This window comes from Abrus precatorius, unplaced genomic scaffold (genome assembly GCF_003935025.1).
Source record: "Abrus precatorius isolate BTA unplaced genomic scaffold, Abrus_2018 Scaffold10, whole genome shotgun sequence".
Lineage (NCBI taxonomy): Eukaryota > Viridiplantae > Streptophyta > Magnoliopsida > Fabales > Fabaceae > Abrus > Abrus precatorius.
In genome coordinates this window covers 11312330-11434225 of record NW_020874292.1, presented here as the reverse complement: position 1 = coordinate 11434225, position 121896 = coordinate 11312330, and the positions used below count along the sequence as shown (strand labels likewise).

Sequence of the window (121896 nt, the reverse complement as noted above, 5' to 3'; positions counted from 1 at the left end):
TCTTGACAATGTTTTCACAACAAAAGGGGAAGAAACATGTTATTGGGTTTATAGTGCAACCCCTGCACCCTCCTGCAATCATAAACAATCTATTGGGGTATTTTTACTTGAGAAAACCTTAATTTTCCCAATAATTAACTAGAGTATCACGACATTATTAATTTTTTTCAAAATTTTTGTGATCAAGTTAATCCTTCATCAGCACATTTATTTCGAAAGTATTATTTTTCTAAATTGATCACTCAAATATTTAAATTTATGTCCAAAATTTTCCATAACACCTACTATATACTCGTTTTTTCCTAACCACTTCTGAAGTTTAATACCACCCTCTCCCCATTTAACAAGAAGGTATTTTATCATAATATCAGCAATGAAATTAATTTATACTTAGTAAATTGGTTTGAAACTAAATCATCAAACGAAAGCTGATTCCCCCAAAAGTAGCACCACAAATCAACAGAATATGGATCGAAATTGTCACAGCACCGGGCTCGTATCCCTCATCGAACCGAATTATGGACTTGGAAATTATTTCTTTTTAATGAGGGGCAATTTTAGTCAATAACAAAGTTTTACTATTACCTGTTGACTTTGCTACATGTAATAGTCTTTTGCCGTTGATTTTTTTTTTTTTTTTAATTTCCTCACCTACTGCTATAATTGCAATCATAAAAACACTTGAAAAAATTGTCTTATGAAGCCATTCAAAATTTCAATTATTGGTGGGGGCACCATAATCAATCAAATAAAATCAACACAACGAAGCATTAACGTGGCCATGAAACAATTTTATTGTACATTATACAATGTTTACTTAGTGTCGCCCACACCTTATTCCATGCCAGATTTTAGAACTCCAATTTATTTACACATCACAGCTTTGAAGGAGACCGATACCAGCCCCACTGATCATCAGATATATACTTAGTCACTTGCTTCACACTTAAGTAGTTCTCGAGGCCCCTGAAATAATAAACACCAAAAGCTCAGATCCAGATTCAAAGATGATAAAACATATAAGAACAAGCCTACAACAACAACAATAGCCTTATCCCACTAAACCAGAACAGCTGCATGATAACACTTATGCCATTGAGTTCAGTTAAAAATTAAATTTTCAAGGTTATTAAAGGCATGAAACTTGACTTCCTCATTTGCTGATTAAGGAAATATGAATCATACCATTCTCCTAATTCACGACCAAACCCACTACGTTTAATGCCTCCCCATGGAGCTTGAATGAAGCTTGGTTGAGCACAATTGATCCATACAATTCCAGCCTGAATAGCCTGCACAAAACCAATATAATAATATAAACCCTTCAATTACAGAAAATCCATTAGTTTTGTTGATTTATTGATAATCTAGGATCAGTCTTACCTCAGATATGCGCTCACATCTTTCTAGATCTTTTGACATCACAGCAGACCCTAAGCCATATCTGTGAAATATCGTATGTAATTTTGACATCAATCCACAAGTGAAGAAAAAGTAGTTTATGGGTGAAATTAATCAGTTTCCAGAAAATGATTAACTCACTGTGTGTCATTTGCAAGTTCAATAGCTTCTTCCTCAGTACTAAATGTTTTCACGGAGAGCACAGGTCCAAAAATTTCTTCTCTCCAAATTTGCATTGAGGTAGTCACATCAGTTATGATGGTTGGTTCAACAAAGTATCCCTTCTTTAAATGCTGTCATTGAATTTTAAATGTATCATTTCTCGTGACAAATGCAGAAAAACATAACCGAGCACACACAATAACAGGTAAAATCATACCTCTGGGCGAGATCCACCAGTCAAAATTGTTGCACCTTCACTCTTAGCTGTTGAGATCAAATTCAATACCTTTTTATACTGAATCATATAATCCAAATATTAGATATAGCATCATATTGGTTCAAGGCAAATACTTTTTTAAACTTTTTAAATCTGCAAGACCAAAAAGAAGCTAAATTATGGGGACTAAAAGTCAGGCAAAGCTTTCTTCTTTATTGTCAAAAGATACATCTTTAAAAAAATATAACTAGCCAGCCAATAACTTTGCTTCATAAAATACTACATGCAACTTGATCACAACCACTGTTATCACGCTATCATACATTTCCATTTGGGATAATGGAGAAGGTACCTCTGAACAAACACAAGCTTAAATATAGAAGTTCACGATAGGAGTAGATTTTACCCCAATTTGGATTAAATTTTCAAACAGTACTAATTGGATACACAAATAACAAAGTAAAATAAATAAAAAAAATTTCACAAGTTAAAATCAACTTATGTTTCTTTACTTTTTAAAAGCTCTCTTCATTTAACATCTCCAAAACATGAGACACATAAGTATATTTAATCTATAAGAGAAATTTTATTCATTTTATCTCCTTACTTTTTTCTTTTAAAAGTGCTAATTTAGAAATTTACCCAAATTGAACCTTTCTATATTACATATCAAATGAATGTTTTAAGCATCCTAAAGCTGCTGATTAAACAGTTCCTTTTGACACCTAAAACCAACCATATTATGGGAAGAAATAGAATAAGGTCAATCAGAATTTGACATATCTTTGTTAAAAGCAGAAGTATCTTGTTAGGATCCAATTGCAAAGCATGGGACTTGAGTCCCAAATTGAAAGTATGGGATTCTAATGTGGGGTCTATAAAGGCCTTGGGCTCTCCAACTACAATAGCTAGCTATTTTTGTGTGATTCACACAAGATTCTTATCAATTGGTATCAAAGCGAGAGTGCATAGCAGCTCAGGTAAGTAACATCGGCATTGCTGTGTATGAAATTGCCGGAACTGCAGAGCATGGCGGGATGTTAGGAACCAATCCCAAAGTATGAGACTTGAGTTCCACGTTGGAAGTAGTATTCTAATGTGCAGTTTATAAAGCTTTGGGATCTTCACCTACAATAGTATAGGTAGCTTTTGTGGCGTAGCACGAATTCCATTCACAGGAATCAAAGGGCAATCTGCCAATTTTTATATCCAGATGGAGCATGTGTCCACAGTCTGCTCATTATTTATTAACATTTATTTATTTTAGAAGGACAATGAATGCTGCCTTGAGTTTTATAGGATTTTAGCAATTTATACTTTATCAGCAATATGTTAATGACCATATATAATGTAATGTGTTTATATATGTGAACATAGTCATTCAATCCCAATAATGGAAACATATTCCTGTGTGTAACAATATTATATCTGGTTGGACTTCAATTCATTTTAAGTACTTCACAATCTACTCCAGAATCCATACACAGATAAGTAAAAATGGAAACCGCACATTATCAATAGAAAACTTACATTTCTTCAAATAGGGCTATAGTCAGTAACAATATGAGAGACAAAGGATAATAAGAGAAACCCTTATTTAAGCAAATGAGCAAGAAATAGCACCATATATAAGAGAAACCCGTTCTACCTAATGCTATCAAAGGAAATGAAAGAAACCTCCTTTTTAAATTGTAGAGAGAGGAGGGGATAAGTTAAGAAAATATCTGATAGATATGGCAGTGATAAACATTAAGCGTACCTGTCCTTCACCAACAATAGGGCCTAGCCTGCAGCCTTCTTCCAAGGGATCTGAAATTTTTATGTTTTTGGCCCATTGCACAAGCCTATTCACAAATTCTGTTGCTATACTTTCCTGAAACAGTAAAAGGGTCTCACTTTATCAAGTTTCAAAACTTAGCCAACACAGTTGCCACGAAGTTTTCAGACAAAATTCTACCACAATCTGAGTAAACCTAAACCTTCCCCCATTTATGCAACAAAATAAGAAAACTAGGCTACAATACTTGTTAGCGAATATGGTAATGTGTTATGGATGAAATACATGAATCAAAATCTGTCTATTAAACTTACATGAACAATAAGGCGAGAAGTTGCACTGCAAATTTGACCATTTGTAAAGAAGCAGCCAAAGATGGTCCATTCAGCAGCTGTTTAAATGATGGAGAACAGAATAATAAATGTTCAATGGTTTGGATTCTGTAATCCAAATTTTAATCATCTACAACTACTCAATCAGTTTCGTAGGAAATGTGATTCCACAATGGAAGAAAACATGAGCTACAAAAATAGAAAGCACTTACTCTTATCAAGGTCAACATCCTCAAAAACAATGATTGGGCTCTTTCCACCAAGCTCTAGTGAGACAGGCTGTCAACAAGAAACCACAAATTCAATATTACATGGACTCACAAAGAAAAGAGAAAGAAAACAAGTAAGGAAAAAGAGAAAGTATTCCTATCTGTCCTATCTTTACTTTTGGTATGTGTGTCCACTGTCCATCATTCTCCTCTAGCTTTTAAAACAGAAGGATAATATGAATTGTACAAAATTTGCAGATAATACTGCATAAAAATACCTTGACAATCTGTGCTGCAGCTGTCATAATCTTGCTTCCAGTTACAGAGCTTCCAGTAAAGGCAATCTGTTGAAAAGTTAAATATCAGCCACAATGGCACAGTAGCTTTGCAAACTCAGCCGCAAAGTAACACTTGCAAGATATAGAATGGGATATAGCTCCATATAATTTTGATTATACATTTATACTAATAACTAAAAACGGTTGAACCTTGTCTACAGCAGGATGAGATGCCAAAGGTGCACCAGCTTCTTGGCCTAATCCAGTGACGATATTTAATACACCTGGAGGAAGGCCCACTTCTCTGCATATTTCACCCAGCTCCAAACATGTCCTAAAATTGTAAATGATAAGACTGCATGAGAAACCAATATAACAAATAATTCAAGCTTCCAATAGTTGATGAGAACATACACAGATGCCAATTCAGATGGCTTCAATATTGCAGTACAACCAGCAGCCAGAGCAGGAGCAACTTTCCACGTAGCCATTAAGAGAGGATAGTTCCTAATACATACCATTAACCGCATATTTCATTAGCCACTTAAGACATTCAATTATCACTTTATATCATTGATGCAGTGAATGCATCAATTTCCTATGCAAGTAAACTGTAAAGAATCTAGGCCACAGCAGCTTGGCCTCTATAACCAAGCAACAAGCTAGATAAAATCTTAGGATCTGCGTGATTTAAGAAAAAGTTCTGTTTTACAAAAAAATTGAACATGTGACATGATAGAATTTTGTTTTTACTGTTTTCTAGTTGTATAGAAAATAATGAAAACAACAAAATGCTACAGAAAATGGAAGTAGAAAATGTTTTCTCAAACCAAACAGTCCTAATTAATGCACAAACTTTGCATTGTTTAAGGCATGAAGTTAAAAAGTTTCCCTTGCTTAACCACACCTGAGATCTAATATTTCATTTATAGCCTGCTTGGATGGACCTAAGTTTAGTCCTTAGTCAATAAAGAATGCATTAGCCAATATATTTCACTGTAAAAAGAATGCATATGCAGTTAAAATGAAAGACCAGAAGATACCATGGAGTAATCAATGCAACAACCCCAATGGGCTCCTTGAGAACATAACTCTTGAAGGTCTCCATAGGAAGAGATACAGGAGCCTTTTGCTTTGCATCCAACCCTTCGGCAAGCTCAGCATAGTAGTTAAAACAACCAATAACATCATCCTAAATAATAAAACCACAGATCCAAATAAGCAAAAGAATCATGGCAAACATCAGCTATTGTTTTCCAATGTCATATGTTACCAGGTCTGCCAATGCTTCATCCAGTGGTTTTCCACAATCAATTGCTTCAAGTTTTCCTAGTTCATCCTTTTTCTCCGTAATCTGTTAGAAAGAAAGCCACACACAGTAAGGTGTCAAGACATGCACAACTCACTCAATTAAACAGTAAATATAACTACACTCACAAAAAATAGTTATCATTCTTACCCCTCAACTGTTTTTTTCCCCTTTAGAGAATTAGTCCCTTAACAACATACCAATACACGTTGTTAAACAATACAAGTCATGCATCATTAAGCTATGATGTAACATTTGGAAGAGTTTACAGAAAATTTGTAGAAATAGTTTATAAATCAACTCCCACAACCACTTTTCAGCTTGTATTAATAAGCTTCTCACTATAGTTTGTCAAAATAAGTTCTTTTCAACTTATTTTAAGAATTTTTTGGGTCAAATTCATGCCTTAACACATCTAATAAAAATAAATTATCAAGTTAAAACTTTATTAAACTGTATTTCAAAGAAACGAAAACAAAAAACCTTATGTGATTAATTCATGAAAACATAACTTTTTTTGTTTCGAAATTAATCCCATTTAAATTCCTTCACTTTTAATTCTTAAAAATAAAAAATAAAATGTCACTTTTTAAAACTACAAAGATTAAAAACGAGAAACCATAAAAAGTAATACTTAAAAAAGTTATCTTTTGGGGAAATAAAGACACATTTTGGTAAAAACAAACTCATATAATAAAATTACAACCTTAGAGGCAATGGCTCGAAGATAGCGAGCTCGAACAGAACCAGAAGCCTTAGACCAATCCCTGCCCTTGTTCCGAGACAAGGCCTTTCTAGCAGCTTCCACAGCAATGTCAACATCTTCCTTAGTAGCAGCTGGGATATCCCCTAAACACCATTCAATCAACAAGGTCACAACTTAACTTAAGTTAGTTACCAATACTATACCCACACGTGTCATGATCATTAAAAACTGCCACAATGTTGGTTAAGTTTTAAGCGAGAAAGAGTGAACCTATTATGTCCTCAGTGGCTGGGTTGATGATTGGAAAACGATTATTGAGAACCGGCACTCTCCACTCTCCATCTATGAATAGCTGTCTACTAGGTATTGAGATTGCCATTTTCTTTCTCTGCTCTCTCACTCACTTTCTTCTCTTCAGTGCTTTGTTTGCGTATTCTTGTGTTGCAACAATAATGACCAATGATGATAATATATAATAATAAAAAGGTTGAGGCTATGTCATGATCTTGGTGATGGGTCATCTGTGACATCTCTTTGTTTTTTTTCCTTGATCGTTTTGAGTTTTGCTTTTATTGTCGGTACCAATTTTGACTCTCTCTACTGTTGGTTTGGCAGAATTTTGTGTTCACGTTGTGATCGTTAAAGCAATCAGCAATGAAATTTTTATCCACTTATTATGGTAGATATATTATCTTATAGTTTTCAAGTTGTAAATGACAGATTTGTTTTGTTAATGGTTCAAATTGGGCATGATTCTATCAATAATGATTGTTTGATATTCTTTGGTGTATATTGATATAACTCAAGAAAAGAAAGAGAAGAGAAAAAAATTAATAAATAGAATAAGTGCTGTAAATAAAAGAATATGAACTGTGCATAAAAATCAAGATATAAAAAAAATAAAGATCTTGATAACATTATTTAATAAATTAATAAACAGTATTTTTTTTTTATAAAAAAATCATGTTAGAATATAATAAAAATTACAAAAGTAAAGAAAAATTATTATTCTACGTGTTGCTGCGTAAGGAAATATTGGTGACCCACTTTGATAATCACATTATCATTGGCCCACAAAAATAGGAATAGCATCATGTGGCGTGATCCTAAATGGCTATGCCTCAATCAAACTGGCAGAAGATTGCAGAGAGAAAGAAATCTTTATAAAAATATATTTAATTCAAAATTTTCAAGAAAATAAGAGGCGAAATTCTTCTCATTTCATTTAATTTGTACCCTGATACGTGGAATTTGAAAGGAAAATATACGCAGTATATACTAAATTATATTATTTTCAAATAGTTGAATTTAACCATTATTTTTTTCTTAAATAAATTGGAAAAAAATGACACAAAATCTTTTATTGTATAGCAACACTTATTGATGATGATATTTATTGTTTTGTTTTATTTATAATGAAAAAAAATGCATGACTTTCATATTTTCTGATATTTCTATTTGTCACCTTCGTAGCATCAATGATAAATCGCTTCGGGGACTCCCTACATCTACTTTTTTGGGTTGGCATAGTGGTAGGTCCACACGCTATCATTCAATCTTTCCTCTATTGGATGATAAGGTCCACTTCTTTAAAGCTAACCATTATTGTGCAAAATTTGTTATATGAGTACTGAAAGATGCGTTAGTTGGCAGAAGGGAGATAAAAAAAAATATTTACAAAAACAAGTTTATAAAGCCTCAAGTTTTCATGGACTGCGGGGGCACTTAAGATGATCACTAAGACTTACACTTCAATATTTTAATTATGTATTGGCTAATAAAAATTAACATAACTATAAATCAGTGTTTGACCGAAGCTTGAGTTTCTCATTGTAAGGATTTCAATTGAACTAACTTGCATGTGGTGATTTATGACATTACGAAGGTATATACAAAGTAATTTTCTTTAGCACATGATAATACATGAAAAAAATTTGAATAAACAACTCAAATCCACGTATTAGTTTATATTTATGCATGTGACACACATAAAAAAAATTAATTCAAATGATGTAAATTTAAAATTCAAAAGAAGAGATTCAAAATATTTTCCAAGAGAGAAAGTTAGAAAATTAAATTACTCTTAAAATAGATTATTTTAGTTTATTTAACAACTATGGCATATGACTATAATTGTTATTATTTTTAACTATTTTAGTTTTTTTTCTTATTTTAAGTAACAAAATCAGTTAAGATGTACATTTTGCTTCTCTGTATAAATACATGCATTTTTATGAGAAAGAAAATTTTCTAATTATAGTCTTTTATTTCATATATTAGTTTTATTTCTTAGATTGTATGAGAGCCTTGTTGCACATTTAGTTTTTTTATGACAAGAAATTTAGATGAAGGCCCATGTGTCAATAGAAATCAACAAGTACATGTAAATAGCAAGAATAATAATCAAGAAAAAAAAAGTCACTTATATATTCATCCAAATGAAAGTCCTATCATAATTATTGTTTCACTTGTTTTTTTCAGTGAAAATTATCATTCATGAACTCGTATGATGAGACAAATTCTTATTTTAAAGAATAAATATAGTCAATAGCACAATTGACATTTCAAAATCAAATGACTTATAGCATAAAGTGTAGGACCTTGTAAACAATTTAGTGTTTTCTTAGATTATTAATTTACTTTTGACATCAATTACACGAACGTATTGTGTATATCAAGAATTTAGTAGATGTCTAGAATGATTTAAAGGAGTGATGTTCATAAGGTGATTTGATTCGAGTAGCTAAATTCAGAGAATTTTTTATTAAATTGAAGGTCTTAGGGAAGGAATTGGAACACTAAAAACCTCTTCCTCAATGCTCTTGTGCAATAACATGTCAATGTGCATCAATGCAAAATTCTTGTTCAAACAACATGATTACGTGATGCAATTCTTGACTAGATAAAATGAACAATATGCAAGTGTATGATCTCATATCTTACTTATAGATCCACTTCCTAGTCTAAGTCGTGTTTTCTCTATGGAATTGCAACAACAAGAAAGACAAGTTAGAACTCTACTAAATTTGAATAATGATGAAAATACTGTTATTAATATAGCTAAAGAAGATAATTTTAGTTCTAACTGAGAATATGGTTATCATCCCAAACTTTTTGGTAGGGGTAACAACGATATTTGTGTTTTTTGTGGTAAAACTAGTCACACAAAATGTATGTTACAAAAAAACGTGGATATCCACCTTATTTTAAACAAGATAATTTTGTAAGTAATATGAAGAATAAAGATACAATTTTTGTCAAAAATCATAAACTAAATTCAGCACCTATGGTTACTTCTAAACAATATCAACATCTTCTAAATATGTTATAAAATATAAAGGTATCAACAATGCACAATGTCAATCAAGTGACTTTAAAAGTAGTCATATGTTGTTCCAAAAGGAGCTATTAAATGATTAGTTCACTTTTGATTAATTCATTAAATACATTTATTATAATTATTACTAAAAAAGATGAGAGTCGTTTAGATTTGTTGGAGAAAAATTAATTTAATTCTAAAATAAAATTTAAACAAAATTAATTTGAAAGTATAAGTAAAATTTATAAATAAATTTATGTATACAATTAACTCTCAAATGTATTTAATTTAAGAGTATAAACAATTAAAAATTTGGACAAGAAGTATTACCTTTAAAATGATTATTACAAAAATCAATAATTTTTAATGATTTAACAATCTATAATTAGAAAAAAAATAAAAAAAAACATTATAAATACATTCAAATTATATTATATTTCATTAATAATTCAATTATCGATTCTGTCTTCAATTTCTCTTATTTCTCACATCTAATTTTAAAAAAATATTTTTATAAATATTATAATCTGACCACAAACAAACTACTACCACATTGTTGTTTTTTTTTTTTTTGGGTCCACGTTTAAGGTTTAGTGGAAACCACAAAATGGAATTGGGTGGCATTTTCCGTTTGGGCTGGGATGGGTCAATTCACTTTATGACCGTGTTGTCGACTTGTGCTCAATAATTCACTGTAGAAACGTAAACGAAAGTTGTTAAAAAAAAAAAACATTGATAGATGGGGATATAAAGTCGTAAACGAAACTTCCTTATTCTTGTTTGTTAACTTTTCAACAATTTGCGAAGATTCAAAATTATTTTATGGAAAAGTAACTGAGTTAACAAAAGTTTAATGGTGTTAATTTTTTAAGAATTTAATTTATAAAAAAGTTATTTAAAAATTTTACGGTTGTTTTTCACTGATTTAAAGATTATTGGTTGAGTGACATCTTGACATATCCAAAATTATCCATTTTTTGATTGGTGAAAATTAGATATTATATGTACTTCAATAGTGTAACCTATTATTATATAAATCCAGAATGGGTGGGATCATTATAACTTTTCATGAATGAGTATGGTATGAATTATTGTTACTCATTATGAATGGATAAGTTTCTTCTCAACTTTCTTTATAAACATTTTGAGACAAAATGAAACTTTCTTGTATTTCTAGCATCTTCATTGGAAGTGATTGCAATCTAGCACATTCGTTGTAGTTCCAATGTGATGATAGCACTAGTCTTTACGAGACTATTTGTTGTCATGCTTTGATTATGAGTTTTTGGAATGATCTTCCAACAGTGAATGAAGGTTGAGAGAAGCCTTCTATAATCTAATATTTAGAGTTGTCAAAATGATTTCTAATATCTAGTTAGTTTGATTCAACCTGGTTCATTTGTAAGCAAGGTGTTAAAAATTAAGCTCACAATTAACGCAGATATTTAACTCACCATGAATTGAGTTAATCCACTTTTATATTAGAAAAAAGTTTGTGTAAAAGAAAAGTTTATTCAAATGAGCTAAGTTAAGACAATAGTAGACAAATTATGATCTATTTTAAATTAGTTCATTGTATAAGCTTCTAAAAAGTATCAATAAACAATGATTAAAAATTTTATTTTTTATGTAGCAAACCAATTGAATTAGGTTGATTTTTTTTTTCTTTACTCTCCACAAAAGTGAGTTAAGTTGAGTTAACTTATTTTAAGCTCAATCTCAATTATTCGTTTTAACAATTTTAGGATTGTGCTTTCAATTATCGATGTTCTTTTTAGTTTTAAAAAAATATTAAGTAGATGGTGTTCAGGCCGTTCTTTGCCTTTTTGGAATCCTAGGCGAAATAAGAAATTAGGATCCTTTAAAAAAATTATAAAATTTAATAAATAAAATAAAAATATATATTAATAATTTTATTAAAATAATATACTTTTTTTAAGTGGTTATAATTTTTTTTAATAAAATTATAAAAAAAATACTTTCATTCAAACAACTCCCATGTTATAATTAATTACAAAAACACAAAAAAAAAATTATAAAAAATGGGTTCTATGAACATTCTGAGATGCAAAATCATTAATGATAACATTAACATTAATGTTTTTAAAAAATTCTTTATCGATTAATAAAATTGTGAGACCATTCAACGGTTCTTGTGACATTGATGACCTTAAGTAAGTTTTGATTAACTTTAACTCTAAAAAACTTCTTTCAGTTGATGATATAGTCACCGGGACTATAAAAAAAAATTCTATAAGTGATTAAAATATTTAGATAATAATATGCAAATTTGACAAACTCAATAAGTGTTTAATTTTTTGGAGAAAACTAAAATTTTTCATGAGCTTTAATGTTAAAAATAGTAACATTTTGAAATTAAATGAAATTTTGAGTTTATAGACGTCAATAAATCGACTATGTTTATAACAAGTGAGGTGTGAGAAATTAAAAGGTCTTTTTTGTTTTTCTATGTTTTCCAACTACAAACTATAAGAGCTGAAATTTTTTTCAAGTAAAAGTAGGACACGATTTTTACTTTGAGTCCTCTTTTAAGCTTGGGCTCTAGGCAATCGCACCTCGAAACTACTCTCAAAACCAGGCCTGATGGTGTTAGAATATTTATAGCCGAACTTTGTAATAATATCACACTCGTTAATTTTTTAGGATTATTTTAACAAATTAATAAATATTTTTATTAAAAGTGTTAAAGTATAAATAATCATAAGAATGTGTTAATAATATTATTCTTAAAATATTTTATTTTAATTATTTAATCATTGTCATTTTAAATTTTGGTTAACGTTTATTAATTCTGCACAAGGAGCATCAAACATCAGAACAAAAATTTAGTGTATGTTTGTTAATTTTTAAAAGCGTTTTCTCTCTTTAAAAACTAAAAATACATGTATTTTTAGATTTTAAAAAGAAAAATTCTTTTAAAAATTGAAAAAAAAATGTTCTTATTATTTAGTATTTTTATTCTAAACTCGTGATTTACTTAAACATGACAGTGATAAAGTAATTTACTAATGCATAATCTTTTTTATTTATACAATTATACTTACTTTATTTATTCAGTAAAGATAAAATACATTTAAAATCAAATTTTAATGTCCTTCAAATTTAATGTAAAAAATGAACAAAATGTGGCCACGTACATATTTGTGACAAAAGTGATCACAAATTTAAATAAACCCATTAAAACAACTTAATTTGAATGAAAGGTATTAGTCGGTGTGGTTGAGAAGGAATTGTGCCATCTTTTTTGTTTTTGTCAATGAATCATGCCAACTTAAACTTAATTAGTTGAGACAATTTCTTGTTCTTGTAAAACTTGACCCAATTAGTAGGCCTAGTTAGTGAATTAACAAAATCTAAACACAAGAATTTATTACTAGATCGAGTTTTTTTAGTTAAAATTTGAGAACTTATTGAGAAAATATTGAAATTTTAGTAGATTTTTTCTCTACTGCAGAAGAGGACACACATGTATCTACACTCTAGTTTTTAAGATTAGATTATAAATTATACAACAAAGTTATATATTAATTTTAATTTAAAATTTAAAATAAAACAATTGATACTTAAAATACTTATATCGTGTAGTTTATAATTTTAACAATATATCTGTTGAAATGTGAATCTAGAAATTTGTTAGATTTTTTTTTTTAATAATTTGAATGTTATTTTGTTACAAGAATTGTAGGATGTAATCTCATATGTTATGTATTTAAATCTAACTTCATTCAATAAAATTATGTGGACTCTTTCTTTTAGTTATCTTTTTTTATCTTTTGTTTTCATTTTACTTTTAAGAAAACAACAATTGGTATTAAAGAGCTTTCTTTTTTAGGGACCTGTGAACATCTTTGTGAGTTTTGAGAGCACCTAAACAATGACCTTACTATTTTAGAATTAGCCTTATCAACTATGAATGTTGAAGCTGGTTTAACTCAAATAACTCTGCCGATCTTTGATGGGACAATTACAAGATTCAAGTAACACGTATGAAAGCTTATCTTGAGGCTGTGGATATTTGGGAAGTTGTAACAGGAGCTAATTTCCATGTTCTAGCTTTATCATATATTCCACCATGATTCAAATCAGAAACCACAAAGAATGAAAAATAAATAAGTCAAAAGCAAATTTTTTTTTTCTTTTGCTCTTGTTTTATCCTCAATTTTCACCAGAATTGTAAATTTGGAATCAACTCATGCCATTTGGTTCTACCTTCAAGATGAATATCAAGGTGACAAACAGATTAAAGGAATGAAAGTGCTGAAGCTTATTTGAAAATTTGAAGTAATGAAAATGAAAGAGTTAAAAAATATTTAGAATATTTTGAATAACTTCTTAATATTGGTAATCAAGCATCATTCCTTGGTATTGAACTGTCTGATTCTAGGATAGTTTAAAAGATACTTTTAAATATGCTTGATAGGTTTAAAGCTTCAATTTCTACTTTAGAAAATATTAAGGATCTTGCAAGTATTTCTTTGGCAAAAGTGATCAATGCTTTGCAGGCTTCTGAAGAGAGAAGATTTATTAGAAATGAAGGTACACAATCTTATGCATGCGATAGTGGTACTCATGGAACTAGCAACTTGTTGAAGCATCTTAGACAGTGTGAGAAAAGTCCACTTAGGAAAGTTGATAAGAAACAAAAAACACTTGTTCTTAGACATCAAAGTGAGGATGATATCACTATTAGTTTCAAACTTGTTGAGTTTAATCAAGAGAAAACTCGACTAGCACTTGCTAAAATGATTATCCTTGACGAGTTGTCTTTTAAATTTGTTGAAAACCAAGGATTTGTAGAATTGATGGCTAAGGCTCAACCTAGATTTAAGATCCCTTCACGTATCACTATTGCTAGAGATTGTATGCAATTGTATTTGCATGAGAAAGAGAATCTAAAAATTATTTTGACTACAAATAATCAAATGGTTTCTTTTACCACTAATACTTGGACATCAATCCAAAACATGAATTACATGTGTGTGATTGTTCATTTTATTGATGATGGATGGACAATGAATAAGAAAATTTTGCAATTTAATTTGATTTCTTATCACAAAGGTGAAATCGTAAGGAAAAAGCTTAGAGAAATGCTTAAAGGATTGGGGGATAACTAAAGTTGGTTGTGTAACTGATGATAATGCAAGTTCTAACAACTTAGCTATTTTATATTTAATTAGAAGCGTGAGTGATTGGAATGGAAACACTTTGTTGGTTGGAGATTTGATGCACATGAGATGTGCTGCTCAGATTTTGAACTTGATTGAAAGTGATGGATTGAGAGAAATTGACCCTTCTATTAATAGAATAAGGGTTGCATGTAAATTTATTAGATCTTCTCCATCTAGATTGACTACCTTCAAAAAGGTGTGCATATGATGCAAGTATAACTAGTGAAGCTTTTGTTTGTCTTGATGTATCAACTAGGTGGAATTCTACAATTTTTTATGCTAGATGTTGCTGAAAATTTTGAAAAGCATTTAAGTGACTTGAATATGATGATGCTCAATACTTGATTGCTCTTGCTAATGATGGGAGATGTCCTAGTAGTGATGATTGGAAGCGTGCATGTATGTTTTTCAAAGTGTTGAAGGTGTTTTATAATGTAACCCTTGTTTTTTCTGGTTCATTACATGTGACAATACATTTGTTTTTAACATAATTGTGTAAAATTCAAAAGCCATTGAACAAGTGGAGAAAAAGTAATGATCCAATATTACAAAATATGACTACAAATATGCAAATCAAGTTTTCTAAATATTTAGAAAGTTGTGAGATAAATAACTTGTTGTTTGTTGCTGAATTTCTTGATCCACGGGTTAAGCTTCAATATATTGAGTTTTGCTTTGGTCGGTTATATGGTCATGAGAGGAGTCAAGATATGATCAAAAAGTTAAGAGACATTGAAAGGTTGTTCAAGTATTATTCTACCGTGTATAATTTTCCTCTTAATGGTTGCGATTCTGGTAGCATATCATCAAGCTTTGCTTCTCAGTCTAATGTTGCTACTAATGAAGATGATGATGATGAGGGAGATTAGGCAAATGAGTTTAGGATGAAAATAAGGAAGAAATAAGGTGAAGTGAAGAGGAATGAGATGGATAAGTACATGGAAGATGATGTTGAAAACTCACATCCTAGTGTAGAATTTGACATTTAAAGTGGTGGAAAGTGAAGTTAGCAAAGTATTATGTACTTTCCTGTATGGCTAGAGACATTTTAGCTATCCTAGTGTCTACTGTCTCATTTGAGAGTGCTTTTAGCACAGGAGGTTGAGTCCTTGACTCATTTCAGAGTTCCTTAAATCCTAATACTATTGAAGCTTTGATTTGTTGTCAAAATTAGCTTAGGACCTCTCCTAATCCTCTTGAACTCCAAGATGAGATAGATCAATCACAAAAGGTTGAATCATGTATAAATAATTATTTTCTTTTATTCTTAACAATTTGATATATAAGTTGATCTATGATTATAGATTTATGATCAATTATATTTGTATTTTATTGAGTTGTCTGGATTAGATGTAAGTGATGGTAGAACTATCTATGCTACAATTGGAGCTAGGCTTAACACACTTGGTACATCTCAAGGTTATGAATTTATTTTTGATTTATGAGTTTATGTTTTATATTAAACTTTAAATAACTTCTAACATTTACTTCACTTGATATATTATTGTAGGTTGATGGTTAATTTTTTATTTTTCAATGGTTGATAAGAGTGCAAGAAGAACAAAGATTTTATATTGATTTTATATGTGTACTAAATTTTATATAGTTTAGAAAATATGTGTACTTAATTTTATAGTTTGACTTTATCTTAGAAAATGTTTATTTCTTTTGTTTAGTTAATGTTGGACAATTTAGTTTGAATTGTGGCTATGTTTTTGGACAATTTATTGAATTTTTGTTAATTTAGCAATTTATTAAATTTTGGATAATTTGTTTATTTTGAAAAAAAAATTAATTTTTTTCATCGTATATTTGATGACCCAAACCAAACCAAACAAATTAAACTAATTTTGATTGGTTTGGGTTAGATAGGAAAAAAATTCAAATCCAAACTAATCCGAACTAATTAAATTTAATTGCTTTGGTTTGGATTTTTACTCAAACCCGAACCAAACTGACCCATGAACACTCCTAAGACACAAGACAATAATAGCGATAACAAGCTACTCAAATATGATCCAACTGGTGTGCTATATGTACCTTAAATTAATCAAAGCTTACTTAGTATTGGACAACTACTCGAGAAAGGATTCAAAGTCTCTTTTTGAAGATAAAAGTTGCATAATAAAGGATTTAGCAAACCAAGAAATGTTCAAAATCAAGATGAAGAGTAAGAACTTTTCACTTGATCCAATGAAAGATGAGTAAGTTACGTTTCTAGTTCCAGGTAGTTCAATTGATCTTTGGCATAGAAGGCTAGGTCCTTTCAATGAACTACATGCTGAAAAATCAACTAGTCCATGGAGTTTCTTCATTAACTGAAAAAGTTAGTTGAATGTGAAGGTTGTAAATTTGGAAAGAAAATATGAAAACCATTTTCTAAAAGTACGTAGAGGACAAGTCAGAAACTCCAACTTACTCACACAATTATTGCTGGACCACAAAGAACTTCATCAATAAAGTAAAGTTTTATTATATCATTTTTATTGATGACTTAACCAGAATGTGCTGGATTTATTTTCTTAGATACAAATCAAAAGTGGCTAGGTATTTTGGAAATTCAAAATTCATGTTAAAAATCAAAGTGGCTGCCATATTCAAGCTCTAAGATCTAACAATGGAAAAGAGTACTTAGCTGATCAATTTCAATAGTTTTGTGAAGAAGCTAAGATTCAACATCAACTCATTGTTTCTTACACTCATCAACAAAATGGAGTCAATGAAAGGAAAACAGATCAATCATGGAGATGACTAGGTGTATGGTTCATCAAAATTAGTTACTGACGAAATTATAGGCTGAACCTGCAAATACAACAATTTACATTCAAAACAAACTTCTCACATGAGCAGTGCAAAATCAAACTTCTTTCAAAGTTTGGTTTAACTTTAAATCTTCTTTGGATTTTTTAAAAGTATTTGGTTGTTTGTGCTATTCACATGTGCCTCAGGTTAAGCATGACAAGCTTGACAAAAGAGAAAATCATGGAGTATTTATTATATACAACACCATTTCTAAAGCTTATAGAATTTTTCAGTCTCAAATAGAAAAAATTCTAATAAGCAGAGATGGTACTTTATGGAAGATGAAAAATAGAGCTCGAATGACTCAAAGAAGAATCAAAATTTTGTATTGGAGCTTGAAGATACAGTAGATGATCCTCCTATTTGAGGCACAAGGTTGCTCTCCAAGATCTACCAAAGAAGCAGTATAGAAGTGTGCAATGTAGCTATATGTAAACTAGCTAATTTTGAAGAGGCTCCCATAGACCATAAATGAATGGATGTAATGAAAGAGAAGCTGTCCATGATTGAGAAAAATCATACTTGGGAGCTAGTTCAAAAACCTCATGATAGAAATGTCATTAGGTGAAATGGATGTTTAGAATGAAATTCAATCCCAATAACTCCATAACATAAAGCTAGTCTTGTTGTGAAGGGCTATGCACAAATATTTGAGATCAATTATTGACACTTTTGTTCTAGTGGCTAGACTTGACACAATCAAGCTGATATTTGCCATTGTAGCACAAAAGGGGTGCTAAGTGTTTCATATGGATGTCAAGTCAACCTTTCTAAATGATTTTTTGGAGGAGGAAATTTATGTTGAGTAACCATAAGATTTTACGATCAAAGGTCAAGAAGACACTGTATTTGCTAAAAAATGCTCTTTATAACTTGAAGCAAGCTCGAGTTTGGTACAATAGAATTAATGATCATCTTCTAAGACTTGGTTTATTGAAAAGCCTATAGAAAGCTACACTTTATATCAAACATGTTGATACAGATATTTTAACCATTTATTTGTATATTGATGACCTTTTGGTGACATGATGTAACCTAGCACTAATTGATTATTTTAAGCAAGAAATGAAGAATGTCTTTGAAATGATGGATCTTGATCTTATGATAGTTTTTTGGGACATGGAGATCACTCAAAAGAAGAATGAAATCTTCATTTGTCAAAGAAAATATGCAAAGGAAATCCTAAAGAAAATTCCAGCCTGATGAATCCAAAACAATGAACACTCCTATGAATCTAAAGGAGAAGTTCATCAAAAAGGATGGATTTGATAAAGTTGATGAAACTCATTTTAGAAGCTTAATTGAGTGTGTAATGTATCTTACAACTATAACGCCTCACATCTTATTTTCAGTTAGTTTACTGTCAAGGTTGCACTGTGCTATTGAATTGCATTTGAAGGCAACAAAGAGAGTTTTGAGATATATTGAAAGAACTATAAACTATGAAATCAAATACATTAGGCAGGTAGCTTGGATGATATGAAGAGTACTTCAGACTATTGTCTTTAGTATAGATTCAAATATTTTCTCTGTATTGCAAAAAGTAAGAGATTATAGGTCAGTTAACAGCAGAAGTTAAATTTATTGTTGAGTTGCACATGTTAATTAAGTTATTTGGTTAAAAAATATCTTGATAGATTTAAACTTAAAGAAGACGAAAGCTAAAAAAAATTTGTCGATATATAATCAAGTACACAATTTTGTGCTTTATGAAAAGATTAAGTATTTTAATGTCAAGTTGTTTTATTTAAGAGAAGTGCAAAAAAAAATAACATTATAAATATAGTTTTTAGAAAGTTGTTGGAGTTTTTTTTTTCTTTACTTTTTTTTTTTATTAATTTGAACCTTTATTTTTTTATCTGCCTTCAAGTTTCTTTTCACGTTTATAAAAATAACAAGTTCATTCTTCAAAACAACAGACTAGATAACCGCGTACCATTAACAACTTTAGAATAATTAGTCCTTATCTAATCAGGTGCGCAAATAGATGATAAAATATATACTCAATAATTTGACTTTTTCAAAAGCTTAAATAAAGGAAAAAATTGGAAGTACAACTAAAAAAAGCAAAAAAAGCGTAGATAAATATATTGCAGAGTGAATATCTCCGCGTAAATCCTCAGCGTGTCATTTCACAAAGCCTCGATTAGAAAATAATCCAAGTGGAAGTTTCGTTTTGCACTCTGAACTTGCCGATCTTTAATGCATCCATTGCGAAAGTTCTTGTTCGTGTATTACCAGCACACCAACACGGAAGAAACACCATTGAAGGTTTCAAATAATCGCATAGTTTGTTTTGAAGCATCAAAACGAGACGCATAAAACTATCTTATAAAGGGATATATTTTTAAAATGCGTATTTATTATGAAAAATTATATAATATCGCGCATAATAATAATAATAATAATAATTTTAAGCGATTTAAGTAATAAAATTCTATATCATACATACAGGGAAGGAAGAGTTGAGACTTGAGATTAAAACTCCATCATCTATAGAAAAAAGTATATAACAATACTAATCCATGAAACGGAAAATGAAATATACAACCATACCCATCGATCGTACATAAACAAGCCTATGTCTAATGTCTATACACATACATCTCACAGATCAAGAATAAACGAATGGAAAGGCCAGATTAAAGACATGGATAAATCACAGTAGCAGGCCCCAAAAAAACATGAAGGAGCGAGAATAGATATTATTAATACGTACAAGGAAAGAGAGAAAGGGTAAAATAAAAGTAAATTAATTTTTGTGGGTGGTTTTGTTATACTTGGTTTTGATCCATTGGATGCCAACGGAGGAACCCTCCTTGAACTTCTTGACCCCGGTGGAGGCCACTGCCTTGGTCTTGCCGAGTGCGGTGTTGATCTTCTTCTTCTTCGATTCATTGGAACCACTCAGACTCACTGGGTCAGGCCCATCGTCCCACTGGTCGGCCCAAGATGTTCCATAAGAGCCCATCCCTTCCTTTCTGAATTCAGAACCAACCGAACAAGAACAATTGGTGTTTGGAGAACAACGGAGATGGAGTGTTGGAAGGGTTTGGATGCTTTTTATAGGACTAGGACTGGTTCAATTAGTTGACAAATGAATCCACCAAATCCTAATCTAATGCATGGATTAACCTTATGTTATTAACGTGTGAACTTGGACACGTGATGGCATCCGCAAGAAAACTCGCTTCCGAAAGAACCTTCTAGAAGACGGTGTGTTTGTCTAAGATAATCAAATTGTTTTTGTAAGAAATTTGGACCAACAGAACGTAGGTCCTCACACCCTTTCACACGCTTACGCATTGGCGGCCATGCTTCTTAGAAGGCTGGCTCTATAAAGACAAAGAAAAACAAAACAAACAAATTAAGATAAGTCAAATTGGACCACCCATATTCCAGTTTTAGTGAAGAGTTTTAGTATTTTTTTTAAATAAATATTTTTTATTTTATTTTATTAAAGTTGCAAAAATATAATAAATATATTTTCTTAATTCTTTAAATCTATTTCTAAAGGTGAAATTAACAATTTTTTTGTATTAATAATTCTACAAAATAAGAAATTGAAGCGTCTCAGCGCGTATGGTTTAGTGGGATTTGTGTTCCCACCAGAATGAACTGGCAACCCTGGTCCCTCGCTCCGTGTTAGTGGTAGACTGGTAGCTGGCCAAGCTTCGAATATGTTCTTTTTTTTTCCTAAAATTATTTTTTAAAAATAAAACAAAAGAACAATGAGCGTATAATATTTGGATTAAATTTTTAACATATATGAAAATTATATCAATATGCATATTAAATCTGTTACTTTAAACTAGTACATAATGATAAAAAATAAATATTTAAATTTATAAAAAATATTATTCTAAATAATAACAAATATAATTTTTAGTACATACCTTTAGGCATTAAATTTGTAATAATTATTTTTAATAATAAATTTTCTAATATAATTATTATTATTATAAAGAATATTCACTAAAAAACATATTATAATTCATGAATATAATAATTACTAATATTGCTAATATTTAATATACATTTTATATTGCAGTAAAAACTAAATTTATTCTAAATAATAAACAAATAATAATATTTTTTTTAGTAGAGGGAATTCTGTATGGACTGGAGCAGTGGAACAACATTAATTTTTAATGCATATGCATAAGTGAAAACATAATTTAAAGTATTCACATAAACACTTTCGTTGCAACTACTGTAGTCACTATGTTAATAGACCGAAGAGATAGGGTAGCTACTCAATGAAATTTAGTATCTAATATGGTATTCAGAATAAATTAAAATCCTAATAAGCATTGGTTGATTGCTAGACTCACTCAAGTTTAATATATTAATATAATAATTTTAATTTAATTAGAATTTTATTTAATTTTTAGTAGATTATTTTATGAATGTGTTCTTATAAATTATCTTACTATTTAGTTATAATATTAAATATAATTTTTTATATTTAATATTATAAATAAAAAGATATATGTATAAATATGTAATTATTTTCTAAATATAGAAAATATTATTAATTTTAAATAATTTATTTATGTGATAATATTTTATATAATTATTCCTTATATTTAGACATCTAATTGAATTTAAGGTATGAAACACGTCACCCTTGCTTGATATAATTTTAGTTTAAATGGTATTTTGGTCTCTATAATTGATTCAGATTTGTAAGTTAGTATGTAAAAACTTTATAAATCAACATTAAATAAGCAAGAGACTAAATTGAAATAATGTACATATGAGAACTTATTTACAAATTTTTTTATATATAAAGACTAACTTATAAATTTGAATAAAGTATAAACATAAATAAATAAAATAATGACATTATTATTTTCCTTCTCTATCTTATGTGTTTCTCCACCTCTCAATCTCACTCTCTCCGATCTTCAACATAGGCCAGAGTTTCTTTCTCTCTTCACCTCTCATCCTTAAAATCCAACCAACTATTAACAACACTCACTAAACTCTCTTCTCTTCTCAACTACTTCATCACTTTTACTCTCACTCACATCCTCCCCTTCACCTCCACCTCCAATTTCACTCTCTCCATTCTTCTTCTTCCCTTGCATAAACATCAATGGAGACCAAAGTCTATTCCTTTCTTAGTATTTCGTCTCCAAAACTCAACTAACTCTCAACAATTTTCACCAAACTTCCTTCTCTTCTCAACCACACTCACCCACCCTAAACATCAATTTCTCATCAAAACCCCTTTCATCCTCGAATACGCCCTCATTGCTATTGCCAAAGGTAGAATCGTTGGCGCATTCATCTATGTCTTTCTCCACTTCCTCGACACTATCAAAATCAAGATGCAAATCAAAAGTGTCTCTCAAATTTACAAAAATACTCTTAATTTGTATTTGTAAGTTAGTCCTATATGTAAAAAAATTATAAGTTAGTCCATAGGTGTAAAAGAATTATAAATCAATCTTCATATATACATTTATTTCAATTTAATTATTTGCTTATTTAACATCGTTTACTTTAAACTTAATAGCAGGGACTAAATAAAAAATAAATGTACGTATAGGAATTGATTTAAAAAAATTTTACATGTAAAGACTAACTTACAAATCTGAGTTGTAACACCCTTAATTTTATTACCCATGTTTTTAGAAAATAGAAATTTTGGGTACAGGGATTCTCACTCAAGCGAGAAAGGATAGTATCGCCCCAACTGTCCCTTTGCCCAAGCAAGAAGGATTTTGCTTAGGCGGAGTCGCAAGAAAATTAGAAAACTCTCTGGACCCATTATTGCTCAGGTGAGAATATTAGAAAAGGCTAGAAAATTTGTTGTCTGATTTTCTTGCTCAAGCAAAAAGGAGCTCACTCAGGCGAGAATAATGTCGCTCAAGCAAGAAATTGCATGTTTTGGAGGATATTTAAGGGACTTCATGTTGAGAAATTTTATTATACACCAAACCACCTCTCCTTCTCATTCTCTTTGTTCTCTCCCTCTTCCTTTCTAGGGAAAACCTCCTTAAACTCTGAATCTCTTTCAAATCTGAACTTGAACACCTATTTTGCTCGAATTCAAGTAAGTTTCCAGAGTTTAACTCTTCCATTTTACTTCTATTTCTTTTTTTTTCTCTTTTCATAATAATACTATACTCTGTGATGTTAGGAAAAACTTTGGTCTTTGGGTAGTATCTCTGATCAAACATTGAGTTTCTCTCTAGATTTCACGAAAACTTAGTCTCAGAGACCTATTTCTAGGTAAGGAGAGTTGATCCCAAATCTTAAGTTCTATTTTTATGCTTTAGCATGAAAAACCCATAATACTCCATTTTGAATAATAGATCAGAAATATTTTCTTGAAAATATAATGTTAAGAATGAAAATTTTGGGCATGAAGAACCTATCAGTGGTTTCAAAACTATTTACATGCAATTTCATAGTAAAAGCTCTGAATAAAACCATTTTAATAAGTTCCATGATTTTATTAATGATCATTATGTATGTACAGTTGATGTTATAAATTATTATTTTGAATAATATGTGTATTGTAAATAATGCTCTAGGATATGTGATTTTACTAAAACTGAATGAGTGTGATTTCTGGCAATATACCATGAACTATACAATTAGTTTGAGTCCAGAGGTCTCTAACCTTGGACACATTATATTGAATTGTATAATGATATATTAGTATGATTATAACACATATATTAGGACAATATTGATTAATGTAAATAGTATAATTTTAGTGTGCCACTATTGAATTTCTATATGGATAGTTCATAGATACACTGGAGTATAGAGCCTGTAGGCGATTTAGGAAATTTGAGAGAAATAAGGGTGATGAATGTTAATAGCTGATGTGTACACAATCAATAGTGAAAGTATTCACAGGCTTCACACTCATTTTCTAACTATACTCCTGACTATACCTTTGCTATGAATGTCGTATAACGCACATGCTGTATCTGCGTGTGGTGGCTAACCGACGACTATCCATGCTGGCGTAAGTCCTTCATAACTAGGAAGAATATTTTGATAGTGATATAAGGGTCCATGAGTACCTATAGTACCATTATTTGGTAAATATTTCAAAATTGAAATGAATAAAATGGCTTAAGCTCATTGTTTGAATGATTGTATTTGATTAAATGTGAAATGATGTATACGAATGATTTCTATTTGGTTAGTATTGTAAAAAAGAATTATTTCTATTTTGATACATGATTATTAGAAAATATTTTCTGCATTACTTTAATTGTATTATAAAATGAGAATTAGTGGGATATAGTATGCTCACCTTTATAAACATTTTCATCCTAGGATCATAAAAAGTCTTTTCACCATTTGTACTAGTCTCAGTAATGGTTACAGACTTCTCTTCCATTATGATTACTATGTCCAAACTCAGAATCAAACCTCAACACAATCCTTATAGTTCAGTCCATTGAACTTGACTATGTCATTACCTAGACCAAACATGTTCTTGGAGATTGCAATATATAATACACGCTTAAACATTAATGCTTTGAATAAACTTAATAGATTCGAACAACTAACATCAATTATGCATTTAAGTTCACCTTTAGACAGTATCTAAATTCATAATTTAATCTATAATGATGCTAAAATAAACGTGCTTTAATAGGCAATTAGTCACATTCAAGCTAACATGCATGTTATCTTTGGATATACAAACACATTATCAAGTACCTACATGTCTCTTTAATGTCATTAATTATAATTAATGATACACCTTTGAGTGACCTCATAACATTATAACTAATGATCTAAAGTGTTCATTCTAAATTTTTATATTACTTGAAAACATCATATAAATATGAACAATTTATAATACACAATTAAATGCTTAAATAACTTTTTAAAGTTAAACCACTTTAGTAACTAATAAACTACCCATACAATTAAACATTAAATTGTGAACCACTCATTATGACCATACAATTTAAAATTAATAAACTTGTGGATTTAATCATTGGTGATTAAAAATTTTCTAATATAATTCCAAATCAATCTTTAAATTTCATGAAATCTATTTTGCAATTTGTTGTGAAGCACGATCGTGCTATCCTTCAAGCATGGCTTTGCATGCCCAAAATGTGCAAATAAGCACAGATGTGCACACAATTCAGATTTTACAAATCGTTATCATCATCGTTTTATGGATTCACAATCAAACGTTTACATCATCTAAAATCTTAAGGGTTTTGTTAATTGTATCTTAAACCATCATCTAATTGTAGATAATATCTTTCAACCCTATAACTCTAATCCTCATAATTATTTCTTAGGGTTCAATCAATTTGGGAAAATCTTTTGTAGAGAACTAATCTCTTATAGAAAATCACGAAATTCACAACTTAAGGCTCTAATACCAACTTGATGTGTTCTTTTTAAAATTTTGATTTCTTAGGATTTTTTTCAGCTCTTCCTACCTCCTTTGTCTCTCTGATGGTTAAAAGAAAAATAATAAGCATATTTTTTTTTAACTGTAAGACTATGAAAAAGTGTGTACCTTTATTTTAATAACTATTCTTTTATTTATTTAAAGAGAGAAATAAAGATTTTCTTTTTATTATATTTATAATTATACCTCCATTAACTCTATTTTTTTTGTAATTAACAACTATTATATTAAATCTTTTAATTAGAGTTAGACTATAAGTTATATAAGTCATTAAATAAATTTTTAAAATAATCTAATATTAAGAATTAAAATACTTGTCAGTGACAATATAAATGACTGAATTAAAATGTGTGACACTTAATATATAAAAAATTAAAATAAAGATTTAGTCAAATTTTATAACTGAGTAATGAACACTGAAATTTTACTTAAATTGCGTACTTTGAGAGAATGCACACTTTTTCTGCTTAACTCCCAACTTCCCCATCACCAAATACCATTTGAGGCCGTTATTTACTTGAACATCATTGTTAATTCATTGAGCTACACTAGTGAAAAAAAAACATGGAATGCGACAAGGTTTGGAGCAATGGTGGAAATGGGGGCGCAAGAACGATCGACATTGAGGCTGTTCAGAGGCAAGAATTTGAGAACCTAGTTGGGATGACCCACAGGAAGGAGAGAGCTGAAAAAAAAAAAAACTAAACTAAAATCTGAGATATTATGTTTTCGTAAATATGGTTTTTTTAATTAATAAAATATTAAAATAATAATATTTCGCTCATCACTTAACACAACTAATTAATGACAAACCAATTTTTGTCATTTGAAAAATATCAAAATTAATTTTAATACACAGCATTTCATATCCCTTCAACAGTCAAGACACCATAAATTTATCTTCTTTTTTTAATGATTAATTTCAAAAGACACTATTTTTATAGAAACAAAAATGCAATTATAAAAATTTATACACATGCCACATTATTATTCATCGAAAACCATGCAATTTTTTTCCCCGAATATACAGGAACTACCTGGCGCATTTGCCTACTTTAATATTTTGCAATTTGCACGAACTGGAAAGCTATGTTCCCTTGCATGTAATTTCGAAGAGAAAAACATGGAAAATGAAAATCTGAAAGTGAACCAGATTAATTAAAGTCTTCTTGTTTTCATGCACATGTATGACAAATCATTGAAATGTCATTGATTTGGGTCCATTCCAATACTCCAGTGTAAGCTTCGTTGCAGGATTTCTCAGGTTCAGATATTTGTTAAAGAGCCACCGAGAAGTGTTTAGAGCATCTCCCCTACTTTCCACTGGAAATATGTTCCTTCGGCTTTGCCATTCATTAGTAAGCTTTATCCACTCCTTCCTCCATTCCTTTAGCTTGAAATTCTCGCCTCTCTCTAAACTCTCTTTTAAATATTTAAAATATATAGCAGCTCTAGGGCCATAGTAATCATGTAGAAGTCCACTCCAGTACTTGTTTCCTGTAAAAAGAAGTTAAACAACATATGAAAACATCGTAGAGCTTTTATTTTTCTTTCCTCTGTTGGTCACAGACTATATTCACAGAGAAAGGGGAGTGCTAACCAATTAAAAAGGGAAAGATAAACAAGCCTTCACTTCATAATATTATTACAGCAAAAGGGCCAACACATCCACCTAATGAATGCTAAGTTGTACAATATGGCAAGGTATATTAACTGTTATTCATACCATAATCACGAAGCAGACTGGCTTCCTCCTCTGTGTTGTCAAACCACATGGTGATTTGTGTTCTAGCATTCCACTCAAACTGCAAATGTTTATGTTACATTAATAAGAGTACAGAACGGATGGAGTTTCAGTTCTATGACAATAAAAGTAAATCAAACCTGTCTCTCCTGTTCTTCATTTTGAGCTAGTTGCTTTGCACTTTCTAACCATGGTCCCAGAAGAAACCCATCATGGCAAGCCAACAGTGTGTCCAGATCTTCCACTAGGTCCAGAAATCTCCGGCTGAGGAGGGTCACTCCATGGACATCATGCGATTGGTATGCTTCTATGACCTTAAAGAACAATTCATTTGCATATTTTGCCAAGACTTGTCTAGTCAGATCAACAAGGTCATACCTGAGTAAAGAATAAAATAACATGGATGAGGATATTAACCTCAACATACAATAAGAGAACCTCCAGTTACATTTTTCTGAGTGCGGAAACAGAAGCCAGAATTCTTATATAACCAACTTCTCTCACCTGTAAGTATTACTTCTTGAAAGTTCATCTCCTCCACTAGCTATAAATAGCTGTAATGCATAAATTACTTCAGAAGTTGAATACCATAAATGGGGTTGATCAAATGGATCAGTTATTTCCTTGATTATTGTTGCTGAGTAGGGTTTTTCATAGTGCCCAGTCCATCCATGCTCTATTGAAATTAAGGAAGGATCAACATCTGGGAATGCTACAATAACATCTCTGTTTTTGTCCTGTTCCCATACAGCACCAATATCTGGTCAAACTAAATATGATACACTAACTTGTACACGATTAGTTAAGATTAGAACTGAGCATAAGATGTGCAGTTGTGTACAAGTCGTTGGTAAGATTAAAGGAGAGCAAATAAGCTGGCCAGAGCAATGTGAACTAAATACAACACTTTATTTCCCTGTTTGATTAACATAAATACAATAATACATCATAAGAAGAAGAGTGTAGTCATAAAGGGAAACACAGCAAAATGAGAAGTGGTAGAAGTTGAATACATAATTGCATAAAGGTCACTGCAGGGTTGACTTGAAGAAATTACTAATCTGACGAAGGTTATCAGTATCAAACAAGTACTTACATAGGCTCCATCAGTGCAATTGTAAATGGTGTGATATAAGACATTCCATCCCTCTTGCATCAAAGGAAGTCGTTGTCCGTATCGTCTAGTTGAATACATATCAACCCACGCCTGAAAAAGGACTGAACAGTTCAGTCTGAAAACATTATCAAGTTCTTTTAAAACTGAACTGCTCATTAAACCGGTAAATTCATTCGGTTATGATTTATTGGTTCATCTGCAATTTGACATGTGAATTTTATATTTAACAAGAACAATATGATTTCATAATTTAATATTAAATATTTAAGTTATAATAAAAATAAATATCTGTTACGTATGTGGGCACACGAATGGACTCATACATCTATAATATATATACAAATTTAAGGTTGAAATAATATATTATTCTTAACTTAGTTTCCTTTTTTAGATCATAGCAAGACCGAAACTTTTATTTCTTTTCATATTATAATATGCATATAAAAAAGCAATAAAGTATGCGGTATGGAGACATGCAAAGTCCAAGTCAGTAGGTGGCCCGTAGTTTAACCAGTACAATCTGTAGCAACACCCAACCACCATACCTGTGCTTTGTTGCTTCTACTAGTAGGATCATTTTGAAAGCAAGAAATACAGTTTGGCAAGAGTGGAAAGTTTTAAATCATATCAACACTCTTCACCAAGATATTCACCAAGCTTTTGTCACTCCAATAGTCCAAAAAGTGTAGCAGTTTAGTTTTTGGAAGCAACCAAAAGAACCAAGTATATTTAATTAAACGTAGGTAGTAGTTCTTTCAGAAATCTGGATTGTGCTGGTTATGGAGGCATAATAAAAAATTTTACTGGAGAATGGATAGTGGGCTTCTCAGGGTTAAGTGACATTTTCACCATTATGAATGCCGAATTGTTTGCTATTTTACAAGGCCTTTGTCTAGCTTGGAAGATCAGTCTTAGAAACATTTTATTTGTGATTTTGATTCTAAACTTCCCTTTGTCATTTAGTCAGGACGGTATATTTAAATTTCATCCATATGCTATTATAGTGGCTACTACTCAAAAGATCTCCTTTCAGGAGTGGACAGTTCGTTTTCATCACATCTTGTGAGAAGACAATTTCTCTATTGATTGACTTGTGAAATATGGTGCTTCTATGGATCAACCTTTGATTCAATGGAGTTATTGTTTGCTTCAGCTAAATCCTATAGTCTTTGCTGACGCTATAGGCCATTGACATGCTCATTCATAGTTCTTTGTTTTGTTAATTTTCTCATTGATAAAAAATAAATAAATTTGTATATATCATATTATAGATTTATAACGTCCATTTATGCATACACATATAATAGATTTTTTCATTTTTTTTTCTAATAAACGGAGCTTAACCATATAATAGATTTTTTATAATAATTAAAGTATTTAATATTAATTTTTTTATGAAGTTATGAAATCATATATAGCATAAATTTAAATATGTTGCCAAATTATTACTATTATTATTATATAAATTTTTTTATTTCTAATAATTGATTTTTTAAAATCTTTGATAAAGACTGAAGATCTATGTAAAATAAAAAAAAGGTTTTCCCTATACATCAGGTACCCATGTTAAAGGAACCAAAAAACTTATTAGAAATTATATTTTATTATATAAAAATACAAAAGGCATTCAATGCTTTCTTTCTTAAGTAATTGAAAGAGGTATATTTAATGTCTCTTATGTTGGGAACCTATACAAGTTAATAGCAGCGAAACAAAGATTCTCAAATGCTCATGCAATTATCAAATCTTAAAGCATGCATATAGGCACATATTTGGTTTTACAATTACCTAGTTTTAACAAACATGACAATCATAGCCACGTCTCTCTAGGGATTAAAATATAGAACTCCTTAGATGAATGGTAATGACTTCAAGTTAAAGAATCACATATACCGCTATCATACTAAAAACTATTTATGACACTTACATAACGATCCATACAATGTTTCCATGGTAAATCAATTCCACACATCATGATATCTAATGTATATCTGAGTAAAAACTTAATATTTCATATTTATAATGCATGAAACTTGATTATCAACCCACTCATGTACTAGCCTCAGTATTATATTGTCCTAATAATATAATACTTGATTAGAGATATTTTAATAATGTAGTAAATAAAGTCATACAATCAAGTCATTTGTTTGATATCATATATAAGTTATATTTACAATACTAAAGACATCTTCATATTCTTATAGAAAGAAAATAGAATTTAATTAAAAATACCTCATTTATTAAAATAACTTATGAAACAAAAAAGTATGGTCATAACATAAAAGCTCATAGTGCACATACTAACACCTTAACCAATACACCTAGTGCATGGGATGAAAAAACCCATTAAAGAAAGCTTGGGTTTATGAAGCATGGACTCCAACATAGATGCTTTCACAAAACTATGTCTAATTATAATAATAAGCTTCTCAAAAAATGAAGAGACATTATTTTACTATATATATATTTGGTCTCTACAAAAAAATCTCAAAATAAGATAAAATTACATCATATCCATCTTCTCAAATCAATATATATCAAGTTTTATATTTTTATTATGATAAGAAGCCTTACAAAAAAAATTCATTATTATGTTTTAATATTTTACATTATACTTTGTTTTTTAAAAGTTAAAAAATAAATTATACTAATGTCTGTCCGTGTATATTAAAGTGTCAGCTCAACTTTCTGAGCTGATTAAAAGAATAATTTTTAATTGGATGCCTAATGAAAAGTATTTGACGCAAGTTGAACAAGTGTCCAAAAAGTGTCAATGTAGAAAACATGTCCAACACTAACACTTCAAACAAGAGAGGTGTCCGTGCTTCATAACAATGAAAGATAGGCAACAGTTGCAAATTCAGATATTAACAGGAGAAACTAAACACGCTTATAAACGATAAATATGATAGAGCTATGGTTAGTATGCTAAGCATGACGAAATAAAATGGGTTCCAACTAAAAAGAAAAGGTATACACTAATACACTTTTTATGAACACTCTAATTATTGCTAAACCCAAATGCTCAATCAAATATTTGAATAACATAACCAAAGGATCAGGCAAAAGAAAATTTCCAAAAGGAATAAACTATATTGTTCATTTGGTTATGGTGATTTACTCAAGGTTAAGGCAGAGATAAAACTTCATAATTCCAATCATAAATGTCAGCAAAATGATATTCTTTTGTTCTGTAAAAACAAAATTGCATGCAAGGGAGGAGAGAGAGGAAATAAAGTATGTTAGAATTTTATCCAAAGTCCAAAAATTAGCAAGTAGAGGTAGATAATTAAATTGGTGTAGTAGAAAGTTTGTCCTAAACTAAACTCAAAACAATAAAAGTACATTCTACATTCAACAGAACCGATCACCCACTTTATGGGGAGTTCCTAAGTTCACACAAGATCTAGCAAGCAGGAGAACATAGTAAAATCATGTGTGAAATACATGCAACCTCTTGGAACCAAGATTCTCTCATTCTTACCTTAACATCAATTTTCTTGTGTTGAAATGCCATTTCAGACATCAAATCATAGACAATGGGATTCTGTTCTATACCTTCCATTGACATTCCAACTCCAACCTTCACAAAATCAAATAGGTTATAATAAGTGTGACGAAATTAATAGCAGATTGATTTGCAAAAATAATATCATCAAGTGCATGTTTCGTATTCTGATGGGGAATAGAGAAAGGAAGGGATTGGAAAGATATTGCTCATATGGACAGATCACATTGATGAAGAAATGGCTTTTTTTAACTTAACCCCAGTCTGAACAGAAAATAACAACTGTAGATGGTATATCTCAATGTGCTTATATATTTATCTAAGCTTAATTGCACTTTTGGTCCTATTTTAGACTGTTCAATTTTTTCCCCCAAATTTTTTTGAGCCAATTAGTTGTTCAATACATAATACTGAATGTTAACTATTATAACTGTAGTTTAGCTTTCTGTTAAGTTAGTTTCTTCTTTTTCAGTTTATAACAATTGTATTCTTCTATGTTGTAAACTCCTATAAATAGCTTTCTCATTCAGCAAATGTAATTGATCACATTCTCATCAATTAAATTCTTATTCACTTAATCTCTCTTATGAAAAGAGCTCTGCTGTGGCAGCTGTGCATTTCTCATACTAATGGGTTCATACCCATACTCAGTTCAAGATGCTCAAAAGATGCATCTAATTCTCTCTACATTCATTTGAATGAAAGATGCATCTAATCCTCTCTACATTCATATGAAAAGAGCTCTGCTGTGGCAGCTGTGCATTTCTCATACTAATGGGTTCATACCCATACTCAGTTCAAGATGCTCAAAAGATGCATCTAATTCTCTCTACATTCATTTGAATGAAAGATGCATCTAATCCTTTCTACATTCATATGAAAAGAGCTCTGCTGTGGCAGCTGTGCATTCTCATACTAATGGGTTCATATCCATACTCAATTCAAGATGCTCAAAAGATGCATCTAATCCTCTCTACATTCATTTGAATGAAAGTTCCTCTGTGGTTCTTGTTTCACTTCCATTGTTAGACACTAATTACCAAAGCTGAGCAAGGGCCATGATGATGAGCCTGCAAACCGAGAACAAATTTGGGTTCTTGGATGGCACAGTGTCAGAACCTACTACCAATCATCCACTATACCCCTTATGGCAAAGATGAAACAACCACATTCTCAGTTGGGTCATCAAATCTATGAATGTTGAAATTTCTCAGTCCATTTTATGGAGGGATAGAGCTGTAGATGTGTGGAAAGAACCAAAGAAAGATATTCTCATGTGGATTTGTTAATCATTCTGAGTGTTTGTCAATGCCACACGAGAAAAGGTGTCTAAGTAATCTATGCCCTCTATTTTGAGTGTATCTCATAGTAATGAGTCTGGTTTTGCATCTATCCATAGTTTCATCTAGTTTATGCTTTACTTTATACACCATTTACAATCAATGAGTTTCTTGTTTGGAGGCATCTCAACTAATTCCCATGTTTGGTTCCCTTCCAGTGCATCAAGTTCATTCTACACAGCTGTTCTCCAACAATCATGTTTAACAACTTGTGAGTAACTTTTGTACTCATTCACAACATTTATATTTAAGGTAAAAGACTAATGGTTACTAGAGAGATTGTTGTTGTGGATAACATAAGACAAAGGATAGGGTTTACCATTCTCATCCTGATAATTTGATGCAGTAGAGGTTGAGAGGAGACTACAGTGATAATCCTATAGCTGAAAGAGGTTTCTTGTATCTATTTGATTGCCTTTGATTTTCTGTAAATATAGGGAAACTAGTAGGAACAGATTCTTCTATATTAGTTGAAATATTAAAGTGTTATTTATATTATTAGTGACATGGTCTCGAGTAAAATTCAGTTGGGGAATGTTTGTGGTGACAGAAGCATCATTGTTTGTTGAACACTGCCGAAAGGATATATGTGTTCAAAAAAATATACATCTCTAGAAATAAAAAATTTCTCTAGTTTTGATATCTACCAAATCCTACTTTAATAGGTGATATGATATGTCTTGGAGGGCATAGATTACCTATACACCTTTTCTCATGTGGCATTGACAAACACTCAGAATGATTATTTCATTGGCAGCTGTTCAGGACTAGTACTTACACTAACTTGATGTAAACAACGCTTTTCTCTATGGAAGTTTGAATGATGAAGTGTACATGATTGTGCCTCAAGGTATCACCTACTAAACCAAATCAAGCATGTCTTCTTAAAAGATCTCCTAATGGCCTAAAACAGGCTAGCAGACAAGGATGTTCAACATTATCCACAACATTGCATTCTAGGATACAATCAAAGCCTTGTTGATCACACTATATACTCTACTTATTCTAGCTTTACAACATTACTAGTATTTGTTAGATCATGTGCAGTACTAACAAGAAATGATTTAGGGTATGTTTGGGAGGGGGAGAGAGGGGAAGATATATTTTTTCATTTTAAATTATATATATATATATATATATATAATTTATGACGATAAATACATGATTAATTCATTAAATTTATGTCAATATATCAATTTATATCTTTTATTCTGAAAAAACATTAATTTTAAATATATTTATTTAAAATATAAAATTTGTCTGCTCTTCTCCTTCCCTCCCCTTTCCTCCAAAACTCCCCTTTCCAAATTCAAAACACTCAAGGTTTAGAATAATAGACCTTGGAGATGTTAAATATTTTCTAGGTTTGGAGTTTGGTAAGTCTACAAAATGTATAATTTTATCTGAGAGAAACTATAACCTAGAACTCCTGTCCATCGAGGTTTAGTGGGACTGGGATATAAGCTTGCTAAGACTCCTATGGATAGTTTACTAAAAACTCAACAAAGATAATATGAATGCACTTCAAGGCATAATCTCTTGTTGAAGACTTGTTGGCAGATTGCTATACCTTACCAGTTACCACCACTAGGTCTAATATTACATATGTCTAGCAACAACTAAGTCAATTTCTCTTAGCCCCGGCTAACATTCACCAACAGGTTGCTACTCAGATCTTAAGATACATAACATCTTTTTTAGGACAATGTGAAATTTCCTTCAAATTCAGACATCCACTAAAGAGCATTTAGTGACTGTGACAGTGATTCAGCTGGTTGTTCAGACAATAGGAAATCTATAACAAGTTACCATATTTACTTAGGTAATTTGCATATCTTGGGGAACCCAAATGCAAACAACAATTGCAATGTCATTATCCGAAGTAGAATATAGTGCACTAACAGCAACAGTATGTGAGATTCAATAGTGAAATCATCTACTCCAAGACTGCAACATCATTTGATCTTAGTCCCCCTTATACAGCAACAACAAATTAGCAATTCATATAGCTCAAAATCCTTCATTCCATGAAAGAACTAAACATATTGAACTAGTTTTCCACATTTTTTGTGATAAACTCAAAGCTGGATTTATTCATCTTCTACCTAACTCCACAAAAGTACAACTTGTAGACACATTTACCCAGGCACTCCACACACTCATCCTTTTTCAACCTTCATTGCCTAGGGGGAGAGGGGGAGGGGGAGGGGAAGCTAGTATATAATACTGATTGTCAACTATTATAACTGTAGTTTAACTTTCTGTTATGTTAGTTAGTTTCTCCTTTTTTTAGTTGTTCAGTTTATAGTCATTGTATTCTTCTATGTTGTAAACCATAAATAGCTTCCAATTTCCGAAAATGTAATTGATTAAATTCTCATCAATTACAATTATTGTTCCTCTCTTTCACATTGTTCAAAACTTGTTATTTTTCTAGTTTTAAAATTAGCAAATTTAGTCATCTTCGTGATTTTATTCTATTTAAAACTTTTTTTTTAGCTAAATTTTTTTGGAGGTGTGTAATGGAACACAATAATTTTTTTAAAAAATTGGATGTAAGAAACTCAGAAAAACCATGATAATTATAAATTGGGTCATTGCACTTGACACTTTCCTTTCTATGAATGAAAAAACCTTACATATTGATCCTTGTATGAAAAGTCATTTACTGATTAGTTCCTACCATTTAGCAAAGTTAAAAAAATGTTTAATTTGATCTTTATATTTGACATCATTTTTCATTTTAATCTCTATAATTGCATTTCATATAATCTCTACATGTAAAAAATTTATATTTTAGTCTCTATACATGACATATCATTTTTTGTTTTGGTCCTTGCATAAAAAATAAACTAACACCGCTATAACTTCAATAAATGGTGAAAATTAGTTTGTAATTTTTTTTTTCATATAGAGACTGAACAAAAAGCAAGTCAGGTAGTACAAGGGCTAAAATTATAATTTAACCTAAAATTTTAAAACATTTTATCAGATGCGAGATTAAGGTTTAAAGGGAAAAAAATTAGAGATTTTTTTTAACAAAATTTGATATTTTGATTAATAATTTTGAATAGAAAATAATTTAATCAATTCAATTTATCAATATTTTGAGTAAAAATGAGAATTTGAGAGTTTAAAATCCCATCGAGGATTGAATTTGCTCAATTCTAAATACAGGGACTTGGTTAGTTCAAAGGAAAAAATTGAGGACAAAATCGCACATTGTCTAAATTAGAGGAACTCAAAATACAATTAAACCATTTATATATGTACGTCAATTCCCTGAATTCAAATTTAGAAAAAATTGTCCAGGGCAACCAACTGCAAAATGCATCAACATAATTTTGAAGATGTTGGACCACCTTTTCTCGTGTTCCTACTCAGAATATAACAGGTAGTCAATTGAACCTCCATTTACTTGTTTGATAATTCAACTGGAAATCAATATCTAAAACAGCCAAAGAGGCAAATGAATGAGTATTAGAATTTCATCAAAATATCTCACGGAGAGAGATGTTGCATAATAGATTAGGGTAATTTATGTTATTTTAGAGTAAGTGTTAAGCTTTTATATATAGGGATGTTATCCAGTTATTTTAAGATAACTGTGTTATAACTTATAACCTTTAGCCTATTTTTGTCAAGAACCGTATTTTACTTCGGAAATTTTATCTAATGTTCCTTAGAGTAGGATTAAAACTTTAGAGCTTATTGCGTAACCTAATTTGAAATATAAATAGGTATGCATTTCATCTTTTGTACAAAATCTAAATTATAATCATAATACACTATCAATTTAATATTTCATTATTGTGGACTATATTCTCTCTCTTTTATTGTTTTAAAATCTTTTCTTGATTTCTGTAACTCGACAGCGATAAATAACTTAATATGATTATGAAATTGAGTCACCAATAAAAATGAATAACTTGCCATTGTTGAGTTAGTACTTGTACGTGCGTCAATTGGCCCTGATGCTATCGCGTCCAATATCCCATACATCTCAACATTCCCAGCAAAATTGTGCAGCATACACCTGTCAAGCGACACAAGCATAACACCTAATCAGTGAAAAGAACACTTAATAAATTTATTTATATGTCAAATTGATAAGATAATGAATATATCAATATAACGAGCTTCAAAGTTCTAATATCCCGATATGCAGATGTAGAAGTCATAATAAGCCATTGATATTATTATCTCACAATTTGGAGAGGTCCCTGGGATCGAAAATTATGTTATATTTTGTTTGCATGTACTAAAGATATCTTTAATTTACTGTTAAGAGACTAATTTCTTTTAAAGTAAATATATTACCAAAATGAATATATTTCCCTTCATAATTAATACACTCAAAGAACTTAGCTATCTATAAATTATACTGATCATATAAATATACATATTTTTATAAGTAAATTATATAATTATTTATATTTTTAAAATTTAAAAATCTATATATATAATTTTTAAAACACATCTCAACGTTTCCACCAATTCTAGTTACTTATTTTCATATAACGTTGCCAATGAGCTGAGCTAAGTTAACACACACACATACATATAAGAAAAGATAGCTCCTGAATATATAAGTTTGGTGGAGGCCTGTATATGGATGAAGCCAACTAGCTCAAAATCATCAATAGATATGTCATTATTATTTTTATTTATGAATATAAAATGGAAAATGACTTTCCAGATGTAGGGAACTCCATAAAACTGTTCTGAGGTAACCCACAGGGGTTTTACTTCGGCAAACAGGTCAAGAACTACCAGCTTTCCAACCGGCACAGAATGTACAAGGGCCTGAAACAAGCACAAATAAGAATTGTATAAACAGGGTGAAGTTGTAATTCTAGAAATCAGTTATACTGACTAATCAATACATCTGTCCACCTATGTATAACGATGATTCTAGCTATCACAGGCACTGAAAGAAGAGAAAAGGAAAAACAAATAGGAAAATGTTGCCCAGTTGCTAGTTATAGTCTATGCGTAATGGAGAGTAACCTTCCAATTTTATTTGAAACAATCATAAACATTGATGGACCATATTGTAATTGAAATCCTTGCAAACAAAGACAAAAATAGATTAAGGCAGAGAAAATGGTTTGCCTAGCTAGATTTAAGACAAACTTTGCACATTTTAAGACTTGCTGTGGAAACAAGTAATATACTTGTGAGGTAAGAGATTAAGAATACAACCTTCATTTGAGGAGGTCTCCAGAAAGGATCATAGGAAAATAGCCATCCCTGCATACATGAAATAGGATCCATTAGAGTTTGGTGGATGCAAAAATCTACTTGCATGAAAATCTTAGCATATAGTTATATGCTAGCACTTAGCAGCATCAAATTAAGGCTAAATAATAATAATAATAATAATAATAATAATTTCAATCACCTGCATCAGCCAAACAGCATCATCATCACCACTCTGCATTCCTTTAAAGATTGCAGCCCCTAATGATGAAATGTACTTTGGATCATCAATCGGCGGGGTGTTCTCATCAAAAGTATCACTGTGATTGGTCCAACCTACTCTATGTTAATGAATGTAATAAAATTTCCTATGAACAGAAGCGTACAAGTGCAATGGTGCATATACATATAAACCATAATTCAACTGTACTTATGATTTATAAACTGAATAGATTTTCTAATGATAAAATTACCTATGCCTTTATATTGTAGTACATTGATCGTGATTCAATAAAGTAAAAAATAAAATTTATCTGGTAAAAGGCATAATTTATCAACAATAGTTGTCAAACTTGAGTTAAATTAACTCATTAGCAACCTAGTAAACTTGAATCATAAACTCGTAAGGCTTTACATACTTCAACATAACAGTCAAAAAACATCTTAGTACCCAAACATAATTTAATAACATAGTTATGATTAATATTATGCACTCCAAGGGATGTATCAAGAGCCTTTTTTTATATGAGAGCAAGAGGAGTAAATTTGAGCCATATAACCATACACAGATAGTCATAGTCAGGATTAACAGATTTGGGAAGTCACATGACTTGCATGTTTTAATCTTGAGCATTCATGACCTCTCCCTTTTGCATAAAAAAAGTCCTCTCACTTGATATGCCACCATGCACTCCAACTCTATTAGAAGGCAATGTAACTTAATACTTGACTGTTCTATGAGAACTTCACTTTTGCCATTTATCACAATCCAGCTGTTCTAATAATATCAATGATATATTGGTAACTAAAGAAAGAAAAACTAAAAGAAATTGTTGAGAAGGAATCAAGGAGAGTTCTACTTGTGATAATTATATATGATTATAAATGTGAGAACCTGAGAATCATGAACAGAGAAGTTTTGATAGCCACATCACAAATAACTACTGGGGTTGGATTTAAGCACAAAACTTGCAGATATGTAATAAGGAAGCCACATCATGTAACTAATACCATTGCATGCTAGGAGGGACCCAGTTACAATATGTCATGTTAAAAGAAAAAAAGTTCAATAAATATTCCATATACCAAAATACAGCAATTTGTATAAATGTCAGCAATGAAAAGTTAAATTATACATTTTAAAATTGATGAGCAAAGAAAAGTTTACCAATTGTATACATGGCTGGTTCGTCCATACTCTGGGGAAAAAGAAAATCAAATATCACAAACAATTGGATTGGTATCTGGATATTTCTTACTGCATAATAGTTTCATGTATCATTTTACTGTGGCAAGCACTGCGGCCAACAAAGTTAGAAAGAAGCATTTAATAACCTTGCAGTTGCTGCTCAACAAATGCTTTTCCAATCTCAACGAACAAAGGATCAGTTGCATCAAGAAGATAAGTGCAGCACCATCTGAGGTCATTCTTAACAGTAAACCTATAGCAAAATGAAAAGATTCCATAAAATCTGGAGGGGTTTATGGATATAGATACGACAGGATCAAAGCATTGTGGAAGTTGAGTTTATTTTTCAAAAATAGATTAGGTTGCACAGATATACGCATATCAATAAATCTATACACACACACAAACACACATAAATATATATGCAACTAGGTTTTCTTCAGCTCTGTTTTCAGATATTGGTGGAGTTCAATAACACAGTAATGCTGCACTTTCTATTAACTAGGTTTACTATACAAGCACAGGGTCTCAACAATAGTCAGTAAAGCAAAAGTAATGACTGATAGGATTTAGTACATTCAAGATTGGTGATGGGTATTGGGTGTTAAAGCCATTATTATTAGGCATCACTAGCTCAATCATAAAGTTGTCTAATTTTAGGTGGTGAAGAGTGCATAGGAACTAAACATGTAAGTTACTTCTGCAAGCGAGCTTGAATAACTGATTTACAGTTTTCTTTGCAAAAGGACCCTCTATGCTGATGGGTTTCTAAACTAGTCCCTCCAAAAAATTAGACAGCTAAACGTCTCTTCAAATACAGTTTAAATGTTTAAGAAGTTCGTATTAGACATAGAGTACAATTAAATATTTCTTACAACATTTAATTGCCATATTTAAATGTTCAAAAGAAGTGTTGATTGGTCTATCACCAAATTTAAGTATCATAAACTGGTATGAGATAAAATTATGTGCCAGCAAACCACTTCCTTGATAATTATCAACTTCCAAATATTCTTAAAGAAATATCCGATCACTGAATTTTCAAAACAGTGTCAGTTTAGTTCTTAAATCAGTGTGGTTGTTGAGTAAGCATAAGCAGACTATTTACATTCAAGTTCAAGTCAACACGTACATAGTGGCACTCACCAATTTCCTAGGCGTGTTATTTTTGCTGATGGAAATATATACTTCAGTGCAGCAGGGACATTTCCAGAAAAAGTTGGCAGGACTGAAAAGCAATTATTCAGTGTTTAGAAGTTTTACTTTCAGAAAATGGAGAAGAAGATGGACCAAAACTAAAAGAATATGTATCACTTCTCTCTGTCATTTTGTAGTTAGCTTAAAGATTAACAGTAATTTATAATCAATAATAGTAATGAATAATGATGATGAATATGTTGTAATGGGTACCTGGTGTCATTCCAAGCTCATACATTCTGGCAAGAATTTTCTTCTGTAAGATTAATTGTTGATCAAACCAGCTCTGTGGCAGTGGTCCACCCCATCTGCAATAGCAATATCATACACATTCTCTAAAACTAAAGCATCCGGATCCAGGAAAGATGACAATGAAACTCAAGGTATAGAGAAAGCTTTTGCAAAGAGCATCAAACTAAACAATCTCACAATACTGAAAGGCCTTAAGTAGTTACATATGCAATATTCTAGTTTCCATCTAAATTATTTAAATATATAAATTTTGCTTGTTGAAATGAAGCTATAAAAAATGTGAATTATTAAAGTCAAACAAGAAACCCACGAATTCTACCACTCACCCATGTAAATTTCCCATACGTGACCATGCAAGAAATGCGGGGCCTCCAAAGAAATCATCCAGATCAGAAATGTTCATGTTAAATTTCTCCTGGAGATTGAATATAAAGTCAGCTACCCAAAATACTCTATGGAGCAGAATTATGTTGGACAATACCCAAGATTACTGAGCTACTGCCTACAGGTATGATAATTTGAATGAACAAACCAATAACAGAATTATGGGACAAAATCAATTGTACATCTTTATTTCATTATTAGTATCAATGGTCAAGAAAACTTAAACTTCCAAGCCGTAAAATGCTACAAATTATAGATAGCAAAAAAAAGAAAAAGTAAAAAAGGTCTATCAGAGAACTAAGACACCAATCTAACCGATCCTAGACATCTACTATAACCTGTAAGTAGATGTACATAGAGATCAGCTTGGATGTGTTGGTGTAGTTTTATCTTGTGTGATGACTGTATCTTAAAACAATAAAACCACTAATTAAAAAAATTATTAGGGCCAGCTATATGAAATTGTTCTTGGGAACCGTTTAATACCATTATGCTTTGGGATCCATAGTTCTTAACATGGTATTAAAATTGCTTTCTATTCTCATCATAATCAAAATTAAATTTCATAAGATAAATCTGTTTATAAAACAACTGATAGGCCTTCAACAAACATCTAAAGCTCTCGGGATAAAGTCTATTTTTTATTTTTTTTTAATAACTTTAGGATATACTTCACTTTTGACACTCCTGCTTTCTGAAAATTAGAAACGAAAGTAATAGTTTTCATGGTGAGGTAAAACAAGCTTATTTAAAGAATTTCTAAAACCGATGCCCAAAGTTGGCCTGACGGTGCAAGATTTGCGGTGTATACTGTATAATGGAGTGACAAAGATGTTACAATGCCAAACCCACACCAAGCATTAATTTTGAGTAAATTGGTATAGGATAATGACCTGGAACACTTTCTGCCAGATAGCCTCTTGTCCCGTGAATGCAAGTGGCAAGTTGACACCCTGCAGAGCCATCCAGTCAATTTCCTTTTCCCATCTTTTCCAGTCCCACCAAGCAAAAGAATCTTCCAGAACCAGATAAAGTAAAATGAGATCACTTGAAAATGAAATGAAATCTTATGATGTCAAATACATTGTGATGATAACTCGTAAGAAGTAACTTACAGCTTGAGGTAACAGCATTTTGATAATAGCTCCAGGGAATAGGCCTCCGAACAGAGACTCCAGCGTCGTGAACACGCGAGAGAAACCGCGCGTTGGGTACGGAAAATAGTTGGGAGCCACCGGTTTTGTCCCATGATATGTGTGAACTGCACCAATGCTTCAGATACCAGTGCAGACCAGCCACAATGTCCACTCCTGTTGCCCCTTCGATTCTATTTGATTGTTCAAAATCATCATAAGTTCCATCATTTTTTCGCTTTAGCTTGGTTAGTTAGAAAAGAAATGCATGCAGCGAAGCCCTATTTTATTTTCAAATTTGTTTCAGGGTATAATTCCTGTTGCTCCACTGCTAAAAGAACCACTCTCTTACTCTGTTCCCATGGTTAAGAAAAACAAGAAAGCATAAATTAATTATAATTATCCCCTTTTTATCATAAAAAAGAGGACGTGGGATAGTATAAAGTTGAGGAACTTTCTCTAACGTTTTTTTTTTTTTTCCAACAGATTCTTTATTATTAACTAAACTAAAATTTATAACAAATAATAAAATTAAGGGCAAAATTTATTTAATAAAAATTAAAATTCACGTTATTTTATAAGTTAATTGTAAATCCGTTTGAAAAAAAACACTGTTTTGGGCATAAAAATATCATCCTTGAATAAATAATGTATTCTTTATTTATAGGAGAGTAGGACAAAGTAATGAAAAGTTAATATATTAGCATTCTTCTAATAACCTAGTTTCGGAAATCAAAATATGAAAATTAATTTTATATAATATTATGTATTTTTTATTACTTTATTTTATTTTTTAATATCTATGTATTATGTATTTTTTTTAATGTATTTTGTTTTATTTTAATTTAATTGTCTTTTTTAAATAAAATTTAAATTTGGTACATAAATGAGTAAAAATAAAAAAATATATAAAAATTAATTTTTTTAGAAGTTAAAGTGAATTTAAGTTTGAATTGCTTAATGCAATAGTTTAAGAACCACAAATGGAGAAAAAACTCACGCTAAAGGGAGACTTATATCTCTTTTATGAGTGATAAACTGGGTCTGATTTAATGGATGAACTTATTTTACAAGTTAACATAAAAGGTGAGACAGAATTTTATATTCATTGACTCGTTAAGTTATCTTATTTTATCAGTTAAAATGTAAGCCAATGACATATTAAGATGGACTGGCCTGTCCTGTCGAACTTAATTTTTTGATAAAATCAAAATAATCGAAATATTTTTTCTATTAGTTATTAATAATATAGATTTATTAACTTAATAACTTTTTAATATTGTTTAAAATAACTCATGCCTACTCTCAATTTGTGGTTCACCATAAGATATTTAGATTTAATCCGATAATAATTTGAAGTGTTTAAAAGAACGATGCAACATACAGAATTGATCGCAATAAGTCACTCGCTCAGTTTGTCAAGAAAATCACAAGTAACATACAGAATTTGAGGATCCCCTTGTGTTGCGGAAGAAGGATGGTTTTTTATCACGAAGCAATATTCACCACCACATTGCTTCTGTTAACAACACAACGGTAAAAAAAATAAAAATCAATAACTATTTGGTTTAGGTCAGTAACCAATGAACAGTGAGCAAGAAAACGAAAGAAAGGAATAAAATTGCCTTGGAGACGATGCGGAAGTGGAAGCTGGAGGAATGAGAAGGAAGCACGCGGTGGAGGACGCCGTGCGCGGCGGCTTCTTGAACGGAAGGTGGAGCTCTCTCACGGTCTTGGATTTCAATAAGGCGAGAGATAGAGTCAACACCGACGGTGGAAGACGAAGAAAAAGGAATTGAAAAGACGAAGAAGAGAATTATGGCGAGAAATGATGGTTCCATGATGCGTTATGAAATTGGGAAGTAGTGGCAGAGAAAGAAGAAGAAGAAGAAGAAGAAGAAAAGATTCTGGTGGAAGAAGGAGTTTCGTCACTAAGATACAAGGTTTTAATTTTTAAGGCCGGCCTAGGCTGAAGAACCTTCATGTTTTGCCGCTAGAGTTCCCCAGTCCCTTTCTTTTAATATTTTAGTTTTTCCAGAAACAAAAATGTAGATGCCTTTTCTTTTTCTTTTATTTGGGGGGGTACTGTGTTAAAATTGTAATAGAAACAACAAATAGTGTTTTGATTTCAATTTGGATTTAGTAGTTTTATAAAAGTAGTTGATTAGTTCAAATCATAATTTTATCCTGTTACTTTATTGCAATAAAGAATTAAAATAAAGTCCAGGCGTATAATTCAGTGTAGTCTTGACGTGGAGTATCGTTTTAATTTGTTATTCAAATAGTTACCTCTAATCATTGTCAATATTTATTAGTGGTTGATTGTGGCATGCACAACAGAAAATAACACACGCACCGACGAAAAAAAAAATTCTAACTTTTATCTTCATCTTTACCTGTAAAACAAATTTTCGTAATATATCTTTAAAACTTAAAACCATCGTTGCACCTTAAATAGCTCTGCAACTCTTACAAACAAACCTTCAAGGATTTAAACCCTCACTATTCATCTAATGTGAAACCCAAGAAAGGATAACAAGAAGAATTAAGATTCATTTGTTCACTTGTTCATAGATACATCAAATGTATAACCAACCTGTCCTACACCCAATAAGTCAAGCCAATATGTACTTCGATGGCCCAACAAAGCTAAGCGACAGTAGAAAAGACAAGAGCAGAGCTATTTGGAATCCATGTCCAAGCTCTATGATCTGGACTTCAATAATTTCTAGAATTTTGTCAATAATTTCAAATGCGCATTCAAGAGTGTTTATAACTTGGGTTTGGATCTCTGCTATCATATTGATATATATTTCTTCTGAATCAATGCATGCACGCGAAACCTTTTTTTACCATTTTGTTTGATAAATCTTGTTCTAATGTTTTTCACCGGATTAGCTTAAAAAAATTTAGTGAAAAACATATAAATTTAGCTATCATTGTGTGTGATGCATTGATTCAGAGGAAATATGTGTGATTCAAAAAACATATAAATTTTGAAGTCATTGTCATTTCAATGAAAAGGGTATATATTTATCTTATTAATTTTATTAATCGCTTTATATGTGTGATGCAACATTGTGTCCAACATACATGTTAGAAATTACCTTATTAGTTTATGCAATAAGAAATTTATTTATTTATTTATTTTTAAATAAAATTTTAAATTCGTCTCATAAAAAAGAGAAATAATATTAATAGGAGTTTGCGACTTTCAAATACTAAAAAGTTATATATATAAAAACTCTTGACCTATACTTAAGTAACCTAAATAAATAATTAATTGTGTAAATAATATTTTCTTTCAAAAATTTTGTTTTTTTTTACAAAATAATAATTATTCAAAATATTTAAGAAATTTAAATTATAATGTCAAATTAAAGAACAATATAGTAGCAATAACATAAAATCTAATAAATAATATGTATGAATTTTTTTCATATAATTCTATATTTGTGAAAAGAAAAAAGAAAATAATTTAAAAGTGAAAAAAAATCAAAAGTAGTTTTACCAAATTTTTATCTCATATTTTGACCATAGAAAATATTTTTTTAGTCACTGGAGGAAGAAAATTAGGGGAGAGAAAAACTAAAACCTATGGTCATAACATAAGTTTCTACCATATCTATTAGAGAGTGAAAATTAGAATTTATTTTGTTTTCCCCTATCACTTAACTCAAGAGGATTGTCGAAGGACTAGTTTCATCACCGTATCACTTTTTCCCAATAGAGGCATAGAGGCAAAAGAACTAGAAAAATTAGAGAAAGCATAATTAGTTGAGTAAGAAGAGTTAAATGAAAAAAAAGAAATCTTCACAAAAGCATGGACGAGTAAAGGAACATGAGGGACAGGTACATGAGTCAGCATCGAAAGAAGAATGTTATACAATTGGTTGAATATTCTTGGAACTTGGAAGTGAGCCATTTTAATAAAAAAAAATAACGAGATAGGAAAAATAAAAATAAACTTCTTATACTTATAGTATAAAAATGTGACAATATTTAAATTTATTTTTGTATGATTTAATTTAGAAAAAATACAAAAGTATTTGAAAATAATAGAAGATAAATATTTATCATTATATTAGGATTCGTTAAATAAAATTTCACCTCTGCAATAAAAAATATATATACACTAGATTTCATTTATATATAAGAATTTCAAATGTACAATTCATGATTCAAAATACATTAGGAATCAATTTACATAATTACAAATTTCAAAATGCTCTAAATTATAAAATAAGTTATATAAAAAATAAATTGAATTTTTTTTTATTCATAATTTAAGAACTTGACAAAATTTAAAACTTTTTTTTCATATTCAACTCACAAAAATACAAAATCATATAAAGAGGTAAAACAATAACCATGACTTGCTAAATAAATTTACATCAGAATAATAATAAAATAATTGCATATATTATCATTTAAATATAGAGGTTCATATGTACAAACATTGATCCAAAATATATTAGGACTTAATTTATAAATTTTAAAATTAAAATATACAAAGTCCCAATGAGCATATCACTTCTGTCCAAAATACTAAGACTATGACCCTAGTCTTCATCACTGTGCCAACCCTCTATCAACTCCTCATCCTCTTCAGGATCTTTGGTGTTGGCCACAACCTAAGTGTCAGTCACCCATTCTGTGGTAAATCAGGTTGGTCTTCCATAGTGGTCATGATTCGAGAAAGTATAAACATAATTCACTGTATCTGGTGTCCTGACCAAACCTCTATATATACAAACAAAGGGTGTGGTGGATCTTACCACTAATAGAGTACTCAAAAGGGACATTATACCATATAGTCATTTCCAAAGAAAATACAACAAAATACAACACCAGAGCCATCATTACTATTTATAACAAATTTACAATGACGGAGCCACTGCTACTCCCTAAACACATAAGTAAGTCTACTAGTAATTATCAATTTAGACAACCTAATGAGTTTCTGAAGGTCTATCATCCTCGTTTCCTGAAAATATTAGTAAAGATGAATTCCTTTCTCATTATTAAAAATATTTGCAGTTTTCAATATCACAATACCAATCAAACAATAATTATATCAACAAATCAAAGCAAACATACTTAAGTCACCTAATTAATAAGTTTGTCTCCCAAATAAGCATTTTCTTGTGTACTGTGATCACAATTATTAGTTGCCTCTAGCATTTCATGAGGTCTTACATAGATAGGTGAATAGTCACCAGTTAGTCCTTGTACACATATACAACATACATAATAGAGGGTCCCTTAGCAAAAGTATAGGCAGAGGTTCTAGTCAAGAAATAAGTGTGAGGTCATGTGATGCATTCGCTCTCAGATATATTGTGTACATTTATGCGAATATCATTCACTACCCTACATTTCTTCTAGTGTATCTCTGTAACTATCACACTAATTCCTTCGTCACTTTTTATCCATAGTATTCCTTCTTTCATCACATTCTCATCACGATACAATTTCAACATTTTTAATCATACTCAACTTCCAAACCAAGGTACATAATCACATTAACATGCCATTCATATATAATCAATTCATCAATCAATTTGCCAGAGGTCGGACACCTCTAAACTCAGCGCAAATCGTATATTACAATAATTATATTTCATATCATACAGAGAATAATCAAGTATATATCAACTCAATCACTCATGGTTAAAGAGGCATGCATTATTAACTTTTCTCAACACTTAAAAATCTCATTCAACATCATTAGTAGTAGAGAAATCACTAAATTGAACATTTTTTTTTGTCTATTTCGCATAAATTTTTTGCATAATTCATTTTTATTTCTACATAATTTTGCAGTGTCATTTAAATTTTATTTTACTTTCTTTTTGTATGCAAGGAAAAATAAAGAATAAAATTGCTTTGTTGTTTGAACCTGACATAGACAAGACTTTAAGAAGATTAAGAAGTGAAGCTAAGGCTGAGAATTCATAGAGAAGAGAGCAAGAAACTACACCAACTCCAAAAAAGTTGATTGAATATCAAACACCTCTACCACAGGACAACTCTATGGCTAAGAACAATAGGTTGAGAACCTTGGGAGACTATGTTATTCGAAACATGTAAGGCTATAATTCAAGTATCACTACGTCAGAAGTTGGCTTTTGGAGCGTCAACTTAGATAACGGTTAGTAAAAACCGCTATCTATAAAACACTAAGAGAGCAGTTCTGCCCTAACCGCTCTCCAAATTTAACTTCTTAGAGCGGTTCCATAGCAATTGCTCTCTAATATGTACTTCTGAGAGTGATTCATTTGGAACCGCTCTCATAGTTGTATTTTGGAGAGCGATTGTTAAATAACTGCTCTTAGAAGTGCTACATTTTAGAAAGCGGTTCGCACATGGGACCGCTCTTACAACTTTACAAAGCGATTGACACAGAGAACCGCTTTGGAAGGTGTAGATTAGAGAACGGTTATTTCTTAACCGCTCTTAGATGTTATATTTTTAAATTAAACCCTAAGCCCTAATCTGGTTATCCATGTCCCTGTGCCAAGTCTATACTTCAAATTTGTCTGTGTTCAGTGTTTACTAAGAAATTTTTGCAGAAGAACAAGCATCGTTGACATCACATTCTCAATTTTAAGGTATATTCATAATCGTTTCTTTATTTTCTGACTATGTTTGAACATTCGCACTCTCTTATTCTCTTGTTCACTGAAATGCACTTGTATTATTGACGTTTAGGGTTTAAAATGTCCCTTATCCATACTTGGCTTCAAGTAAACTATGACAAATTAGTGGCACTTCTTTCATTCCATGTTAGCGCATTTGACCAATGTAGTGACACAGTTGATAGGGGATTAGGGACTGCCCCATTCATGTCAGGTCAGATGTCATTCAACCTTACTGTCTTCCCACCACCATGTATGTCACCCCCTTTCAATATTACTTCTCAAATGTAACCCATGACAGATATTAGTCCCAAAACGCCTGGAGATGCACCTTCTACCAGCCATAGAGGCAGCTGCATACCAATTGCATCTGTTGAGATTCCAGGGGTATTTAAGCTCCACTAAATCATTATTTACAACCCAATGTTTACTGCTTTTGATTTAATTAGAAAAGAATATAACAAACTTATTTTTGTAGGGTGATCATGACTGTTTGCTATACTTGAACACCCCTTTTCGCCTGGTTGCAAGAGGGAGAGTATATCATATAGTGGTTGAGGCCTCCTTACATAATATGGTTCTTCCTCCATAGCATGGTAAGGTTTCACTAGAGGTAGTACAACAACATGAGGAAGACTATGCATTGTCTGTCCCAAATGAACCAACAAACCTAATTTGCCTGAGAGATGCCATTGTTACTTATGTTGCTTGGCCAATGTCCCTAATCACTTTAAGACCCAAGGTATGTATGCAAGCTTCTTTATAATTTGGAAGACTAGATGTTACAATTAATACATTTGTATGTATTTCATATTACCCCTTCATCAAGTAAAGGTTTAGGAAAAGAAACAGGCTACTCAAAACAGTCCATTACTAGTCCATCCAATAAAGGTAGCAGTGCTTGTGTATCATCAGAGATTCTTTAGTTAGCAAAAGCCCAAGGTGCTGCATGCTTCAATATTATGAAGCTTTTTATGAGAAGTAATCAAGCCATTGATACAGTTATAATTCATCTGATAACTAAGCATTGGGGTAAAGAGTTTTATGACATTGTGGGGAAGGAAAACATTTTAGAGGTCATACGTTGACATTGGTTGATTGCCTCTAACATTAACCTTTACATACAGTAAATTACTTTACAAATTATGTAATTCTTTAGCATTTTATAACTTTTTGTACTAAGTCATTGTATAATGCATTTCAATTCTACTTTTGCAATACAAGATATTTGTGTGAAGCTTACTTGCATGGGACAACAATGGCAACTAGATTCTCATTTATATCTCTGTATGAAATGGACGAAAAGTTCAATCTAAACCCACATCAACATATAACTGAAATGTTGAAGTGTCATATGGGTGAATATCACTTGATTTTTGCACCTTATAATGTTGGGTAAGTCAATTTGATTGGGACTCTTGTTTCGTGTTTTCAGATTTAGCATATAACTTATTTCTTGTAATCTTAAACATATATTTATACTCTTGGTAGGCAACATTGGGTCTTGCTTGCTATCAATACCTCTAACGAGACTATGTATTATATGGATCCTCTGCATAAGCAGCTGAAGATCAGAACACATATGCAGAACCTATTTAATAAGTAAGCATTCATTTATGTTAAACAACTATGATTAATGTTAAGTGGTTCAAATGTATCTAAGTTCTTTCATGCACCATTGTTAGTGCTCTTGTCACATTGAGCAGATAGGGAAGTGCAATCCTCTAGGACAAAGATGCATTAAACAAGATGAGTCACTGTATAGGTAATACTATATCATACAACATGTTTTTAATTTTTAGGTAAATATTAATTACACTGTATATCTCTCTTAGTTAATGCTGGTTATTTGTTTTTATCTTCCACACAGTATCCAAAGCAAACAAATAATGATGACTGTAGATATTATGTGTGTCTATTCATTGGAGATGCTTTGCACCATGGATAAATTGTAATCCCAATTAATGTAAGACCCTTACATATGCTAACTATCTGCCATATGCTTATTATTTAACTTAATTAATTAAACTTTGTGTTTTATTGTTTTGTATTCAATATTTTCCAGAGGTGCAGCTGCAAACTTTTCCTGACAACAGAATCATCAAGTGCAAAAAGAGTGGTGTACATATCTGTACCATAGATATTTAAAGGAGACATTAAACACAATAGATTTATAATATTTTTTAACAATACTTAGACAATTTTCTTTCAAGGCATTAGGCAAAAAGTGTAAATATGAGATTATTTTCCTCCTGTTAATGTAAACTTTTATTGTAATCTGTACATGTAAATTGTAATTGAATAATGTAATGTGCAATTGCTTTCAAATTCTGGTATATCAAGCTTTATTTGTAATTTATATTATGATTGAACTGGTTCTAAATACTGTATGCTTTATCAGGTATACTAAAAATTAAAATTATGACAGTTTTATTAAAATAATTAAAATATTTCCTTAGTTTTAGAGAGCGGTTCACATACAACCGCTTTGGACAGTTCAATTGTGAGAGTAGTTCACCAAATAACCGCTCTCAACTACACTAAAGAGAGCGGTTAACTGCTCTCTTTGGTCCACCTTCTGAAAGTGGTTTGCTCATAACTGCTCTCCAAAGTGCTATATGTATAGAGAGTGGTTAAGTGGTTAACCACTCTTTTTAGTGCACTTCTGAGAGCGGTTACGCGCATAACCTCTCTCCAAAATTAAATTAGAGAGCAGTTAAATAACCATTCTCCAAAATTCAAGACATTGCATAGCGTGAGATTTTATAACACTTATAACCACTCTCTATGTTCAATCGGAACCACTTTAACATCTCATTTCTGGCGTAGTGTATTGTCAAACTAACTATACAAGCAAATAATTTTTAGATCAAACTAACCTTGCTACTTTTGGTGCAACAAGACCAATTCTCCGGAAGTGTCTTCGATGATCCTAATCTTCACATTTCTAATTTTTTGCAATTATGCGACACTTTTTGTATCAATGGTGTAGCTGAAAATGCCATTTGCTTGAGATTATTTCTCTCCTCTCCAGGGGACAAGGCTAAGTGTTGGTTTCAAGTTCAACCGCAAGGAAGCATCATTACTTGAACTAACTTAATGAAATTTTTTTTAACTAAGTACTTCACACAATCAAATTCTATCAAGTTGCAAAGTGAAATCACTTCTTTTGTTCAGCAAAATGGTGAATCTCTCTATGATGTGTAGAAAAAAATATAAGGATTTGTTGAGAATATACCCTCATCATTGCATTTCAAAGTGGATGCAAATCCAAACTTTCTACAATACGATGAATGTTGCCACAAAAACTAATAATCTGGGGTAACAAAAAATTGAAATGTAACCGCACCCTCTTAGTTAACAAAAGTTACAGAAATTAAAACATTTTAATAACTAATTCCCAAGTAAAGCAAAACTTAACAGTCGTATACTCTGAAGTTACTTTGCTCCAAATTCCTATGTTTCAAGCTATTGATTCACCATGGTGCATCTATAAGAATCTAATGGTGCAATTATAACACTCCCCATGATCCATGTACGCCAACTAAGGCTCATTTTATTGGTTTTGTTCAGTTATTTTTTCTATCCATTCCCATAACTTTTCTTGACTCAAGGACAAGCATGACCTGAGACTGAGTGACCTTTTCCTTTGGCCACCAAGATTGACTTGCTGTTTGCAAAAACATAATGGGCACTGGCAACCAGATTTTCATCTCCTATGGATAAGGTGTGTTATAATTTGTACTTTTAATTGCTAGCATTTTTCTGTCCTACAATGTATACAAAACTGTACTACACAACGTTCACTCGGTCTGTGTGTGGATATGGAAATTATGAGCTGTCCTTCACTGGATTACATGACCCTTACCCATGAAGCTTATAAAAGAGGCTTCCCATTGCATTCAGACCCTGCTTTTCTTAAGAACTGACCTATCCTAAGCGTCTAAAATTTGTATGTGTACGTCAAAAACTGCATCAACATGTCGATTGCATGTTCACATTGTAATTCATAATTCGATTAAGGAGGTAAAATATTTTTACAAATCGATTCTCAAATCTCTTTACTAACATTTTTTGTAATGAACGAATGTCTAGAGACAAAAAGAAATTGCCTCATCTTAAGGTCAGACAATCTACAAGCCTTAATAATAATTTATCGTAGTGCTTATAAATCATTACAAATAAAAGATCATTAATAAAAATTAAATTTTTGACTTTTTCGTTGGTTTGTTTCTATAGTAATTGTGCCAATCTTCCATACCTTCTTTATTAACTTATTATACTACGGTGATTTAGATACTTGTAGTGTTGACGCGTATAAGTGTGTACGTCTGCAAGATAAACTAGGCACTCAAATTTCAAATGATTTTAGTTTACTTTGTGGCTTCACTGAGACACGCGTACAGAAATTAATTTACAAAGTCGCATGAAGGATAGGGAAGTAGTGGGTTTTCACTGGTTTATTAATGAATTGAGTTCGTGATGTCATACTTCGACACTTCCTTTGTAACCGAGGTTTGCATTATGTGTCTCTTATATATGTTTAGTACCTCCAAGTCAATTTGATCCTTATCCCATAACAAGGTATTTTAGAAATGAAGTTATGTTAGGTTAGAAATAACGAAATAGCAAATATGACTGCTACCTAACACCTCTTCTTCTCCATGGTAAAATAGGCCAAAATCATTCAGAGATGCCGTAAACCAGCAATTATGAAAAATAATGCTTAATGGAGATTCTGCCATTGCCACGTTGTTGCTGTACGGTAAAACCTTCTATATTAAAACCATAATATAAATTGGATAACATTAATTCCAAAATAAATAAATATATTTCTGGGGTGGTCCATATGATGTGCAGTCAATCACAGTGGCCACACCCGCAAATAAAGAATTATACTTTTCCTGCCTACTTAATTTAGTTGGAAGCATTTTACTAAGCCTCTAAATCTCTAGTATATTTAACTCATTCTTTGCGCAGGGAGCTTGGATTATATATATATATATCGGTGTTAGTGTAAGTATAAAAATTTTTAACTTTAATTTGAGTTTTTTATTTAATGTATATTTAAAAATAATAAAATAATAAATTATAACATATTAAATATAAATTAAATAAAAAATTATATTAAATATAAAAAAATTTAAATTTATACTAGTAAACAAGATTTTTCTTTTATATGTATATATATCTTTTACAACGAGGGTGATGAATTGGGAAATAACCTTGTTTATTGGAGTGTGACTGTACTATGAATATCAGTTGGTCAGTTTGACAAATCATGATTTACGAACTTTCTGAAATAAATAGTCCAACAACTTATGTTGTTGGGCATATATTTTGATGACAACTTGTGCTTTAAAGTGGGAATAGAAATTATACGTAAATGTTATCTACGGGGATGCAACTTGTTCCGGAAACCATTTTAGGGACCAAAATAATGTTATCATATACTGTTACTCTGATATGTAAGATATTATAAAGTAATTCAAGTGGAACTTTAATAATTATTTTTATTTACTGTGCACTAGCAAAAAACGTAGGCCTTACTGTTCACCATCCATGTACTTATTTCTGATTGAGAAAACTTTTGTATTGAAGAGACTAATAATAAATACTAAAAACTGCTTTTTTAAAAAAGTAAATTAAACATGCTATTAATTGATTAGAATAAAAAATCGGATGAGCCAAAACTTTCTAATTTTAGGAAAAATAAAAGGTGATTGCACCCTTCTATGTCTTGTTGTCTATAGTATACTGTATCCTCCACTAGCTAAGTTTCAATGTGAATGATCTTTCTTTCTTGACATTTTTTTTTATAGTTTTACTAAAGAAACAAATTGAATATTGATTTCATGAGTACCACCTCATATGACATTTTATGATATTTTATGAGATTGAAAAAAGTTATACATAAAAGTCTAACATATAATTTTTTTATTTGATTTAATCTAAATCAGTCGCACACTTGAATATAGTGGATGAGTCTACTGTTAAAAAAATTTTATGCATATAAAATTCAAACCCAAAATCTTATTTAAATGATACCGAACCACCTGCCACTTGAACCAACTTCCATTCGTTAAAATATAATCTTTATGTATATACATCACAAAAATGATATAAGAATAACCACACTTCGGCTATGGTTATAAATAATAAATAAGAGTTATTTGTTAAAAATATTTGTGCATCTTTATAACATGACATGATATTTATGATTCGTTTGTCTATATTTCTTTTTATAAAAATATAATTAAAAATAAATTTTTAGGTTTGTATATAAAGCATAGATATTTTTTAATTATTATAAATATAAATTCATGTAATTCTAATCTTTCTAAGTTTATTAGTTCATTTCAATTCTTGTAAATTTTAAAATTTTAAAAAATGTCTTCTTATCAGTTATATGTGCCGAGTTGGATATACGATGTGAGTTGAATTCAAATTTAGATACATAACGTATTGATGTAAGTGTACAGTAATATTAAAAAAATGAAAGCAAATGAATTTATATAAAATAATTATATACATCTTAATCGTTATAATGTTGATGTAGTTTTAACATTTTGAAAAAGAAAAAGAAAATGTGCATGAGAGGTTATGAGGCAACTTATTGGTTTGTAGCCTACAATGGACTGAGTTAACAAATTTTCAACTCACAAACAAATTTTCAATCCGAACGAGGTGGATTCATTTGAATTAACATCATAAGTTAAGTGATATTATGTCATATTAAAAATCAAAACATATATATGAAATTATTTCATCAACGATCGCTGATATAGTATACTTATTTGTATGTCACGTCCCTGCTTAATAGCGACAATTTATTTTTAAATTTTTTTAAAATTATAAAGATTAAAATAAACAAAAATTAATTTGACTTCTAATTGTAACTAAATAAAAAAATAACTTCTAAATTTTTAAAAATAATCATTTTTTAATTTAGAAATTATTTTTAATAACTTTTTTAAATGTTGTTCTTTGATTAATTCCATTTATTTAATGATTTAATCTATTGTTACTCATTATATTTTTATTTTTATCATTTTTCCTTGTGCCAAATAAAATCTAAATTAATCCTTATTCGCAAAATCTATAACTTCTTCGTGATAATAATTTCTCGCATAGTATATATGTTTGCTTGTTTAAGTGTGCACATGTAAGTTGATTCAACTTACGTCAATTATTTCAGCCGATCATTAATTAGGCAAAAATAAATGAAAAAAAAACATGTGTAACACCTTAAATTTAATTTTAAATATCTAATTTTAAAAAATGAAAGAAAATAAAATTTCATTCGAAAACAGTTTTTTCTATACATAGTTCGTTAAAATATTCAAAATAAGGAAGAATTACAACTTGCATCAAATCATTGCTATAAGATTAATTCAATTACATGAGCGTTTAAACAAATTTATAATTATATAGGAGTTTCATTCATCCCTTCACTGAACTTGATGCTAATCATCTTGGTCACCTGAAAAATATATGTAAGGATGAATATTCTACACTATCTAACACATACATAACATAGAGACTCATCTTGCACATCCACATGTATTCTAATATATTCTACTTAAGTCTAGCTATTAACAAGCAACATTTTCAAGTATTTCATTTTAGTTCATAACCGATGCACTCACAGCCTCAAAACATTTCACATACACCGATGCACTCACATCCACATGTATTCTAATATATTCTACTTAAGTCTAGCTATTAACAAGCAACATTTTCAAGTATTTCATTTTAGTTCATAACCGATGCACTCACAGCCTCAAAACATTTCACATACACACGTGTACTCACTGCATGTAGCCACGCTCAATGTGGCACTGTGATCACAGTTTCACACCATGGATGGTCGCCGGTTACTCTAACCTCACGGATACCACGTGAACGGTCACGAGTCGCTTGACAAAAGTAGTGGTCAAAGGTCTAGTCAAGAGGAGAGTGTATGGACTGTGGTGCACCCATGCTTACTGTTGGTGTCACTATCACTCTCTCTTCCCCAAGGTATTTCTATTGTCTTCATCTTTCACACCTCCAGTGTATCGCTGAACCATTCATAGCATCATTGCAACGGCATTCAACATGCCCCACTCACACGCATTTCCATTACATACAACATTTATTCATAGTACACAACATTCACATTATACGGCACATAAGCCCACATTTATTTACAACACTTGACACATATGCCCTTATTCCATTACACATCGTTTTCAACAAAATTTATATTTACATTCAGCATGCCATCTACACCCATTTCTAACCATTTACGTTATTTAATCATCAATCATTGACATGCTCACACACATTTACTCACATTCTCAATCAAGGGTATGTCAACCCCTCAATCAAACCCCATTGCATCCAAACACACAATAATTTCCATTAATCATACACTTCCTACCCTCTATCTCAGCCACATTGCAATTTTTAACAGAATAAATGAAAATCAAACACGATAAGATAGGATAGAGTCTTCTCTTACCTCAATTTGAAGATCCACAAGGTGAATCAACACTAGAATCATCCCTCACATAGGTTCTGTCCTAAATACATGGAGAATTTCCATGAGAACTTAAAGAGAACCATGAAAACAGAGAATGGGTCAAGAAACCAAAACCCTTACCATAAAAACTTACCTCCAAACGCCCCAAACGTTAATCCAACCTTCAATCTCGCTCTTAAACGGCTTTGGAGACAATTTAATCAGTGAAATAGGGCTTAGGATTTAGAGAAATTGAAGAAATTTCAAAGGGAGCTATGAGAAATGAGATTTCCTAAACCCTAAACCTCTTTAAATCCCTTTCTGATCGCGACACTTTCGCTACAAGATATTCTCGTTGCAGCGAGGTCCCCTCGCTATAGCAATACCCTCTCTTGCTACAGCAAAAATCTCATAGAAAATTGCACTCTGGTTTCTGCAGAATCTCGCTGCAGCGAGGTCCCCTTGCTGCAGCAACACTCTCTCTCGCTACAGCGAAAATCTCACAAGAAACTGCACTCTGGTTTCTGCAAAATCTTGCTACAGCGAGACTACATCCAAAATTGCACCCAAACTATCGCTCTCTCGCTATAGCGAGAAGGCGACAGTTTCACACCTTCCTCCCAGGTCTCTCTCGCTATAGCGAGACATTTCTCGCTATAGCGAGACATTTCTCACTGCAGCAAGAACACCCTGCACCAAACACTTAGCTAAAATTTCAGTCTAATTTTAATCATCTATAACAATTCTAGTTCCACTATAATCAGTACACATGCTCATACCAGCCTACATCATCACATATACGTATATTCTCATTACAATACACACACACACACACACACACACATATATATATATATATATATATATATCAAGTACTCAACACATGAAAATTCCCATAGTCCTTATATCAATAATCAAATAATATTACAAAATTCAGAGCGTTACAACTTGTATATATGTTGTTATATATTTTTTTTATATTTTAAATTTATTTATAAATTAATATTAAATAATATATTATCTTCAAAATATTAAAAATATTTACCAATTTTTATTTAATAATTAAATAAATTTATAAACATAAATTTTAGAAAAATAAACATTATTTTTATTTGAGGTCAAACTTCTATTACGACCGTCACTAGTTAAAATTTACCATTGACAAAATACCTTTGAGCATATTTACTTACGACTATGGTTATCCTATGTGATCTTTGACGATCCCAATCTAAAGTACCTCTACTCATGTTATAATTAAAGTAACTTAACTATTGCATAGTACATCGTACAATCATATTTTGACACATGACAATTTTATTTTGACACGTCATGCATTATTGTACAACGATAAAAGCCCACTCCACATCTAACAACTCATGAGAGACATACTAAATAAGAAAACTATCAACAACTATATAAAGGAGGAATATTCCTCACATAGGTACATCTCTTACCCTAATTCAAGCCTCTATCTTGGACAAATTCTTTTGGTATTGCCTGTAGGAAAAAAATAAACTAATTTCCATTAACTCTCCTATGGAGCACACACCATATCAAACCCGTTCAAAGACACTTAAAGGACACATTGAAGAGATTTATCCTCGTGAAAGTTTTATACCTGCCAAATATAAGAAAACCTTATCACCCATATCACAAACTTTCCACAAACACTAACTAAGCCCCACCATTAGAACACTCATCACTATTAAGCTGAAAAAATTGCTAACAACGAGGGTGTATTAACCATGGAACCTAGAAGACAAAATCATCAGGCTCTTAAAAGCTCAAGTGCAGGAGCTACGAAGGGTTGCCACCCTCATCAAATAGCCAAGTGAGCCCTTAAATTGACATGAAGTGCTTCAGCCAAATGCGTTAGAGATCGAATCACTATGGACTTCCCTAACTCTACTAGATTTCAAATGAGAAAAACATTGAACATGAAAAGAAATCTATGTACTTTAGACAGAGCCACTTTGCAAAATCACATAACTAAGGTAATTGAGATTTTTATCTACTCTATATCTAAGAGGTCACCCCATTTCATTACTCATTTATGGAAAATCTCACAAATGTTATTGTCCCATATTAGCTAAGAAATCAGTTGTATTTCGATGAGACCAATCCTGTAAAAGACTTAGATGATTTCTACAATGAAATGTTATTTTTGGGAGCACTAGATAACGTCATATGCAAATCTTTTCCATGAACCTTGAAAGGTAAAGCATTAAGTTGGTTCAGAACCCTTCCATCTACCTCCATTAGTAGTTAGGATGACTTAAGTGTGGCTTTTACTCACCACTTTACCATTACTCGAGAAGCACCTCAGACATCACACACCTTGACTAGAATCAAGCAAAAGGACTAAGAGTCACTTTAAATCTTTCTTGCACGCTTTTACAAGGAAGCAACATTGATCTTGGATTTACTTAAAGCTATCCAACTTCACATCATTATGGAATTTCAATCTCCCTTGCCAAAAACAAATCAAGAACGATGGATAAATTTTGATCCAAGGAAACCAAATATGTAACACATTAACTTTAATTTCCAATGAATAAATTTTGAAAGAAAAATAGAAATAATAAAATTTTTCATTAAAGTGGTTCCAGTGTATAAGTTCAAACAAATATTTCAAAATAAGGATGGTTTACAAGTTTGTATCAATGATTGTTATGAGACTAATTCAATTATATTAGAGTTCAAATAAATTTCTAGTCTTATAGTAATTCCATCCATCCCTTGACTAAACCTGGTACTGATCGTCTTGGTTACCTGAAAAATAAATGTAAGAGTGAATACTCTACACTATCCAATACATGCAAATGTAGAAACTCACCTCACACATCTCACCTAATTTCTAACACATTCTACACAAGTATAATCAATTACAAACAACACTTTTCACACATTCTATTTCAAATTACAACCAATGAGCTCATTGTACCAACACATTTCACACATGTACACTCACTGCACATAGCCATGCTCACTGTGGCATTGTGATAACAATTTCACACCATGGATGGTCGTCGGTTACTCCCGTATCACGAATACCACGTGTGCGGTCATGAGTCGCTCGACAAAAGTGTTGGTCAGATGTCTAGTCAGGAGGAAAGTGTGTGGTCTGTGGTGCACCCACGCTCACTGTTGGTGTCACCACCACTCTCTACAATGAGATAGGGTAAAGTCTCTCTTACCTTGGATTGAAGACCTACACATGAATCAACGATGAAAAAGAGTCCTCACATGAACTTCATCCTAATTACATAGAAGAATTCCATGAGAACTAAGGAAAATCGAGAAACCAAAACCCTAACCATGAAAACTTACCCCAAAATGCCTTAAATGTGAATATAACCTTCAATCTTACTCCTAAACGACTTTGAAGGCAATTTAATCGGTGAACTGGGGTCTGGAATTGAGAGAATCGTGAAAGAAGGGAAGGAGAAATGTAAAATAATCCATTCTCTTGAACCCTAACCTTTTAAGTACCTCTCTGGTCGCGACACTTTTGCTACAACAAAATATTCTTGCTGCAGCGACACGCCTTCTCGCTACAGCGAAAATCTCAGAGAAAACTACACTCTGATTTATGCAGACTCTCGCTACATCAAGACCCTCTCGCTAGAGTGAGAACGCAATAGTCTCACCTCCTTCTTCCAGTGCCTTCTTGCTACAGCGAGAGCAGTACATTCTCATGCTTTTTGTTCAGAGCTTTCTCGCTACAGTGAGAACGCAACAATCTCACCATCTTCTTCTAGTGAGTAGCACAATCTCATGCTCTTCGCTCAGGAATTTTTCGCTACTGCGAGAATACCTTGCAACACCCACACTTAGCATGTACACACACACACACACACATATTCAATCAATTCCAGTCCAGTCACAATCCATATCACATTTCAATCACATATTCATACATCTTCACAACCATAGTTACATTCAAATCATGACAAAATCAAATGCACATTTAAACGTCGATTTATACATTTATATTAATATATTAAAGTATTATTACAAAATCCAGAGCATTACAAAATACATTGAAAGAGACTTCACCTCCTTGATGCTGGATTAGACCCAAACAATATTGGGCAACCCTCAAAAAGCCATAAGAAGCCTGAAAGAGACCCAAAGAACTCTAGGAATCGATATGGGTAATTTGACTAATACACTTCTCTTAACATATCCCTAAATTGGATTTATAGGGACATGATGCACATCTAGTTTGCTTTCATCCCTAATTTAGCTCTAATTAAAAAAAGCATGGTCATAAGGATTAGATAAAATGTTTCACCTTCCATGATGGATATGGACACACTATTGACAAATGCATTCGACTAAAAAATGTGATAGAGGAACTTATTTGTGATGGAAGATTTTGATGATACCTATGTCACGATGACTATCAAAGCCTAACCAAAACTGTCAAAGCCTACATCGTCTAGAAACATATTAAGAAGACTATAATCACAGGAGAACAATGAGTCCAATATGACATTATTGAAGAGAAAAGCAAGACAATAACCAACAGGGTGAACAAAACTACGCCCTATCTTAGGTCACTATTAACATGATCTTGAGAGGATTAACTAGCAGAGGGATCTCAGCTAGATCAAGGAAAAGGTACAAACGAAAGTGATGACCATCTGAGATCAAAAGCAAAAGATAGCAACTCTAGTCATCACCTTCGATAATTCAGACTTTGGAGATACCATCTTGAACCATGACAATTTGTTCATCATTTGTACATTAATTGCCAATGTTGATGTTGGTAGAGTATTCATGAATCAAGGAAGTTCAACATATATCTTGTTCTAGATGCATTTAGAAAAATGAAATTCAATGATGCAGACCTCATCCCACACAATGGCAACCTCATCGCCTTTGCCAGAGATCAGATATAACCTAAGGGACACATTGAAACTTGTTTGATCCTTAGAGACAAATATAACTCCAATACCATAAAGTTGAAATTCTTGGTAGTTGATTGCCCTAACTCACACAACTAAAATATTCTAGGATGCGTTTTCTTAAACGTGCTAGGGGTAATCATATCAACCAGGCATCTATTGAGCAAATTTGTCATTAATGAAGGCAAGATAGTTTCAATAAAAGGGAGATAAAAAAAGCTAGAAACTATTATAGGCTTAGTCTTCAAACTATCAAGAGAAAGGATACAAGTCAAAGAGAAATGTCAGAACAACCACTTAAATCATGTGATGTATCTATGATCAATCTTGATCCAAAAATTGACCCTGAGTTGGAGTCCAAAATGAGAGACCCTAGCCAAAGGGTGAGACCATTGATAAGTCTATATTCTGATATGTTTTATAACTTATAATTATGTCGTTTTCTTTACTATGAGTAGCTAAATCCATAGATAGAGTTATAATGGATCTTATTACATACTCTATATGATTTTGATATTTAATGACAGTGTTGATTTCTTTTCAATGTTTTGGCTTTTATCCTATTGAACTATATTTTACATGTTAAAAATTAATCACCCTTAGCATTCCATAATTACTTACACCATAGGTGATCGTATCACATATAGTTAACAAAATTATAGATAAAACAAGACAAAGAACTAGGTGGATCAAGTTTAGTTCTTCTCTTTCAAGTGTTATTAACTTAAAAAATTCATAGGTTTTTTTTATGTTTTTTCTACCTTTTACCTTACATGATCATTGGGAGTAACTATCTACAGAAAAGAATATTAACATTGCATGATCATTGAGAGTTAATAGAATAAGTATGGGTGGTTGGCAAACATAGGAAAACTGATATTGGAATTAGATTAAAGAAAACATAGAGAGGTGTAATAGGTGAAATCATATGCCCTAGACTCATCTCATTCAGTTTCTATCACCAAAACGTGCCAAGTAGGCACTAAAACACACTAAGAGGCACCAAATTTCAAATTCTTCTTGCTTTTAGTTTAAACAATGAAATCAATATATTCTTAGTATTTGAAAATAATATTTGTGAGACAATAACTTAGGAACTTTTTTTAAAACTCTTTATTACTTCTTTGACGGGTACACTTGCCTACGAATAACTATTTCATTCCAACTCAGACAATTTGAGGAGCAATGTACAACAATTGGAGGTGGTCTTGACCTTGTTTTCAAGTAGCGTTTAAAGAAGCTTCTTTTGGTTAATAAAGATCTCTGTTACTTGGATTGTAACCAACATATTTAACATTAACTTAAATTTTTGCTGCCCCTCTATTCTGACACTTCTAATACATGGAAGCCTTATATTGGTGCATCATACATAGTCGTACAATGGCAAAAATATACACCATGTCCAATAACTCATAACAAACATCCTAAACAACAAAACTATTATTAATGACTATATGTAAAGGTGAAATCTTTCTAAGACAAGTACATTTCTTACCCTCATTCAACCTACAACCTAAGTAAATTTCCCTAACTTAGACATCAAAGTTTTTCTTATATAAATACCTTTCATTGGAACCTACAAGAAGTCTTGAACTTTTGTCAACCATTGTTGATGACCATTTGTACCAAAACAGCCACCAATCATGATCCTCTCAAATTGATCAATTTTAAATAAAAAGATTGATCTCTATGTCATTAATAACACAAATAAAGCATCATATATAGCTTCATAATCATATCGTGTTTGTTAATGTGTCTCTTAACAAAGTCAAAATTCTATCATACTCACATCTCAATCAAATTATATTAATGTGCAGATAAAAATCATCAACTTAATAAAATATTTAATTTTAATTATTGTCACACACATACATTTTATTAAGAGAAATTATTGTATGTCTCAATATAATTTTAGCTAATCATCACATAGGATATGATTGTGTTTTATTTTTTTTTATAAGTAATGATTGATTCAAATTGTAGTTTTTTAATATTTTTTAGTGAATTGAACTTCATATTATTAATCTTTGTAATCTTTTTTTTTTTGTTTATACTTGTTTGGATCATTTAGAAAGTCAGGAATATGTAAATATTTTATGATATTGTTTGACAAGAGTAAGAAGATTCATCAAGATATTGAAACGATTTATATCATTTCAATAGTTTAAAAGTGAAGTAATCTATTTTTTGGAAGCCACTAAAAAAATCAAATATATTAATTTAAATTAAATGGAGATGGTAGTTTGATTTAAAATCCAGATCGTGTTCCAAAAGCATAATAAAAAGGTTTATTAATGAATAGATTACGAGATTTTTAGAATATTGTGACACCTCTGAAGTTATTGAAGGGTTAGTCTTATAAATATTATTTTTAAAATTGACTATAAACTTTCTTTATTTTTTATTTAGAACGATGACTCTACACTTTTTACCCGTATGTTATAGTAAATGTTATTCCGAAGATCTCTTCTTAGGAGTAGACAATTTGTTTTTGTCACACTTTATAGAAGGACAATTTTGTTAATACTTGGTTGGCAAAGGCATTTTTATAGATCAACTTTTAGCTATGAGTCTTAGCTAAATCCTAATCTTAGCTTTGTGATTCTACTTTAATTTGTTAATTTTTTTGTTATTAATAAAAATTGATAAATACATGTTAGTCCTCAGATTCGATGGTATAACGATTACTATACTTAGAGATCTTAACTCTAATTTCTAACTAATTTGAGAAGGTAAAAAAGAGATATAAAATTTTGAAAAAATAAAAGGATAAAAAGGCTGGCAAATCTAGAAGAAAAAGAAATTCTCACCACATCTTTCCTTCAAAGTGCTATCAAGAAAAGAAAGAATAAAAAAGGTTGGCTCCCCAAAACACTACAAAAAAAAAAAAAATTAGAAAACAGTTTTGCATTATTTTGTAAAGCAGTTCAAACTAATCTAACAAACATTATTATGCAAAGTAGATACACTTAGATTAGTTCATATGTCACTTAGAAAGTTATTTTTATAACTTCTCTCCAAAGTACTTTTTATAATTCAATTTTTTTTTTCTCATGAATCTTTTATTACAAATATAAATTGATTCACTGTTATGTTAAAAATAGATGTTTGTCTAAATTTTAAATTTTTTTTCCTTCTCAATTCGTTGTTGTGTTGAAACTTGAGTTGATATAGCGTGTTAACCAAACAGTCTATATTCTAATGAATGGAACACTAGTAAATAGAAAGGTGCAAACAAGATATCTAGGGTAGTGGAAGGAGCCAACCTTGTTAGCATAAATAGGGACCCTTGCCATTTTTGTAACGGTGATTTGAAAGTCAAATTTGGTAATCGAGAAAGAGGTGAAGGTTATGAAAAAAAAGATGAAGAGAGATTCATGCCACTGCTATTGCGAGTTGAGCAACGCCTCACCCTTATGTACATTTATAAGTTAGAAGCTGTTAAAGTATCTTAAAATTATAATTTATAAGAGAAATTAGATACATAACCACTCTTTAAAGATGACATTAAAGAGCAATTAGTATATGACTATTCTCTAAAAGTGACTTTAAAAAATAGTTAGTACGTAACTACTTTAGAATGACACATTAAAAAATGCTAGACCAAAGTTAATTTAATTTTTAACTCAATTTTAAAATTACAATTTCACTTTAATAACAAAAAAGTAATTTTAATTTTTAGTCTTTAATTATAAAACAGAATACTCAAATAGTATATATCTTATAATACATACAACAATTACCATTAGGTATCATTAATTCTAGCATAAGTTGATTGGTGGTTTAGTGATATCATTGTACCACCAATGACTCAATACTATCAGCACATTCATCACACTAATCTTTCTTATTGATTGGTGATATCGTTAACTATTATTACAATAATATTTATTATTAATATAATTATTATCATTGTTATTATCACTTTTATGATTATTATTATTTGTGTTATTATCATCGTCGTTATCATTATTACTATTGTCAAGTTATTACACTAACACAATCTCTATTATTATCACACTAATTATTGCTATAATTTATCAACTACCATTTTATTTTCATTTTCCTTACCCTTGTTCATAAGCTCACCATCACTTCATCATAAAACTAACTTAAATTTAAAAATAAAAAGGAATTTGTGTAATTTAAATTTAAGATTTGATTAAATTTTAAAAACTACAAAAAAAACTAAAAGTTATAAATTAAAAATTTATTTTAATTTTTAAAAATTTAAAACTTAATATTGATAACTAGACCGAATAAGATCTAATTGAGTAATGCTAATAAGTGAAGTAAAAAGTCACCATTTCATATTACTTCATAATAATTACAAATATAGTATAATTATTTATATGTTATGTTACTGCTTTACAGTAATAGAAATTATTTTTAAAAATTTTAAAAATGATGAAAAATAATTTAACAAAAATATCCTTAACTCAAATTATATGAGGTGGTGTTTTTAGGTATTAGTTTTTTTTTCTTAATTTATCATAATCATCTAATTTTAAAAAAATCAAGGGGTTGTAGTATTTTTTTAAGAAAATTAAAACAATAATTTCTAAAAAATTTCCTCATTAAATTTTTTTTAATATTAAATTGACATGCATTGTGCGTTTAGTGTGTATTTTTTATCCTTAATATAACAACAATTTTTTTAGTATCTTCAAGAAGACATAATAAAAAAATTAATATTAATAAATTTTAATTAAAATTTATAATATTTAATATTATTAATATATATATTAAATTCAATAATATCATACAACTTTCAATAAAAACTTAATTTATATGTCATGAAACATAAATTTAAAACACCGATTAACTTATTCTACGTTCCAGAAAAAATAGCGTTGTTGTAAGATTTTATACATGCGAAAGATGTGGGTTAAAAACGGCGACCACAATCAGAAATCTAAAACTTCTTTGTGATATCGCATAGGATATGTGGTTGGTTTATTTAACTGTGCACGTAAGCTGAATCAACCAACTGCAATTATATTTTATTAGAAATAAATGAATAGTAATCCTTTTTTTTATTAGAAATAAATGAATAAATTAATAAGACTAAAGAAAATAATTAAATTATTTATATTTTTTAAATATAAATTTATTTTAAAAATATCTCTGATATTACATAGTGTAGTTGTAACTTATATACTAATAACATTAATAAAAAAAGAATATAAAATAAATTTAAATTTATCATATATTTTTATAATTAAAAAAATATTCAGTTTTATTTTTTATAAAAAGGACAGAAAGAATATATCACTTCTTAATCATTTAGAGTTTACTAATATGCCGCTTAGTCAATACTCTATCGAAACTATCCTGATCAAATTATTGTTGGCCGTAAATGAAGAAATATTCATTTTCTTTATTTAATTTATTAGAATTTTATTTTGTATTGATTTATGTATAATTTTATTTTTTTAAATTGAAATTGAAATTTATTTTTTTAGACTTCAAATATTTTTATTAAAAATAATAATTATATCTAAATTAAGTAAAATTATTATGAATTTCTTCAAGTATTTAATATAGTTATATTTATTGAGACTTAAACTTGAAATTATAGGTTAAAATATTAATAAAAATATAATAAAAATGTAACAATTATTACTTTGCATAAATTAATAAAATATATAAAGTGTAATAATTTTATTATTATTTTTTCTTTATAAATTTTTATAAATTAATAATAAATTATATATTAAATGAAAAGATTGATCCCTGTTTCACTAACACTTATAAAGCATAGTACATCACTTCTTAATCATTCACAGTCTACTAACATGCCGGTTAGTCAATACTCTATCGTACTCGTCCCGACCAAATTCTTGTCGGCCGTAAACGAAGAATCTCAAGTTCAATAAAATATTTAGTTTTATTTTAATTAGACTTTTATTTATACTTTGATTTATGTATAATTTTAGCCTTTTAATTTTGATTTTTTTTTAATTTTCAAATTATTGAAATTAAGTTTCTTATTTCAAAATTACATTTAATTATTAAAAATATAATAAAGTGTGACATTATTAAATTTTATAAACTAATAAATAAAAATATTTATAAAATAGTAAATAAAATATATAAAGTGTAATATAGAAGCCTTTATTATTTTTCCTTTGTAAATTTATATAAATTAATGATATATTATTTGTTATTATATTTTTTTGTTAATTATAAAATTAAAATTTAAAAATAAAAGACTTAATAATTAAAAAACTAGATAGTTTAGATGAGAATAATTGAAATTAAAAAAAATTCAAAATCATACAAAGTATGATAATTAAAATGTAATTAAGTAAGCCTATTTATATGGACTCATAAAACAACACATTAGTAAAATCAAAGAGAGAAATTTTGGGATGATCTAGAACGCTTGCTTGCTTATAGTATTAGTCAATCATTATGTGATATATGAACAATGTTTTAATAAATTACAAACTATGATCAAATATAACATAAAATTTGGTCGAAGGTCATGGTCGAAATCAAACAGTAATTTCTCCAAACATAGAGATTACAGGGGATACTAGCTCTAATTTCTAACCCATCTGAGCAGGCAGCTGTAGAAGAAAAAGAAATTGCCCACAATATCTTCCCTTCAAAGTGCAAAATGAAAAGAAAGAAAAAAAAACTGTCCAATAATTTAGCTAGCAGGAACTAAAATCTGCCAAACCTTAATGTCGCAGTCCAAACTGCCGCTATAGACTAAGAAAGATGCTTGGGACTCTGATGTGTTCCAATGGTCAACCACTGCAGTTAGGCACTTAATTGAACCTTTATGCCCTTCTAAAACAGCTAAACAAGAATATTCTTCTCTATAAACCCCTCTCCAAATTCGGATTGTTGTATCGGCAGAACCACTACACACCAAATCCGCCACAACAGCCAAACACAATATGGACTTTGTGTGGCCCCTTAACGCACCCACCACCCCCATTTTCCCATCACCCCCTTCTTCCTTCTCCCAAACCAATATAGACCTATCACATGCACCAGAATACAAAAGGGTCTCATCACTGCTCAGCGCCAAGGCATTGATTCCAGAGTTGTGTTTCTCCAAGGTGTCCAAAAGGGTGTGTTTTTTTTCTCCTTGATTTTTTTTCCACACCTTGATTCTCTTATCCGCTGATCCGGTGTAAACGACCCCATCATAGGAAACTACAACTGCGTTTATGGCATCTTCATGTGCGTTGGTAACTGATTCCAAACATGTGAAGTCTTTTGTTCTCCAGATTTTGATTGTCCTGTCCCATGAAACTGAGTACAACAAGGTACCATCTTGGGACAAGGCAAGGGAAGAAACTGTGTCCACGTGATGAACCCACGTGCATTTCTTGTGCCTTCGGATTTGGACATGGTTCTTGGGGATCAACACCTTGGAGGCACGGTCACCAAGGGTAGGGAGTGTGGCTAAATGGGTGTATTTTTGTTGTTCAGGTTGGTGGTTACTGTTAGTAATTTTCCAAACCCGAATTTTGTGGTCTTGGTGGGCGCTGAAAAGTTTATCAGATTGAATTACCAAGGACTTCACAGCACCTTCGCCAGCAACAACTATGTTATAGGTTGAGTTTGGTGATTCAGAAAGAAACGGGGTGCGGTTCCAGGATCTGATTTCTCTGTCCGAAGAACCTGTGTAGAGGAATTTGCCAGAAAGGGTTAAGGAGGATATGTAGGAGGTGTGGCCTTTGAGGGTTGTGAGGCAGTAGTGGTTGTTGCTGGTGATGGAAGTGTTATTGTGGTGAGATTTGGAGTTGTTGAGTGAAGGAATTGAGATGAGGCTGCGTTGTGATGTGAGGGATGTTAAGCCTGGTTGGTGGTTGTTAGAGTGAGATGAGGAAGGCACACTATAAGATCGCTGGTACTGATCCATGGTTCACATAATGTTAAGGTGAGTGTGAAAATGGAATAGCAGAAAGCGAAATGAGCTATTATTATATATATGTGGAGAAAGAAGTAGTTGTAGAGTGGCTAGTTATATTGGTCCAGTTATATTAGAGCTTCGCGTGTGGGGTCTGGAGGGGACACGGTTGGAAAGCAAGATTGAAAATGTGAGTTCATTAGAAGTAAATAAATCTCTTAAGTTTGTTATTTATAATTAATTATTAATTAATGTAATAATTGATTGTGAAAAATAAATTTTGTGTTAAAATACATTAAATAAAAACGTGATTTTAAAATTATTTAAAACTATTAATCTTAACTTTTAAAAATAATATAAAAGTTATGTTTTGCTTATTTCATTTGTAAGGAAAATAATCAAATATAGTCGGATTTTAAAATGTATACGATAAATTCAACCAAATTGACAATTTATCAAGAATATCATAAGGTTAAGCAATATAAGGTGTCCATACGACGGCTGGGGCATTAGGGTTATGGATGGATTTGAAATAAATTTGAGCTAAAGTTTATTTGAAATAAACATGTGATTAATCATTAATGAGGTGGTAGTGTGAATTTTAAGGTTGTTGTTATGAATGGAAATAAGTTAGACTGCTCAATAGAGACTTACAACTTAATCTTTTTAAAATGCTTAATTAATTGAGTGATCAAACTTGAGTTTAAGAAAAATTCTAATAGACCTAATAGAATGATCTATTGAATACTTGTAAAATTTATAATAAAATATTAACTAATTTTATATAAAAATTATATTATTATATTAAATTAATTAATTAAATTTTAAAATAAATAAAATCTTAAATTAAAAATTATAATTTTTTCGTTAGAGTTGAAAAGTGTCTCTAATACATATCTTCTGAGAGAGAGAGAGAGAGATATCACTACTCGTTGGAGTCTTTTGCATTAGTGTTGTTTGATTTGTTTTGTACGCATAACGTTGATATGTATTTGTATTTGTTAAATATTTAGTAATTTAGTTATTTAAATTAAATATGTTTGAAAATAAGAAATATGAATATGTAATTTTATTATAAATGTGTTGAACAATTTTTTAATTGCTTATTTAGATATAAGCCTCGTAACCTTCATAGAGACATACTATTTAGATGATTTGATAGTCTATTTATAAAGAAATTTAATGGCATATTAAAAGTTCCATTATGAAGTTGGTCATTAAAAAATCTAACAGGTCAAATTAGATTTTTAAAAATATTAGGTTAGACTTAATAAAAAACCTATTACCGGTAATAGGTCAGACTTAATTTTCAATATTATTAAATAGGTCATATCTACTTATGCAAAACTTAACCTATTTCATGATATCAAAACTCTAGCTTTAAATTACTTTAAGTCTTTATACTATGATCCCCAATCCCTAAGACTTTATTCTGAACATTCAATCCTCTTTTCCTCCCATGAAAGATTCTGATAATCAATGGAAAATATTGGAAAACTTTATATATGATTTTGTGTTGTCTGTGTTTCATGATCCTAAGAGAATTGTTTAGGTTAATAACACTTGCCTCACCCTTATCCCTAAATCTGAAAGCCCTGTGTCCATTAGGAAATTCAAGCCCATTTCCTTATGTAATGTGATCTACAAGATAATTACCAAATTCCTGGCCAATAGACTAAGAGACTCCCTGTCTCACTTGATCTCTACCAACTAGTGCAGTTTCATCCCTTGTAGGCAAGGGATTGATAACTCCCTAATTCTCTAGGAAGTTGTTCACTCATTCCATAAGCTTAGGGTAAAAGTGGGTTTATAATAGTTAAACTGGATTTAGAAAAAGCTTATGATAAGCTTCGATGAAAATTTATCATAGATACCTTAAAAAGTTATAGTTTTAGACTAATGTTATTAATCTCATTCAAGCTTGTATCTCCTCTTCTTTAATGACCATTAACTGGAATAATAGCACAACTAAAGCCTTCCAGCCTACTAGAGGTATACGCTAAGGAGACCCTATATCCCTTTATTTGTTTGTGCTATGTATTGAAAATATTACTCATCTTATTCAAGACAATATCCATAATAAGGAGTGGGTCCCTTTTTTCTTTGGATCATATGATCTGCATATATCTCACACTTTTTTAGCAGATGACATCATTTTGATTACTAAGGTTGACTTGCATCAAGCTTCTATTATCCAAAACATCTAGAATTCTTCTTGTCAAGCCTCGAGACTGAAAATAAACACTGATAAATGCTCTTTGTTTTTCATCCAAAAATACTGACCTGGCCCTTAGGCAGAATATTAGTGGGCTCCTGGGTATTAAATCTTTTAGTTAGATTGGTAAATATCTTGGTATTCCTATCACTCATCATAAATCCTTACGGAATCAATTTTCCTTTCTAATTGATGAAATTAGGAAAAAAACTCTCCTTATGGAAGATGAAAACCCTCTCCTTGGCTGGTAAGGTGACTTTAGCCCAATCTTGTCTCATGAGTATACCCTCTTATATAATGTAAATTGCCCTCTTTCCAATAGTTGTGTGTAATGAGATCAACAGTCTGTGCAAGGAATTCATTTAGGGATCCTTGGATACTAGAAAATGTCATTTGATTGGCTAGAACAAAATATGTAAACTTAAGAATGAGGGAGGATTAGGATTTAGAGATCTTCATATGCTTAACAAAGCCTATATAATGAAACTGTGTTGGAGACTTTACTCATCCCCTAATGACCTTTGGACTCAAGTCTTATGTGAAAAATACAGGATTTTTGTAGGACAACATTTGCCTCTTAGGAAAAATAGCAGGGCTTCCCCTCTCTGGAGTAGCATAGCCTCAACTTGGCCTTTGTTTTTGAAAGGTCTTAGTTGGGAGTTAGGAGATGGCTGCCTAGTTAGATTTTTCATTATTGGGTTTCCTCTTTCCTTAATTTGGAATCTTATTCCCAGTATCCAGTTCTTAAGAGGGAGCTGGCTACTCTTGTGGCTCTTTTCTCTGATAAAGAGAATTGGAATTGTGTTAAATTTAAGTCCTTTCTTCCTACTCACGTTTGTGAGGAAATTGCCAAAATTAATCCTCCTATGTTATCAAATAGACCTGATTCAGCCTCCTAGGCCTTATCCAACAATGGATCTTTTCCCATCAAATCTACATATTAATTAATTTCCCAAGACTATCACTCTCCCACCCCCTATCTTGATGTGTTTAAATCTGTTTGGAAATGGAAAGGCTTTCCCAAATGACCTTTTTCCTTTGGAAAATATCCCATGGTAGGTTACTTACTAATGCAGAAAGAGCTAGAAAGGGAATGACTTCTCTAGCTACTTATCCCAGGTGTAGGGCTATTGAGGAGTCAAGAAAAGAAATAGTTAATGATATAATCAACCAATAAATTATGACTTAATTACTCAATCACCAGGATTTATCCAGTTGAAATAATTAAGAATTCCGAATTGAAATAACAATAGTTATTGAACTATCCAAATTAGTTCGATATTCATTTTTTCTTTTCTATCCACGTAGTTTTTTTGTGAATCCATACAATTTTAGTTTTTATCTTACCCTAAATTTGGAACTCTTCTTTGAATTCTTCGTTCTTTTTTTTTTTGAATTTCTTACTATTCAATTCATAATTAGAGATGAAACGGAAGGACTTTGTTTTTTAAATCCCTATCGAAATTGACAGTAGTAGCAGGGCAATTTTAGATATATAATGTTAGTTTTTTTAGATATATAGTTAGTTCATATATAACTAGTTTATATATAATATCACATATACATGTATTTCTTCCATGCCGTAAACCAATTATTTGTGTTTTAGTTTCAATCAGATTCGAGAATCATTATTTGAAATCTAAAAAAAAAAAGAAGGAGTTGTTTTATAGTGATTGGATTATATATACCCAGTTTGACTTCCCCCACTCCTACTCTATTTTTTTTGAATCTTGGTTTTTTTTGAAAATCCTTCTTTCATCCTTTTATTATTATCCGATATGGATATACAAAATCGAAATCAATTCGTTAGACTGAATTATTGCAGAGAAATATTGGAATTTGAGTGATAAAAATGTAATTCTTTTTTGAATTATCTTTTGGTCAATCGTTAAATTGAATGTGAATGAATGAAACGGGAATCTGTTCTAGTTCTATATAGCATATTTTTATCACATGTAAATATTATACTTTTCTAATATAGAATATCTAATATACTAATATATCTTAATCGAATTAGATATATATATCTAAATTCTATATATATAATCGAATCTAATATCTAATAATAGTAATAAATAATCTAATAATATATATAGAATAATATTTAATATGTTATAGTTATAATTGAATGAACAAAAAATGGAATGAACAAAACAAAATATAACAATACAAAAAAAAATATTCATTGGAGGAAAATCGAAATAGGTCAAACAAAAAGTCTTTTTAGGAAAACTAGGAAAAAGATCTTTTGGATGGATCTCTTTCCTAGTTTTTTTACAATTTTCTTATCAATGGACTTGGTTTTTCTTTACTGGATTATCTGATTGGGTTTATAGAAATCTATCTAATCCTTATTTGAGTAAATTTTCTAATTGGCAGCAACTTTTTGGTTTTATTATTTGGCATTTATGGAAAGACAGAAATGCTTTTGTTTTTCAGAATTCTTCTGCTCTTACCCCTTCTCTTATTTGGCAAATAGTGCGTGATATTGAGTATACTGACTTTTATTGCAGGAACCCTCATCTCTCCTTTCCTAGATGTGCCATGAACCAAGTTAGGATACGTTGGGTTCCCCTTCCAAGGGGTTAGATCAAATTGAACACAGATAGAGCTGCGTCTTTCAATACTCCACTTGTTGCCTGTTGTGGTCTTCTCAGAGATTGGAAAAGAAAATTTGTAGCAGGATTTTATTGCTCCTTACCCCCTTGCATCCCCCTTGAAGTTAAGCTTTGGGGCATCTATTATGGCCTTTAAGTGTTTTTGCAATATACTGACCAAAACTTATGTTGGATGAAACTGATTTCTGTGAAGCTCTGCAAACCATCCAACAAGTTCAGAGCACTTCTCACCTTTTATTTCATGTTATATGTACAATTAGGGATTGTATTAGCCTTGTAAAGCCTATTAGGTTGGGACATATATTTAGGGAAGCCAACCATTGTGCAGACAAATTGGCTAAATCTGGTCTTGAATCCCTTTCTCCCTTTCATAGCTTTGATGAAGCTCCTACTAATTTACTCTCCTTTTTGTGCTTAGACTAGTGTGGTGGCTAGACCCCTTCACTCCTTAGTTTGCTTTGTTTCTTTAGCTCTTAGCCCCTATTCTTAGCAAAAAAAAGAAGAAAAAATGAACTTATTTCTATCCCTAATTATGATGAAACGTGAGTTCAAAAAAGGTTCTCTTTCACAATAAATTTGAACAGAGTGATTGTGATATGATTATTTAATTGTATTTTAAAATTTATCAAAAATAAATAAATGTTTTCCGCAAACAATAAAAATAATTTAATATAAATACATACTTAATCTTCAATTAATATTATAATCTATGGGTTCAAGTAATTTAATTTTTACAAATTTAAAATGTTATTGATTATTTACTTTAAAAAAAAGAAAGCATTTTAATTTTTCATTGTATATTATACTTTAATTTTATATCACAAAAAGATTATAATAAGTATCTTTTTACAAAAATAAAAATTAATGGACTGCTTTTAGAAATTAAATTAACTGACTGGACAACTAATTTGGAAGTTTATTGTGATTACAAAACGAGAAAAGGAGTCCTGAACTCGTTAGGCAGCCTCTCGTCAAGGGTGCTGTGAAAGGTATTGAAGACTAAGTCCTTTCTTAATCAATGCTTGGGGTCTATCTCAAGTTGCTATTTTCTTTCCTATTTGCCTTCTGTAAAGTTAAATTAGCACAAATCCGTACCAGGGATTTTCATCTTTCCTGCTTTTATCTGATTCGACAACTTTAAGCCACTATTTAAAAATCAAACATTTATAAAGTTAAAAAGAAAAAAAATAATGCAACTATTTACAACTAATTCTTTTAATATAAATAAACTGAGCCAAAAGGCATGTGCATAGTAGTGTACACATATCAAAATGACCCAAAAAATTCTAACGTAGACTTGGTCTTATATAAAGTTCACCAACTAAAATCAGGTTAAGTGATCCAACGTTGTAATTTTTAAAGTCTACCTAAATTATCCATGGAACAAATCGTATTAAACAATTTGTTAATAGATCAATAACGATATAGATAGTTGCACACCAGCATCAGATTACTGTTACTGTCATCTCTTATAGGAGCAGCTGGTGCTGGCTAGCAATCACGTAAGAATTTCTAGAATCGATCACTTTGAATAAAAGAAACATAAATCATGGCCAATAGAAAATATGAAGTCTGTGTCCAAAATAAAATTTGTAGGTATAGGTCATTGATAGAGACTTATTATCAAAATATTTGCAGGTGTAAGCAGTTACCAAAACCCCATAATATATATATTTAAATGTTTTTCTCATATGTAAAAGGAGTGTAAAATTAATCATATCTCCAACTTGCTTCTTATTGCTTTTCTCTTCCGTTGAGTTCAAACCTTTAATTTTATGGAATTTCTTAATACACGAACTCTCTTATCACTTAAGGCACTCTTTGTTTAAAAGAAATGAAAGAAATAAAGGTGTTTATTTTGATACCCTTACATTTTAAAGAGTTTTGATATTTTAATAAATAAATAAAAATTAATTTTTCATGCTGTATTTATTATTTATGATCTATCGTTTAAATTTTTAAATTAGAATAATTTTTTAATTTTATATTATTAAGAAATCTATCAAAACTTGCTACATAAAATTAAAAAAAGAGAGTTTAAATTTGTAAAAGTTATCTTATTAAAATGTGATTCCTATACAAGAATGTAAGATTTATCTACAACATACAAAGGAATAAATGATTCCTTCTCCATTGTCTATGTCTAATGAATCTTTATATATAAAACTAAGTTAGTATAGGAATAATTGTTTTTTTCTTAAATTGAAGGTAATTTTGTAATATATATATTTTAACAAATCATTTTATTCTATGTTCTGGTTTTTTTTAGGTATCTTTTATATAAAAAAAAAAACTAAGATAATTTACGGGCATCATTTTTTCGTTCAAATTGAGAGTAATTTTTATAATTTATTTTTTAATAATAATAAACTAATTATCTAATAATAGTTATATTAATTAATTTAAATTATTATACTTAATTAATAAACAGTGAATTTAAAGATCATAATAACCTAGATAAAATTTATAAGTATGAGTACTGAACATGCATTTACATATAATAAGTATAATAATTTACACACTGCTTATGAAAATATATGGGACTTAAAATAACAATTACATCACTAAAATAAACTAAATCCTAGAGTAGTCCTAAAATATATCCAAACACTGAGAACTCAATACTAGTCATCGTCATGCTATCTTTCTATCTTTGATAAATTCTTAGAATTGAGGTCATCATTTGTTCTAAAATAGAGATCTCCCGAATCGGCTGCAATTTCAACCCTCGACACTCACTTAAAGGTAACTCGGGTCGGCCTTTTGAGATAGTCATGATCATGGTATGTGCACAAATAAGTTATAGTTGTTGGAGTCCTAACTGTACCTCTATAAATATATATACATAAGGTATGATGGATTCTATTATTTATAGGAAAGTCAAAAGGGAAGTTATAATATAATTCCATTTCCAACATAGTAATATTACTGGGTGTGTCATCAACATGTACAGCCAACTTAAAATGGCATGTCCTCTAGTATTCATTAAATACATAGTTTAGTCTACAATATACAGAACTATCTATATCAACCTAATTATTTCTTAAGGCGCCGTCATCCTGGTTCAGTGAAAATTTTAGTAAGAATGAATGTTTATTCTACCATTTACAAACCATATTATAGAAAATCATAATTATAGCATAAGAGAAGATATAATCATTCTACAATCAATTTACAAAATAACAATAATCATATGATTCCGATACATAGGTTTGTCATAATTCATCTAATTTCTATCCTTTAAACACACACTCTCAATGCACTGTGATCACATACAACGATGTCTCTAGTATTTCTTGAGGTCTTACTCAACTAAGTAAATAGTCATCGGTTAGTCCATGTATACCAACACACTCTCAAACGCTCACCACCCTATGTTTCGCTCATATTTCCCATCGTCTCCAGACTCTATACCCTCAGTGTATCTTTGTAACTATTCACACTAGATCCATTGCATATTTGACACTTATACTTATCTCGAGAATTCTTTCATTCTCCACTCATAAGATCGTGCTTAGTAAAGTACTTTTGAACTAATTCCACATCACTCATATATTTCATATGAACACAACCATTCAAGCCAAACCACCAAACATGCATATTTTCAGCTATTACTCACAAGTATTATCCTTCAAAAACATAATTTCACAAAATCCTTATGTAATAGTGCTCCAATGAGTATAAAATAAACACTTTAATAAAATGAAAAAATAGAGCTCTCTTTACTTCAAGGTGAGTATTCGGAAAGAGATTGGCAAAGATTATGGTTCAACATTGGAAGTTCTCCTGGGTATCAATAGATATCCTTGAGAAATAAAAAACACGAGAAACGAACGGAGAAAGTAAAGTTGAATCCAGAGAAACTTACTTGGAGTTGTTTAGATTTGATGCCCAAGTTCGGATTCGAGGAGTGATCAGAGTTTGAAGGAGTTTTATATGAGAGAAATGAGTGAGAGTTTAGAGAAAATAAGAAGAGAACGTGAGGTTTGGAATAAAATCAAATTTCTATACTAAAAATTTCTTAAATACCTCTCAAACTCGCGCGCTATCGCTTGAGCGACGCATTTCTCGCCTGAGCGAGGTATAGCTCGCCTGAGCAAGAAAACCAGACAGTGACCTTACCAAGCATTTTCTAATACTCTTGCTTGAGCGAGATAATATCCAGAGATTTTGACATTTTTCCTATGAGTCCTTGTTTGAGCGACTCTGCTCACTTGAGCGAAATCATTGCTTGTCTAAGCGAGGTTACCTCTCACCTGGACGAGATGACAATTGAGCTGAATTTATCTTATCTTGTTTGAGTGAGATTGCCTTGAAAATATGTGGTTTTCCCATTTGAGCGAGATCTATCTCGCCTGAGCGAGACCATCTATACCAGACTTCCATCAAAACACTCGTAAATCATTCTAATACATTCTAATACTATATAATACCAAACAACTCATCAATTTATTAAATAAATAAAAAAGAGGGTGTTACACAAAAACTCTAACAACCAGGACTCTCTCTCTTAGAAAGTATGTAACATAGACATTTTTTAACTCTAACGAAAGGAATTGGAGTTTTCAATTTAAGATTTTATTATTTTAAAATTTAATTGATTTAATATGTTATTATATTATAATTTTTATATAAATTATTTAATATATTATTATAAATTTTATGAATTTTAAATAGGTCATTCTAATAGACCTAATAGGTTTTTTTTTTAAAGTTCAAGCCTAACCTATTTAATTGATTAAACTTTTAAAAAATTTAAATTAAGCCTATTAATTAAATAGGTTAGGTCATGTTAGGCTTTAAAAAGGTTAAGCCATAGACTCCTATAAGACGATCTGGCCTATTTTTATTTCTACTCCTAACTATAATAAATTTTAAATTATTTTATTTCAAGAATTATTATTTTTATTTTTATGAGTATATTATTAATAAAAGTAATATAAATAATAATATACAGATATTTATAATTTGATACGGTGATATTTAAAGATGATAAAGGAAGAGAAAGTTTCACAACTATAGCAACATGTAGTTGGCATTCCAGGGTGGGAACTGGGAAGAGGGCATTTATACCAAGCAATATCTCAAAGTTAACTTAGTGATGTAGGTTATTAGGGAATAAAGTATACTTGTCGCAGAAAGTGCAAAAAAACAATATAGGCTGTGCCAGGAATGGTGGACATTTCCGGTCTGCTTTTTCCCCCTTTCTTTTTGGTGCCTTCCAGTGTTATGCTACATTTTTACGCGTCATGATCAAGGGGCACCTAATTTTGGGTAGAGATTAATTTCGGTAAGATCCCCCTTCAAATCGTATCTTCATGCAAACAAATCATATAATTTCAGCATTCATATTTTTTAAGATTTAACAAAATTACACTTCATACTTTTTTTTAATATTGTTTTTAATCTTTCTTAATATATAACTGCATAAAAAATAATATTAATGAGTAATACGCAATATCATGTATGTTATTACAGAAATTAAGAAGAATTTATCTAAAGTAAAAAAGAAATATCAAGTAAATTTTATTTAACTTTGTGCACATTGTTTTGGATGCTTATGTCAATCATTGATTAAATGATAAATATCACAACCAATAAAGGTAGTAATATATATCAGTATATATCTCATATCAACAATTAGCGTTCAGATCAGCTAGAAAAAGATGAAAGTGTACAAATTTGTATGCTTAGAAAAGACAAGTATGAGACAAAGCACTAGCACTAAGACATTGCAAAAGGTGATAGTTATCACAAGACAAAACAACAATATGCCTTCGTCACTTATCTCATAGGTGAAGTTATTTAAGAGGCATCAATCTGATTTAAGCAAACGATTTTTTGAAGTACTCAACGTACTCATCCTTAATAAAATACTACGAGAATAGATAGCTCATTAGAAATGGAAAGCATGTCTGCTACCTTTCAGAATAACACATTTTGGTTAAAAGATTGGAACTTATCGCCCTAATTTGGATAAAGGGACCTTATTTTAAATTCTTGCAATTAATATGTATTTTGTTCATATTCACACGAAATACTATAAATATGTGTTCGTAATGTATTAAAATCAATCAAGATTACAAACATTTCTCTTTAAGAACAATTCCTTTCTCTCTTGCTTATATTTTTCTTTCTTTTTCTATATTTTTTAAGCTTACGAATTCTCTTTTTTTTTTTTAAATTTCATCTTTAAACAAGTGTACTTTGTCTTAAACATTTTACCCAAAACATGAATATTTTTTTTGTTCCATCTTTTTTTTTTTATTGAAAATTTCCTATAGAGTATACCTAACCTTGTAATTTGGAGCTGTTTATTGAGTTTTTAGTTATTTTTTAAAGTTTATTTATCTTTTGTAACATTACACTAGTCTCGAGGGTGAGACTTAAAAAAAATTCTTGATAAGAAAATTTTTTAAGTCTCACTATCAAGTGGTGAGACTACTTTATTATTATTTTTAATTGAAACTTCAATGTTTGATAAGATGCTAATTGGTTTGTAGTTTAAATTTTATTATTTCCTTTCAATTTTTTTAAACAAAGTAGAGGGTCATCCAAAAAGTCACTTATTCCCATAATTCTAAAGAAAGGAATCGGGTAGTAGGGAGTGGCCCTTGAACCTCCAAAACTTTGACTTCCTAATTGTCGAAAAGTCTATTTATTGTGAAGTGAATAAAGTTCAGAGACCAAAAAAAAAAAATGTTACACACAAACAAAGTAATTTTAGAGTTCATTTTATGTCATAGAAGAAAAGTAGAATTTTTTTTAAAGTGAAGTCCTTTGATTCAGGCCATTTATGTTAGGAGACTAGTGAAATGAAACTATATCAAATAGGGAGCTTGTTCCAGTACTACCATCACTAGCTTCAACTACAAGAGAGACGTCTAATGAAGAAGATGACACTCATGTATGAAAAAATTTAATAAAAAAGTAGTATCGCCACCTCAAGTGACGAGACTTAAAGAAATTTTTAAAAAATTATTTAAAAAATTTATATTTTAATAAATAATTTAAAAAAAATTAAAGCCTTATTTATTATTCTAAAATCATTTGTTAAGGGAGTAAAATTCATCGTATTAAAAATAAATAAACACATAATTTACTACAGTGAATATATTTATAAGCATCATACATCACAAAAAATGTTAGAAAAAATAACAATAAGAATGTAATGCTAGTATAAATTTCTTTTACATTATTAATTAATTAAAAATTATTGTAAATATAATCTATAAAACAATTATTTAACTTTAAAAAATTAGTAACATAACTATTTATAATTAAATGATTGTACATTATTAATAACTTGTTAAATTTTGACAAATGTCCTAATATTATAGTTGTAAATAATATTTTATTTTTAATTCATTAGTTAACATTCTGTTATCAATAATTTAGAATAAGCCAGAGTTAGTTAAAACTTTGGATGTTGCATTTGTATATGCACCTATATGTGGAGATTAACCATTGGCTAATAAGCATCAATGCTCAGCTTTTGTTCATTCAAGTCTCACTGAAAAGCTGTTCAATGTGCGCATTTTCTAGTTTCTTCTAGACGTGTTAAATGGGTAAACATTAATTAATTTAACCCTAATTAAAACGCTCATAATATAAAAAGTCTATAAGGTAAAAAAAAGTCTACAAAATTAAGTGGATTAGGCTAACTCACGAATTAATTACTTTTAAAAAAATTATTATAATTCATTAAAATTATTTATTTTTTATAACATACTTTTTTTACTATAAACTTATAAATAAATAAAATTATTTAAAAATATATGAAAAATAATTAAATTTGTATAATATTAAATATTTAAAATAAATTATTGTTATTAAATAGTATTAAATAAAATATAATAATTATTATCTAATTAATTTATATTTTTATTTAATTTTTGTTTATATTATCGATAATTATTAAATTATAGTAACATTTTTCATTCATATAATTTTATAATAAATTCTTAACATGTTATTTTATAATTTTATTTGAGTATTAATCATAAAATTTTTTATGTTTTAATATTTTTATATTATTATATTTTATTATATATTTTAATAAAATTATCTTAAGAATATCACATGCTAAAAAAATATTTTTAAAGTTACAACAGAAACACAATAATTAAAAATAACATTAGTTAAATTTGTTAAGCCATTTTATTATCAAATTATCAAAATGTTTGAAATGATTTATTTAAAGAAAGTTTATTGTGTTAAACAAATGAATATAATATTATCATCGTAAAAATTATAGACATGTGATATTTAATATTATAAAATTCATGAATACAGAAAAATAATTTATAAACTTAGTATAAATTAATGAATGTTTACAAATTTAAAATTTAATTTCTCTTAATTTGATAGAATTTATTTTTAAAGTGAAATAATTTGATTAGAAAGGATTGATAATTTTTTTATTTTTTAAAATATATTTTTAATATTTAAAATGTGTTTTAAATTAATTTTAAATAAAATAATATAATAAAAATAAAAAAATATATGTTTTTCACTAAAAATAAATAATATTTATTAATTAATCTATAAAAAATGTATTTATTTATTTTATAAAATTATTTTAAAAATATTACATATTTAATAAATATTTTAAAGTCATAATAGAGACACAAAATACTTGAAATTATATATTTAAATAAAATTTAATGTATTACAAAAAAAGATGTAATATTGTTATTATAAAAATTATAGACATATGATACTTGATATTGTAAAATTTATTGACGTAGAAAAGTAATTTATAAATTTTAAAAAAATTAATAAATATTTATAAATTTAAATTTTGACTTGTCTTAAAATTAATAAAAATATTTATTTTTTAAAATATAATTTTTATTTAAAATATAGTTTTTTATTAATTTTAAATAAAATAATTAATAAAAATATTAAACACATATACATGTCTTTAATTTTAAAAAAAGAATATTTATTAATTACTCTTTAAAAGGTATGTATTCGTCCATCTCTAACTCTAATTTTAATTTATATTTTATTTATATCTTACAGCTTAGAGTTAAAATAGGTTTACTATATGTAAGATTTGAAAAAACCGAAGTTATTTAGGGAGTTGTGTGAAAGGAGCTTATGGCCTAGGATCAAATTGATAGCTGTAGCTTCTTCACGAATGCGATACACTAACGTACCATCAGGTGTTCTAGGAGCTGTGGACCCCATTGAACTGTGCCAACTTTTATTTAAGCCATTTTATGGAGTTTTCTTACTCCATATTTTTCGCACTTGAAGACCCTCGCATTGCAATTGTTCCAAATTCGAAATTCCAATATTGATTTGGCTTGGCTTAAGGTCGATTTTGTTCTAACTCTTGTTAAACTTCAAAAAGTTATTTACCATAATCAATTATATTATTGAATTACTAATGCAGGGTCTACATATACCTAAAGATTTGTTGTGCCTTGGAGCTTGAGACAAACCACAATGCGGATGAGAGATGGACCACAGAAAAATGAACGACGCTTTAGTTGAACCTAACACCAAATGTACTCATAGCTACCAAACATTGGATCATTCACTACATAATGTTAGTATGCCAAAAGATTTGAAAGTCAATGTTGGCTGTGACAAATGTTATGATTTTTCTAGTAAAGTTTGGCCCATAAGTGGTACCAAAATTTCCTCCCCTGTGATGGAGAAGATAAGGCATATTCTGTCATCCTTTGAGAATTTTGCTTAGTTAGGATGATGCATGAAATGCAAAAGAAAAATATTAGAAAATAAGATGATTTTTAAAATACAAGAAAATTTATATTACTAATGAGGTCTCAAACAAATTATAAAACTGAATTGAACATTAGTCTAACTCGTAATTTTAAGGTAGAAATTTATAGGTTTGTGAGATATTTTTCACTTCTAACTTGTTACTTCAATAATAAAAAAAAGGTAAGAAAAAAATAAGAGAGATAGAAATAAAATAAAAACTATGTGTTGTCTAAATAGATAAAAATAAAGGAAAATTAAAAAATATATTTATTTATTTAAATAAGTAAAATAAAGATAAAAAAAAAATTATACAAAAATAAATAAATAAATTTATCCTAAAAAATTGTATACCGTTTTCTCTATTATTTTTCTTAATCTAACAATTTTATCTTTTAAAATATAAAACTAATTAAATAAAACAAGTTTCTCTTCTTTTTTCAAATCTCATTGTATAGACAGAGGTGTTTAAGTTGGTTAAAATAATATATATTGAAATAAATTTCATCTAGACTTGAATAGTAAGAAGGGTATTCAAGTTCTTTATTTTAAGATACACTAATTGGAAGTTGTTTGAAAAGATTCTTAAGTTAAGTTTTTAAAATCTCTTTTAACAAAAATTATTTTTAATTATAAAAAATATCATAATTTAATTATTTAATGCATAATATATAACTAACATGCTCATCAAGAATTAGATAGAGATAAGTTATTTTTGACTCCTTATAATACACTGTGAGTAACTTAGTAACGTTACTTATAAGCTAAATGTATCTTCCTTAACATGTTCTTATTAATCATTTGTGCAAGGAATATTGGATTTTGATTATTATTAACCTAATAGTAAACTCTACTTTTTGGATTTAGTACATAATGAACCTAGACAATATACAATCATAAAAGAAATATTCAACTAATAAGTGTAACACACTCATTTTGTTATTATTATTGTTGTTGCATTTTATATTAAGTGAGTGTGTATGTTGATTGAAATAATGGAAGTTTAATTAGTGTAAACTACATGATGTCTCGCTGTAATGAGACAAATCATCCAGTCAGGCTCTTTGAAGCGCTCTCGTTGTAATGAGAAGTGAATAAAGATGACCAAATAACCTTCTTGCTATAGCGAGAGATTCTCATTTCTCTATTCTCTTTTTTTATAAAAGTATTTTACTCTGTGATGTTAGAAAGAATCTTGGTCCTTGAGTACTATTTCCTGTCGTAACGTTGCGTTTCCCTCTAGATCTCGTGAAGAACGTAGTTTCAACAACCTATTTTTTGGTAAGGAAAGTTGATTTTAAACCCTAGATTCTACTTTTATATTTTGATTTGAAAGACCTAAATATCTTATTTTAAATAGCAAATCTATAACATTTTCTTGAAACCGACATGTTAAAAACAGATTTTTGGCATGAAAAAGCTTTGGTTTGTTTTAAGAATTACTTAAAACAAAGTTTTATAGTAAAAGTTAAGAGCAAGAAAGAGTCTTAAGAAGTTTTCATAGACGTGTTGCTTATTATATTTATATATGTATTGCTAATATTGCAAACTATTATTTTTGAATAATATGTGTTAGAAAATGAAAAAGTAGAAAATGTTAAACTTTATGTTAGATGATTTTCTTATTAAGATCGAGAGAGTGTGATCTCCGGTAAGATATTTCTGAATTGAACGATTGGTGTAAATCCAAAAGTGTCTGAGTTTCAGCACATTATATTGAATTGTATGATAATGTGTTTCCTATTTTGTAAGAAGTTTGATTGTTGTATAAGATTGATGCAAATGGTTTGGCTGTCACTGAATGATGAAGGGTATTTTATTATAAATGTGTGATTTGGATTCAATCTAAATGGGTGTGAACTTAGACATAATTTATTTCACTGAATTATGAGAAAAAGGATGAAGGAAAGGATGTTAAACATAAAAGTAATGAAAAGAATTGGTGTGAAAATGTAAGTAAAAGAAAAGGAGTAGCTAATACATCTGTCATAAAAATACCGATTGATATGATTATAATATATGTGTTGTAATACATCGATGGGTAAGATTATAACACATATATTATAACATATTAATTAGTGAAATTATAACACATGTATTAAGACAATATTGATTAGTCTAAATGGTATGATTTTTGTTTGCTATTATTGAGTTTCCATATGGACAGTTTAGAGATACATTGGGGGTATAAAGTCTGAATGCTAATAACTTGTGTACACAATTGGTAGTGAAAGTATTCACATGTCTTACACTCATTTCTTGACTAAACTCTTAACTATATCTTTGCTATGAGAGTCGTATAACGCACATTTTGTACGTGTATGGTAACTAACTAGCGATTATCTAGTCTGGCTTAAGTCTTTCATAACTAGGAAAAGTATGTTGGCAGCGGTGTAGAGGTCCATGAGTATTGTTAATTGATGAATTTTTCAAAATTGAAATAAATAAAGTGACATGAACTCAAGGATTAAATGATTGTATTTAATTAAGTGTGAAAAGATGTGGTAGATGATTATAGTTAGAATTGTAAAAAAATAAATTATTTTTATTTTGATACATAATGTATTAGAAAATATTTTCTACATTACTTTGATTGTATTATAAAATAAAAATTTAGTGGGACGGAAGATGCTTACCCTTATAAACATTTTTAAATAATAAAGAGATAAAAGAACATGGATTCATCCTAAGATCATACTTGCAGTGAATTGTAAGGAAGAGAACTGCTTTGTCAAGATTTAGTTTATTTTGATGAATGTAATAATATTAATTAAGTTTTTATTTAAAATTCATAATATTTTGATAAACTCTATTGTAAATAACAATTTAAAGTGAATGTATAATACTTAGTAGTTAATTACTTTAAATTTTAATTTATACTAACTTCTGTTATAAATTTAAATTATGAAAATATATTCTTATCATTATTATAAATATGATTTATCTATGTGTAGTTTTAAAATTTTTAGTTAACTTTTAACGGTTTAGAATCATATACATGTTAAACTTTATAAAACTATCTAAACTCTTTACAATTTTAATTAAGTTTTATTCAAAAATATATATAATATAAAGAAAATTATTTAAAATATAGAAAGGATGTTACAGAAACCATTTATTTATTTTTCTTCTTTTTATATGAATCTATGTCATAGTATTAAAACATGCATTTGAGTGAGTTTTTTTTTGGGCTATCACCATCTATCGTATTTAGAAGGGATCTACATTGATAAAATCCAAATTAAGCTAGGTCAAATTGTTCATTATTGAGATATTTACAAAGTTTCAAGTAATTACATGTAAGAAAAAAGTGTTCATTTAAAACATTTTTCTTTTGTTTTTATAGTGTCCCCGGCAAAGTATCATACAAAATTAACAATTCCATTGGAGGTATGAAAATTCACATCTATTATAACTTGAATCTTTTGAAAAATGTTAATGATTGATTCTAACTTGACTTAATTATTATATTTTTAATTTAATTTTACAGTATTTTTCTAGATATAGATGTCATACATATTTTTGTGAGCAGCTAAATGAAGTGAAGGAAGATTGAGCTTGTTACATAATTAATAATGTATTTACTTAATTACTAGTGATATGGTTAGCTGATGAGTGACTATTTGTGTAAATTGATGTGTATCGTAAATAACGATGAAAAATATATGATTTACTAAATTTTTATATTTTACGATGAATATAGTTGCAAAATGCTATATGTGTGTTGTAAAATAACATTTTTTGGCACAGTATCTAAAGTGAGAAGATGTGTAGATTTAAAAGGTAAGTCTCTCTTTACTTTCAATAAAAGTGTTAAATATTTGTAATAAATCATCAAAATAAAAGTAATGATGAATATATGCTTATTACTTTCTAATTTTACACATTTTTTCTATATTACTTTAAAGCAGTTAAATCTATTTATATACTTTCTTAATTTTAAAATTTAAGAATTATAAATATATAATCGAAGTGGATTTATTAAGCGAAAAGGAAAATGTGCGTAATATTCACAAGTATCTAAAGGTACATCGGCATGTATTACAAATTGTTTCGTGCAAACGAAAGTCCATTATAAAAAGCGCCTTTAGATTCCTGTTCAATTTTCATATAATATTTGTAACTCAATGGTATAACATGTATAGGATCCAATAGATTTGTAAAATATCTTTTATAGGCAACTGTGTACTTCTTCATCTGGGCCAACAAAAATTAATTGTGCATATATAAACGATATCATAAATGAGATTAAGTTAATTTTAATGTTGTAAATTTTATAATTATAAAATTCTGAAGTTTTTTTTTAAAGTATTATATAATTATAATCAACTTAAAATTAATGAAAATTAGTCTCTTATTATAGAGTAGTTCAATCAGTCCTTCTGACATAGAGAAGGAGAGTTAGGGGTTAAATACATTGAGAGATTTAACATGGCCTTATGGAGTAAGTGGCATGGGAGATTATTGAGAGAAAAGCAGAGTCTTTGGTGTCAGATCCTTGAGTCAAAACATGGAAAAATTAGATGAGACTTGCATACATTCAACAAGGGGGTCTAACCAGTGGAGAGATTTATGAAAAATAAGTAGTTATACAATGTGTGAAGGATGATTTGAAAACAACATAGTATGATATAGGGGAGATGTTAGTTTCTGGAAGGATTCTTGGGCTGGAGGAGTCAAGTTGATATACTCTAATGATAGATTATTTGCAATATCTGAAGAAAAAGGAAAAGAAAGTGTCAGAAGTGAGCAATTGAGTAAATGACCAGCGGAATTAGAACTTGACATGGAGAAGACAACTATTTGAGTGGGAAAACCATTAAAGGATGATTTCTTGAAAATAATTAATTGTGTTCATATTAAGCAGAATCAACCAGATACTTGGTCTTGGAAGCAAGAACCATCAGGGGATTACACAGTGTGTTCAACTTACACAATCCTCAACAAACAACCTGCACTTGAAGACAAGCTCTTCTTCAAGCTATTTTGGACTAGAATTGTTCATCAAAAGTTATTTATCGTTGGCAACTTGATAGAATACAAACCAAAGATTGTCTTAAGAAACGAGGCATTTCTCTGTCTAGCCACTGATAGCTTATGCATTTTTTGTTTGGATTTTGACGAAAGCTCTAAACATTTATTATTGTTCTTGTAACTTCTCTTACTGTGTGTGGATGAATTGTTACGCTTGGTTAGGATATCAAGTGGTGCTATCAGTGAATTGCAAATCTCATTTCTTTGAACACACATTATGCAGATTGGGGAAGAAATCAAATCAAGGTTGGCTTTCTATACGGTATGCAGTAATTTAGTCTCTTTGGCTGCACAGAAACGCTATCATTTTTCCAAACGAGCCTCTTCATTTTGATAAGGTTGTTGAGCTTATTAAAAACAGATCTTAGTTATGGATTAAGTCAAGTTTCTCTTCTTTTGTTATTTGTATTTAAGACTAGTTTATTAATCCTATGGTTTGTCTAGCTTATTGTAGTTAATTTTATTTCACCTATTTGGGGTTGGTTACCCCTTATAACCTTTTTATATTATTATTTTTTTGGCTATTCTTAGAAAAGATCCATCCTTTTGAAAATCACTCTAAATTTTCATAAGGAATAATTTGATGTTATTTTTTTTTTATTGATCATTGTAGCATCCTTATCTTCTATAAACAATTTTCTTAATGTATTTACATTATTAAAAATATAAATAAGAAGTTTAGTAAGAAATTGTACAGGTTTGAATAAATAATATAATATAATAATACAAATTAATAAAATTTGTCAAATTTAGAAAGTCTCTCAACAAAACTTTTCATAGTCAAGGAATAAAATACATAAATGGAATTATACATCTATTACATTAAAATTTATTATATCTGAGCAATTCTATTCTCACAATCCTTGCTAAGTTTGACCCTAGAACGGATCACCCATCTCCATTTCTTCTCTTTCATTACCTGAAACATTTCAGTAAGAGTGAGTATTTCTCGCTCTACTAAATTACTTTTATTCTAAATTATTTTTAAAAAAACTAAGTTATTGCTTAATATTCTATTCTAATTCATTATGAATAGTGCATGGTCCATATTTATAATCATCACATCCAAATACATACAATAAGACAACCATCAATAGGAGCATATACAATACTTCATTCACTAAACATACATTTCTATGTTAACATGCATGTTATTATATATATATATATATATATATATATATATATATATATATATAAAAGATAAGGAATCCCTTAGAAAAGATTTCTACTCTGAGGATTGGAAACCTTAAAGAGAGTGATTCTTTTAGAATTATAAGGGAAAAGATAGATCTGATATCTACGAGAAGTTTTATAAATTGTTCAAAAAAGTTAAACAAAATATTCTATTTTTTGATTGGTTTCATGCTTACACCATTCAAAATAATATTGATTATCCCTAGCAAGAGGATGTTATTACTATTTCCTCTGCTAATGTCATTTCTTGGCAGATTAAAGATGGACAAATAGTCCATAGTGACCTGCTACCTTCAACTCAATATCAGTTGCCAAATCTTAAAGACAAAAATGGTAATCATGTTATTGCTACCTCCTTCAAAACTAAAAATCCTGATGAGTCTATTACTCCTAGTGATATCCAAAAAAAAAAAAATGTCCACAAATAACCAGATCTAGTTGAGAAAATTATAAATGATCAATTGATATATTTCTATGGAACCAAATGAAGGTAATGAACCAGATTTATTTTATGATATCTCGTCTCCTTCGCTCTTTTTCTCGTATTTCCTTTCGATCCGATTCTAGCTCCTCCTCATCCTCTCCTACTAAAAACACACTCTTCAATGACCAGGAGAAACAATCTCTTGAAATTACACCTAAGCACAATTTCTTTGACGAAGAAGTTCGTTTCGAGGAGATCAATTAAAGCATGGATGACTGGACCATTCCAGAAATCCCTCAAGATACTTTATATATAAATTGAAAAGATTTCTAAATTGAAAAGATTTCTTAGTAAATTTAAAGATGTTTTAGAAATAAAACAAGAACCTAAAGGAATCTTCAGTGCTAATAAATTTGATATTACAAATATTTTTAAAAGACTAGAAAACAACTCTAGTATCAAACTAACTACTGTCCAGGATCTTCAGATTCAGATAAATAATCTCAAGAAAGAGATTCGTGAAATTAGAGATCAACAACAAATTCATCAAATTATTCTTTCACAACTAGAAGATGATAATGATTCTGAAGTTGTAGAAGAAAGAGTTTTTGAAAAGAATGATTCTGAGAAAAAAGATTCTGGTGAACCAAAAGAAATTTTCATGAATTTGATCAACATGGTCAAAATTCAAAAATTTTATATTAATATTAGAATCATTATTGATGATTTTTTTCTTGATACTTTAGCACTTTTTGATACTGGTGCTGATTCAAATTGTATCTTAGAAGGATTAATTCCTACTAAATATTTTGAAAAGACTTCTGAAAAACTCAGCACTGCAAGTGGTTCAAAGCTTAAGATTAATTATAAATTATCTAAAGTTATTATTGAAAATCAAGGTTTTAAAGTTGAAACAAACTTTTTTCTTGTTAAAAATTTAAAAATGAAGTTATTCTGTGAACTCATTTTATTAAAGCTCTTTTCCCGCTTCAAATTTCAAAAGAAGGTATTTCTACTTATTATTTAGGTAAGCAGGTAACCTTTAAATTTTCAAGCAAACATTGTACTAAAAATATTAATTTTATCCAAAATAAAATTAATAAAATTAATTTTTTGAAGGAAGAAGTTTCTTTTGCTAATATTGATAAACAATTGAAGAATCTATCACTTCAAAAGAAGATTAATTCTCTTTTAGAAAATATCCAATTTTCTATCTGTTCTGATTTGGCAAATGCATTTTGGAATAGAAAGAAGCATATGGTAAGTCTTCCATATGAACCAGACTTTAAAGAAGGGATTGAAAATCCCTTACAAAGTCATCACCAAAGTTTTTCCTCCTGATTTTCAATTTAGACCTTATGCCATGAACAAAACCAGACAATTCAATGAATTTATTTTAATAGATTCAGATTCTATTTTTATTAAACATTATAAAGATAAAAAAGATCCTTTTATTATTACTCACTCCACAATTCAGATCCTTAAACTTATGATTTTCCAAATTGGTTCCTCCAATGGTGAGACTATTTCGGACCAATTGATGACATACTTCCTTCTTCTGTAAAAGAGGGATATACAATATTCAAAGATAGAATTTTGCAAGACTCAAGAATTCTTGCAGACCTAAGGTATTTTTCTGATTTTGCTCTGGCATGGGTATTCTCTTGGCAGTATAGATATAGCAAGACAGAAAATGAAGAAACTCTTCCTCTACTTTATAGATATTCCTTTGTGAAATGATGGAATCAGTTCAATGTAGATCATGCTGGGCCATATGGTGTTGCTGAATACTTGGGAAAAAATCCAAAGTTATTAAAACTTGCCGATCCAACACATTTCAATTTATGAATCAGAAATCCAAAATTGCAGCCTTCTTGTCGGGATGTGATTCGAGAGAAAAAATGAAACAAAATTTGAAGGATGTTCTTATTCTCCTAAATCAAGAGGAAGCTGAATCATGTACCAATCAAGAAAATCAAGACGACATCTATCAAAATGAAGATGACTATTTTGGAATAGATATTCGAGAACTTTGACTTATACTATAGTTAATAGTTCCAGTAATGAATCGGAACTGTAGAAACAATATTTTATTTTTCTATTTAAGGAGTTCTTAACCATGTTGTGAGGCACCGTTTTATTTACACATTCAAAAGAGTTTTGGAGAGAGAAAAGGTCTGAGTGAAACAATCCCTTGTAAGTTTTTCTTTTCAATTTTAATAAAATCTTGTTTCTGTACAATTTTCTCTCTTCTCCATCTTAGCTGGTTCTATTCGAATTACCGTCGTCCAGCTTTCTTCTCTTCTCCCTCTACTAGATCTGTACTGGTTCTACCGCTGTTCTAGTTTCTTATGTTTTAAATTTACATATTTATTTCCTGTACTTTACATTCTGCATTTCATTTAGTAGTCCTGCTACTACCTACTTTTCTTTTTGTGCTTATTCTCTTCCTGTGATCCACTTCGAGCCATATGAAGTCTATTACTCCTAGTGATATCCAAGGTCTAATGGAACAGGCCAATTATACCAATAAATACTTGCAGGTGTTAGGAAATAAAATCTCTGCTAGTTCTACTAAACCTAAAAAAGATGAAACATCGTCTTCTTCTCAGACTCCTTTAGAAAAACCTCTCTTCAAACCTTTCAAGATTAATGCCAAAGCTAAATAAAAAATCTTAGAGCTTAGGCAAAGAGAAAAATCCAAAGCTCTTGAGGACAATCAAAATGAGCTTATCAGTAAGATTAATAGTATGCTTACTACTGTCCCTGATACTCCTCAAACATCTGAAGAATTTAGTGCTAGAATTAAGACTAGATCTCTTACCAAAATTGTCAATACCATTTCTAAAGCTGATTCAGAACAAGACTTTGAAACAAATTCTGTCTTAGCTATCAATCCAGTTTATACCAACAGTAAAAATTGGAAAAACCCTTCCAAACTTTATTATAATAGAGCTACTGCTCCAAATTTAGTTTTAGAAGAAAGTCTTGATCATCCCATTCAAAGTTTTAATGCTAATGAAATTTATATGTGGAATATTGACAATCTTTCTTAGTACAATATAATTTCTAAACTCCAACACATGACTTTTGTAGCAATGGGTTACTTCACTAATAATAACTATGATGAAGAAACCATTGTTTATATTCTTGTAGTTGGTTTTATGGGTCAACTTAAGGGTTGGTGGGATAATTATCTCACTGAAACTGATAGAGAAAATATTCTCTCTGCAGTTAAAATTGATTACAAAGGAAAAATCATTGTCGATAATAATGAACAACTCCCTGATGTAGTATATACTTTATTATACTGTATTTCTCAGCATTTCCTTAGAGATCCTTCTTTATGGAGAGAAAGATCTGGAGAATTGTTATCTAATCTCAGGTGTCATGACTTAGGTCAGTACAAATTATATAAAGATACTTTCATGTCTAGAGTTTACACTAGAGAAGATTGTAACCAACCCTTCTGGAAAGAAAAATTCATTAATAGGCTACCTAAATCTTTTGGAGACCTTATTAGAAGTAAGCTCTGAAATCATTCTGTTAATGGAGAAATTCCTTATGACAGTTTTAGCTATGGTCAACTTAGTGCTATTATTGTCAAGAATGCCATGAAAGTTTGTCAAGAAGATAAACTCCATAAACAACTTGCCAAAGAAAGAGCCTTAAACAAAAAAGATTTAGGATCCTTCTGCGAGCAATTTGGTCTCCCCTCTTGCTCCATTAAAAAGAAAAAACAAAATCATAAGAAAGAGACTGTTGAAACCTACAAAACTCCTTACAAAAGGAAGTTCAATAGAAAACCTCCTAAGAAACTTGAGAAAAATATCATCCCCAACAATATTCCTAAAAAGCCCTGATTAGGTATAACCTGCTACAATTGTGGCAAACTCAGTCATATTAGTAAATACTGTAGACTTAAGAAAAAGATTAGTAATCTTAATCTTGATCCTTCAATTAAAGATCAGATTAATAATCTTCTTATTGAATCTTCTGAAGAAGAATCTGAGAAAGAAACCAATGAAGACATTAATCATATCCAAATGACCATAAAAGAAAATATAAATATCTTTGTATAGGATATGTCCAAGTGGCTATCAAACCTTTGATAGATATGGGTATAAATGTAGCCGTCGTAATGTGTCTTAGAGACGTTAGACACAACAAATTTGAAAATTCTCTCATAGGAATAGTTGAAACCAGTCTAGTTCAAGGACCAATCTATTTCAACTGTTTTCCTAACAAAATAGATGTTCACATTCTAGACTCCCTTTTTCTCAACATTTGCTTTCATGGTTTAGACATGAAAGAGGGATCTATTCCCGCAGCTCTAATCTATAGGATTCAATATGTAACACCTTATATTTCTTTCCTTAATACATGATAAATTTTCCTAAAAATTAATATGGTAAAGTAAATTTTCCTTCAAAACTTTCTAATAAGGAAAAGACATTGAAATGATATAAGGTTCATAGAGTAAAATTTCATTAATTCATAAGTTCTTTAGGAAAACAAAGATTCTAAAGTTTTCATCAGCAATAAAGAGGAATAGTAGTTTTACAACATTTTCAAAAGAACGCTATAGAACTGAAAATATTCATTACATAACTCAAAATAACTAAGTCCTATAGTAGTTCTCATCCATCCATGCACTGTGAGCCTGGTACTATTCGTCCTGGTTTCCTAAAAAATGTTGTGTAAGGGTGAGTCTCTACCCTACCACTCATACATAACATATACATTCTTCACAAAACACATCTTATCACGATTAACGAAAACATCATGGCATTACATATCACAAGGTTATATAAAACATATTCTCATATCAACGCGCATTACATTACACAGATTCACAATTTCTTTTACTTTTATCCGCGTTTACCGCGCCTTGTGGCCACAGTTATCCGATGCCTCTATCTCGAGGTCTTACACATTCATGTAAATAGTCGCCGGATGGCCCAATGCAATACGGATACAACGCATGCAATAGACAGCCCCTTAGCAAAGGTAATGGTCAGGAGTCAAGTTGGGAAACGAGTGTGTGGCCATGTGGTGCATTCGAACACAATATTCCGTGCACAATCCCGAATGTCACTCACCACCCTGCATTTCCCCAAGATATCCCATATCGTCTCCATCTTCCACTCCCCAGTGTATCTCTGTAACTATTTACATCATATCTTTTTCCATCTCATACTCTTTCGAGTATATTCACATGTTCACATATGCCATTTCTCATGTTCACACATATTTTTCATCATATTTCCACATACTTTTCATCATATACATCAAACCATGGCATATTAACAATACACATCATTTTTACATAAAACACAATATATTCAAACATGAAACATCCATCTCTTCGTATATTTTATATCACAAAATCATAAAATCATATCAACCATCCTCAATATACCTTATCATGCCCTATTTGAACATAATATCCCAATTTCACCATGTACTCATCATAAAATCACATAAACAACTAATTATTCTCACTTTTCACCGATTATTTCTCATAAAACAGGGATTATTTCACATATAATTACATACATGACAAGATCTATGAGAATACAAGTAATAAACATAACGAAATGATAAAGTAGAGCCCCCCTTACCTCAAAACAAAGCTTTTACAAGGATTTAACCGAAGGTTTAACTCTAGAACGGAGGTTTTCCTAAGAACATCATGAACATCTATAAGAAGAAGAAAAAGAGAAACGAACGGTAAATCTAACTTCAAACTTAGAAAAACTTACTTGTAATCCTTTAGATCGAACGTAGAATCACAGATCTGAAGAAAAATCTAAGTTTAGGAGGTTTAGTATGGGAGAAAATGGCGAGATATGACTTTAGAACCTTTGAGAACCTTGGATAGGAGTGAAGAAATGAAAATTTCGTCTGCAACCCCCTTTTTATAGAAAATTTTCGAAGTTACTGTTCACGCCGGAAACACTGTTCGCGGTACTGTACACGGATTGTACGCGTACTATACGCGGATGTGACGTCAGCCATGACGTCATGCTGATGTCACTGATGACGTCATCGTCACTGTACAAAGGCGGTTTCACTGTTCATACGCGGTTTACTGTTCATAAGCGGTTTACTGTTCATCGACACTGTTCATAGGCGGTTTTACTGTTCACTTTTTTTTTTTTTTTAAAAATAAATTCTATCCAAATCTATTCCAATTATACTTTAACAAACCTCATTTTATTTAAATCAAAATATAGGATGTTACACAATACAAAGTCATAAATTCATGTGCTTCTAGAGTCCTCCTTAAACCACAGAAAAATGAGACTACTTTGTTTATTACTGATATGACAAAGGCTAATGTTTCTTTACCAAGAATCACCAAATGGGATGAAGTTACTCTCCCTGAGAAGTGGGTTATGGATAAGGCTGCACCTTGCATTCCTAAATCTACTCCTCAAATCCAGGACATTTCTCAGTCTAATTCTGGGAAGGTCGAATAACTTTTGATAGGAGAAACTCTTTCTCCTCTAGGATTGATGCTTACAGCAATCGATCTGATTTTGTTTCTGCGAGGAGATCTTTCTCTTCCAGATCTCAAACGTTTAGATCTGAAATTCCCAGATCTATTAATCATGATCCTTCCATAAACCTACAAGGTTTAGATACTTCTTCTAGAATTCCTAGAAATATTTATCAATCTATTGACAAAGAAGAAGAAGATGATATTGTTTCATAAATTCATTATAGATAAGGAATCCCTTAGAAAAGATTTCTACTATGAGGATTGGAAATAAAACAATTGTTATGAATATATATATATATATATATATATATATATATATATTATATCGTCTCAATTCATATGTTACGATACATGTGTCCTAGTCACACTCGTCGATGTACGACGACACCCATATCATAACAACATAAATGATTCGCTACAATACATTCACATCTATGACACTTTCATAACAATTGCCCTGAGATCTCTTGAGGACTTCCTAGCATAGATAGCTGCTGGTTGGCCATAACATCACAGATACACGTGTGCCGTCTCGACCAGGAGCTTCATCATGAAATGAGGGTGCGGCCTGTGAATGTCTATTTTTCAATAAATTATTATGCACTCATTTATCGTTAACATTCACCATCCTCATTTTCTCAAGATTTTTTAAATCTTCTCTGGACTCTATACCTTTAGTGTATCATGTACTATCTATACTTTTTCTCTTTCTCAACATTCTCATTTCCATATCCATTCTATCAATTAGCATGTCACAATACGCAGGTTACAATTTATATAAATTCATGGATCACAACAGATATTATAACACATTCTTAAATGTACTATAATATGTATCGTAATTACCCTTTTCAAGTTATTTTGACCCACGCATCATAATCATGTGTCTCATTCTTTCTTTATCATACATCATATACTTTCAATATCAATCAATACTTCAATCATTCATATGAATTTACCCAATTCGAATACCTTTCAGTTATCAAATCATATCTATACTTATTGTATCATGTCAACATAACATAGAAAGTTATCATACCATATCACACCATAAAATTCGTACAATATATCAATCTAACATATAAATTACTACAAATCTCATAACATACAATCAAGCATTATGTCAAAGATTGGACACCTTCGGACTCAGTCCATATCGTACAATCTCAATATGGTCTTCTATTCTAAAGTTCAATACTTTGTGTCTTTTATTAATTAACCCGTATACATTCTAAGTAACTTAGTCTTAAATTTTCATAATGTTATTCTAACCCATAGTTTTCTCTAAGAATTTGATTTCATTAATTTTAAATTACTCAAAACCTTTCTTTTTACCAAAAATACATTTTTATCATATGATATCATCAAAATTATAGATATTTACTAAGTGGGTTACTCAGATTTCTCGTAGAACCACTAGATATATATATATATATATATATATATATATATATATAACTAAAGCTAGAAAATACTCACTTTACCAGGTAACAGTTTCTTAAAAACTATTTCTCAGAGAGATTTACGGAGGGATTTCACAGTATCAACAGAGATATCTTCTGAAAGATGAAGTTTCCTAAATATTTCAAGATAAATATTCTATTATGAGAAGAGAAGCGAAGAAAAGGAGTATAATAGAGATGGAGTCGATGTTTGAGCTCGGATCTAGAAGAGATTCAAAGTTTGAGAGAGTTCTATTTAGAAAGAGGAAGGAGAGAAAACAAAAAAAATCTAGAGAGAAGGTCGTTTGGTGAGAAATGAATGTTTTTGAGGCTGAGAGCCCTTAAATATCCTTTTAAACTCGCGCGATCTCGCTTGAGTGGTACAATTCTCACTTTAGCGAGCTTCCATTCTCTCTTGGGTGAGCCTTCCTCGCCTAAGCGAGACAACCAGATAGCGAAGATTAAGTCCAGAGAGCACCTATCCTTCCTGTGACTCCTCACCTGAGCGAGCTCTATCTCGCTCAGGCGAAATGCTCCCAGCCTGAGCGAGACCCCTTTCTCGTCTGGGCAAGAGGACAGTTGAGGCAATGTTATCTTATTCTTGGTTGAGTGAGATTCATCTCGCTTGAGCGAGGGGTTCTAGAATGTTCTCTATTAAAAAATCTTAGGTTGCTTGAGTGAGATCTATCTTGCTTAGGCAATATATCCTTTATTCAAATTTCTATTTTTCCTATCTAAAAGTAATAAAATTGAGGATGTTACAATCACCTGATTGAATTTTTCTTTTAGCACTTTAATCATTCTTTTAAAAGCCTAACACTGTAACACTTTAGATTTTTGGAAACTAATTTATTGACAAATTAATATTTTAAAAAATAATTTGGTTACAAAATTTTTAAAAGACTAATTCTAAAATCCAAATATTTAGAAAATTTATTTGGTAACACTAATTTTTAGGACCAATTTGACATTTTTCTCAAAAATAATATTTATTTTATATTTTTTTTAAAATAATATTTTCTTATCAAATAATTATGTTAAATTATGATAAACATCTCAATAAATTCTTAATTTCGATTTTAACTATTGAAATAAAGCTTCCCTGTCATTATATAAATAAAAAAATAAAATTATTAATTATTGATATCTAAATAAAATATAATCGTAAATAATTATTGAAGTCTAATTTTCCTTTTTTTAGTGTATACCATTTAATATTTAAAAATTAAATAAATCTTAAATAATAAACTATGTCATTAATTTTATATCACTCTTGAGGTAGATTTTAGGGATATAAATATTTCTTATTTATTGGATCATATGAAGAGAACACAGGTATCCCATCAAACCTAAAAGGATCCGGATCCCCTCCTGTTATTGCAGGAACTGGACGTCCAGTTTTATTTTTCTTTTAAGTGAAAATGAACTTACTATAGTGAAAATGGAGAAAACAAGAAAACTTTGTTTTCTATGAAAACTAGTTTAAACAAATTTTTTTTTGTTTAAGCAAATTTTGTATATTCGTTTAAACAAATTTAGCTTAAGTACGTATTCGCTTAAGCAAATTTTGTGTCTTTTTTTTTTCCCAATCTTCTTCTTCAAACCTAACTCTAGTCTTCCTCTTCTCACCCTCGCCTCACCTTATCCCCATACTCACCTTTCCTTGTTTTCTCCATACCCAACTCTTCCACCTTTCTCTCCTTTCACCTCCATCCTTATACCATGCGCTCTCCCCATCTCTACTCATTCTTAGTTCTCTCTTCCTCCATACCCAATTCTCCTCTTCTCAAATGTACAAAATTTACTTAAGCCGACAAGATTCGCTTAAACGAATATAAAAAAATTGTTTAAGTGAATATACAAAATTTGCTTAAGCCAATTCTACGTAGAAAAGTTTTTTTATTGTTTTCTCCATGGAACTGCCAGTTCCCGCTACAACAGGAAGGGATCTGGATGCAACCTAAAAATAATGTAGAATTTATCATTTTCATAAAAAGTTTGGATTAACATTTTCAGAAAGAAATTAACGGATTATATGAATAAGCAAAGTATGTTTCCGGAATGAGTGAACATTGCTCTTAAACTAAAAAATATATAATTTAATTTTTTATTTAACAATCAAACAAGTTCTAAATATCTTAAAATGTTAGCCTTACTTTGATAAAAAATGTCATCGATTTAAGACAGATTGTATCAGCTAGAATAAGTGATGATGAAGCACGTTCTTCCATTATCTAGATACCTACAATCAAATTCTTCATAGCACTTTCATTTCCAAGTTGTAAAGGTGGTGCCGACAAGAGTAATAAAATTTAGATTGAAAGATTGAAAGGTACGTGCAGAGAGGGACTTGGATCCAATATTCTCTTTCTTATACATATTAAAAAATGAACCACAAATCAATTCTTAAATAAATTCTATGCTCCGCGTATCTAAATCCATAATATTCAAAACACCAGCAGTAATGAAACCTTTCACCTTTCAAGGCAGTGCTATTATCAGGTATATTATTATGGATACTCGAATGTGACTAATTAAAAGCAAAAAAATAAAAAATAAAAAATAAAAAATGGTAGAATAATTATTATTACTGTAGATTTAAATATTTAAAATATTGAGAATTTGATGCCTAGATATTGTTAAATACTTCCCATCGATAATGGTTCAAGTATTATAATTCGGCTGATAATATCGAATACCCAAAATGTCAGAACATTTTGTCATCCTCTCCATCTAGATTTCTAGACAGCCCATTCTTTGGCAACAATGGAGCAACCTACCTTACCTTCCGCAATATAATGAGAGACCCAAACAAAACCTTTAACCTATATGGATAAAAGTAGCTACTAGTGGTACATTGGGACAGGTTTCCATTCAGGGAATAGAAATTATTATATGCATATATAAACCAATAGAGATGTAGTATAGATTTCATACTCAATAAAGTTGCTTTGCTATCTTTCCATACTATCAAACACTCAGAGTAATGGGGTATTGCAACAATTAGTAATACACCTAGAACAGTAGGTTAGAATCTCTGCCACTTGGAATAAACCATTACTTGTGTTGTCCGTGGTTGGTCCCATAAATGAAAAAGGCACATAGGGTCAACATGGACCTGTAATAATTTTGTGATTGATTTTGATGTTACTCGTGGAATTTAACTTGGAAAGTATATTTTAAATTCCAGAATTTACCATGGTATCTTTCTTTGTGGGTTTGTATTGGTGAACAACCAGAGAAAATGGAGTCTTTTACCATATGATCTCGTGAATGGCACTTCATGACCGTTTTGTAATTTTAGGAAATGCTCAACCATAATGTTGGTCACGAGAAAGAAGGTGCATGTTTTGTGGTGTAAAGTTAGTAAGTATTGGTTGAGATTCCACTTGCCATTTTATCACTATGATTTTAACTGTTCTCGATCACATGGTGTGTTCAAACTTCTTAGTCAATATCGAGAGTGTTCATAGCCAAGTGTACTTATCAAAAAGTAATAAAGAATTTTTGAGTTAAGAGTTTCTAAGTTATTGTCTTACAGAGATAATTTTTAAGTACTAAGAATAACTTAATTTGATTGTTTAAATATAACAGGATTGTAACAGATAAAAAAAAATTTAATGTTAACAATAAATTAAAAGAATAATAGTACAACGTATGAAAGAGATTGGATGAGATGAGCCTAGGACTTATGGGTTCACTTACTATACTTCTTTATGTTTTAATTAATTTAATCTCGATATTGATATCCAAATATTTGTCAACCACTTATAATTAGTTCTATTACACTCAATAATTATGCAATGTCAATATTCTTTTCCTTGAACAAACAACCCAATGATCATGCAAGGTAATTGGTCGAGAAAACATGAAGGTCATATGAGTTTGACTGAAAGAAAAGAATTAAGTGTGATTAACCTAGTCTCTTGTCTTGTTTATCCTATAGTTTCATTAATTACATGTGGTAAGATCGCCTACAATGCAACTAACCATGGGATGCTAAGGGTCATCAAGTCTTACCATACACAATATAATCCAATAGAATAAAAACCAAACATCAAAGGAAAACTAATACCAACATTAAAGTAAAAATCACACAAAGTTTACAGTAGGATCCACCATGGGTTTAATTACTCATAACAAAATAAACTATGAAAAACGTGATAAATAAACCCATAACCATAAAGAAAAAAAAAAAAAAAAGAAATCCAAAGAGGTAAAAGACGAAGAGAGTTCTTGTTCACAGAAGGGCGCTCAATCACTTGCTTGGACTCCAAGGGAAAGCTCGTCATCCTTGCCAATGGTCTCCAATGCCAATAGTAAATCTGAATATACATTACATATAATAAATATCAACATTTACAAATTGTTTGTCAAAATATATGGGACTTAAAATAATATTTACATCACCAAAATATTTACATCATATAAGCAAATTTAAGTCCCAACGCAGTCCTAAAAAAATCCCAACATTGAGAATTTGCTATTAATCGATTCCATGATAGCTCTCTAACTTTGCCAGATCTTCAGAAGTAAGTCATCGTCTGATCCAAGGTAACGATCGCCTAAATCGGCTGTGACCTTTGTGCCAGTAACACGCTCAAAAGTCTATCTGGAAGGTTTTCTGAGATAATCATGGTCGTGATATATAAATAGATAGGTGAGGGCTGCTGGAGTTCTAACAGTACCACTATAGATATAGATACATAGGGTTTGATGTATTCTACTCCTAGGAAAATAAAAAAGGATACTATAAAAGAAATCCATCTCCAATATAATAAAAGTCATAGGTACATCTTCAACCAAAACAGCAAACTTAAAATAACATAATCTTTGATATTTATTAAATACATAGTTAAGCCTATTATGTACTAAACTATCAATTAGCCCAACTCTTTCCCAAGGCTCCGGTATCCTGTTTTTCTAAAAATATTAGTAAGGATGAGCTTCTATTCTATCATTTACAATTCATTCATCACAAATCATAGTATATAATATAAAGAAAATATATTCATATTCTCAATTATTTATGTTGCAAACATACTCATAGACACAGTTCAAAAAAATTTATTATGCATTATCTATTCTTTCATTTCAATAGTACTCCCAGTGCACTGTAATTACAAATATCGATGTCTCCAACATTTCTTAATGTCTTACTCAATTAGATTGTTATGAATAGTTAGAATAGATGTATTAGGATTAGGGTTTATTTTAGTATTATAATAATGGGTTTGGCCCAGTAGAGTTACATAGGTATCCTTATAAATATAAGGGTCTCTTCACATTGTAGAGTATCCAATTCTAGCACACTAATCTGTCTCTCTCTATGCTCTTTCTCTCTTAATCTCTACATGGTATCAAGAGCCTTCTAGGTTCTCTCCTTGGTCGCCACCACCATCCCCCCTCCGCCACCACCACACCACCACTACGTCGCCGCTGCCAAAAAAAGACAACAACAGCTTTAGAAAAGGCCAACCATGGCTGCTGTGAGGATGGAAAATTTTTTCGGTGACTGTGCAACGTTACAATGTCTGAACGTGATAGCCAAGATGTGCAAGATATGCAGGATGCACAACATAAGGGGGCTATTACGGAGATTGTATCTTTATCCAAACTTACCAATGTTAAGTTGGATGGAGATGGACGAATTATATGGAGTGGAAGTATTTGGTTAAGATTAGCCTGGGTGGAATGGGAAAGGATAATCGTTTGACTGAAACAACACCTGTCAATTCTAAGGATGTTGACACATGGAAGATACGCGACAAAAAGATCCTTGTGTTGCTAGTAAACTTTGTTGATAGGGGAATACAAGCGATTATTACCTATTCCAAAACCGTGAAGGAGTTGTGAGATTTTTTACAATTTATTTTTGGAAAATCTAATAATTTGAATCTGTCATATGATCTCTTGCAGGAAGTTTATTGACCCAAACATAATAAGCAGAAGCCAATGGATTATTTTTTGGAGTTTAAGAAGAATACTGAGGAGATGCAATCTTTTTTAGCTGCAAAACTATTGATGAGATGATAGCACAACAAAAGAAACTCATAGCTTTAAGTTGGCTCTCCAGACTTGATCCGGAATATGAGGTAGTTCGGTCTTATATTCTATCAAGCAAGCAGGTTGATAATTTTACCGATGTCTTCTCCAAAGTTATGCAGTCTTCCTTTGTGATGATGGTTAAGATTGCATAGAGATTTGTTGCCAATCCTCATCAAAATATGCAGAAAAATTTATGTAGTTTAGGATGCAAGCCTAGGTTGTCTCCGATGACTTTGGTTGAGAATATGCAGCAAACATGTTACAAACATTCACTATGAAAGCAATTAAATGGGCGGTTTTATGTGATTCCAAATTCGGTATAACGAGCAAAACAAAATTATAAAGTTTAATCAATAAGATGTTGTAATCCTTAGTTCATTCACATGATTCTATCCCTGTTCGTCTCACGATTTAATACTCCTTCTTCTTCTCCCAAAATTAGGTTAATTTATACTTCTACACGAATTATACAATTTAATGGACTCCAATCTCTTTTCTTAAGATTATGCAACCTTAGAAATAAACTCAGAATTAAGCACTTCAAGTTTAGAATCTCATTAAAACGAATTAGGGTTAATTAAGCAATATCCCCCTCATTCAACCATTAATTCAATTTAAGAGATTGGGAAGAAGAAATCCATGGAAGAAAAGGAATTATATTAACATTCAAAACCCAGGAATTCAAAAATCTAAATGAAACTCACTAGGGATTACAAAAACTTTAGTCCTCTATGAGGATGGGTCTTACAATTACAAAGTGAAAGTGAAAAGAAATCAATAACATTAATGTAAATTCAAAGAGAAGTAAGGAGAAAATGGAAATCAAACCCCAGGTTGGATCCTTGGCTGTCACCCAAGGCTGGCCTAAACTCTGCAAGTGTTCCTAAAATGGCAAAAATCTAAAAGTGTAAAAAGCTCTGCAACCTTAATTTCCAAAATTCTATTTATAGTCAAGAGGGCGTCATCCATAGTCGCTACTATCATAAGTGATAGTCGCTACATGCAGCCTCCCAGAATTGTCATTCTTATCTGAAGTTGTCACTATGGCAGGTGATAGTGGCTATGTGTACCGCGCATAGCTACTATAGTAAGTGAAAGTGGCTATGCGCGACTCTGCATCAGTTTGGCTCTTGCTATAGTTGTCACTATCACTTCTAATAATGACTACGCGCAAGTCTATTGCAATCTGGGCTCTCTGAAGTGTCCACTATCACCTCTAAAAGTGATCACTTTGGTTTGCCCTCTAGATCTAGCTTGCTATAGTGTCCACTATCACTGCTGAAAGTGGTCACTTTTACCTCAAATTTTCTTAGAAGCTGGAAATTCATAGAATAAGTCTAGAAATTCCTGCACAATTATTCAAATGGTCAAAATTGCAAATTATATCTATGTAAATTAGTGTAAATTAACTAAAAATTAAGAAACCTATGATATTTGACCTAAATAGAATTTTCATCTTATTTACACTTTCTAAGTTTGCTTTTCCTATTAAAGAACATCAAAAAGGCTAGTAAAAATTCAATAAAATATGGATTCATCACAGCCTAAACTTAAACCTTTGCTTGTCCTCAAGCAAATCAAAACTCAAGAAAATTTGCTTGTAAAATGTTGGATTTATCCAATAATTTTTTTCCTTTACAATTTTCATTGCAATATTCGACTCTACTTGGCACTTCCAATATTTTCAAAATCATGGATTCATTCAACAAAGTCCCATTGAATTGAAATAAAAATCCAGCAAGGTTTTATGCAATCCACACAATGCAAAGAAATCATCTAACTCACAAGATAGTGTTTCATTATCCACTCATCAATGTTTCAAGCTAAGTGTTTCCCCTTAATTTATGCATTTTGCCTCACCCTACCATATGTTTTCCCATATTCTCAATCTCCTTTGACCAGATACAATAAACCACTTATCATGAGGGCTTTGTTGGTCACAAATGGGGTAAGGTTAGGTTCAATTTTGATCAAGGGGGTCAAAAGCTTGAGTGGGTTTTTCAAGAGAAGGGAGTTCTTTTGAGTGAGTGAATACAACAACTTAGAAATGCATTAAATCATGCAGCAAATGAGATTTAAGCATTCTTTCACCATATTTTTCATTATTTTGCCTTATATGAAAATTCTTTTTCTATCAAAATGACTTGTATTTTTCTTTTTCTTTTTCTTTTTCTTTCACTTCCACTCATTCATTTGTTTTTGTGATTTATTAGACTTTGGCAATCGTTCTTTTTCTTCAAATTCAAGTATTTTTTTTTACATGTAATATTGACATTTATGATGCTCACCACCCTAAACTTAAGAGCTTGCTTGTCTTCAAGCAACTACAATAAAGACTATCACCCCAAACTTTGTTTCTTGCATTCACTCTAGATGCAACTCAAAAGAAATACCTCTCTTAAGGTAAGAAAATTATATTTGCAGACTAGGTTTGGTAAAAGAAGGAAATATGGAACAAGGGACATTAGGTGTAAAAGTGGTCTAGAGTAAGTGGGTGTGTGCAAAGAAGGCCTCAATCATCTAGATGAAAAATTGCACAATGCATATTCAATTAAGAAACAAGGCAAGTTCTAGAGGATAGATGCAAAAATACATGTAATAGTGCACACAGAAAAGAAGTCAAAGGCTCAATTCTCTACTATGGTAAAAGGTGACAAGTACTTAGCAATATGTGAGTACAATTCATATTACAAGAAAATATGTTTAGTATGGTAGGAATGGTAAATATGTACAAAACATAGAATGATTGTGAGTTGAATAGGAAGTGAAATTAGAAAATGAAATTGGAAGTACAAAGCTGAACCAAATTAAAAAGAAAAGAACAAATGAAAATAATTTTTGAATTTTTGTCTATTACTGTGTAAGGAAATTAGACTAAACACATATGCAACAGAGGCAAAGAGATCACCCCCCTTTTTCATAGAAGATGGATTCAGAACTCAATGGTCAAAATCATGCTTCTCTTGATGGAACTGAGGGCATTCTCTACACAAATATATACAAGAATTTATTATAGAGAACAAATATGAAAGTGGAACGCAAATGATATATATATATATATATATATATATATATATATAAGTTTGGCAATGATATTATATTCAGACAAACCATCAATATTCCAAATATAAATATCATTTGGATGACAGTGGAAAATTTTCCTTTTGCCATGTAATGACTGGTATTTGAGGATTTACTCTTTTGAAGGTTAATAGCTTTCTCTGTTTTATCAGGAAACCTCCTTCCAAGAAGCAAGGGGAAAATGTCATCCCCACAAACATTCCTACGAAACCCAGAACAGGTATAACCTGTTACAACTGTAGTAACTACAAACAAGTTTGATATTACGAATATTTTCAAAAGATTAGAAAAGAATTCTAATATTAAACCAACCACTATTCAGAATCTCCAGATTGAGATCAATAATCTCAAGAAAAAGATCAGATATATATATATACTTTAAATTTTTTTTATGAAATTTCTGTAATCATGGTTTATAGGCTGGACAGCTGACAGGCCCTTCGGGTGAGACTTGTAATGATCGTCCCTGTCTGTAACAACGCCACGAACTAATGATTCTGAAATATTGCTTTTGTACAGCTCTTTGTTTATGAAAATCCTTTACTGGAAGTACAACAGTTCTTAGTTCTTTTGAATAGGGCTATAGCAGTAAGTCCCGTGTGGTTAAAGGGCAGTAAGGCTAATTTGACGATGCTGTATTCAAAAGAAGCTAAGAACATAAGAAGATGGTGGCTATGGTAAAAGAATTTCAGAATTTGTAAATTAAAAAAAAAAAGTCCACAAATAACCAGATCTAGTTGAATAAGTTATAAATAATTAACAGATGTGTTGTTATGGAACCAAATGAGGGTGATGTTCCAGAATTTATTTTATGATGTCCCGTCTTTTGCGCTCCTTCTCCCGTATTTCCTTCCGTTCTGGGTCTAGTTCCTCCTCCTCCTTTCCAACAAAAAATAATCTCTTTAATGATCAGGAGAAACAGTCTCCTAAAATGACACCCAAACACAACCTCTTCGACGAAGAAGTTCGCTTCGAAGAGATCAACCAAAGTATGGATGACTGGACCATCCCAAAAATCCCTCAGGATACATTATATGTTCCTGAAGAACATTTCAAGAAAAATAGTTTTGATTACATTATTAAGACTGTTGAGAACAATATTCCTTTAGGAAAAGATTTAGGAGAAGAATTTCATCTCCTGTTCAAATCTTCCATCAATGAGCACAAGCAAAAATACAAGTACCTCCACATAGGATGTATCTAGGTAGCCATTAAACCTCTCATAGACATAGGAATAGATGCTGCTATCCTCATGTGTCTAAGAGATGCCCGCCATAATGACTTCAACGACTCCCTTATAGGTACTGTTGAAACCAGTCTTGGCCAAGGATTAATTTATTTCAATTACTTTCCCAACAAAACAGTGAGTCTTTTGGATGAGCATATTCTTGACTCTCTGTTCCTTAATGTTTGCTTTAATGGGCTAAACATGAAAGATGGATCTATTCCCGCAGCTTTAATCTATAGGATTCAGTATAAAGCCATGAACTCTTGTGCTTCTAAAGTCCTTCTTAAACCACAAAGAGGTGAGAGTACTTTGTTTATCACTAATATGACAAAGGCTAATGTGTCTCTCCCAAGAATCATCAAATGGGATGAAGTTTCCCTTCTTGAAAAATGGGTCTTGGATAAGGCTTCGCCTTGTGTCCCTAGGCCTGCTCTTCAAATCGAAAATATTTCTCAGGACAATTCTAAGAAAGTTGAAATAACCTTTGATAGGAGAAACTCCTTCTCTTCTAGAGTCGATGCTTATAGTGGTGGTTCTAGTTTTGCCTCTGCTAGGAGATCTTTCTCTTACATGTCTTAATCTTCTAGGTCTGAAATCCCTGGATCTATTAATCATGATCCTTCCATTAACCTACAGGGTTTAGATACTTCTTCTAGGATTCCTAGAAATGTCTACCAGACCTCTGAAAAAGAAGAAGAAAGTCAGAGTATCCAATCTCCAACTTACTCTTCCCTTAATGAGTCTTATGATGTTATCTCATAAATTCATTATTGATAAGGAAACTCTTAGGAAAGATTTCTACTCTGAGGGATGGAAACCTCAAAGAGAGTGGTTCTTTCAGAATTACAAGGGTAAAAATAGGTCCGATATCCAAGAGGAATTTTATCAATTTCTCGAAAAAGTCAAACAGAACATCTCATTCTTTGATTGGTATCATGCTTATACCATTTATAATAATATTGATTATCCTTGGCAAGAGGATGTTATCAACACTTCTTCTGCTAATGTCATATCTTTGAAGATCAAAGATGGATAAATAGTCTAGAGTGAACTGCCACCTACTACTCAATATCAGTTGCCCATTCTGAAAGACAAGAGCGGTAATCATGTCACTGCTACTCCTTTCAAAACCAAAAATCCTGATGAGTCTATCACTCCCAATGATATTCAAGGCTTCATGGAACAGGCCAATTACACAAACAAATACCTTTAGGTTTTAGGGGAAAAAATCTTTGTTAATCCTGCTAATTCTAAAGTCGAAGATATAGCTTCTTCTTCCCAACCTCAATTAGAAAAACCTTTGTTCAAACCTTTTAAGATTAGTGCCAAAGCTAAACAAAAAATCTTTGAACTTATATAGAGAGAAAAGGCCAAAGCCATGGATGACAATCAGAATGAGCTACTCAGTAAAATTACTAGTTTGCTCACTACTGTTCCGGATACTCCACAAGCCTCTGAAGAGTCTAGCGCCAAACCTAGGACTAGATCCCTTGCCAAAACTGTTAATGTCATTTCTAAAACTTTTTTAGAACAACCTTCTGAAACAGATTCCATTCTTGCTATCAACCCAGTAAATAACTGGAAGAACTCTTCCAAACTCTATTACCATAAAGCCAGTGCTCCTAATCTCATTCTTGAGGATAAACAAGATTTTATCCAAAGTTTTAATTCTAATGATATTTATATTTGGAATATTGATGGATTGTCTGAATATAATATCATTGACAAACTCCAGAAAATATCTGTTGTCGCTATGGGATATTTTACCAATCAAAATATGCCTGAAGACACAATTGTTTATATACTAGTTCTAAGTTTTACTGGCCAACTCAAAGGATGGTGGGATAACTATCTCACTGGGACTGATAGAGAAAACATCCTCTCTGCAGTAAAAATTGACGACAAAGGTAAAACCATTGTCAATGATAGTGAACACCTCCCTGATGCTGTATATACTTTGTTATACACCATCTCTCAACACTTCCTTGGAGACCCTTCTTTATGGAGAGAAAGGTCCGGAGAGCTCCTTTCCAACTTGAGATGTAAATCTTTAGAACATTTTAAATGGTATAAAGATACCTTTATGTCTAGGGCCTTGACGAGAGAAGACTGCAACCTAGCCTATTGGAAAGAAAAATATATGGATGGGCTTCCAAAGTCTTTCGGAGATCTCATTAGAAGTAAACTCCGCAGCAATTCCCCTAGTGGAGAAATCAATTATAATAAGTATGACTATGGTCAACTTACTGCCATTATCATCTATAATGCCATTAAAGTTTGTCAAAAGGATAAACTTTAGAAACAGCTTGCCAAAGAGAAAGCCTTGAATAAGAAAGATTTAGGATCTTTCTGCGAGCAATTTGGTCTTCCATCTTGCTCCACCAAGAAGAAGAAACTGGCTCCTAAGAAAGAGGCTGTTGAAACCTACAAGAAGCCTTACAAAAGGAAGTACAATAGAAAACCTTCTTCCAAGAAACAAGGGGAAAGTGTTATCCCCACCAATATTCCCAAAAAACCCAGAATAGGCGTAACCTGTTACAACCGTGGTAAACCCGGCCATATCAGTAAGTACTGTAGGTTAAAAAAGAAAATTAGCAGTCTCAACCTTGAGCCTACTATAGAAGACCAGATAAACAATCTCCTTATCGAATCTTCAGAGGAAGATTCTGCCAAAGAATCTGACGAAGATATCAACCAAATCCAAAGCGATGACCAAATTTCTTCTTCTGATAGTGATGATACTCCAAAAATCAATGTTTTGACAAAAGAACAAGATCTTCTTATCGAAGCAATAAGCTCCATTTTTTATCTTCAAGAAAGAAAAGATTTTTTAAACAAATTCAAAGAGGTTTTAGAAATTAAACCCAAACCCAAAGAGTATTTTACCACAAATAAATTTGATATTACAAATATTTTGAAAAGATTAGAAAAGAATTCTAATATTAAACCAACCACTATTCAGGATCTCCAGATTGAGATTAATAATCTCAAGAAAGAGATTAGAGATATTAAAGAACAACAACAAATTCATCAAGTTATTCTTTCCCAATTAGAAGATGAATCTGATATTGAGAAAGAAGAACCTCTGGAAGATAATGATTCTGTAAAGGTCGATTCTGGTAATCTGGAAGAAACCTTTATGTGTTTGATCAACAAGGTCAAGATACAAAAATTTTACATTAACATCAGAATCATTATTGATGATTTTGTTCTTGATACTTTAGCCCTTTCTGATACAGGTGCTGATTCAAATTGTATTTTAGAAGGTTTAATACCTACAAAATACTTTGAGAAAACTTCTGAAAAACTCAGCATTGCTAGTGGTTCGAAGCTTAAAATTAATTATAAGCTTTCCAAAGCCATAATAGAAAATCAAGGGCTTAAGATTGAAACAAACTTTCTTCTTGTGAAAAATATGAAAAATGAAGTTATTTTGGGAACACCTTTTATTAAAACCCTCTTCCCATTACAAATTTCAAAAGATGAAATTTCTACTTTTCATTTAGGAAAACAAATAACTTTCAGATTTTCCAACAAACCTATTACTAAAAATATCAATTCTATCCAAAATAAAATTAATCAAATTAATTTTCTGAAAGAAGAAGTTTCTTTTGCCAACATTGAGAAACAATTACAAAGTCTTTCACTTCATAAAAAGATCCAATCCCTTTTAGAAAAAATTCAAACTTCTATCTGTTTTGACCTGTCTAGTGCATTCTGGAATAGGAAGAAACACATCGTTAGTCTTCCTTATGAGTCAAGTTTCAAAGATAGCCAAATACCCACTAAGGCTAGGCCAATTCAAATGAATGAAGAGTTACTTCATTATTGTCAGAAAGAGATCAAAGATCTCTTAGACAAGAACCTTATCAGAAAAAGTAAGAGTCCTTGGTCATGCTCTGCTTTTTATGTTAATAAACCAGTAGAAATTGAGAGGGGAACTCCCAGGTTAGTTATCAATTACAAACCCCTCAATCAAGCTCTCTAATGGATTAGACATCCTATACCCAACAAGAAAGATCTTCTTAACAGACAAAATTCTGCTAAGATCTTCTCAAAATTTGATATGAAATCTGGATTCTAGCAAATCCAAATCTGTGAAAATGATAGGTACAAAACTGCCTTCACCGTCCCCTTCGGGCATTACGAATGGAATGTTATGCCTTTCGGTTTAAAAAATGCCCTTCAGAATTTCAAAAAATCATGAATGACATCTTCAATCCTTATTCAAAATTTGTCATTGTTTACATTGATGATGTTTTGATATTCTCTCATTCCATTGATCAACATTTCAAACACATAAATGTTTTTATCAATGTTATCAAGAACAATGGACTTGCTATTTCCAAATCCAAAATTAATCTCTATCAAACCAATATTAGATTCTTTGGTCATAATATTCACCAGGGAACCATTATTCCGATCAGTAGATCTATTGAATTTGCTGATAAATTTCCTGATAGGATCTTTGACAAAATCCAGCTCCAAAGGTTTTTAGGATGCCTCAATTATGTAGGTGATTTCATTCCACACCTCAACAATATTATTAAGCCTTTACATAATAGGCTTAAGAAGAATCCTCCTTCTTGGACTGATGTTTACACCAATGTCGTCAAAGAAATTAAAAATAAAGTTAGAAAGATAAATTGTCTTTATCTTCCTATTCCTCAAGCTTTCAAAATTGTTGAAACTGATGCCTTTGACATAGGTTATAGTGGCATTCTCAAACAAAGAATTGAGTCGCATGAGCATATTATTGCATATACTTTAAACATTGGAATTCTGCACAACAGAATTACTCAACTATTAAAAAAGAAGTTTTAGCAATTGTTTTATGCGTTTCAAAATTTCAATCTGATTTACTAAATCAAAAATTTCTTATTCTGGTAGACTGCAAGTTTGCTAAAGAAATTTTACAAAAGGATGTTAAAAATCTTGCCTCAAAGCAGATCTTTGCAAGATGGCAAGCAATTTTGAGTGTTTTTGATTTTGATATAGAATATCTCAAAGGCACCTCCAATTCTCTTCCTGACTACCTTACCCGTGAATATTTACAGGATAAGTGAAATGCCTAGAAAGGCAACTACCCCTTCCAGGGGAGGAACATCCAGAGGCGGAAGAGTTAGGCTTGCCCTGACTCTTAACAAATCAAAATCACAAGCTGCTTCGGCAGGTTCAAAATCTACCTCTACTGGGTCATCCACCCCCATCGAGTCATCAACTCAAAAAGCAATCCAAATTGTTGAGTCATTGACACAACAATCTATAGCTCCAAAAGAATCTTCCAAAAAGACTGATTCTTCTATAAAAACCACCAAACAAACTAAAGCAGATTATGCTTTCCCAAACAGCACACTCTTAGCTGTCCAACAAGGAAGCCTGAGTAGCCTACCAAAAAAATCATGGGCTGACATTGCCTCTGAAGAAGACATGGAAATAGATTTAGCAAGTCTAAACACCATACTTCAGTCTTTCAATCAATCCCAGAAAACAATAGCCAATCCAAATAAAACAGAAGGAACCTTGGACCTTCAAAAAGATAAACAAAAATCCACAAACCCAAAACATTATGTGGCAAAAGGAAAATTTATATATATATATATATATATATATATATAAGGTATAGAGACGTCCTAAATTGTTCAAAGTAAAAGCAATAATATAAAACTAAAGCAAGAAAGATAAAAGCGATAATGTGTGATAATTACATAGAAATGCTGGCTAACAATATATACAGGGAAATAGTAGAAAGGTACAGGAAAAGAAACTAATGCCAAATAATGTCTTCATTTGAGCTGGAGGAGGATAGGGTGTCTTCATCATTGTCATTGTCATTGTCCTACTCTACTGCTTCTGCTACTTCCTCTTCCTCTGAAGAGCTAGAGCTGTTGGCATCTGCATCAGCTGGCCAATTTCTCTAAGGTAAAGAGTACTGGATGTGGAGGCATCATAGATCTATGCTGAAGTTATCCCCAACTTCTTCCCTATGTTAAGCATCATTGTCTCCATTAGGGTCATCATGGCCTTTTGACCAGAGTGTATAGAATCCTGCCTCAGGGCGATCTATCTCACTTGCTCGCCTAGCTTCAGTGGGGTGCCTTTCCTGTACTCGGCTGGTAATGACAGGCCTGGGTCAGTGGTCTTTTTGGACTTGAACAGCTCCTTCACCATAGCTGTGAAAATGAAGGGGGCTGCTCTGACTCTGAGCTGGTATTCTCCAAAGTCTACCCAGGATCTTGGCATATCATGGTGATAATGGATGAGAAGCCAAGTGAGTCTTGCTCCTGCTCAAAATCTCCATGATGACATTGTTGATCACCTAACCAACATGAATAGGCATGCCTGGGAGGATGGCGTATATTAGCTCTGCCTTCTTCACTGCAAAGGTGGAGGAGTGGATGGCAGGCATGAAGGAGCTGAGGATGAAGATGCTCCAAACCTTGGCTGTTGGGAGGATGTGCCTAGTGGTCAGGTTCTTTGGGCTTGAGTTTCATGTCAAACTCCTAGTTTTCACCCTTCTTGCAAATTGCTTGAAGGATTGACTTGTAATCCTCCTCTAGATAACTGAAGGTGGTGAAGTCCAGTTGTCTAGCTTGTCTCTCCACAGGTAGGATGTTCAAAATTCTTTGGATGTTGGTGGGAGTGAAATCAATCTCCTTGCCCCTCACCATGTTATGTCTGTGGGGAAGAGTGTCGCATTTTACCCTTATGGCATTGGCATAGAATTCCTGGGTGATTTCCTTTCACCCATTCCCAGCATATGTAATGAAGAGGTCCCAACCTCTTTTCTAAATTTCTTCCTGGAACTGAGGATGAGTACCTTTCTGGATCTCAAAGTTCCTGTCCTATACAATCTGCCTTTTCAGAATGTTGTCCTTGAAATATTTCTCGTGGGCAACAGAACAAAATCTGGGGTCATGTGCAAAAGTAGGTCTTGAAGTTGAGGCACCAGCTGTCTTAACCCTCTTGGGTTTTGGAGTGTTCTTTCTTGGAGTGTTTGTCATTTTTGCTACAAAGAGGAAGAGAAATAATAAGTAAAATGTGTAGTACAATAATGTAGCAAAAAGTGTAAATCAAACTTCAGTGGCAATTATTCATTTGCATTAGTGGCAGCTGTAAAGATATATTTAGCCCTGTATAGCAACTGTGCAGTGTAGATTGAAGACTATACAACTCAGACCATCCATGGTATTCATCTAACAACAAAATAAAATGCATGTGCAGGCAGTGCAGAAAGAATAGGGCAACAGTAAGCAATTTTGTAGCATATGCACAGTGAAAGTGATTATAATAGGAGTGGTTACTCCAAATACATTGTGACATGTAACTTATGCAGATAACAATATGTACAGGCCTCCTCAGAATTGTAGGTGAAGTGCTAGAGATGTGCAAGAAGCATTAGGCTTGTAAAGTTGATGACAGTCAAGCAATGATGCCGATTGTCATGCCTGTAGTATATTATTGAGAAAAATCTGTAGTAGTTTGTGAGCAGAAAGAAAACCGTGTATTTACAGTAACCCCTGATGTCATCAGTGACATCACACTGATGTCATCGGCAACATCATGCTGACATCATCGCTTATGTCATCGATGACCTCACGCTGACATCACTGCTTACATCATCGGTGACATTATGTTGACGCCGACGTCTTTCAAAAATTTTCTATAAATAGGGAGCTTCACATGAAGTTTTCATTTTTTTACTCATATCCAAGGTTCTCAAAGTTCCAAGGCTATATCTCACCATTTTCTTCATCCTAAACTTAGATTTCTCGCCAGATCTGAGATTATATGTCTATTCTGAGAGATTTGAAGTTAGATTTACCGTTCGTTTCTCTTCTTTTTCTCTTTCTTATAGATAGTTGATGATATCTTAGGAGAAATTTCGTTCTAAAGTCAAATCTTTGGTGAATCTTGCATTAAAACAAGTAATATTCGGTAGATCTGGTGTGAATCATCGTTCTGAGGTAAGGGAAGCTTACTTTAACCTATGAACCTTATTTTTGAATAGTTTAATATGCTATTTTGAGATGTTTTGATATGATTTTGTTAGATTTGTTGAATAAAAGCTATTTTCTAAGTTGTAACTGCTGTTAAATGCTGAGATTTTTTGACTGATCTATCATAAACTTGTCTTAATTGAGCTATTAAAACAATTTTAGTGGTGCTGGATCATGTTGAGATATATGTTTTGCATCATTATAGAGCCAAGTTACATGTTTAGGTGGGTAGATGTGTAACGATAAGTTCATGCTGAGCTGCTGTGCTGTGCTATCTGGATCCAGATACCAGAATGAGTCACTCCCGGACCGGCTTGGTTCCTTCTGGATTACTTAGGCTGTGAAACCAGTTGGAAACCGTTTTCATGTTGTGCATTAGATGGACTGGTAATGCATAGGGGTGTTACTGTGAGTAATGTTTTGTTATATATATATGATTTTATTTTATTTTTGTAAGCTCACCCTTGCATTTCTTTCTATGTCGTTGTGTGCGTGTGTACTGCGACGATCATATGGTGGTACGTAAGCAGATGTAGCAGGTGTTGTATCTACTTCACAGGATGAGGGGCCAGTGGAGAAATATTAGAAGCCGAAGTCGAGTAATTTTGCATCAAAATCCTTTTTCTTTATATTTTGAGACCTCATGTAGAGGGAGCTACGTAGTATAATTTTGGGTATTTTGAATATTATGAACTAAATGTAATATTATGTTGTTTTATTGGATATTTGTTGTAAGAAACTTTGTTTTATTTTGAATGAGAAGTGAACTTTATACTTATATTCTCTATTATTTATTTATCTTAAATAAGTATGTGATGTAGAAACAATGTTCTCAATTCCTTATAAAAGGGGTCGTGACACAGATAATGTGGTAAAGAAAACTAATTAGCTTAGGTGTGCAAGGACTATATGGTTGCCTAGTTAGATCTCAATACAAAATTGACAGGTATTTGGTCACGTGAACATTGACACAGTCACTTCAGAAACTGCAGAAAGGTTTTTAAGTGCAGTTGTGCTCTATCACAAGGAATGTAATTATGCAACGATGATCAGCTAAACAGGAGTGCAGATCACAGACATTGTTATGTAGCAGTTTACAGAAGAACATTCAGTATTAGATCAGTGACATAACATGCTAGAATTTACAGTGCACAGAGGTCTCAAGAGAAATGCAATGCAATTTCCTCACAGAAAAAGGAAAAACTGTTGCAGATAAAAGTGGCTACTTCCAATTGAACAACTCACACACATACAAAGTGAGAACTATCATGCAGAATTTAAACAGAAGTGTGTGTGAGTGGCAAGTGATTTTGTCCATTGCTAGCAGTGACATTGCAAATTGGCATATTTTGGCATATGGCAATAGTAAAAACACCACACATAGCAATCTAGGAATGCAATACCGCTCCCAAGTGAACACTGTTAAATCAAGATTCATAGCATCAAGTGATCACTTCCATACAGGGTAGTAACTGCTATTAGGTATGTAAATGCTAAATCAAATCAGAGTCACGTTTGGTGCAATTCAACCATGGAAAAGGGAAATTTAGGATAAAGTAACAACCAATTGCATAGAGCAAACTCAGATGAAGCATCAGTGCAGCACAACACATAAAGTAATCACTATTATAAAGGAAAGTGGTTACCTTAGGTGTGACAATGACAAAATACAACAAATTAATTCAGTTAAACATCCCCAGCCCCTTTCATTCATGCAACCATGCCTAAAATCACATATTCCCTCCAACAATTTGAATGTAGAAATCTAGAATTAAAATCCCTAATTTATGAAATGAAGAACCCTAACACAGAGGATGGAATTGGGAAATTACCTTGATTGAGGCACAAAATCGGTATCAAAATGCAATAAATTGTGATCTTTGGTTTAGAAATCCAATGCGAGAGAGAAGGTAGAGAGAAGTGGGATTGGGAGGGAGAGTGGGCACTATACATATATATAAGAGCTGGGCGTAGTCATTCTCAAAATAATAGTAGATATGCGCACTGGGGTTTTGTAAAAATGGTGTTGCGCGTGGCTACTATCAAAATGATAGTAGACACTATAGAGGCACCCAATTTCAAAATTTTTTGGTCAGCTTGTGCGCAACTACTATCAAAATGATAATTGATATGCACACTAAATTTGTGCAAGAAGTGCCCTTCATAGCCACTATAATTTACCATAGTGACAACTATAGAAAGCATCTAAAATGTGCGTCCCCAGAGTGCCTGTGCGTGGTTACTATCAAAATGATAGTAGCGATACACAACCTTATTAGCCCACAAAGTTTGAAAGTGACTAATATCAAATGCAAAAGTGAGAACTACCGAGAGTAGAGCCACATACCTTAGTTGGAGGTGACCACTATGGTTTAGGGAAGTGGTTACTTTCATAATGAGGTTCAGTTTTCTTTCCTATAGTGACTTTCCTGATGTTACGGAGGTGATCATTCCCCTGTGCACTTGGACTTCCTTGAATTTATGCATAAATTTGGTCTAAGATTTGTAGTCTCCCCCTGTAAAAATTGAAATTATGCAAAAAAAATCATGTCAATTAACAACCATAGTGCAGAATAAAAGGCTTGAGCAACAGAACTATGCTGTAATTAATCAATTATTACAGCTCAAATACAAGACTATTATTGAATGCAAAAGAACAGCTAAAATTCTTAATCAAACTGTGAGTTGCATCTCACACAACGCTTCTTTAACGTCACTAACTTGACATATGAAGTAAATTACTCAGGACAAAGGTTGTGGTTGAAGTTCATGATGGGGATATGTAAGTCAATCTCTTTAACCTCTTCTAAAGGGACTGAACTTTGTAGGAAATGCTTTAAATGGTGTCTATTCGCCACAAAGCTTTTGCTAGTGGAGTCGCTTTGGATTTCCACTGCGCCATGAGGGAATATCTTTGTGACTATGAATGGACCTATCCATCTTGATTTAAGCTTCCCAGGCATGAGTTTGAGACGAGAGTTGAACAAGAGGACCTTTTGACCAATGCAGAACTCTTTCCTTGATATAATCT

At 30.9% G+C, this 121896-nt stretch overlaps 4 protein-coding genes and 1 non-coding gene across 6 annotated transcripts; all 5 read right to left on the bottom strand.

Moving 5' to 3' along the window:
* Positions 1-774: 774 nt before the first annotated feature.
* Positions 775-7037, bottom strand: LOC113873042 (betaine aldehyde dehydrogenase 1, chloroplastic-like). Of its 2 annotated transcripts, none has more exons than XM_027511003.1 (15): positions 6662-7037; positions 6392-6534; positions 5650-5730; positions 5420-5568; positions 4791-4883; positions 4587-4710; positions 4377-4442; positions 4102-4168; positions 3872-3948; positions 3540-3653; positions 1781-1858; positions 1543-1694; positions 1384-1444; positions 1186-1292; positions 775-966 (listed from the first exon to the last, which is right to left on the bottom strand). In XM_027511003.1, the coding sequence occupies exons 1-15, from the start codon at positions 6768-6770 to the stop codon at positions 876-878; spliced, it is 1512 nt and encodes a 503-aa protein (XP_027366804.1). In that variant the 5' UTR covers positions 6771-7037; the 3' UTR covers positions 775-875. The 2 variants fall into 2 exon arrangements, with proteins under 2 accessions (XP_027366804.1, XP_027366813.1); XM_027511012.1 differs by having other exon boundaries at positions 6392-6522.
* Positions 7038-19544: 12507 nt separating this feature from the next.
* On the bottom strand, positions 19545-20731 carry LOC113852877. The gene has a single exon (XM_027483270.1). The coding sequence runs from the start codon at positions 20670-20672 to the stop codon at positions 20454-20456; it is 219 nt and encodes a 72-aa protein (XP_027339071.1). The 5' UTR covers positions 20673-20731; the 3' UTR covers positions 19545-20453.
* Positions 20732-27118: 6387 nt separating this feature from the next.
* On the bottom strand, positions 27119-45414 carry LOC113852478 (alpha-N-acetylglucosaminidase-like). The gene is made up of 20 exons (XM_027482767.1): positions 45028-45414; positions 44845-44921; positions 43385-43596; positions 43163-43284; positions 42212-42297; positions 41847-41941; positions 41583-41664; positions 40583-40689; positions 40416-40446; positions 39231-39348; positions 39032-39079; positions 38524-38632; positions 37760-37863; positions 32463-32561; positions 28955-29065; positions 28363-28595; positions 27999-28236; positions 27841-27919; positions 27284-27611; positions 27119-27241 (listed from the first exon to the last, which is right to left on the bottom strand). The coding sequence occupies exons 1-19, from the start codon at positions 45241-45243 to the stop codon at positions 27310-27312; spliced, it is 2469 nt and encodes an 822-aa protein (XP_027338568.1). The 5' UTR covers positions 45244-45414; the 3' UTR covers positions 27119-27241; positions 27284-27309.
* Positions 45415-53187: 7773 nt separating this feature from the next.
* Positions 53188-53295, bottom strand: LOC113853374. Its single transcript, XR_003502547.1, has one exon. It is a non-coding gene; the product is annotated as a small nucleolar RNA R71 (small nucleolar RNA).
* Positions 53296-70034: 16739 nt separating this feature from the next.
* On the bottom strand, positions 70035-71347 carry LOC113851526 (protein JINGUBANG-like). The gene has a single exon (XM_027482038.1). It carries the CDS (start codon positions 71345-71347, stop codon positions 70121-70123), a length of 1227 nt encoding a protein of 408 aa, XP_027337839.1. The 3' UTR covers positions 70035-70120.
* Between the last annotated feature and the right edge of the window lie 50549 nt (positions 71348-121896).

Excerpts from the sequence above, each read along its gene's own strand:
- LOC113873042 (XM_027511003.1), bottom strand. The coding sequence starts at position 6,770 with ATGGCAATCTCAATACCTAGTAGACAGCTATTCATAGATGGAGAGTGG. Across the intron at positions 5,569-5,649 it reads ATGAAGCATTGGCAGACCTG|GATGATGTTATTGGTTGTTT; the intron begins GTAACATATGAC and ends TTTATTATTTAG. Across the intron at positions 4,711-4,790 it reads CCATCTGAATTGGCATCTGT|GACATGTTTGGAGCTGGGTG; the intron begins GTATGTTCTCAT and ends TTACAATTTTAG.
- LOC113852877 (XM_027483270.1), bottom strand. The coding sequence starts at position 20,672 with ATGGGCTCTTATGGAACATCTTGGGCCGACCAGTGGGACGATGGGCCT.
- LOC113852478 (XM_027482767.1), bottom strand. The coding sequence starts at position 45,243 with ATGGAACCATCATTTCTCGCCATAATTCTCTTCTTCGTCTTTTCAATT. Across the intron at positions 40,447-40,582 it reads TGTTGAGCAGCAACTGCAAG|AGTATGGACGAACCAGCCAT; the intron begins GTTATTAAATGC and ends CTTTTTCCCCAG. Across the intron at positions 28,596-28,954 it reads ATTGCACTGATGGAGCCTAT|GACAAAAACAGAGATGTTAT; the intron begins GTAAGTACTTGT and ends GTATGGGAACAG.
- LOC113851526 (XM_027482038.1), bottom strand. The coding sequence starts at position 71,347 with ATGGATCAGTACCAGCGATCTTATAGTGTGCCTTCCTCATCTCACTCT.